The sequence below is a fragment of the Eumetopias jubatus genome, unplaced genomic scaffold (genome assembly GCF_037043125.1).
Source record: "Eumetopias jubatus isolate StellerSeaLion01/CBP00866 unplaced genomic scaffold, mEumJub1_p1.0 scaffold_16, whole genome shotgun sequence".
NCBI classification, from domain to species: Eukaryota; Metazoa; Chordata; class Mammalia; order Carnivora; family Otariidae; genus Eumetopias; species Eumetopias jubatus.
In genome coordinates this window covers 45,671,758-45,815,936 of record NW_028274822.1, presented here as the reverse complement: position 1 = coordinate 45,815,936, position 144,179 = coordinate 45,671,758, and the positions used below count along the sequence as shown (strand labels likewise).

Genomic DNA, 144,179 nt, shown 5'->3' with positions numbered 1-144,179 from the left:
CACAGGCCGCCAGGCCTCAGCAGAGAGAAGCTGAAGGTAAAGATGTATTTCTCAGGACTGTATATGGGAAAGCAGCCAGGGGAAGGCCAGTTCATCATTCTTGTCAAGGGAAATACAGGTGGGAAGCCCCCAGGGGCTGGGGATGTCCCAAAAGAACCCATGCAAACATCCAGAAGAAAAAGAGTCCATTGTTAAAAGCTGCCCAATTCAGAAAGCACAAACTCACCCAACCATGAAATGGCTTTCCCGTCCCCTTAGTGCCTCCCCTTCTCCCTGCCTCAACCCTGAAAGTGTCAGAGACCAAAGAAGACGCCAGAAGAAGGGCAGGAGGATAGGATGGAGAAAGAAGAACCTGAATTCAACCCACCTTTCCCAGGCGTGGTTTCCCACCTACGGCAGGTGCTAGCCGGATGACGGGAGGGGTTCATGGCTTAACTATAAGGAAGTAAGGCAAGTTTATTTCTCACATGGTCCTGATGTTCTAATTTCTGAACTGACGCTGTGTGTACAACCTTAAATGATTTCAGGATCTTTTATTACCTAAGGATGATCGAAGAGCTGTGGGCCTTCCAGAGCTTTCATCTAGTAGCAGAGGAAACAACACCCCCCACTGAATAAAGTTTAAATGATCAAGAGACAGTAAACAAATTGCTTTCTGACTACGAGCCCTGTGAGCTCCACGTACAGATGCATTCGCATTTATCAAGTGCTGATTTTGCCCAGCACGGTGAACACGTCACTGCGGTTTTTTATCAGTTACACTGTAGATGCTGCCAGAGAAAGAAGACACCAGGTTAATAAAGCAACTATAGGACAATGAAATCCCATTGAAATTAAACATAAACAAAACAAAGCATTGTGTGTGTATGTTTATGTTCAAGTGTGTATATTTGCAAATGTTCGGGAGAATTATGAGAATGCATATTAGTTAGGGCTCCCCAGAGAAACAGAGCTGACATGATGTGTGTACATATATAGAGAGAGATTTATTTTAAGGAATTGTCTTATGCTATTGTACGGGCTAGTGAATCCAAAATCTGATGGGGGAAAGCTGGTAGGCTGGACACTCGAGGAAGAGTTGAAGTTTGAACCCAAAGATCATCTGCTGGCAGAATTCCTTCTCGCTCAGAGGATGTCAGTCTTTGTTCTAATTAAGACCTTCAATTGATGAGATGAGGCTCACCCACATCGAGGAGGATAATCTGCTTTACTCAGAGTCCACCAATGTAATTCTTAATCTCACCCAAAAAACACCTTCACTGGGGCGCCTGGGTGGCTCAGTTGGTTAAGCATCTGCCTTCGGCTCAGGCCATGATCTCAGGGTCCTGGGATCGAGCCCTACGTCGGGCTCCCTGCTCAGCGGGGAGTTTGCTTCTCCCTCTCCCTCTGCCCCTCCCAGTTTGTGCTCTCTCCCTCTCTCTCTCCCCCAAATAAATAAAATGTTAAAAAAAAAAAAAACACCTTCACAGAAACATTGGGAACAATGTTTGACCAAATATCTGGGCACTATAGCCTAGTCAAGTTGATACACAAAATTAACCATCAAAGGAGGATACACACCAAAGTACTGATAGTGAGTGGGTACCTCTGGGGCAAGGAGCAAAAGTGAAAGGAAATCAGGCAGAATTTTCACTTCTTACTCTATCAGTGTACACTATTCACCCCTAACCCCGAGTAAGGAGGAAAGTGTTCTGCTCCTGCTCCAGCATTATAAACAATGATGCTCTGAACCTTCTCAGGTAGAGCCATTTTCCAGGGCTAGGTGCTTTCAGGGCCAAGGATATATGCCTACCCAGAGGCCTTGCCCACAATATCAGACTGCATTTCAGGCACCTGGGACTCTAGAATGCCCTAGCTGGGGCTTTCCCAAGTCTGCCCTCTCCAGCACAGATGCACGGGATTAGTGAGTGCTCCCCAAGCCCTGAGAGGTAACAAGGGGCAGGTGTTCATTGGGCTGAGTGATGGCAGCTGAGGATGGATGGAGTCCGATGTGTGGATGGGGTTTCCCCAATGTGTGCCCAGGGCCCCTGGCAGTGGGAAGAGAAGATGGGTGGGGCCGCGGGCCAGGACCAGCTCTCTCCCCTATGCCATGTTTTGACAGAGACCTCTAAAGAGTCCATCCACTTCGGCCCCATCTTCCATGAGTTAGGGTGGATATATTTGACAACAGGAAACATAATTTAAAACCAAGTCTTATCCCAACCCAGAACCCTTTCCACAAAGGTAGTAGAGAAAGAAAAGAGTTATATGCTGAGTAAGTATTAAACCAGAATGGGATTCGCATCGCAGGTAATATGCTAAGAGACTGAAGGACAGAAAGAAATCTCACCCACTTGCATAGCCAGGAAGACACCACCCACCATCTATACGTTCTCAAGATAAACAGTGCCTATTCCCCAAGTCGGAGGACTTGACAGCACCATTTAGGCCACACAGTTCACCCAAATTCACCTGGTAACAGGGGTAACCATCTGCGTTAGCTAACTGGTTTTCTACGATGGAAAAATACACTTCAATCTTCATGATAGAAAGTAGCTTTGCAATGGGGAGCAAGGTGCTGAACCAAAGTTAAGTTCCTACCCTCCCACAGAAACAATGGGGGTGCTAGCTTCCTGGATGATAGCATTTCAAAAAGACAACTCCCCATCCTTGACAAGACATTCCTGGGTCATAAAGAGACTCCCATGAGACTTATTTAGCTTATAAAAAGATTTGCCTACATTTCAAAGAGACAGAGAAAGAACTTCAGTCACAAGTTTTCTGATGTAAATGCTCTAAGAAAAAGGAGAGAAGGGAAATCTCCTTATTTTTAACAGGAAGAATTAAGCCCCTTATTTTTAATATTTGTCCTTACAGTAAGACATATTTTACTCAGGAGTCTGTCACCTGAATTTCAAATCTTCAGGTATTCACACATATTACATGTGGAGCTCTATTTTCTTGTCAGGACCTGCCAATATTAGAATCAAGTCTGCCAGTCTATTGCTTGTGTTTTTTTTTTCTAACAACAATAATGTAATACTTTGGTCATCCTAAAATGATTTTTTTTTATTTTAAAAAGAGAAACTGATAGAGGTTAGTAATTTATTTTACAGATAAGTAAACTGAGGCACAGAATCATTGAGCAACTCGCTCAGTCAGGGTGACTCAAGAAGTTAGTGAGAGAAGTCCTCCAGGTAAAACTCAGCCCTCTTTCCACTGAGCCGTGGGACTTCCCATTCACTCAGACCGTTTACTATGACTTCAGGCTATCCTGACATATCTTAATACGTCTTGATATGGCCTAGGAGTTAAACAGCAGCAAGGACCTCAGAAAAAACTCCATAATGAATTTGAATACCTAAAACTTCCAAAAACATGTTTTGAGCACATAATTGTTGTCTAAGAAGCTAGTCCTAAATCAATATGTCAGAAGAGGTCACTTTGCACGTCCAGAACTAAAGATTTTTTTCAACTGACACATCCGTTTCTCACCCCCACAGCAGCTCCAACATTCACTATAAATCCTGAAGGCTCAAACTCCCCCCAGCCACTCTGGCTCTGACTTCCCCTTCCTCTAACTCACCACTTCGCCCGCACTGCACCTCCTCTGCTCCCCTCGGCTCCACAGGAAACTACACCTGGAATGCATCCTCATGCTCACCAAGGCCGCAAGCTACCAGACTTTACTGAAGGTTGCCTTTCAACTTGAAATTCAGCTCCCCATCCTATTTCTCATTCCCCTATTCATACACACACACACACACACACACACACACACACACACACACACACACACACACACACACACACCCGGGCTCAAGACTCTCGTCTTCCTTCCCTGATTCTCTGTTCTCTGGCCCCCTTCTCTCAAAACTCAATTCCTTTCATTTCATTACGCAAAACAGCTTAGGTCTCACCCACAGTTCAGCTGCTACCTTAGTATATCCAGGACTGAAGGACCATCTACTCTGGAGAGCATAAAAGAAAGAAAAGAGTCTTTGTGATTTTAATTTTTTCTTTCTCCATCAGTGGAAGAGAGTAGCACAGAGATTTTTTTTTTCCTACACTCTCAGTAAGGATGATTTCAGCAGTAAGTAATAGAAAACCCAATTCAAAATGATTTAAACAAAGAGGATTTATTACATCATGTAACAAGAAGTCTAGAATTTGGAAGTTTTCAAGATTGACTTCAAGGACACAGCCTCCTCCATCTTTTTTGCTCTGTCATCCTCAGCTTACTGGCTTGGTTCTTAGAGTTGTCTCCTTATGGGTACAATATAGCTGCCATGGTTCCCGAAGTTAAACATAGACACAACAATGTCAGACTGAGAAACACACTTTTCTCCCATAGGTCTCTTTTTATCTCTAAGTAAATGCCATCCAGCATCTGACTGATTGGAACTGGTCACATGTATCCCCCTAAAATACTTCAGCAGAGGAACTGAATTAATCAAAATTGGCTTAAACTAATCATGATTTGCCTCCTGGGACTGAGAAGGGGCCATTTCCTGAGCACATTTGTTGTGGTTATCTGTTTTTATATGACACACCATCCACAAACTTGGTGGCTTAAAACAACAATTTATTATTATCTCTCATAGTTTTGTGAATTGACTGGACTCAGCTGGGCATTTCTAGGGGCTCTCGTGTGGCAAGAGTCAGAAAATGACTGGGGCTGGGGTCTTCGGAAGGCTCAACTGGCTGGATGATCTCCAAGATGGCTTCCTTGCTCACATATCTGGTCCTTCAGGCCTCTCTGTCTAGCAGAGTATCCCGAACTTCTTATGTGGCAGCCACAAAAGACAGGAAGCAGAAACTGCTGGTCCTTTTGTTTTTAAAGATTTTATTTATTTATTTATTTATTTGAGAGCAAGAGCGCACACACGTGCACATGCACCAGCGGGGGGAGGGGGAGAGGGAGAAAGAGAATCAAGCAGACTCAAGCAGACTCCCTGCTGAGCACGGAGCCCAAGTTGGGCTCCATTTCACCACCCTGAGATCACATCCTGAGCCGAAGCCAAGAGTCAGGCACTCAACCAACTGAGCTACCAGGTGCCCCCAGTCCTTTTTTAATACTAAATCTGGAACTAACCATTTTCTATAGGTTAAATCAGTCCAGACCAGATTCTAGTGATTCCAACTTTTCAGGGGGTAAGTGACAGGCATGTACAGGGAGGGAAGGAATTCACGGCAGCCATCTTTGGAATCAAGTGACCATTGGATTTCTGACCAACTTTCAAATAAAAAGTGAAAAAACAGGTGTTGAGTAGGCAACCACTTTAGCTTTTCCTTGGTCAAATCACCTCTGTGGAGAAGAGGTCTGTTTGTAATCCAGCCTAATCATGGAGCTCCATTATGGATCTCAAACCAGCATGGCCATTCGTGAAGAACTACACAGACTCCTTTGATGTGTTCAATCGCTCACTCAGTATTAGCTACCATAATTTTTTTTAATCATAAGGTATTTTAGCTGATAGAAATTTAGAGATCATTTTATCCAACAAACCATCTTACAGATTTAGAAGCAAGGATTCAGAGAAACTATATGCCATGTCCAAGATAATAGTAACTGGCAGAGACAGGACATTGAACACTAACCTCAGGCATTTCTCACTTCCCCATTCTGCCTTCACAATATAGAATTCACATCTTCAGTTGTGTAGTAGAGTTAGAGCCCCAGATTAGGAATCAGAGACCAAGTTTATGTCTAGCTTTGTGTTAGCCACTCAATATTCAGTCTCATCTTTTCCATAGTAAAAGACCTAATTTTATTTAGGGCACATGCTTAATTAAAACACTGCTTTTCCCTAACTTCCTAGTAGATAGATACAGCCATGTGAAAAAGTTCTGGGCCAATAACATTAAAGTATAAGTGTGTGCCTTCCAGAAGCCTCTTTACAAGCTGGCCTTCACCCATGGCTTTTTTCTTCCCCCTTTTGGCCCTTCCTCTACTGTGATGTCTGGCTCCACTCTGGTAGCCGAAGTGTAAGCAGCCATTTTGGATTACACAAAGACCACACCCTTGGGAAGTGGGCTCCCAACAACTCAGTACAGCCACCCATACATGATTTTAGTTTCCTCCCAAATTTTCTCCCTCTTGGCTTTCCCAGTCTCCACATAAAGCACCACTACCCTCCGAGACAAAAGACTACTTATAACTTCGGCATCATCTGCAGCTCCCTTATTTCTGTCACCAGACAGCAAATCCTTCACACCTTTCTGATTCTTTCATCACTGCCTGATTTGACTCTTCCCTCCTGGCCTGCCTCAGCCTGAGCGGTTATCTGACTGTAGTGATAGTGCACCTTACAAGGCAGAAAAGAAACGCCAGCGTTCGGACCTTCCTCCAATGAATGTACAGTCCTACCAAAGAGACAGTATGCCATTCATTCATTCACTCACTCAACTTTTATTCCATGTTTGTTTTGAGCCAGGACCAGAGCTGGTGCTAAAGACAGAGAGATGACTGAGGCATTGCCCCTGCCCTCAAGGACTACCCCTTCTAGGGAAGTAGATAGTCATGTCTAAATAGAAACAAGAAACAAATAACTAGATGAAAATTTATTTTCAAGAAGAAAGTCCCAAAGCTAAGTTTCTGTTTGCCATTCAAGGAAGAACAATGCAAACACCACCCAGAATCTCTTAGGCCCAGTCTACACATTTGGAAGAGAGTCCCAGAGAGCCCAAGCAATAACCAACAGCACACTAACTTCTGTTATAATCTCTTAGTGGTTGCAAAATGCTATCTATCGTTTTAGCTAAATGGGATTTGGGTGATTACATTCCTTCCAGCTCTACATCTCTCTGTTCTATGAAATACATAACTAATGACAGTTACAGCTATCCAGACACATATATATGAGTGCTTAGAGATGCTCAGAGTGATAGGAGTGTCTGGAGAGGAGCGAGTTAATCTAGGAGGGTTTAACAGAGGAACAACCCACAGAGCATTCCAGTAGGAATGAGAGCATGTTCCTGTCAATAATACTTCCATGTGAATAACAGCCACAATCAGAACCCTCACTGTGCTTAACACAAAAAAGTTGCCACATATACGTTTCTTTAGAAAATAAGACAATGCTATTTAATAAAATATTATGGTTTTGTTGCACATATTTATCTCCTATACTCCTACTGTTTCTAAAAATGGATTTGAAATCACTTATAATGAAAAAACAGGAGGATTTGTAAAGGATGAGGGTGAGTGACTTATAACAGGAAACTAAATTAGAATGACAGAATTGATAGGAATACTTACCTCTGAGCTTCCTGGTAGCAGCTAAGGCAAAATGTAAAACATCCTGGATTACATAATTCTCATTAACTGCTAAAAAGAAGGATATTGGTTTATCAGGATCTCTTTTTTTGTTTGTTTGTTTTCCTGCCTTTGGCAACCACCAGTCTGTTCTCTGTTATCTATGAGCTTTGGGTTTTTGTTTTTTTGAAGGGGGTGGTGTTTTCTTTTTTAGATTCCAAATATAAGAAAGATCATACAGTAATTGTCTTTCTCTAATTATTTCACTTGAATACTACCATTAAGGTCCATCCATGTTGTCACAAATAGCAAGATTTCGTTCTTTGTTTGTAGCTGAATAATATTCCATTATACACATACACACACCTGCATGACACGATTTCTTTATCCAGTCATGCATCAGCGAACTCTTAGGTTGTTTCTACATCGTCCCTATTGTAAATAATGTTGCAATGAACGCAGGGGTGCATATATCTTTTTGAATTGGTGTTTTTGTTTTCTTCAGATAAATACCTAGAAGTAGAATCCCTAAATCATATGGTAATTCTGTTTTTAATTTTTTGAGGAACCTCCATGCTATTTTCCACAGTAGCTGCACCAATTTACATTCCCACCAGCAGTGCACGAGGGTTCCCTTTTCTCCACATCCTTGCCAGCACTTGTTATTTCTTGTCTTTTTGATAACAGCATTCTAATTGGCATGAGATGAGATCTCATTTTGGTTTTGACTTGCATTTCCCTGATAACTAATGATGTTGAGCAGCTTTTCATGTACCTGTTGGCCATCTGTATGTCTTCAGAAAAATGTCTATTCAGATCTTCTGCCCATTTAAAAAATATCTTTTCAAATTTTAAGAAGTATTTATTGTATAGAGCTTTATCAAAGGGACACTGAACAATTGGAGGATATTTTCAAGAGCAGATTTACAAATATTTTAAATCAATGCTCAATAAAACACCAAAGCATTGAACCATGTTATGGTCTGGGTAGAACTACCTAATTTAATGTGGCTGCTAACTACAGAAATCTATTTTTAAAAGAAATGAAGGTCCACTGCTAGAGACTCTTGTAAAATTGAACATCCTAAGTTCAACTTCCTACTTAGCTGAGCTGTCACTTTGCACAGATACACTTCTGTGTGACCCGGAACTTTGCAACAGGACTGTGAGTTGTTCTCTGAAATCTCAGTCAACACTTGCTGACCATTTGACCAAGGTAAGACAAACCAGTCCTCCAAGTACTGCTCTACAGGATCACAAAGAATTCTCTCATTCTCAGCTGGCTCATCCTGAACTCTGAGTGCCCTGAACTCCACAGAAGGCCACTGGCAGCACCTGGACAGCCTTCCCAAATGGACCGAGTACATTTCCACAGTGCCAGATGTGAGAGACTGATACTTCCTCATTCTCCCTCCAAACGTTCCAAGAGCATGGATTCCTCTCGGAGCCCAGATGGATGCTGGCTTTTCCCTCTGACATCTCAGGTTTGGTCCAACCCTGATCACTATACACCTGCCCAGGGGCCACTGAGCTTCACATCCCTAAGAAAGGAGCAATAGTTCTCAGCACCCAATGCTATTCAAAGAACAAGGACTTTGGACACCAAAAGCAAACCTTCCAGAGTAAAACAGGAGTCTAGCAACCACTTTCCAAACTTGGTTTCCCAAGAATTTCCTGGAGGATTCAGAACCTGCTTCTTACCCTGAATCCCCAGGCTCCCCTAAATCCACAAATCAAATGCTAAAAGCTCCAGAGGGCTTTAAACTCCATTCCCTAAAGCACTCTGGCTCTCAAAGATCCAAAGTACAGCCTGCAGAGGAGTGCAGGATAGGAAACTGTATATTTGTATGTGCTCCTTCCCCCTGGATGGACCTGCCTCTCTCTTGTTCATCTATCAAAATCCTGTTCGTCCTTCAAAACCCGGGTCAGGCATTATCACTTCTGGAAACATTTCCCTGACAATTCCCTCTCTCTCTCTGAAAACAAATCACTCCCAGCCCTGCACTTTTGCCTTCACTGCGTACAGACTCCATGGTTGCCTCTGTCAGTTCACGTATGTAGTTCTCATGTTTGACCCTACACTCCACGAAGGCAGAGGTCTTTACCTTTCTTTATAATCCTCAGAGCCAGCAGAGGGCTTACCACTTTCTAGGGGCCTACGCAGCATTTGTCAAACTATCTGATCAAGTTTTAAGCACGATTAAAAATTCCAAGGGTGACATCCAGGCTCTGTCAGGCTCCCGGATGGCCTGGGTCAGGTCTTCACACTTTCAATGGAGTCCACCATACTTCAAATTCGATTCTTAAGAGTTGTTCGAGTTGAACTTTTGTAATTCAAGACCTGTGCTGGTGGTAAGTCGGGATAAGGAGGGATTGTGCGCTCACTGCTGTTCTAGAACTTGTAGAAGGAAAGTGTTCTGAAATCTTCTTCTCTTTGGTTCCCTGCTCCTCCCCATTCCCTCCCCAGGCCCACTGAATTCTCCCACCTTGGTACTTACTGAGAGCCTCTTCAGCTCACAGTAAAAAAGTCTCTCACTAGGAACCAACAAAGATTCTTTGCTTGACCCAACTTCAGTCAGGTTCTTGAACCTTCTCCTGGGTCCATCTGTGCTCCTTCTTGTGCAATCTAGGTTAAGCAAGAACCCTGCTAAGTCAGTCTAATAAGAACTGCCCCCCCAACCCTCAATATCTGATCATCTTGACATCTGAGTTCCCACCCTCCACGCCCCACCCCCCAGGTAATGGCTGATCACCCGGTCTTCAGCAAACACCCTGTTAGGTCGGGTTAGCCAGACCTCCCCTTAGCCCTGAAGTTTCCTCTCAGTAACTTCCCATTCACTGCCCCACCACCACCACCCCCCGGGCCTGCTCCTTGGCCACAAGCAATTCCCACTTACCCATGCTGTATTAAAGTTGAGACCAATCTTTCTCCCCCACAGCAAAATGCCAGTGCAGGGGACCTACAGCTATGATGATGATCCTGAATAGAGTCTGCCTCACCATCTTTTACAAGTGTCACTGAATATTTTTTTTCTTTAATAGAACCCGTAGGAAAAGCATCAAGCACTGAACTATTTCAGGGAAAAACGAACCTCTACTAACCTAAATCCAAGGAGAAAGACTCAAATGCCTATTTGCAAAGTGGGCTTTTTCTGTTCTTAGAAAGAAAAAAATGTTCCTTTCTCAGCCAGGAACGGGAGAAGAGCGACCACACCCCGGGTGGAGCATTAGAGAAGAAAACTATTGGATCCAAGGGCGCTGAGCCCACCCTCTCGTTCCTGTGTCCACGGAGAGTTCTCTGGGCTGGAGGGGCCTCTTGAGTCACTAGAATTTTGCCTGTCTTCCTTCCCCACCCATCCTTTTAAACAACCTGTGTGCCACGAGTGCTCAGGATGTCGGCAAACTCCTCTCAGAAGGGGGAGTGTATGAGAATCATCACCTTCAGGGTGAGGGCGAAAAGGGAAAACCCTCTAACAGGCAGGGGCCATATGGAATCATTTTGAAATCGGCCACCCATCAGCACAGCAGGGCACACATCATCCCCAGTACAACAGCCTTCCAATTCTGCAGTGTTCTGCAGTACAGAACCTTCCCGTGTTAGACATCTGACAACTCAGCGCCGGCGTTCCATTGGTCCCTACAGGACTCGAGTTAAGTGATCTATGGCGTGGGGAAGGAGCCACAGTGTCTGTCCCCAGGAGATGTAGTTACTCCTGTGTTTTTGACTGTGAGGAGTCCAGATTCGCTCACCCAGCTTTCAGCTCCTACCCCAGCTTCCAGGACTGGGGGGCTCACTTTCAAAACTGTGCTTGAAGTTAAAAATCTAACCTAAAATATACATTTTTTTACTTGGTGACTGAGGCATGAAACGGAATCATGTGGGATCAGGAAGTGGCAGAGTAGAACAAAGAAACAATACCAACAACACAGAAATTAGTGTTTTCCGAGCTCTGGGAAACACATGTTTGAGAAAGTTAATTCCCTGGGAAGCACTTGCTTCTATGTTGTAGTTTTTTCTGTTCTACTCTACCACTTTCTTATCCCATGTGATTCTGTTTCATGGCTCAGTCACTGAAAAGAAAATGTATATTTTAATTTTGAAGTGTGAATTCTAAAACATCTTTGAAGTGTGCATTGGTGCAACAAAGCTGAATCCCTGGGCCTGACAGATCAGCAACAGAGGTGAGAGGATTGAAAAGAAAAGTTGAGAGCACAAAAAGTTGATTCAGCAAGAAAATTTTGGATGGCATTAGGTGGCGAGGAAAAAATACGGGGCAAACTCACCTCCTGTTGCTCAAAATTAGGTAAATATTCAGACCACCAAAAACCAAAATAATTCAGACATCTCCTGAAAGCAGGTGGTAGCAATTAACAGGAGAACAAAGGAGTGGTAAAGGTTCAGTTGTGGGGTTTGGGGGATGGGGAGTTTGGTTTTGCTTTGTTTTGTTTTGCATTGATTTTTCTGGGAGAAAAGCACAGCAGTGTTTGAGCCCAATTAAAAAAAATTCTGATGTTAATCGCTTCACTTGCAAAGAAGAATAAATCCAAAAGAAAGGTGTGTACAATGTTAGTGTTATTTTTTTTAATCAGAAACACAGCATTTTAAGTTCAGTCACATTTTTTAATGGCGAAGAGAGCTACAATTGTTTTTCCAAGACAGTTATTCAATAATTCTTACCCTGTTTGCTGTTAGAGGGAAAATCTTTGGAATGAGGGAACTGACACTCAAAGAGGCACAAGACCTGCAGAAGTTCCAGCACAAAAATGCCGCTTAGGTCTGGCGGCTGGTCCTACCAAAGTCAAGGGCCATCTGCTGCTTGACCATCACTTGCTATTTACACTTTTTAAAATTTATTTATCATAATTTCTTTTTATCTAAAAAAATGGGAGGAAGGAAGAGAGGGAGGGAAGGAGGGAGGGAGGAAAGAAGGGGAGGGAAGGGGAAAGAGGAAAGGGGAGGGAAGGGAAGAAAAGGAGGAAGAGAAGGAAGAAGGCTCACTTTCTTATATCCTGAGAGGTAATTTCTAATCTCAGTGGGAATAATCTTTATGCTCATATATTTCGACAATAACAAGCTTTGTGTTACCCGAGCAGCCCCTCCTCAAGACTACAATAAAAAATCTTTGTTCAAAAAGAGACATGATTCCTGAGATAGTTTTCATGCTTCCGTTTATTTATTGCAGCAAAAGAGAAAGAAGGTTGATTTCTCAAGCCCTCACTGCACTTCTGAGGGATCTCAAGATTCCAAAAACCTCATTTGATGATGGAAAAAATCCTGCAATGTTGTATGTGGAAAGCCATGTGTATGGAACAGGCCTGAAAGTTATGGATTTAGGAAAAAACGAAGACGTGATGGAAGAAGAGAAGTCTTGAAATAAAGAGACAAAGAATCCCTAGAGAGCAATGGGCTAGCTGTCTCTCAAAAAAGGCCTTTAGCTGATGGCACATCTTTTCGGACTTCTTCAGTAAACGTTCAGTTCTCTGTTAAATCTCTCCTGAACCTTTCACAGGCAACTTTTCGCTCGTATCTGTTACTTAAGACAAAGTGAGACAAATAACCCAAATGGGGAAACAAAACTGTATAGCAACACTCACTATAACCAAGAACTTAGAACTTTTCCCTTAAAAATGAGTTATAAATGTTTTGAATAACTTTGGCCATTTGTTATTTTTATTTAAGAACAAAACATACAGAATCTGCAGAATGATCATATGTGCAAATGGCTCAGGAGGCCTATGTATAAATTCGGAGATGAAATCCCTTTAGTGTTTCACATATTTGAGCTCACTTACGTCAACAAACTTTGAAGTTATGGGTTTCTAGAGCAACAAGAATTTTCCAACTCCTCCACAGTGAATACTTTATACTTTTAAAAATATAGATGCAAAATCAAATTGAGAGACATTCGACAAAATCACTGATCTGCGCTCTTCAAAATGTCAAGGTCACGACAAAGACACACTGGAGATTGTTCCAGATTGAAGGAGATTAAAGAGACTTGATAGTTGAAGGCAATGCATCATCTGGGATTTTCTTTTGATATAAAGGAAATTACTGGGAAAATCAGTAATTTGAATAGGTAGATTAGATAATAGCATTACATCAATGCTAATTGTATGATTTTGATGATTGACTGTGGTTATATAAGAGAACGTCCTTACTTTAGGAGACATACAATGAAGTATTTAAGGGAAAAGGAGCAACATGTCTGCAACTTACTCTTCAAAACACAGTTCAGAAAAAAACTAAGAAAATGCATATATGTGCATATACATACATTATACTCACATGTACATGGAATGGGGAGGTATAAAACCAATGTGGTATAATATAAAAATCTAGAGAATCTAACTATAGGGTACACGGGAATTCTTTGTACTATACTTACAAGGTCTCTATAAATCTGAAACTATGGCAAGACAAAGAGCAAATAAAAAATATTTTTAAATAAAAATGTATAAGATTAAATTTTTTACTACATACATTCCTACATGGCCTTTAGCTGTATTTCATAAAAACACTACATTAAAAGGTCAAGACTCTACTAGGGTATTTTATCCTAAAATTATGTATGAGAGAGCACTATTTCAAGAAGGAAATATCTAACAATAAGAAGTTAAAAAAAAAAAAAACCACAGAGATCATTACACTCACAGCTTGATATCTGGAAAAAGGCTTTAGAATGGAGACAAGTTCCTTACAGGTTAGCAATAAATATATTTTAAAATATAAAGCTTACTTATTTTAGAAAAGGGAAAACATTATTATCAAAGGAAAGAATTATCCCCCCAAAATATCAATACCTTTTAAAAGAGCAAGATTTCTCCCCACCCCCTACTGTGCTAAACATAGAAGAAGTTTGGGGATAGGAAACTGATGGGAAAGGAAGTAACAATACCCATCACTGATAGAAGTCCCAGCGCAAAAAAATGCCCTAAACTGGGTTGTAGGCCTGCGTTCATTGGGATTGTTTTAACAAATGTTTTTTAAGGAGCACGTAAGAGTTCTTCAACATCTTTTACACCTTCTAAGGATGAGATTCACTTTACCCTGTAGATGAATTTATCTGGAACAAAGTAGTCAAGTAATGGCCCTAGACAGTCTGCAAAATCCAGTGGCAAAACCACAAAGAGCATACACCTCCTGGGTTATGTTTTATGTATTTAATATTAATAATTTAGTCAGGGGCGCCTGGGTGGCTCAGTTGGTTAAGCGACTGCCTTCAGCTCAGGTCATGATTCCAAAGTCCTGAAATCGAGTCCTGCATTGGGCTCCTGGCTCAGGGGGGAGCCTGCTTCTCCCTCTGACCGTCTCCCCTCTCATGCTGTCTCTCTATCTCAAATAAATAAAATCTTTAAAAATAATAATAGTAATTTAGTCATAAACTTAATAACATCACATTTACAAATGTCCCTACTTTGCAAGTTAATGTCTGAGAGAATAGGTTGGTCTCCTCACCCTCTTCGATACAAGTTCTCCAGACTACAATAAGAGGAATTCATCATAAAACATGAATAACAAGGCCACATTATCAATCTTACTTTTTTCTCAATTTCAGTAAAATTTCAAACCATAGTGCTTCATTTCCCAATCTAAACATTTTATTAACATATATGTTTGCATTTAATTTTATCAGTACAAAAACTCCTCAGTAGAGAACAAAGCAAATTTAAAAGCTAATCAAGTGGTGACTTATTTTAGCCCTATCCAAGTATCTCTAAAAAATCATGTGAATTGTCATGAATTGTCTAAATGTCAGGACACAGGTTTAAATTTTTAATAGTCCCATCTAAAAAATATGAAACCATTTTTTTTTCTAATTTGACTTCATTTTCCTTGCTCAATGAAAACTCTACTCACATTCAGTTTGAAGTTTATGGCTTCAGCTCTGTGAGTTATATAAGCCCAAAAAGGTCAGCTCACTTATTTTAAAGAAGAAAGGTATTTTTTACCCTCCTATGACTCAAATATGGCTAAAGTGACCCAGCTGAAGCTTTAAAAAGACTCACCTACCAGTAGTTTGGAAAATTTTAACTCAAGACAATGGAATCCATAACTCAACATGAGACTTTTCAGTAGCACACTCTTTTTTTTTTAAGATTTTATTTATTAATTTGAGAGAAGGGAAAAAGAGAGACAGCATGAGTTGGGAGGGGGGACAGAGGGAGGGAATCTCAAGCAGACTCCCTGCTGAGCACAAAGCCTGATGCAGAGCTCAATCTCATGACCCTGAGATCATGACCTGAGCTGAAACCAACAGTCGGACAATGAACCGACTGAGCCACCCAGGTGCCCCCCCTTTTTAAGATTTTATTTATTTAGTAGCGTGTTCTTAAATTACCTTGATTACATGTTCTATAGCAACATATGTAACCATTATTAAACTTACCAAATCTTAAACTCACAAGGTTTAAGAATTTAACACAATTATTGTTTGATTTGGCAATACCCTTTCTAGACTTTAAAAAAAGAGGCTATTAAAATATTAATAAATTAATTTTTAAAGTAAAGCTGTTCAGTTAAACAAATAGGACCAGTAGTCATAAAGTAACTATATTTGTTTCCCACTGTCCTTTAAATCAGCCCTGTCTGGAGCTAGTTTTTCCCACTTCCTTTAATGAAAATTAGTGCAGCTCCCATAGCTTTTCTGGATACTCAAGCCACAGAAGATCCTCTGGTGACTCTAGTCCCCGAAACAGTCTCGGTTCATGAATAAACTATTCAATCCCTGACACCTGTCAAATTCTCCAACTATGCCTAATGTTAAGTTTTCTTCCCTTCTGCAGCTAAGCCTGATTCAGGCTGGACATCAACAATGGTGAAGGTGAGCGGGGGTGACCTCATCATTTACTCAACCAGCACTATGGTCCCCTCCCGACCGTACTCAACTCAGCTCCAGCCAAGGCTTCAGCAAGGAGGGGAGTGGGAAAGGAGGTAGGTAGGAGCAGCAATATAGTGTGAAACTGTCTTCCAGAAGACTTTCACGACTGACTTCTCTCTCTCATGGGCTCTTCAGTTGGATCTTGGGCCGTAGAGGATCCTTACCTGCCAATTCTCACATCTTGAAGAAAGGATCTTCTTGGACTTGGAGCTTATACCTCCTCGCTCAGTCTCTGCTATCTGGCTGTATTCCTCTAGTATCTTTTTGCCAAGGTCTCCTTATCCCTCCAGCTGGACCTTTGGGTTGGGATCTTGGACAATCCCACACCAGTTCTCACTCTCTAGTGGCCCACACTGGTTCCAGAGAAACCATCAGGCATTTGTCGCTCCACAAACCCTAAGTGTGAGGGCTGACCCCTACCCAGTAACCAATATTCCCCATTCTGTCAAAGCAAGCAACCAATCAATGTCAGCCCCATTGAAGTATCTTTCCCTAGGCATGAGATGAACATAAACACCCCTTCCTCCTCTCCCTTTGGAATTGTAGAATATTTCCTAAACTTGCCCCAAAGTTCCTCCCCCTTTCCCCCAACTCTCCTATTACTCTCTCCAACAGCTCTTACAGACTAGAACAGCTAAGGCTTACAAAACCATTTCCCACACAACCCCTTCACGATTCCCAAGTTGGTAGTCTGGAACTCGGGAGTAGTTGGCACCTACTGTCCTGTGACCTGAGCCAGAACTGATTACATTTTTAACACCCTGTTCTTAATACTTTTGCAATATCTGTTGCAATAATTACAATTACATTGGAACGTAACAAAGCCAGGATTGGAAAATATGGTAGTAAGCATTCAGCTTATACTGTTTTAATGCAATATTTTTAGATGTAATATTGCGTGTACCAGTAAATCTAGAAGGAGGGAAAAATACATATTACATCTTTATACCAATGTTAATGTGCCCGAGAGTTCCTATCATGACACAAAATTCTAGTGGAGCTATTAAAAGTGGTGTATCCACATGGACAACTTCTATCTACAATTACCTCGTAACCGATGAAAATACTACATGTGCACACACGTATTTGTTTTTCATTATTATTCACATTCTTCCACAGAGCTCTACAGGACCACTTCAGAAGGATTCGCAGACCCCAACACGGTACTGAGTAAAGAATTTCCTCACCACCAGAGATTTGGGGAACATGCAACAACCACTCTAGCCGTTATGTGTTTTCACACACTTTTCCAATTTGTCTAGAAGTAGCTAAATGAGGTCTACAAGTAACTGCAAATAAAGGTGACCCCACAATTAATTATAATAACATTGCACAAGTTGGTTCTCTATAAAATAAGCTAATATAAAGCTATTTGTTCCCTTCCATAGGTAACTTTATATTTGTAATATTTCGTTTCCTTCACTTCTGTTTTAAAGGAAAGAGAAAACATATGATAAGGGAAGAACCTATTCTATCCAAATTATGGCATGGCAATATTTATCCTGTCATTTCTCTCCATCTAACAAAGCAAACTACAGGATTCTGATACTTTTGGAACAAAACAGACTGTAGGAATAATTTGTTCCAAACTGCCTGTGTAAGTTTCTTGCAGCTGCTGTAACAAATGACCACACACTCCAGAGGCTTAAAACAAATGAAATTCTTTCTCTCACAGTTCTGGAGGCTGTCCAACTGAAATGAGTATCACTGGGCCAAAATCTCGGTGCTGGCAGGTCTGAGCTCCCTCCAGAGGCTCCGGGGCAAGTCCACACTTACTTCTTGCAGCTTCTGGAGGCTGCCAGCTCTCTTTAGCTCCTGGCTGTATCACTGAAGTCTCTCTCAACGATCACAGTGCCTCTTCCTCCTCTGTGTGAAAACCCGCTCTGCCTCCCTCTCATAAGAACACTCGTGATTACATTTAGCATCACACAGGATAACGTCCCTTCTCAATATCCTTAATCTAATCACATCAAGACCTTTTTCCACTTAAGGTAACATTTATCGGTTCCTAGAGATTAGGACTTGATCTCTCTGGGGGCCATTGGTCAGACAACTACACTGTCTATTTTAGAAACAAGGAAACCAAGACCAAGAGAAGAGAGTTGTTCCCAATCACGCACCTAGTTAGAGGTAAAATCAACACTGGAACATAAATTTCTTGATCCCCAGATGAGTGCAGCCCCCTTCATTACAATGGTTCTGTGATTTTCTTCTGTAGTTGTAAAATTACAAACTACGTGTGTGCACATGTATTTGTTTTTCAAAATTGGCATCATAATGTATATATTTTCTGGCATAAACTTCTTTCCATATGATTATTATTCTTTCACTTCATTTTTAATCACTATGTACGATTTTGTTGCAGTAGGTCAGCAAAATACATATCTCACTATTCTCAAATTCCAAGAAATTTAGATTGTTTCAAGTTTGTTTATTTGTCTTTCCCACAAACATCTCTGTACCGCGATGAATATACTTGCACATCTTTGCATGTATTTGCATCTTGTATGTATTTCTGATTGATTTCTAATGACAAAATCTTAGAAACACAATTGTAGGGGCGCCTGGGTGGCACAGTTGGTTAAGTGTCTTACTTTGGTACAGGTCATGATCTCAGGGTCATGGGATCGAGCCCCACATCGGGCTCCACGCTCAGTGGGGAGTCTGCTAGTCTCTCTCCCTCCGCCCCTCCCCCCCATTCCAGCGTGCTCTCACCCTTTCTAATATATAAATAAAATCTTTAAAAAAATGAAATACAATTGTACATGACAGAGTATGCATATTTTTGAGACTATAAAACAAACTGCCCCTCAGAAAGAACAAATGTCAGAAGTGTTTATGACCCAATGTTCTTATCAACAACAAAGATTGGCATTCTTCTTAAATTTTATCTGGAAAATTAAAAATGGTATCCTACTGCTGTTCTAATTTGAGGCTGATGACTCTTTATCCATTCGTGTTTATTACTTGATGTATTGCCTACTCTCTCTCTTTCTCTTTCTTTTTTTTTTTTTTTTTGGCCTACTTTTCTAGTGGGATTTATCTTTTTGATATTGATTTTCTGAGCCTGAGCACAAGGTTCCGGACTTTCCACTTCAGCTTCAAACAAAACAGCTCAAATTTTTCCTGTTTCTTTATTGGGCTTCCACAAAATGTTCCATTTTTTTTCTAAAGGGTTCCTCTCAGAAACAAAACCCTAATCAAAGGCAGTCCACTTCTTTACAAAAGCCACTCAATGACTTTCACTTTCCTATCACACTCCTTGTCTTGGTCTATAGTAGGAACTCCATAAATGTTGGTTGAATTAAGTCACTTGCCCAAGACACAACTGGTGAATGCTAAGCGGAGACTGGAACCTAGGTCCCCAGATTTCCAGCCCAGTGTTACTAATGCCACTGTCACACTGCTTACATTTTGTATGGCCCTAAGTTTTATAAGTATTTGCTGAATAATTGTGCTAATCTCCTGCTCCATAGAAAAATAGATGCATACTTCAAAAAAAATATTTTCAGTCCCATCGTCATGGTTGGCCATGGTTGGTGACCTTGGCTTTTCTCAAGACTTAGGCTTGATTTGAGATGGGATAGAGGGTCCCCTAGGCAGCAGAATTTGGAGAGAAGTGGCTATGGCAATACCCAAGAGGATCCAACTCTCAAAAGTCTTTTTATAGAGAATCCTCTTTATCGTGTACTCTTGTTCTTTCAGTACAAAATTTTGCACCTCCAGAAGTCCCTTTTTCTAATGCAAATGCTCTGGGATAGGCCAGTTCCTTTGGTCCTTAAAAACCTTCAAAATGAATCAGAACAGTGCTTCAGATGACTATGCCTAGCCTTTATCTAGAGCTCTCATTATAAAGCTCCTTCTGATTCAGTTGCTCTGGAGTGAGGCCTGGGTTTCTGCATTTCAAACAAGCTCCCCTGTGCCATGGTGCTACTGAGCTGAGTGGTCTATCTGAAATGAGCAAACAAGTCTCCAGAGAAGATCTAGAAGGAAGAGAACAGAGGCATAAATCTGATGGCAATGAGGCTTCTGCATGGGCTCCAGACTCAGAAAGGCCAGCCCTTGGGGGGTTCACACTGTAGGAGGTTCTAAAAATATTCTAGGAAGGGCCTGAATGTGCTCCTGAGGGGCAAAAACATCAGGACACCAAAAACTGTTCTGCTGGAAGCTGCCTCATTTGAAAAAATAATAATAATAATACAAAGTTGGGTTCATCAAAGGGAATGGATGAGTCTTACGATGAGCAATCTATATGCCTAGCACCCACCTGGGCATTGATGAGAGCCGAGTGCCCTGGTTTGTTTAATAAGACCCACTTAGGCTCCCTTGACTTTTTTTTTTTTTAAAGATTTTATTTATTTGAGAGAGAGAATGAGAGAGAGAGCACAAGAGGGGGGAGTGGGAGAGGGAGAAGCAGACTCCCCACCGAGCAGGGAGCCCGATGCGGGACTCGATGCGGGACTCGATGCGGGACTCGATACCGGGACTCCAGAATCATGACCTGAGCCGAAGGCAGTCGCTTAACTAAATGAGCCACCCAGGCGCCCCGCAGGGTCCCTTCTTTCAGGTTAACACCTCATGGGGGTGACTAACCGGTGAGCACACACACGGGAGCACGCACCTAGGCCCGTGGTGGCAGCAGTATCATCTGATTGGAGGTGACCTTCATCAAGGCTGGGGGACCCGCGCGTTGGCTAAGCGGGGTTTCAGTGAGACCTTCACAAAGCTCTGTAAGCAGTTTGCCTCAGAGCAGGCAATATTCAGCCTTCCTCCCTCTGTGGCGTTATGCAGGGGCTTAGAGCTTCATTAGCCCCAGCTTAATTTTTACCAGATCCCTGCTGAGCATAAACAGAAGCAATGTTTTTAATTGGCTATTTTTTTATATTTTGTACTTTTCCTTCTTCCTCCTTTTTTTTCTTTTTTTAATTTACACAAATACTACTGCACCAGGGAGATGAGTCATTGGTGAAGTTTGAAGTGTTGTTGGTTAGGACATTTCTAAGGCATTATGGTAATAATGCTCTTCTCTTAAAAAAAAATAAATAAAAATCAATGAACATTGTTTAAAAGAACATCCTTCTCTTTTTAAACCTCTCTGATTTAGAAATATATAGAGATTTATTAATGATGGGGAATATCTTTGTATAACAAAATAAAGAAAAACTAGCTCTAAAATACTTTCCCCAACTGTTGCATATGTAAAATTATATCATTAATTTGCCAAATTAAGTATAAATTTAATTTCTAGAAATGACAGTTATGTATGCTGTGCTTATCTTGAAAACATCTTTTCTCTTATTGAAAAAAAAAAACCTGGATTATTTTCATTATTACTTGTCAGTCACAAGCTTGAGACAAACCCGAGCTAACCTCGTCTTTAACTTTTCAAGTTTGTTAGCACCAGTTTGCACTTCCAGAACCTGCTTTGAAGATGTGGTATCTGGTAATGGAGGTGTTTCAATTAGTCAGCACTCAGCCCTCCTCTTCCCAGAAAAACAAAACTTCTTGCAGGCGATCAGGGCATTCTACAGGGGTTTTTTTCTAGCTCTCATCTGCACTTCCCATGTTGAGAAGTTTTCCTACTCCTTTCCTACCACTGAAAAGTTAATGCTATTTTAAAATGTCCCCTGTCACAGCCCAGATTCTCCCGAGGAGCATATTCCTTTCCATAGAATGGGCATTTTTGCAACTTAATATCTTACATTTGATTACCATTGGTGCTTATTTAAGTGCTGTCTTGCTCATCTTGTTTATTACATATATGTATTAAAAACTAATAAAAGCAAAATAATACAAAAAATGAGCATTTCATTTTGGCATCCTCTCTGCTACAAAACCCTGCAGATGTTTGGCTGCCTGTGATATATTTTGGAGGATGGAATTTGCAACTGTTATAATTAAGCAATACCATTAAGTCACCCGAGAGTAAATTAGAAGCTAAACTGGTGCTGTGTGCTCAGGAACCCAAGATTATGGGCTGAGATCTCTATTCAGCAGATGAAGTCAGCTCCCTTCAAACTGATTCTGAAATAAAAGGTGTTATTTCTATTCCCCACCCCCAAAATACGTAAGCGTATTAAACATGTCCTTAATATTGATTTGGCATGCCAGTTATAATCTTAAATTGTAGGGGGAAAATGTTTTAGTAAATAGAGCTATTTCTATTTTGCTACTACTGTTTCAGTTGTAATGGGCAAGAGAAATGTGTAGGTCTGGATTATTTCCAGGGATTTGGCTGAGATCCACGGACTCAGTAGTGGTTTAAAAAAAAAAAGGAAAGAAAGAGAAATCAAAAGAAAGGGGAAGAAAGGAGTCCTAGCACATCCTCTTGCAGTTAGAAATGATAAAGGTAATGTCACTTCTCGGGTTTTCCCTGCATAATAGCATCTGGAGAGAGATGATCAAATCCCAAAAACCGAAAATAGAAATTGTCAGTAATGTGAATAGGACATTGATACAACAGTTGTCACCAAAGGCAGCTTACGCAACCTAAAATCCAATTTATTTAGAATATTAACAATTACAAACATGTTAACTAATTACCTACTAAAATTAAACATATAATCTCAAACATACCACCATACTAAAAAGTCCTCTTTGACAACAATTTCAGTTGCCCAAACTATGACATAATGGTCTGGGCCCTTGGTATTAACTCCTCCCAGTGTGGTGTTTAGAAGTAGCCCCTCGCTCCTCAAGGTACGGTCTTTGAAAGAGTATTATGAGCATGGTCTGGGAGTTTGCCGGAAATGCAGAATCTTAGGCCCACCCAAGGCCCTACTGTATCAGAATCTATGCTTTACCAAGATGCCCAGCTGATTCATTCACATATTTATGTTTGAGGACCACCAATCCAAGACCCCTTGGCTTCCTGTTTTCAGGCACCCAGGCAGCCCAATTCACAAAGCCTCTTAGTCCCAGGACAATTTGCATCCTTTCTCTATCTTCCCACTTATGAATCACTGCCGTGGCTCTCGCAGTTTGGCTGATCTCCCAAAAAACACATTCTGTTGTGGCAGCTTCCAGGAATCCTTCACAGATACCACTGGTCTTGAGGATTGAATCCCCGCTCTTCTTTCCAGAAGAGCTGCTTTCACTGAGCTCCTCACAGAAACAATGACAAGATATTGATGCTATACGTGTTCAGTGTAGTCCTTAGACGGATCTTTCTGCACCTGAAATGCTGTCAGGATGGATCCCTTTTCTCCCCATCCCTGACATATGTCTTCCCGTGATCTCACGACCTGCTGCAACTTGGCAGCCCAAGTTGATGAAGTTTTCTGTTCTCCCAGTTTTTCTTCTCGATACTACTCTGCTTTTCTTCTTCGTCTGTCTGGATTGAACTGGTTTTCATCTGATATTCTTTATGCAAAAGAGAAACTCTTTTAGAGTGCCATTTGTCCTTTATATATCTGGTCCATGGGGAGTGTGTTCTCTAGAATGATTCCATAGGCCTTCTTCCGCGGCCTTCTCAGGCTCCCACTCTTTGACCCTATCCCATCAATGGGATAGAACACTGGTTGCCGTTCTCTATGATTTTGGTGGAAGACTGCAAAGGACATCGATACATGAGGGCATAGACCCTCTAGTGATCTTTAAGAAGAAGAAAAAACACAAACACAAACCTAGGTACATGAGGTCCATAGCATCAAATTTACTCAGATACGAAATGATTTAATTACAGCAAAGTTCAGTGAATCACTATGGTAACTCATATAACAACCAAAAGGCTGAGGTCTGCTTTGTGCTCAAGGCAACCTCTGTAGATTCTTCCCCTCCCCAAAATATACTCGCTTGTCAGCTGCCTCCATGATTATGTTCAATCTAAGACATGCTACATAGGGTTTGCTTTTATTTCTACTTGGCAATTTCAGTATTGCTATGACTTCCACGATCTCTAGATCATGAATCACTTGAGCAAATAATGAGCCAATAAGCTCAAATCCGAGGGAAATTTCTGCAAAACTGTCTTTTAACTTATTTTCACACTGAGTGGAGTGTTTCTTGTCATAGAATAATAATCTGAGAAACAAATTCTGGCGAGATCCACTACTTGGTTTCAAATAGCGTATTATTTTAGTATGTTAGAATAAACATTCCTTTATTCAACCCATATCTTTTCAGCACCGACTATATGCAAGGAACAAAAGAACAAAGGAACAACTCTTACAGCTAAATGATCTTTTTCTTATTTCTTCTCAAACCTAACACAAAGGCCTCCCGGCTAATTGAAAGGTCTCCATGGCTCTCCCTATTCCTAAACTCTTCCATCAGCCCAGGGAGAACCATAAATTCAGAAGAGGCCTTGAATGCTTTTCAGCTCCCCATGGAGGCACTCTCCCAAGCACCTAGAAGAGGGAGCAATTGGTGGCAAATCAAACATAATTTTGGTTAATATGTTTCTTAGTCATCTCAGTTTAATTTTTGTCCTCCCCCCACATGGACCATTTTTCACACGACTTCCAATGGTAACAATTTCCCAGCCTCTTGAAACTCTATGTGCTCAGCACTGTGGGACCTAATCAGGTTTTCTGAACAGCTCCACGCTGTGCTCTCAGCACTCTGGGACAGTGCAAGACAACTCTAAAATAAACTAGGGGGAAATAGGTTTTTCCTTCCCGATTCCCAAGCAGCTAGTTGGTTCCCAACAAGTTTGCTTCTGATATAGCAGTCGGTCATAAAACCTTTGGATCCTACTGAGAATCACTCCCCCTGCTCTGCATCCCAAGGTGCTGGAAGACTTCTGGTACCAGCCAAGGACATGTGCCAAAGGAGAGGCCACTCAAGAGAACAAGTCTCCATGCTGAACGCTGGATTTATAAGTTTGGCCCAGGAGAGAGATGGACGTGAGCAAATAAAATCTCACTGGGATGAAAGTTCTCCCAGTTTCAGCTACCTGCTCCAATTTGGACTGTTCTCCAGTTGCGATGTTCTTTAACTTGGAAGAACTCTTTATTTGCCTAAAATGCTCCATAGTAAATTCCTCTCTTTTGCAGATGGTAAGTTTTAGTTTTTGTTTCCAGAGTCTTTCTTTCTTAAGTTTCTCTGGAGCTTCACACAACCTCTTTTAGGAGACACCATAAGAAAAAAAACACTACAGAATTATAAAGTTCAGACAAATGCTGTCCGATTCTCAAACTGCAAACAAGATTCAGCTATCACTACCTAGAAAAACCAACCCCATTAATAATAACATGATGCTTCTGATACATTCCCTACTTTCTACTTTGTAAATGAGTCTGCTGTTTTCATCCGTCACCCCTCAGGGTTGGCGAGAAGAGAACTGGAGCCCCAGGTAATATTTTTGGCAACCCCTCCCTAAAACAACAAAGCCAGTCCCCCACTGCTCGCTCTTCTCCATTCCTCAGGTCGTCCCCATCTCTCTAATTGGTATTCATCCAACACAGAAGAGTAGCTATCAGTACTTGATGATTAACAGCCTTGTGAGACCTTGTGCTAGCAGCAAGAGTTGGCTCTTGTATCCACCATTTAAAAGGGACGCTTGAATGTGAGATTCTTGTTTCAAAGAGGTACAGATGGATGGCCTTGTGTTTCCACTATCAGAATTTGTCATAGAAGCAAGAGATGTGCAGTGGAGGATGGCCACTGAAATCCCTCTCCAACACTGTGATCCCTCCCAATGTTGCTATATACGAGGGCACTTTCCAATCTTGATCTTGATTCTACATTGCCCAAACATAAATAAATCACTTGACTGTTTAGTGTTGATACCCCTTTGTGTTTCAAAGGGCCTTATGATCTTCATTCACTTTTCCCCACATTGATCTCTGTGCTGCCCGGCCCCTCTGACCCCCAGGACCGCAAACAAATTCAGGACCCCAGACTCCCTATGTTGCACCAACTTCACGGAGTCACGGGAAATTGGGTGTTCATCTATATTTATAGACTTACTAGGGAGTAACCCAGAGTTACATGCAGACTTCAACTTCTATTCTGAATGATCCTAAAGACCTCTAGTTGCAAAGAATTTCGCATGTCAAGATTATGATCCCACCATATGGGGCTCTTTGCTTTGCTGTGGAATTGGCCGCAGGATTTCAGAAACATGTTTGGGGTCTCTTGGAACTACCAAGACTGTTTGGACTGCACCAGATTTTATAAGCCATGGAGCAAATGTAAATACTTCTGGATGCTGGTACACATTTTATAAATAATTCTGGCAGCGTTTTAATTCTCCAGGACTTCAGGGGTTTGTTATATTCCATTTTTCATTATTTGTTCATTTCCATGTGGCCTTATTTCTGCAAACACGATTTCTTGAAAAATGGAATTAGGTCCAGATTTAGCAAATACAAAAGGATGATTTGTAACATTTCTCTCATAAACTGGATCCAAGCAAAGGCAAAATGAACTCATTTATACTTAGTGAAACATAATTGTCAATTTACACATAAAAGTTGAAGGGGAAATTGATATTTTAAATTTCGCCAGTCTCTATAGTCGCTATCCTAACCTCAGGGTGACCAGGCCTTTCTCTCTTGGTCAGTTTTATGCCCACGATCCCTAAGGGCCCGTATACTTGACTAGGGGAAGCACTGACTAAGTGGCCCCAGTGACCAGTTCCGCTCAGTAGAACTATTTCTTTTTCAAGTGCTTCATACTCACTGCCCTGCGTTGGTTCCGCAGAGAGATTCAAAGAGAAAAGAAATGGCTAATGTTAAGGAAAAAGTCCTGAGCTGTTCATATGAGGACGCTCCCCCTGCCTGAAGTAGTCTTCAAGCAGGCATCACCATGACCCCACGCCCTCACCTCTTTGAGCTCACTCAGCTGCCACCTTCTTAGGGAGGATTTCCCTGACTGCCTATTTAAAACTGAAACCCCTGCACCCCCAGGCCCCATCCTCCCTCTCTGCTTGCTTGTTCTCCAGAGCCACTGTGTGCATGCACACACAAACACACACTGACACACACCCACCAGGATGCAGGCGCCATGAGGAAAGAGATTTTATTTTTGTCTTTTTTGTTTACTCCTGTGTCCATAGTTCCTAGAATAGTGCGTAGCACAAGAGACACTCAGTAAATATTTACTGAATCACCAAATGAATGCAAATCCATAAACAACATGCATGTAAACACATTCTCAACCACCTTATCAGTGTATAGTCCACACTCCCATATTCACACCTGCCCTCGACTTTGCCTTATTGGGAGAGAGCCTATGCTTGATAGTCCCTTTAACCTGCTTTCATCTCTAGAAAGGTTGGAAGTAGGAGAAAAGGCATTTCCTCAACTGTACACTTTACTGCAAGTAAACAGTCAAGCTTCTAAATGATGAGCCCATGCCTTTATGTCTCCAACAGGCTCGCTCTTCAACTCCTGCAGTCTCAATTCTGACCCCGCTCAGCCACACAAGAGTGCTGAAATTCTTCTTGCTCAATCGCTACATCCAAGTGGACAAGTTCTCATGTCTCTCCCTCTCTCCTTCCCCTTCCTCCTTCCCTTCCACCTTTCTTTCTTCCCTTCCTTCCTTTCTTCCTCCCTCCCTCCCTCCTGCCCTTCTTTCCTTCCTTTCCCTCTCTTCTCTCCCTGCCAGCAAGCCACATTGCTGGGACTGACTGCCCCTTTCATTTGAGAGTTGACTTAGCTGTCTCCATTCTCCGGCTGCTCTTCAGCAAGCTGCCAGGGCTTATGCATTAGATGCTGGGGTGTTCGGGGCTCGACCTACCATTTACAACTGGTAATTCCCCCTATACCTGTCTCCAGCTCAGGTCTTGCCTCCAAATTTCACACTGTGATTTCTACTCATTTGCTTATGTCCACTCGATGTTTCACAGCCCCTCAAACTCCACGTGCCCGGAACTGATCTGCTCATTTCCTTGTTCTCTTTCACCGAAAGGCATCACCAGCTGCCCAGTCAACTGAATTAAAAACCTTGGACCTTCCTCTTACCCTCAAAATACTTCCACGTGACAGCAGTCAGCAAACCAGAGTAGGAAGCAGAAGCTTTGAGGCAAAGCAAACCTGGGCTCAAATAGGGACTCTCTGTGACCTTGGGCAAATGACTTAAACTCTCTGAGCCTTAACTTTCTTAAATGTAAAATGGAGACATCTGTCATCTAATAACAATGCTTATCTTTAAGAATTGTCATAAGGGCTCATTTAGTCACTCTACAGAAAGAAATGTATTAGGTGCGGGGCGCCTGGGTGGCTCAGTCAGTTAAGCGTCTGCCTTCGGCTCAGGTCATGATCCCACAGTCCTGGGATCAAGCCCCACATCGGGCTCCCTGCTCAGCAGGGAGCCTGCTTCTCCCCCGCCTCCTTCTCCCCTGCCTGCCTGCCGTTCCCCCTGCTTGTGCTTGCGCTCTGGCTCTCTCCGTGTCAAATAAATAAATACAATCTTTTTTTTAAATTTTATTTATTTATCAGAGAGAGAGAGACAAAGGCAGGCAGAGGGAGAAGCAGGCTCCTTGCTTAGCAAGGAGCCTGATGTGGGACTCGATCCCAGGACCCCGGGATCATGACCTGAGCCGAAGGCAGACGCTTAACTGACTGAGCCACCCAGGTGCCCCTAAATAAATACAATCTTAAAAAAGAAATGTATCCGGTGCTATTCTAGGCATTACGGTTCAACAGCGAACAAATTAAGTTGCCTACTCTCTGGACCACATGCTGTAGCAGATTATGAGCTACGTATGTAAAACATCTTAACCTGAATCTAACAGAGTCCGGAACACAGTAGGTGCTCAATAACTGGAAGCTCTTTTCATTATTATCCCAGTCACTAAGATCTGTTAAATTTACACTATTGATATCTATTAAACCCATACCAACCTTCTTCCTCCCCGCCCTCAGTTCAGGCCCTTATCATTCCATGCCTGACTGATTTGTTGGAATTTCTCTCCTTCTGCCATAGAAGGGATGTCTGTGCCCTCCCTGCCCCTTCCCAGCCCAGAACTCCTATGTTGAAATGATGAGGGTGGAGCCCTCATGAATGGCATTAGTGTCCTTATAAAAGAGACCCCAGGGAGCTCCCTCACCCCTTCTACCATATAAGGACACAGCAAGAAGACAGCCATCTCTGAGCCAGGAAGCAGGCTCTCACCAGATATAAAATCTTCTGGCACCTTGGTTTTGGACTTCCCAATCCCCAGAGCTATAAGAAATAAATTTTGGTTGTTTATAAGACATCTAATCTCTGATATTCCATTATAGAAGCCTGAACTGAGACATCTTCTAAAAGGTTTCCCTACTACCATTCATTCAGCATTCATGCAACAAATATTTAAGCTCCTACTCTGTGCTAACTAGCTAAGTAGTATTCTAGAATCTGACAGTATAACAGTAAAAAAAAAAAAAATAGACCCACCTGCTCCAAAAATCCCTCCCTCATGGAAGTTATATGCTAGTGGGTCTTACCTCACTTTGGTTCATTCTCCGTAACAATGTCAGAAGGCTGTTCCCAGCTCTACACTCATTCTTCAGGCTGGAGCCGAAATGCCACATGCTCAGGAGAGCTTTTCTGCACCTTACAGACAGGGTTGGGTGCCCAGGTCATATGTCTTCACAGTGTCCTGCCTCTCTTCATTATGGTCCTCATTACTCTTGAAACTGCTTAAGGATGAAATTCAAACTCTTCACCGAGATATAATAGATGGCTTTTACTGCTGGCGGATCCAGCCCCTGTGCTCACACTTCCCATGTGCCCCGTTCATCACCATAGCAGCTTACCAGAAATTCCCCCAGTGCATGGCATGCTCTCAGTTCTCTGGGCCTTTGCTCATAACAGGAGCTGGCATTGCTTGAGGCCTGGTAGAGGTCAAACATGGTACCAGGCACTTCTAATATACAATCTCATTTAGCCCTCAAAACAACCTAACTAGTCAGAACTTTAAAAAAAAAAAAGATTTTATTTATTTATTTGAGAAAGAGAGTACAAGCAGGGGGAGATGCAGAGGGAGAAGCAGGCTCCCCGCTGAGCAGGGAGCCCCATGCAGGACTCGATTCCAGGACCCTGGGATCATGACCTGAGCTGAAGGCAGACGCTTAACTGACTGAGCCACCCAGGCATCCCAAGCATCCAAGTCTTGATCTCAGCTCAGGTCTTGATCTCAGGGTTCAAGCCCCGTGTCAGGCTCCATGCTGGGCGTCGAGCCTACTTTAAAAACAAAACAAAACAATGTAACTTATTCATCTATAGACCCTAGTGCCTGGAGCTTCTAGTGCTCAATAAGTTTGTTGGATAAAATTGAGCTAACATGGTGCTTTAATGTCACAAAACCGTATGAGACAGATTACTTGCTCCATTCTACACATGTAAAAACATGAGGCTCAGAGGAGTGATGTGCATCTCCCCTGTTCATAGTGTCTTGAGTGAGCCAGAGTGGGAACTAGGTCACCATGGGCTGGTGCCAGAGCTGGATAATTTGGTTAAAAGAGGCTAAGAGTGAAGTGAGTTTGAATCCACGTTTTGAAGAATGCTGGGAGTCAAGAGAGGAACAAGACAGAAAAATAGGATGTTTGGAAGTTTATGGACATAAACCAAGCAAGGAGGAGTCTAGATAATTCCCACAAAACAAAAGAGCTATTCACATATCCAAGATTTACATTTACCGGCTGCTGGGTGTAATTGGTCTGAAAATGTTGAGGCTAGGACTCCAAGCTGAGGTCCTCTCCCACTAAGTCAAATGCTGTTAACATTGGTTTTTATGGTATAAAGCTCTTAGTCTCCTTAATCCATTTTGTGGGTTGTAGATGTCATTCCCATCTAACATTTAATAACTTCCCTTGTGTAGCTCAAATGTGGAAGGTGGTTAGGAATCAGGAATATGTACTGAAATAATTTACCTCCACTTTCATGTTAATAGGAAAAGGGCAGGGGAAGAAGAAAAGAATTAGGGGGTCTACGGCACCTTGTGTCAGGACCATCCACTGCTGCCTAGTCTCGCCAGGGACAGAGGCTCATCATTCTGAAAGAGCAACTGAAGACCTAGCTGCTCAAGTCAGGTGCAATGTGCCTTCCAAGAAGGCACTAATGCAACGGGCAAGAAAACTGCCTTCCAGAAAGGGGAAGTTCTGGAGAGAAATGACCCTGTGGCTCCTGAGAGAAGGTAAAAATGATTCACGAGAGGGTAAACAGGAGTAAATATGACACGATGACAATATTTGGGTCTACTAATAATATGACTTAGAGGACTTTTTTATGATTCTTGTTTTGGGAGAACTATTTTAAAATCCTTCACTGGCCGAGGCAGACCTGGGACTGTTAGCTGGACCGATTAATTCTACATCTGTTCTAACACAAATAGCCAACAGGCATATTATTTCCACATTCCTAAAGGTTGGTGAATAGCAGTGGAATTAATTCTTGAGTACATATGAAAACATGCTCTCCTCCTATTTATATCCCATCATGTTTTTCTTCTTAGAGATGACACACAAGCGGAGCTTCCATTCACAGTCCCTGATTCCTTACTAAGGTAACTGGATCCTTTCAAAAATTGGAAATTTTTAAAAAGGTTCTGGAGTTTCTGTTATATGAATGCTACAAAAACTGTGAAATTCATCAAAACCATGATCCTGGATTTGATTCCGGTAAGCTCCTAATAATAACTATAACAAAGTATTTGTTAATGTTTGGTTCTTCTCACGGGGTTTACTTCTGAGAGTAGGTTCTCCAACCAAGTCTAACCCAACTGGGGGAAGGGGGTATATATATCTGTTAAGTATTACATTTCATTAATTACTGTAGTGTAGAATTGAACACTATTCAAATAGCAAGCATAGAAAAATATCACTGGAATCCTAGGCCTTCGGAGAATATAAAAATGAATTAATAATAGTCCTTGCCCCCTGGAAGTTTACAATCTAGCAAGAGGATAAGACAGTAGGCTTACATAAGAGAGCTTCAAAGAAAATACAGTGTGGATTCAAAAGAAAAGCATGGGTTGAGTGAGAGACAGGGGCTGCCGCATTTGAGGTTCCTAAAACATGTTAGCAAGAATATACCAAGGCAATGAAGAGGAATAGAAAGGTGCAGAGCGGGAGACATCTAAGAGGACAGGAAAGTGTGGGATACTCCCACCCCATTGCCCTTGGTTCTGAACACTGATCTGTAAGAACTGCATGACTTCTCTTTTTCTGAAAAAACCAAATTGATTATTAAAACTGCACCACAGACTTTTTAAATTTTGTTCTGTTTTAATCATCACGGCTGTTGATCACCAATCAGTAAGCAAATTCTTGATGTTATCTGGGCATAACAATCAAAAGAATCTGAATAAATCAAGCTAATTTAATGGCTAATGTGAATACGCCAGATCTTCTATTCATGATTAATTCTGTTATTTGCCAGTTGATCCCAAAGTTGCAGTCTTTGGCAATGAATAGACAATGTGTAAGAAGACCTCAAAATTAGAACTTGCCCCTCAGTCCATGCAAACATGGTGTTATATAAGACCGCTGCCTCAACTTTTGCAACAGATGATCCAGCAACCACTCCCTTGAGAATCATCTGGAGTATTTATTTATGAAGTTACATCACTCAGTGTTCATCTTTCTTCTCCCACCGATATATCTTTCCTTTGGAAATGTGCAGAGAAAAAGCAAGCATAATATAATATACATGATAATAATGCAGCAGAACTAACTGTAAGCAAGGAAAGGGGTTTCATGTAGCACAAGAGATAGAAGGGCTTTACACTTGAACTCAGACATGCTCAAGTGATAACCTGCTCTAACTCTCCGTATTGCCCTGCCTGTAAAATGGGGCTAATTCAACTCACCTAGATAACTCACAGACATGACAGGAAGATTAATTATTCAGGGTTCACTGAGTGCTTTCAACATGAAAAGCACGATGTATGTCACAAACAGAGGGCTGTGACTTCAGGGGAGACAATAAATAGCAAGCACAGATGAACTTTTAAAAAAACAAAGGCCCTATTCTCATGTAAATACTCAGTAATAAAAGCTATGGAAAGAAAGCCACAAGAAATATAAAATATAAACAGAATATTTTCCATGAGGAGTCAGGAGATTTTATCAAGTTAATAAATTATTACAATAGAGTATATAAAATCAAACTCCTGCAGAATCAAACCAGAGAATATAATGCGTGGCTGCTGGGATTATCTGGTGGGAAAGATCTCATTGATTTTTGTAGAGCATTGGATCTGGGAGATTTTTAAATTAGGCAAGGATGATGACACAGTTTGGGTGGGAAAAGCTTAGAGGTTCCCAAGGAAGAATACAGCCTAAGAAGAAATCTCTGGAGGTAGTTATTTTTAACTTTTCAGACCGGCTTGACATGAATAAAATTCTGAAAACTGAATGCAAAGAGTAAACATTTTAAGAACTTTGTTATCATTTCTCATTGTTGTGACCCCAGCAAATAATTTAAAAGAACAGGCAAAGTTTATTTACAATTAAATAGGGATTTGAGGAAAATAAAATTGAGCTTGCTTTTTTATATTTACCAGTATATGAGGAAACAAAGTTGGGTGAATTTTCTCTTGGACTGTGACTCAACTAAGAAATCCTTGCACAAAATAAAGATCATAAGCATCAAATACAAAATGTATTAGAGGTAAGAGTGCCACTTAAAAATCAGTGGAAACATTATAGAAGAACTAAGAACATTTTTTTAAATTATATGCCACTTAGCTATTGCCAAAACAATGCTGCATAACAATCATTAAAAACCAGTGACATGCAACAAAAGCACTCATTCTAATGTTTCTTTGAATCATTTGGTGTGGTTCTGCTTCACACACGACACTGGATCTGCTCCTCATGTCTCTCATCCTCCTTGAACCAGTCAGCTAGCCAGGGCATGCTCACCTCATGCTTCTAGACCCACAATTAAAACTTCCTTCCGTAAGCCAATGCAAGGAATACTGACAAGCTCAAAGTCAAGGAGCAGGGAGGTACACTCCATCCAGGTCATGAGGATCCAGCAAGGATGTGAATGCAAGGAAGGGTGAAGAGTAAGCCCAAGAATTCCAAACGCATTTTGTTCCAAAATTACATATCAAAAAAACAAAAACAAAAAACACTAAACCTCTGGAAAAATGGTCCAGAGATAGAGATCAAGATGTACCTGCGATACAGAAACAGAAGCTTTTAACAAAACCTTTGTTATAACAATGACGTTTTTAATTTCCTTTCCATGTGTATATTTTCATAGTATGCATATACATATTATGCATATGAAAATCCTAATGGCTGACAATCTATTCTCTTCTTACTGATAAAATGATCTAAGAAATTTTTCTTTTTAAAGAATTTTTAAATGGCCCTATAATATGGAGAGCTTAGCTCCTTTGAAAGGCATTCCCCACACTGAAAGGTTTTGATTCATTTCTGCATATCACAAGTAAACTCTCAAAAGGCTTTCTACCAAGTGACCATCTCCAACCACAGAGGTGAATTCCATCTCCATGAATTTGGGTAGAGTTTCAAACTAATGAAGAGTGACGGCAGCAGCCCCAGGATTTCCATACCACCTTCATCATCTCAAGAAAATGTGTAACGGAACCTCAGGAAAGTTAACTACTAAACATACTTCGAACTCAACCACCCAGAGAATATTTTCCATCTGCAATATCAACTGTCCTGGTGTAAGTTTCTTTTTTACCACCATGATTATTAAAAATAACTTCTTAAAACATAACTTTAACCGACAGTGCACCTGGCGATCCCGCGGTTCTCTTATTTCAACAAGTGTTTGGACAGAATAGACACAGGAATGCCCTTTCTACCAGCCTCCAACCACCTTCCAACCTTTTTCCCAGTCGCAACCTTCAGAACCATCTCCTCTGCCACCCTCTGCCGCTGGGACCAGCCAACACCCTACTTGGGGCTTAGCTCATTACCGATCAACCATGAGCCCCCAGGTCCGTCAGAATTATCCCACCGAGGTAGAGGCCGCGGGCAACCGCCTGCTCAACGTGCATCTGCGGACCTCCTACACCTACCTCCCTCTGGGCTTCTACTTCGAGCCGGACGACGTGGCTCCGGAGGCCCTGGGCCATTCCGCCAGTTGGCTGAGAAGCGCGAGGGCGCCCGAGTGTCTCTTGAATGCAAAACCAGCAGGTCGGCCGCGCCCTCTTCCAAAGGTGTAAAAGCTGTCCCAAGATGAGTGGGTAAAATACTGGATGCCGTGCAAGCCGCCCTGGTTCTGGACAAGAATCTGAACCAGGCGCGTCTGGATCTGCGCGCCCTGGGGGCTGCCTGCGCGCACCCCGCGCTCTGGGACTTCCCGGAGAGCCACTTCCTGGATGAGCAGGTGAAACTTACCGAGGAGATCGACCACCTGACTCACTTCCGCAGGCTGGCACGTCTAGGAGCCCCGCGGCCTTTGAAGGCCCTTCTGCCATCCCCCTGGTGCCCAGGCTTGTGCCTGAGACTCTCCCTGCAGCCACTAGGCAGCTTTTCAACCACCCTGGAAACAAAGCTTTTTGCAGCAAAAATAAAAAAAAATGTGTGTGTGTGTATACAAATATATATACATATATACCTATACATATATATTTATATTTTACATATATGCAAAACTTTAACCAGATAGAAATATTGATAATGTTCTGTGTTGGTAAAGAATTAAACAGTATTGGGACGCCTGGGTGGCTCAATCGGTTAAGCGGCTGCCTCCGGCTCAGGTCATTATCCCAGAATCCTGGGATCGAGCCCCATGTCCGGCTCCCCAGCTCAGTGGGAAGTCTGCTTCTCCCTCTCCCTCTGCTTGCTGCTCCTCCTGCTTGTGCTCTCTCTCTCTAATTAATTAATTAATTAATTAATTAAAAAAGAAGCAGTATTTACACTGTTTACTGCGGAGTAAATTCAGGCAAATTTCTCGAAGGCAGTCTGGCCATGTATATCAGAGAGTTAACTGGTATGTGAGACTATCATACCCTTTGACCCAATAATCCCTCTTCTAGGAATTTATCTAAAGTAATTAAGTACAAAAAGAAGTGCACATAAGATGTTCATTGTTCTATTATTTATAATAAAAAAGTAGAATCTATTTAGATTCTCATTAATGGAAAATTTGTTCAATACCATGGAATATTAGGTGGCTATGAAAAAAAGCTACACTGATCATGTAAACACACACAAGATATATTATTGACTGAAAAGTATTAGGTTAAAGATCAGAATATTGTGTATAATATATATATAAAATATATATTTATACTTATATATAATGGAAATACCACATGTGCTTATGTAAGAAAAGCTATATACTAAACTGTTAACAATGATTATCTCTGGGGAGAAAGGGCTTTTTGGTAGAATGAGGGGATGGTTACTTTTGTTTTCCTTCTTACCCTCCTACAATTTTCGATTTATAAAGAACATGTATTACTTTCATTTTTTCAACAAAGAATACCTTTTCAACTATTTTCTGTCTTCAAAAATCCTTTTCAACTGTTTTCACTTTGTCCTCCATACCACCTGTACACAATAAAACCCCACCAAAATCTCACATATGCAGAAACCAAAATATTTATTAATATGTATTATTATAAAGTTAATGAAAGTTTGGGGGAGCCTATGGAGCTAGCTACCAGTAGTCCTGGGGCAGGTGCTGGATCCGAACGAACATGGTTTGGCTGAGGTCTGGTTTGTCTATCAGTTGCAATGTCTACTCTGATTTAAATATCAATAGGGACAACTCTGGGCTCATAACTGGCTGAGATTTCAAAGGCAGTGCCAACAACCCAGTTATCTCCTTGTTAATTGGTACCCATTTCACAACCGTGGAAGTAAGTCTAAGAGACTACTGAGATGTGGCAACACACTTTGCCTCCCTGCTTCCAAAGATGGGCTTACATGCTACTCTCTTCACCAGGCCTCGATCCAATCCACAGCCACCGTCTTAGCTAAGTTTCTTAGTATAAGAAACTTAGCCTGCCCCTATTTGAGAATGGGGCTGAGTGAGAACAAGAGCCATAGCCAACCACTCTATCTGATTTTACTTACTGTGGGTGCCTTGTTGCAAGGCACCTCATACGCTTTACCATATATACTTTTAAATCATCAGTCTCTACCAGATTGCTTTCATGCATTTTTTCCATGCTTTCTCTATACCATTCCCTTCCACATTCCCCCAGGGAGATTTTTTTCCCCCACTGGCCCTTCAAGAGGCAGTTCAAATGCAGTCCCGTTTATGTGAAGCCATAGAAATTCCTGTCCTCAACTCAGAAAATGCTTCACTCTCTTCTCTGATCTTACCCACTACTTTGTACTTCTGTCGATGCACTGTGAACACAGGCTTGCCCTGTAATTTGTTGTGTACATCTCTGCCTTCCCAAAAGGTAGTACGAGCTTTCAAAAACTCTCTCACCATCATCCTCATGCTTTACTTACGCTTTTCTGCCTGCACTATACTTACCCAGCAAAATGTCAACACTGGGTTAAGCCAACCCCCTGCCTTTTGCACCCCTACACCGAGACTGCTGAAGAATATAAGTAACATTGCAAAGTGCTGTCGCTACTCCGTGTCTCCAACAGTAACTGGACCCTGAGTACTGCCCAGGGCAGCCCCTCCCCCATGGCTTACACATAGCAGTCCCTCAAAATCTTCCCACCCTACTCGAGCTGTCTGCGCCCACCAGATTCCTCCCCACCCTCAGCAGGTAATTTGGATTACTATTATAAAGAGAGAGACTACTCACCAGGAACTGCCTCAAACTCTTCTCCACTTCCATCTCTCCCCAATTTATGCCTATGTATGTAGCCATCGGATGCTATTGGTGCCCCACTCAGATCCCCTTTATAAAGTGGCAGGTGTTCTTGTCCCTCAGCCGTTCCGCAGGCTGTTTAAAATTCTTAGCTACTGCCTTCCCTGGAGAATTGCCCTCAGCCAGACAGAACCCCTATAGTCTGGAAGATTATGCCCCGCTCCTCTGACGAGCAGACCTCAACCAATGAATGATTGACACAGGAGGAAAAGGCCAGTCTGGGCCTCAAGGTGAGTAACCTGGGTGCAGTTTATGATGCTGCCCCTCCCTCTATGATCACAGATGATGTTAGTTTCCAGTCAAGATCACACTCTTGACTATCCTATCATACGTCTCCCATTCCTTCTCCTGAGAGCACCCCCCCACCCACACTCAACTTGAAAGAGAATCCCTGTCCCAGGCTCTGCTCCTAGAGAACCCAACCTAGGACACATCCTCATCCCTATCTCCTTTCCTCCTGGCAGTGTGGAAAAGGTGACTCTCTCCTGTCCAAGGCCAATGTGCTCTGGTCCCTGCCCTCTCCTTCCTTCTCACAGACTGTCCTGTCATCAGCTCCCTCTCTTTACTGGAGCTTCCAATTCTCCCCTCTTCATGGCCTCTTTCCCATATGAATATATTCAAGATCGTTCTTTCTTACAACTAAACAAAAAACTCCATCAACTATCTCCCTCTTATTTTCTTTCCAGTCTTTATAGATGACACATATTGAAAAAGCAACCTGTAACTACTATTTTCACTTTTTTTCCTCCTAGGGTATGTAATTCTCTAAGATACAGAGTATCAAAAGAGGAAAAGACATTGGAAGGAAAATGAATTCTGTTTCTGATACATTAAGTCTGAGATGCCTATCATATTAAATTTAAAATGTCTAATAGGCAATTGATATTGAGGGTTTCGAGAAGTGATGTGATGGTAAATATTTAACTGGCTCTCTGGCGGATGGGGGAATGCACGCATATATCTATACATAAGTTGTATATATTTTACTGATATGGAGGATGCGTAGTTCCTAATTTACAAATAATAATAAAGCATATAATACTCTTTAGTGTAAATATCTTTTCACCAATCAATTCTCACAAAACGTTTTTGTTGACTTTTGCAAACTCTTGTATCCACAGCCAACCTGTGATTGCAGCTGATGAATAAGGACACTTATGTCACAAATACGGTTATTTATGTTTACATTAGGAAGTGAGAGAAAGTGAAACGCTGAAAACATGGGACAGAACTTCTCTTGTGGCACCTGGATGGCTCCAGTCAGTTAAACGTCTGCCTTCGGCTCAGGTCATGATCTCAGTGCCCTAGGATCAAGCCCCGCATCGGGCTCCCTGCTCAGCGGGGAGTCTGCTTCTCCCTCTCCTGCTGCCCCTCCCCCTGGCTTGGGCTCTCTCTCTCCAAAAAATAAATAAAATCTTGAAAAAAAAAAAAGAACTTCTCTTGTTCACTAGTGATATGAGCACATTTTTTTGCTGAATTGGGTAATAGTTTTTGAATATTAGAAGAATATTTCTTCAATTTTTTGTGTTACTCACAATGTAACAGCTATAGACCAACACACTATTAAACTTAATCTCCATTATTAACATTTACTCAGTCACTTTAAGTCTAGACAATCAATAAAACAACAGACTAAGGCCTGATTTGTAGCATTTCCTGATTTCCATGGTGTCGACACTCCTGCTGTGGCAGTTTTCAAGTGACCAACATGACATCACTGAACGCAGAGTTGGAAGAGATGCACAGTTGCACACCGTTATATAAGATTTCCAAAAATACAATAGATATGCAAAATCTCAAGAGCATTGATAATAAAAGAGTAGCAAGATGGTTAAAAGTGAGTTTTAACTATCTATTACCTTTGTTTTCAATATACTTTTAATTGTAAATTTATATAATTTTAATAACGGCTGGCTTTGCAACCCACCAGCTCACATGATTCTGGAAAACTTAACGATTGGCTCTCGTGAGCCAGTACAGGCTGGCTACAACACACCACTAGTTTAAAATGAATCTGGCCCAGGAAAGAAAGTGCATATGTGGTAGTCAAACCAGGGATATGGATGGAATTCCCTCAGGGAAAAATATACTTAATAAAAAGGTAAGAGATGGTAGCGAGGACGAACCCCTGGGGGAAATCACCATTTAAGGGGCAATCAAAAGTGAGCATGGGAGAAGATGAGCAATAGCTGATAAAGTGGGAATGGAAGCAGCAGAGGGCATCAGCTGGTCAAGAAACAGGGAGTGGTTAACAAGAGGTGATCACAAGGAATGAAAATTATCCATTCATTTATGGGATCATTTGTTCATTCATTCAATATTTAATTTTTTTTTTGAGCACTCTCAAGTGCTTGGAAATCTAGTGTACTAAAGTGGACCTTTTAGCTTTACCTTAGGGTGAGGTCCAAAACACACTCCTAGCTCACCTACATAGGACTTTGCTAAGGAGGTAGCTAAGCCTTTTTTTCTCAACATCTACTGTAAGGGCATAAAAGATAAAAAGTTATGGTGACATGAAAATGGAAATTCATCTGAAGAGAGTTTCCAAAGGGCTGTGATACCAACATGCATAGTCACCTCACTTAAAGCCCAGGATGCCCTTCACAACTGCTTTGGAATATATCACCTGAGGTTCCTGGAGCTTGGGGAACATGACAGACCAGTGGCCAACACTCCAGAAGAAAGGGTACACCTGAAAGGTGAAGTGAACTGGTCTACAGGTATGGAGTAGGAGACTATGTTTGAGAAGTACTGCCTCTAACAGGAACCTCAGCCCAGCGAATTCCGAATATATCCCGACTAGGAGGGTTCTGCCAGAGCTAATCGGTCTCTGCAGAAAGGCTGGAGATGTGTGTTTGAAAGCAGAGATCATACCACCCACTTACTGTATCAACTTTTCTTCCCTTAGTTTCTGTGGCATAATTTCTCCTGCCTCTCCTACTTCTTGATCTCTCACATTGTCTCACTAATTCTCTTTATCTACCCGCTCCCCCCAAATGCTTTTATTTCCAGGAGTTCAGTCCTCCTTATATTACATGAACTCCTCAGGTCACCTCATCCACTCCACGGCTTCAACATCACCCCTGTGCTTTATGACTCGTGATTCCCTAGCACAAGCCTCACCCTGTCTCCTTGGTTCTGTACTTAGATTTGCAATCGCCTATAAGCAGCTGCAAGTTAGTTCAAACTTGAACCCTTCATCGTCCCTCTCAAATCTTTGTGCATGTTTGGGAGTTTCTTAAAAACTTAAGGATACATTTACCATAAAACCCAGAAATTTCACTCCTAGATATTTACCAAAAAGAAATGAAAATAAATGGACACACAGAGATGTGTAAACACATGCTTATAGCAACATTATCAATAAGAACCTAGAACTCAGAACAATGCAAATGCCCATCAACTGATGAATGAAAAAGCAAAATGTGGTATATCCGTACAATGGAATACTACTCAACAATAAAAAGAGGAAAAACTACTGATATGTACAAGGATGAATCTCAAAATCATCAGGTCAAGTGAAAAACTTTAGAAATAAAAGAGAGCATACTGTATGACTACAGCTGTATGACATTCTTAGAAAAGGCAAGATTATAGCAAGAGAAAGCCGAGCCGTGGTTGCTGGGTCAGGGGTAAGAACAGATATTATCTACAAATGGGTATGAGAAATGCTTTGGAAGTGTTCTAAAACTGGATTGTGGTGATGGCTCCCCAACTCTATGAATTTATTAAAGCTTGTTGAGCAGTATACCCTAGACTTCTCACTGGTAAATTATTTCACTGTAAAAAGAGAGAGAGAGAGAGGAGAGAGAGCAGGGTACTTAAATTGGGTGAATTTCATGGTATATGAAGTATACATCAATAAAACTATTTTAAAAAGAAGCTGCAGCTTAGTCTGCAATGTGCATAGTACAATCACTTAAAAAATAGCGCTCCTGGGTGGCTCAGTTGGTTAAGCGACTGCCTTCGGCTCAGGTCATGATCCTGGAGTCCCAGGATCGAGTCCCACATCGGGCTCCCTGCTCGGCGGGGAGTCTGCTTCTCCCTCTGACCCTCTTCCCTCTCGTGCTCTCTATCTCTCTCATTCTCTCTCTCAAATGGATAAATAAAATCTTTAAAAAAAAAAAAGTAGTATTTTTTACAGGCATACCTCAGAGATATTGCAGGTTCAATTCCAGACCACTGCAAAAAAGCAAGTCAAACAACATTTTTTTGGTTTCCCAGTGCCTATGAAAGTTATGTTCACACTATAATGTAGTCCATTAAGGGTGCAGTAGCAGTGTATCCAAAAAAACCCCACCATGTACATACCTTAATTTAAAAATACTGGTAAAAAATGCTAACCATCATCTGAGCTTTCAGCAAATTATAATCTTTGCTGGTGGAGGGTCTTGCCTCGATGCTGATGGCTGCTGACTGATCCAGGTGGTGGTGGTTGAAGGCTGGGGTGGACGTGGCAATTTCTTAAAATAAGACAATTAAGTTTGCCACATTGACTGACTCCTCCTTCCACAAACGATTCCTTTGTAGCATGCGATGTTATTTGATAGGATTTTACCCACAGAACTTCTTTCCAAACTGCAGTCAATCCTCTCAAACCCTGCCACTGCTTTCTCAACTAAGCTTATGAAATATTCTAAATCGTTAATTGTCATTTCAACAATCTTCACAGCATCTTCACCAGGAGCAGTTTCCATCTCAAGAAACCACTTTCCTTGCTCATCCATAAGAAGCAGCTCCTCATCTGTTCAAGTTTGATCATGAGCTTGCAGCAATTCAGTTACACGTTCAGGCTCCACTTCTAATTCTAGTTCTCTTGCTGTTTCCACCACATCTGCAGGGACTTCCTCCACTGAAGTCCGGAACCCCCTCCAAGTCATCCATGAGGACTGGAATTAACTTCTTCCAAACTCCTGGAAACGTTGATATTTTGACCTCTTCTCATGAATCACGAATGTTTTTAATGGCATCTAGAATAGTGAACCCTTTCCAGAAGGTTTCTCAATGGACTTGCCCAGATCCATCTGAGGCATCACTATCAATGGCTGCTAGAGCCTTATGAAATGTACTTCCTCAGTAAGAAGACTTGAACTACTCCTTGATCCGCTGGCTGCAGAACACATGCTGTGTTAGCAGGAATGAAAACAAGACTAATCTTGCTGTGGCGCCTGGGTGGCCCAGTTGGTTAAGCGTCCAACTCTTGATTTCAGATCAGGTCATGATCTCAGGGTTGTGAGATCGAGCCCCACAACAACTCCATGCTGAGTGTGCTTCTCTCCTTCTCCCTCTGCCCCTCCCCCTGCTCAGGCACGCACGTGCTCTCTCCCTCTCTCTCTAAAATAAATAAATAAATCTTAAAAAGACTACTCTCATTGTACATCTCCATCAGAGCTCTTGGGTGACCAGAGGCACTGTCAATGAGCAGTAATATTTTGAAAGGAATCTTTTTTCCTGAGCAATAGTGAACATAGTATGTGATTTGATTATATGAATTTGGAAAAAAATTAGACAAGGGGAATAGGAAGTACCCAGAGGGAAGAGATTGCTATTTTTTAAAATGGGTGGTCAGAGAAGACCATACTAATAAGGTGACATTGTCCAGAGACCTGGAGATATGAGTATGGAGTGAGCCATGTGGTTATCTGAGGGAAAAGCAAAAGCAAAGATCTTGAGACAGAAATGTCATTGGCATGTTCAAGAACAGCAGTGAAGTGAGTGTAACATCCTTAAATTAAAAGAGATTATAAACCTAAAACGGTTAAAGTGGTGGGGTTTAGGGCAAGGATATAACAATGAAACAAGATAAAGAGGCCAGAAAAAGACTCTAATATACAATAAAGGAAACAGCAAGAATAACAAAATTACATCATGCAAAGGGGGAAAAAAAAGAGGGAAGAACTCCAAAATGTTAATAATGGTTATTACTGGGCGCCTGGGTGGCTCAGATGGTTAAGCGTCTGCCTTCGGCTCAGGTCATGATCTCAGGGTCCTGGGATCGAGTCCCGCATCGGGCTTCCTGCTCAGCAGGGAGCCTGCTTCTCCCTCTGCCTCTCTCTCTCTCTGTCTCTCATGAATAAATAAATAAAATCTTTAAAAAAAAATAATGGTTATTACTAAACAGAATTATAAACAATTTTGTTTTTCTTCCTTATGAACTTTTCTGTATTTTCTAGTTGTTTTAAAATTAGCACATATTACTTTTAAAAATATCTTATTTTTTGCCCTCCAGCTCCCTGGCTGGTCCCAGGGCCCGGAGGGCTAAAAAATAAAATAAAATAAAATAAAATAATAAATAAAAAAATAAAAATATCTTATTTTTTAAGATTTTATTTCTTTATTTGACAGAGCACGAGAGCAGGAACACAAGCAGGGGGAGCAGGAGAGGGATAAACAGACTCCCTGCTAAGCCGGGAGCCCGATGCGGGGCTCAATCCCAGGACCCTGGGACCATGATCTGAACCGAAGGCAGACGCTTACGAATGAGCCACCCAGGCGCCCCTAAAAAATATTTTAAGAGGAATGAATTAATCAATAAATATGGCAGAGAAGGTGATAAGCTATTTGAGGAAAAATATTTTTTTAAAATACACAACTGAAGTTATATGTAAAAAATAAATCTAAACATCATAAAACAAAGAAAAAGGACTTTCCAAGCTTTCAAGCAACAAAATATATTTTCCTACACAAAAAATTAAAATCATATACATATAAAAGGCCAAAAAGAAAAAAACAAACTAGTAAAAAAAGTATAACCCACTGCATAACTTATCCAAATAGATTATAAAAGTATAACTTTTACCTATTGAACTTATCCAAAAGTATAAGAAGCCCTGTAAAATCATTAAGCATAGATTTTTTTTAAAAAATTAGGAAATACAAATGGCTAATATACAGTAAAATATTCAATTCAAAAAACACACTAAGAACCAAAGAAATAAATATTAGAATAAACTGGCATCTTCATCTATAAGATTAGCAAAGATTTATCTTTAAAAATGCTAAAAACTGGGGGCGCCTGGGTGGCTCAGTTGTTAAAGCGTCTGCCTTCAGCTTGGGTCATGGTCCCAGGGTCCTGGGATCGAGCCCTTCATTGGGTTCCCTGCTCGGCGGGAAGCCTGCTTCTCCCTCTCCCACTCCCCCTGCTGTGTTCCCTCTCTCTCTGTCTCTCTCTGTCAAATAAATAAATAAAATCTAAAAAAAAAATTAATTAAAAATAAATAAATAAATAAAAATACTACAAATTGGCAAAAGTGGAATAATATATATTCAATCCATTCCAGGAGTACACATTAATATAATCTAATTGTAAAGAAAAATCACAGTATTTACTCAGAGCCTTAGAAAATGTTTATACCCTTTGACAAGATAAATCTACTTCTAGGAAACTATCCTAAAGAAATAAGCCCAAGTAATAACAATTTACACTTAGATATAGCACTTAGTCTGTGTCAGGCACTACTCTAATATATTAACATGTAATGACATTAGAAAGTTTGAGTAGTGTATGTAATTATCTCCTTTAATTCTTACAACAACCCTGGGGTAAGTATATTATTATCTCTAGTTTAGGGGTGCAGCACCTGCTGCACAGAGAGGTTCAGTCATTGTCCAAGGTTTTATAACTAGTAAGTGAAGGAACCAAGATTCAAAAGCAGGCAGTATTACTCCAAATCCTACGTGCTTGATCACTCTGCCATCTTGCCTTTCTATAGAATAAGCATATATACAAAGATAATTACCTCAGCAAAATGATAATAGGATTTTCCATAAGAAAAGCCAAATTTTCTACAATAGGAGAAATGATTAAGCAAAAGGTAGCACAGACAACATAGTATGCTTATTTTTTAAAGATACAGTTTTTCTATTATAGGATTTTTATTAATTTAGGTTATTACAGGTTCTAAGAAACTTTAGTCTATTAAGAAAATGAAAAAGATGTAAATAATATGGCATACTTTTAAAAACATTTATAGTGTAATTCATGTGGTCTAAAACACCATTAATTGTAAGACACACCATTATTTTATGTATTTTCAAGAGAGAAAAAAATCCCTATTTCAGAGATATTAAAATGTGAATTAAATGGGTCTTAGATTAGATGAAACACAGTATATTCGGTTCAAATGAGGAGGTAGTATTTCTTTTTGAAGATAATTTTAGATCTGAGTTTCCAAATACAAAGTGATATGATATGGCTTCTTTTTTGTTTTTTGTTTTGTTTTTAGATGAGTGTACACATCCCACACATGCTTACCAAGGAGCTCTTGCTATCTGTTTTTCATAGAAGAAGAGAAATTACTGTTAATAATTAGCATGCCAGGCCAGAAGCCCATCACCCCTCATGTAAGGGCACTGTCTACTAGAGGAACTTGGAAATGCTTAGAAGCCATAAAATGTTAATAAAAGAAGCAGGTTTATCAGGCAACTTGAACATGGCTGAGTGAATATTACGCAGTAAGGAAAGCCACTTGGAATGTGACCAAATGTTTGGAGAGGGTAATAAAGAGAACAGAACACAGAGAAATAGAAGGAGCATTGTTAAGGCAGAATGGGCATACAGCCAAGGCCCCAGAGAGATGGGGAGGGGAGGCCCAAGGAAGCTCATGATGGTAAGATCATTATATATATCAGATAGTTGGCTATAATGGTGCAGGAGCAAAACAGCACATGTTTTCCTAGCAAGTTGTAGAATCCTAATGGTTTAGCTAAGGGCACAGACTAGAGGATCAGAGACCAAAACAGAGGAATGCTGTCATCAACGTCATCATTCTTGCATCTGCATTCCCACAAGAATATACTCCCCCAAGGAGGCTTCTTTATTATTATTATTAACAAGGGGAAATAGAATAAAGTTAGCTATGCTTACCATTTTATAACCATTTGTAAAATGATTGCAATGCTATAATTCATTAATAAATCACCAGTATGACCAGGCAACCGCCCCTGGCCTATTTAAAAATAAAATGTATCCTTCTGTTATATGGCTTAAAGATAGGCATTTACACAGGTTCACAATCCTTTCTCCTGAACTAGGACCAGATGCGTGCATACAGAATACATTACATGGCACCTCCAGGGGAACGAGTCAGATAAAGACAGACTATAAATAACCTCACCATAGGTCAGGCTAGGTATTGTCACCAGATACCTCAGGATAAGTCAGGATTGTGAATTGCGTGTAAGGCATTGTGGGCCTTATGTTAAAGGCACCGTGTTAAGGCCCTGGCTTTTATCTCTAACCCATCTGTTTTATTACTTCATCTACAATACCTGAATTCTAAATTTCTGCATACATACCATTAAGAACCAACATTCCTAATACCCTCTTTCAACCAATACTTATGAAACTCCCATTACATATTAGAAATTCTTCTAGGTACTAGGTGACCAGCAGTAGACAAAAACAGTCTCAGGCTTCAGGGAGCTGACAATTCATAAATGAGCTATAGGTAATTAAAGAATTGTTTGAGGGGCACCTGGGTGGCTCAGTTGGTTAAGCATCTGACTTTTGCTCAGGTCGTGATCGCAGGGTCCTGGGATCCAGCCCTGCATCAGCTTCCCGCTCAGCAGGGAGCCTGCTTCTCCCTCTCCTTCTGCCCGCCCCTTCTCCCCCCAATTCATGCTCTCTCGCTCAAATAAATAAAATCTTAAAAAAAAAATCATTTTGATTCCTAATTCTAGTCACGGGTTCCGAAAGGGGCCAGGGACCACATCCTTTGTCACACCTATTTATATTTTGTGATATTAATGTCAGATATAAGAAATTCATAACCAGGCTTGCTATATGGCCCTTTAATGGTATGCTTTTAGCAAATATTTGGAATATATAGCACATTTTTAGTCATATTCCTGTTCCTCTTTCTGAAACTGCTTACTTACGCCTTAACTGTTTTTTGTCGATTTACAGCTATTATTTTACAAAAAGAGATTTTGGTCTTTTTAGTGATCCGTTCATTGTTGTCTTATGTCATTTATTTATGCTTTTTGCCTTATTCTTCCCTTCGAAATCCTTCCTTATTGTTGTCTTATCTGCATTTAATTTTAGCTTCTTCTTCAACATTTCTGAGTTGGATTTATTTTCCATGTTTTTTGTTTTTACATAAAAGCATTTAAGGCTATCTATTTACTTTTGAGAACTGTCCTATCAGCATCTCACAAGTCTTGCTACTGACTTTTACTGTAGCTTAGTTCTAAAAATTTTTACATTTTCACTGCAACTTTCTAACAAGTTGTTTATTAATAAATTTTGAAAGTTCCTCACAAATGTACTGTTTTCAAGGAAAGTGATTTCTATGATATTCTTTAAAATTTGATCAGACTTTTGTAAATTAGGTCAATTTTTTTTATATATTACATATACTTGAAAAATACATATTCTGTCAGATATAGGATCGAGATCAGATTTTCTGCATCAAGACTATCCAATATGGTAGCCTCAGACCAGTAGCCTCTGACTGAGCACTTGAAATGTGACTAGTGATGTATTAGAAGTTGAAATACAAGCTAGAGGGGCGCCTGGGTGGCTCAGTCGTTACACGTCTGCCTTCAGCTCAGGTCATGATCCCGGAGCCCTGGGATCGAGCCCCGCATCGAGCCCTGCATCGGGCTCCCTGCTCCGCGGGGAGCCTGCTTCTCCCTCTCCCACTCCCCCTGCTTGTGTTCCCTCTCTCGCTGTCTCCCTGTCAAATAAATAAATAAAATCTTAAAAAAAAAAATACAAGCTAGAGTCTTTCTTTCAAAAAAAGAATATAAAATAATGTCTCATGAATTTTATTTATGTTGAAGTAGCATTTTGGATATACTTGGTTAAATAAAAATACATTAAAAGTTTCCTTTTTATATATTTTTTAATGTAGCTACTGGAAAATTTTAACTTACATAAGGGGCTGACATTATATTTCTATTAGACAGACTGTTCTGTACGCGAATTGTTGTCTGAGCCAAGTTTCTGCTCTAAGTAGATTAAAATCCTTCCACTATGGTTTCAGAATTCTACATTTTTGCTTTTTTTAAAATTTTATTTATTTATTTGAGAGAGAGAGAATGAGAGATAGAGAGCACGAGAGGGAAGAGGGTCAGAGGGAGAAGCAGACTCCCCACTCAGCGGGGAGCCCGATGTGGGACTCGATCCCGGGACTCCAGGATCATCAACTGAGCTGAAGGCAGTCGCTTAACCAACTGAGCCACCCAGGCACCCTACATTTTTGCTTTTAATTCTGCTTTTGCTTTGTATATTCCAAAGTTATTATATCTTAAGTGGTTTTTCTATTTACTATTACTTAGGCTCCTACTTTATTCCTATTAATGCCTATGCTTTAAATTCTACTTTGGTATTAATATACCTATATTGGTTTTCCACCTTTTTGTTATGTTTTAGTAATATCCCTTAATAAGAATAATATAGTTGGGTTTCCTCTTACTGTCCTTTAATAAATAAGTTTAATTTATATTTCTGGTTACTGCTGACATATTTAGATATAATCCTATCATATTCTTTTGTGAGTTTCTGGCCACCTTTTCCCTTTTTATTCCTTTATTCCTTCCTTAGAATGGATTAGTACATTTTCTCTATTTCTCTTCCTCTTGCTTTTTCTCCCTTCCTCTTTTTGGCTCCTAAATTTCTGAATTGTATTTTCTCTTTAAAATGATGACTCTTACATTTTTATACTAATACTTTTAACATTACTCTTACAATTTTACCTGAAAAACTTTCCAACAAAGGCTAAAGTTTTTCAGTCCATTATTCTCCAGAACATGAAAGCCCCCTCATAAGCTTTATCTTTTCATTCATCATGTTTCCTATCTTGCATCTTGTTATTGTATCAGCTATCTATTACTACAATGTTGCATAACAAGGAGCCACACACACACACACAAAATCAGTAACACAATAAACATTTATTTAGCTTCAGAGCCTGCAGAGTCTAGCTGATCTGGGCTACATTTGCTTATGCACCCGTGGTCAGCTGGCTGGTTGGCTGGGTGGCTCTACTGATCTTGGTTAGGGGTCGGCTAGTGTTGGCTGTGTTGACTTGGTTTTCCCTCATCTGTCTCTCACATTCCTTAGCAGGTTAGCCTGGGCAGATTTCCATGGCAAAGGCAGAGATACAGAGTGGAAGCAGAACTGTACCAGTGCTTTTACAAGACTCTGAGTCATATCAACTAATATCCCACTGGCCAAGTCACACAGCCAAACTCAGAATCAAGGGGGCAAGAAGTTTAACTCTGCCTCTTCAGTGAGAGGAACTGCAAAATCACATGGCAAAGGGGCATGAATTCAGAGAGGGTAAAGAATTGAGGTCACTAATGCAATCAACCTATCACATTTAACTTTACCTTTTCTTTGCACCCAAAAGAGAAGTGATGTTTCCCATAAGTAACTATATTTGACAAATTTTATGTAATTTCCATTCTTTTTTGCATCCTATACCTTCTTCTGGGTTTTCTTTTTCGCTCAAGTACAACTTGGATGCTGAAGTCTGAAAATCTATTTTGCCATCACTATAGAATTATAGTTTAGCTGGGTGTAACATTTAGGCTTCTTCCCTCAGTACTTGACTCCTGTATCTTTTAACTATTGCAGGGAGTTCTCCTGTCTAAATTGTACCTTTTCTCTCTCCTGATAAGATTTTTTTCTTTCTGAATACCATCCATGATGTATGTGGATATGGATTCATTTTTCTTTGCCCTGATTGGACTTAGGATGGATTTACAATCTGAGTATTTATAGATTCAACTGTGGAAAACTGTCAGGTTTTTTTTTTTTTTTAATGTATTGCTTTTCTGCCAATCCTTCCATTTCCTTCTTCTGAAGCTACCTTATTAAAACTCTGCATTCCCTTCCCCATCTCTTCAGTATGGAACAATTTCTCACACTATCATCTAATTCACAAATTTCTTCAACTGTGTCCAGCCTACAGTTTATGCCAATTGAGCTTATTCCAATGACTATATTTTTTGCTTAGATTTCTGTTTTTAAACATATCTGCTTAATTTTGTCCAAGTTTTTGTGTTATAATTTCTTATCTGTTTGAGGATCTATGTGAATGGATTTGTATCCTCAAGCATCTTAAACATTCATATTTTAAAATGTCAGACTCCCTTATAAAATTAACTCCATGTGGTGGGGTTGTTCAAATCTACAATATGTGTTCTGCCAAGAGGTTTGCTGACAGATTTTGGGATTTTAGCTTCATGGGCTTGTTTAAAGTAAGAGGTTTTACTTGTCTTTTAATTTTTTCCTCTCTTCCCTACCCTTCCTCCTTCCTTCTGTACTTGCACCTGTACTCCTAGGCCCCATCATCAAGTCCAGAATCAAACCCTTGAGAACTTCTTCCCTATGAAGATTATTTTAGGAATATTTTAGACCTAGTTACCAAGTTTCAGAGTATTTTAGTTTGGCTCCAGATCAAGAAGCTAAGTATGTATTTTTCAGCATCATTATGCTCAGCTTCCTCAAAACAAGGCCCTAGGTAGTGGTCAGCAGCAGCAAGCTTTTTTTAAGCCTCCTTTTAGAAGTAGAAGCAACAAGCGGAATTCATATTCTAGCCTCTGAGGTTAAGCAGTACTTTTTATCTCTATTTTTTCATAGGAGCCAATTTCTCAAATAACCCTACCAGCTTCTAGACTCAGAACCCAGGAGGCCCATGGTTTTAGTCTCACCAATTTACATTTTTGTTCCATGTTAGATCTTAGCTTGTTTGAGGCCTGGCCATCTCTGGTTTAGTTCACTTTATTTTACCTAGTAGTAATACTAGTAGTGGTATGTTTGGAGAGGGTACATCAAAACATGACATAATGTCTACTTGACCATAAATCTACACTGAACGCTCAAACTCACATACACACTCACACTTGCACCAAAACAAACAAACCAGAAAAACCCAAATATATTATTTCTGGGCTTAAATGACTAAAATTTCCAAAGAAATTTTTTTAGGTCAAAAGGATGCATTAATCAATAAACATGAACTGTTATCCTCCAACAGACTATTGCAAATTATGGTTTAATGCCATTTAATCACTGGAACATTTAGGTAGATTTTATTTCAAAGAACCAAAGAGTTAAGTGCCACAGATTTGCAGCTTAGAATTCAATTCCTTCTTATGAAAATCCAGTTATAACTTATTAAAACTCAAAATGCTTTTGGGGGGGTATGGAGGATGAATGACTTTCAGAATAGCCTGAGAGTCGTGAATAAAGAAAAACATTGCTGTGTTTATTTAGAGAGTATTACCCCTTGGAGCCAGCGTTTGCACTAATGCATTTTACATTAGCGTGCCGCATCAGGAAATCCTGACTTTTTGGTGCCAAGGGGGTAATTAATATCAGTTCACGTTTTCAAAATGGTTGTGTTTATGTGGGAATGAGGACTGAGCACTAACATGTTGAGCTTGAAGTATGAAAGCTTGCTGTGAAGTGAGATCTTGGGAAAGAATGGAATACTGAAATTAATGAACAGAAAATAGGATTTCTATGGATAGAATAATATTAGTACTGAAAAGAAAGCCACAGCTACACTTCCTTGCTCTTAATTTACTAAGCATTAACAGAAATAATTCCCTGATACAGGCATATTGATAGAAGATAAAATCCTTGGTAACTATAAACAGTATTTTGATCTACTAATATCAGGAGTCCTCAAAGTTAAAAAAATGTGATGATCTGTATGAAATAGTATATGAAATCAATGATTATTCCAAAATATCCTTCCAGAGCTAATACAGTTATACCTCCTATAGCTATAAAATTCTTCATATTTGATCTAAGTTGAATAATGAGAGCTACAACAGGTATAAAAACCAAATGCTTTTTTTTTTCCAAAAGAAAAGTTGGGAGCGAAGCTAGAATCAAAGTACACACTTCGTATAGTGCAAGTCAGAAGACTGAGGAAACGGCAAAAGAAAGCATTAGAGAAAAAGTGCAAAGAACAAATTAAAGCAGAAACCAAAAGTTAAAAACTGAAGAGATTTTATGAAGTCCTACCTAACACAATTCTCAAAATAAGTACTTAGAAAACATGCTATTTATAAAAATTTGTTACTAGACACATGCCAAAATGATAAATATGAAGTATATTTTTACCAATACTTTAAAATTAAATCTATTGTTACTAAATATAGCATTAAGTGCATTCAAGTGATGGAAAGCAAAGGATGATCTTAAAGGAAATTTAAAGTTTGTCCTACTTCATGAGTCAAGAATGATTAGTCACTGAATGATTATGAAGTACACTACACACACAATACATTAGCTTGTCATTCCTAAAAACTATTGACTCCAAGCAGAACATGCCATAGAGGAATGTGAACTGGCCTTCTACTGCATGATCCTACATTAGACTACATACAGGCTTTGCTGCCATAACAAAGAGCTTAGTAAGACAGGAGTGTTAATTTTCTCACATCGGAGTCCACGCCAATAGGCAAGAGAACGGGCTTCGTGAGGCCATTCAGGGGATTTTTGGTTCTAGCTAGTTGCGCTGCCATTCTCTAGAATATTTTTCTAATCTATAAGGTCAAAGCTCCCCACTAATATGTCATGTTCCAGCCCTTGGGAAATGGAAAAGAGAAAATGGAGCACAATTTTAAGGATGTGATCTAGAAGCTGCACACGTCACTCCAACTCACATCCCACTGGCTGAACTTAGTCATTGCCATACCTAATTGCAAAGGATGCTATTAAATGCAGTCACTAGGTAGGCTGTTATGTGCCCACCCAAAACTTGGGGATTTTTTTTTTTAAAGAAACAGAAGAATATTAGGAAATAATTCAGTATTCCTTAATATAAACCAAAAATGATGAAAGCCTCTCAGAATATTTAGGATTTTTATTCTATTTTAACATTAAATAATTATTTTTAATGTACTGTTCCATGAAAGATCTCTCAGTATGTTACCACAGTTAAAGATTATAGCCTAAACAAATGCATCACTTGCATACCTGAGTTTAAACTATGGATCTCCATCAAGAAAAAGATAAAATTATATATATATATATATTTATTTATCCACGTATGTACAAGTACATAACCCACATGCACATATATATTTATGCCCATGTACATGTACATACATTTATGTATGTGTATATAATATCCTCCTTCATTATCAAAAGTTTCCCAGATTAAGCAATAAGTGATATCAACACCCTGCATATAGGTCTTTATTGAATTAATGAAAATTATATTGCATTGTCTATTTCTGAGACTTGGAGTTTTAAAAATAAAAAAAATTTTATATTGATTACTTTTTTGTAGTAATCAAACTGAAATAACTCTATGGAGATAATTAATTAGTAAGGTACAAAAAAATTAAAGAACTTGAAAATTTCCAATAAGCAAAAAGTCCAAGAGGTTCTAGTCATTCTATAAAAAATCAAATCACATTTCAGTAATTCTCTTACTGTTATGAAGCCAGTCATTGTTTAACCCCATGCAGTTAACTCTTATCCAATAAAAAACACCTTATCCAAAAAAAAAAAAAAATAACCAGAAAGGACCCACAACTTTAATGCCAACAAAACTGTACTTAAGTGAATCTAACTAGTCTTTGAAATGTCATTAAATCAAACATGATTTAATTATAATTAGTGTTTTAAATAAACAGAATATGGTGACATCTCAAATTAGTTGGTTTATTCAACAAATAATGTTGAAACAACCAGTCATCCACATAGGAAAAAAGTTAATGCTCTAAACCTTACCAGGTACAATCAATTTTAGAAAAATGGAAGCAAAAAAGAGTATTTTTTTTTTTAATTTGCTAGTTAGGGAGGTTGCAAGAAGCTATGAAATTGAATACGTAAAATCTTAAAACTTTAATACAGTAAAAGACATCATAACCTAAGTTAAAAAATAATGAACAGAATGAAGAGATATACGATATATAGAAGACACAGGATTAATACTTGCATAGAGAGAACTATATATAATTATATATATTTGTGCATATGTATTTATACTATTTCCTCTCTCTCACACAGTAAACATCCCAACAGAAAAATGAACAAAGGACATTAAGAGGCATTTCCCAGCAAAAAATAATAAAGTGTCGTTAAGCATTTGAAAAGATGTTCAAAGTTACAAATAAATCAAATGTAACTCAAATTAAATCATGAGACAACACTTTTTAAAGCCTACTACAACTGTAAAAATTAACAAGGCTAATATTCTGGTGCTGGCAAGGATTTATTTTTTTAGGGGGATACTTTTTAAAATGTACATAGCCTTATACCTAACATAGTCAAAATTTACTATAAATACCTCAACAAGCATACCAAACAAACAAACAAACCCTTGCCAGATTGCTTATGAAAGCTTTGTTTTCCCAATATAAAAAAATTAGGAACAACACAGAATAAGGAGCATTCAAGATATTTAAAAAAAAAAAGGAAGTTACAAAACAGTATGGCTAGTATATAATTCCATTTTTGTTGAAAGAGCCAAAACAGTAATAGATGTTGGCTTATGTGTATAAAATCAAGTTGGAAGAAATGTATCAAACCTTTTAACAACAGTACCTTTAAGAGATGAAATTATGGGGCATGTTCACTTTTTGTGTAATCTATTTTTGCTACTGTCTTATTTAACACAAATTACCTTTTTAAGTGAAAGAAAAAGCAGTGGTCTACTCATACAAATTTTGAGATGGTTTCTAATCTTTAATACTGAAATTACAAAATTTCAAGAGCAGGAAGAGTCCTGGTACCAAAGTGTTTTGTTTTGTTTTTATTTAAAGATTTATTTATTTATTTGAGAGAGCGAGAATGAGAGAGAGAGAGTACATGAGAGGGGGTAGGGTCAGAGGGAGAAGCAGGCTCCTCGCCGAGCAGGGAGCCCGATGCGGGACTCAATCCCGGGACTCCGGGATCATGACCTGGGCCGAAGGCAGTCGCTTAACCAACTGAGCCACCCAGGTGCCCCCAAAGTGTTTTTAAAAGAGTATAGTTGAGGGGCGCCTGGGTGGCTCAGTTGGTTAAGACCTGCCTTCGGCTCAGGTCATGATCCCGGAGTCCCGGGATCGAGTCCCACATCGGAGCAGGGAGCCTGCTTCTCTCTCTGACCCTCTTCCCTCTCGTGCTCTCTATCTCCCATTCTCTCTCTCTCTCAAATAAATAGTCTTAAAAAAAAAAAAAAGAGTATAGTTGACTCTCTTGAACAACAAAAGAGTTAGGGGCACCAATTCCCTACAATAGTTGAAAATCCATGTATAACTTTTTACTCACCAAAAACTTAACTACTAATATCCTACTACTGACCAGAAGCCTTACCAATAACATAAACAGTTGACTATATTTTGTATATGTATTATATACCTATTCTTACAATAAAGTAAGCAAGAGAAAAACTGTTAAAATCATAAAGAAGAAAAAATAGACTTATAACACAGTACTGTATTTATCGAAAAAATATCCACATATAAGTGGACCTATGCAGTTCAAACCCATGTTGTTCAAGGGTCAACTATACTTATTCAGAGGTACTTAGCGAAATAATTCAAGGATATAGCGTCTGCTTCCATTTGTGGGTTGGTGTATAGACAACACAAGATTAGCCATGGCTTCCTAAGTGAACCAGTTACCTAAGTTAGGTTAATCGTCCATGGGGCTCATTATAACATCCTCTCTACTTTGGCATCTGTTTGAATATTCCACTAAAAAAATTAAAAACAAAAACATGTGCCAAAAACAATGTGCCACCACAACTCTACAGAATAATGCTAATATATTCTTAAACAACTAAACTAGTACAGTTAAGTACTTTAAAATGTTGATCAATAACCACCAAGCTCTTTTTCTAGTAATGTTATGCTTCCAGAATTTTATAGGATGGCATGATATTTCTTCATTATAATACATTTTGATAAAATAATAACTTCAGTTCTGGGGAATATAGTCTATATGGGGAAGTCAAATTTGGTAGAAAGCTCCCGGTATAGTCAGTCTTCTTACTAGGTATCTAAGGAGTAAGGTAATTTTTGTCACCACCAATTAAAAACTTTTACGAAATAGGACTGTTATAAAACAATTAAACCTTGCAAATGCACTAGTCTCTAGGAAGAAAGTCCTGGAGGAAATTCTGCTTATTAAAATTGCAATTTTAGTTTCCATTAAAAGGAGAATAAGACAACAGAAGATGGGTTGGCAAGACAAATTATTTCTTAATGTCAGTTGAGCTTATTTCAAATGAGATAACATATCTACACCAGGTTGGGTTCAGTACAATTTTGTCTCCTCAACTCATTTATCTAATTCAGTCAGCTCGATTACAGCCTCATGGATTTCATTTTCAGAGAAAGAATTCTATAACAAACAGCCCACACAACATGCTGATTACTGAAGTTAATTCTAATTAACTTGGGCATGGCAAGAGAATTTTGATAAAGTCCTAGAATACAAATATAGTCTGCTTATACCAGACTAACTTATATAAAAAACCCACAGCAAAGTCTCCAGACAAAACAAGAGAGTCAAAGAGATCTAATTTAAAGAAACAAATGAGAAAATTAAAATCACAAATAATTTATTCTTCCGTTAGAGTTGATACAGTTTTAAATAGCAACAAAGTACACAGTGGTGGAAAATTGGCACAGAACCTATAAGCATTTTCAATCACAATAAGGCTGTCCATGCTTTATCTGTTCAAACTTGATGTCCATTTTCTACTCACCAAGTTGAAAAAAACTCTATTCGGACCTTAAAATACACACACTCTCTCTCTCATACACACATAGAAACACATTAAAATTCCTCCTTTTGATTACAGTATGTTGAGAACAGTACATTTTGCTTATTCAAATTTATGGCACCCCTTCTGTTTTGTTTCTAGTTAGAAGTGGGAAAAACCAATTCAATTATAAAGAATACGTCTTATTCCCTGGGCATAGGCAACTGTGATGAAAAGAGCAACTTACCTTTGGGCTAAGATGTTTTCAGATTATGCTTAAATAATTGTGGTTATAAACTTCTCAATGCATGATTTCCTGCCCAATGCAATATCCCTGAATTTAGCTAAAATAATCAGGCACAGGACAGTCTCAAATATGATTAAATATGTCACGCTAATAAACAAAGTGATCTAGAATGCAACCTCTATGCTTTTAATACAGACCAGAATAAACCTCATCAATAAGCATTTTCCTGAACATCTCTTTTGTGTTACATTAACCAACATAAAAAGGGAAAAACTTAAAAGTGTCCTTTTATAAATGGCATTATTTCCAGGGAAGAAAGTTGAAATAAAGGCTTGTAAAGTCTCCTGAACTATTCTATTATATAAACCAATTGTCCTTCTAATGTTAAAAAATAAAATTACTGGACCAATGTTGACTCTTCTTTGATATCATTTAAAAAATGCTTTGATATTACTTACTAAGTTCCCTGATTACTCAAACAAAGTAAAATTAACACTTCCATTTTCGGTTATTGCTATTTTAGGAGAGAATTACCACTTCATTTACATGAAACTGCTACCAAGATTCTTCAGATCCCACATGAAGTAATTCTTATTGCCTCACATTTTAAAACTGTATTATAAATGATCTTTATAAAAAGGTTTTAATCCACAAAACTGGAAAGCTTTTAAAAAAATGTTTTTACTCAAAACTATCACAGTGCCCTTGATTATCTAACAGATAAAAGGGATCTGAATTTCCTCTAAAGAACATAATAGTGGACATATGGTGTGCTTTGTCTTCTCCCTCACCTTTATCTTTTATAGTACACCATTTTAAGACCAACACAATCAAGCATCCACCATGCTCCAATCCACATTAACAGAGGATTTCTGATTCTGTCCAATGCGTAGTGTACCGCCTTGCATATTCACATGAAATAAACATAATATACAAAATATTGCTGCTGTAAAAAGTGTACATTTCCCTCTTCCCCTTACAAAAGAATCTGTGGAAAAGTATTAAATTCCCTTAACCTTCATAAACATACAAAGCTGTTCACACCTTTCAGTCTGTAACAGTCCATTTGAAACAGTTCCCAAACCATTGCAAATTGGTTATGTCATTGTATTTTCTGTCCAATGTTGCCATCTAGAGTAGAAATGTGAAATCAAGAGTATTTTTTTTTAGCTACTAAAGCCTTACAACTAAGCCACAAAGGCTGCTTACTGAAGAAACAGCCACTTATCCACAAGGTTTTTCCAAAAACTAGATGGAATGGAAGGATCTCTTCACACAGAGGCGTCCACAGTGCTGAGGTGACAATATGGCTGCTAATAGATACTGGCTATTGGAATGTAAGTACTTTTTCACTGCTGGTAATTTCCATACTGTCCCTAAAAGATAAATTTAAAAATACAATTAGATAATGATTACAGCACAGCTTGACCATAATAGTTTGGCACAGAAAATCACAAATAAATCTTAACACTGTCATACTACAGAAGTGACTTCATTGACAACAAACAAAAACTGTTATATATTTAGGTACATAGTATCTCTGTAATTGCTTCTGATATTACATTCAATTGCAAATGGATTTCAGAGTCTTTGAAACTAGAATAGTACCTGTCACATAGCAGGAATTTAAATGTTTGGTGAATTTTGTTGAACTGAACTAAGCAAGAATGAACTGAGTTCTGGTTCTAAATCCTGCTGTGGTATGTACTGTGTATTAATTAAGTGCTAGTTTAACAACTTTGTGACTGTTTAGCTTATTATAATTGTTATTACGAATTAACATCAATGGTATTTGGAATAAGTAGCAGGGATAGAAAGATGCCTGGGAGATAAAGGGAAAAGAACCTTCCATCCATACTAAAGAAGCTGGGCTTTTTCCCTGAGGCCAACAAAGTGTCAGCAAAGGCATTCAGACAGGCAGCTGGTACGTAAAATCAAGGGAAGTTTGTTTTGTTTTTGTTGCTTTTAATAAGATAGACTTGAAGTCATGCAGGCTGACAGGACGGAAGAGACAAAGAGTACAGACAAAAAGAGGTGATAAATGAAGCAGCAGAATTTTACAAGGGAGGTAAATCATGTCCAGTTTACAGCTGTTAGGGTTAGATTTTGGAGAAAAGAAGGAATATCTCTTCCTCTGAAAAAGAAAAAGAATGACAGAAGAAAAAAGAAACCTACTAGAAAATACATATTTTAACAAAAATTTCTTAAATGTGTTTAAAAGCCCAAAAAAGTATCTCTGCAACCATTAGCAAATTCCAGAATTAAAATATGTCCTAAAAGCACCTATTTTCCAAAAACAGTACTCATAGGAAGCACATAATCAGCTAATTGTTTCCTTTGGCTAAATTTCCCCCTCCAAGTCACATTAATCATTTTATATCACGGAAGTATTCTAGAATTGAACTACTTCCATACCTTAAGAAACAGCACCCTAAAACTTTACATTTCCATAGAAATAGATAAAGATATATTTGAAAATCTGTTGAACATCACTATATATCTAATGGAATAATGCACTCTAAAGAGAATTAAGACATTTTAAAAATATTAATGTACTTTCCCCATAGCTATATTCAACAAAATTTAAAGTCAGTGTTCATCTTGAAATATTTATGGGTAGAGTATCATTAGAATTTGCTTTAAAATACTCTTAAAAGAAAAAAAGTAGCATGAGGGCACATAAAACAGCATTAGCAAAATGTTGATAATTGTTGAAGTTGGTTGACCAATATACGGGGATCCATGATACTCCTTTTTTTTTTATATTTGTGTAAAGATTCCTATAATATAAAGTTTAAAATAAGAAATATAAGTCAGTGCTTAGCATGAGGAACTTCTTATTCAATTGCTAAACTCAGCTTCAGCATTTAGGTAATCTAAGTCCCAACTCTACTGTTAACTTTCCATCTGAGTCTAAAAAAAGCTCTTTGAGACTCATTTTTTTTCCACACTTAAAAGGTAGGACTGTAACATCTGCATCTCTAGATCTCAATTTTCTTTCCATTCATGGCTACATTAATTCCCACCTCATCTATTTGTTAGGACACTTAAATAAGAGAGGACATGAGGAAGGGCTTTTAAAAATTTTTTAATATTATACATAAGTAAGCCTCAATGCTGGAGGGAAATGCTCCCCTAGTGAATGTGTATAATGAGATATTAATGATGAAAGTGACTTGCACATATTATGAATGATGTGAAAGCAGAAGAGAGGTTAAGAACTGCTGTGCTATATAAATATAAGCTATAATTTATGTACTATATTATGAATTACTTGAGGGTAGTGAGGGTAGGAACTAGGGCTTACCCATCCTGATGCCCCAAGTACTGAAGTGTGCCCAGCAGTGACACATAAGACTTCTTCAATAATGTCTGCCAAATACTATATTCAAGAAATTATAAACATTTACTGAGCAAATATTATATGCTCATCACTATAATAAATTTGAAAAACAGGGAAGGTAAAACTTAGAAATAAAGTACAATTACAGAAGTTCTGTAAGAGTTCAGAAATGAAAAGACTGACACAGCTAAAATAATTAGAAGAATATTTCAGAGAATGTGGAAATCTTAAGAAAATAGTAAAACTTTGAATAGCAGAGAAAAGAAAATGCACTTCAAATAAAGGAATAGCTAAAGCAAAGGCAATGTTGGAAAAATAGGTTCACAACGCTTAGGGAAGTGGACAGTAAAAAGGAATATACAATAATGAGAAGCAGATGCTATTAATTGCTTGGTAACACAGAGCCTGAAGTAACAGAAAGAAGAAGTCTGGCTAATATTAATAATAGCAATCTCAATACATAGCGACACAGCGATCGCTATATCTCAATAACTAAGACCTTAACATGTGTCAGACACTAATAAATGCTTTGTGTCCATCTACAACCTATACAGTAAATATTATCTCCATTTTACAGATGAAGTAACTGAGATGCTGAGAATTTAAAAAAAGTTGACCCGCACTTGATCACAGTGCTAGGACCAAATCAAATCACAAGCAAGTCCCAAAGAGTATACTGTATACCTGCAACCATTAGCAAATTCCAGAATTAAAAGTATGGGTTTGGGAGCCAGAAACCAACTTCCTTTTTTTTTTTTTTTTTTAAGGTTTTATTTATTTATTTGACAGAGAGGGAAACAGCGAGAGAGGGAACACAAGCAGGAGGAGTGGGAGAGGGAGAAGCAGGCTTCCCGCTGAGCAAGGAGCCCGATGCAGGGCTCGATCCCAGGACCCTGGGATCATGACCTGAGCCGAAGGCAGACACTTAACGACTGTGCCACCCAGGCGCCCCCAGAAACCAACTTCTAGCATTAACTCCACCACTTAACAGCTTCTTATCCTTGAGTAAGTTACCTATCCTCCCTTTCTCGATTTCCTCATCTAACAAGTGAGAGTAATTGTAATCTCCACCTCAAAAAGTTATTAGAGAAGAAAACCTGAAAATGCTCTACAAACCACTCAAGTACTCATTGATATTACTGGAAGCAGCTTGAGAAAGTGTGTTCTATTCAGTCACCACAGGCTCTACTCACTCAGAATTTGCCACCCGGCTCCACAACTTCTTGGCTCTATCATCGGGCAAATCACTCCAACTCTCTAAACCTCAGCTTCTCTATGTCTGCTGCTTCCATTTTTTTTTTTTATTACAAAATTCCTATGACTAGGGTATAAAGAATGAATGAGAAAGGAAGCAAGAAGACAGCATGGAAGGATCCTGCCGTGATGAACCTAGGTAATGTTGATGGTCTCAACTAAGATAAAGCAGTGATTACAGAGAACTGGATGGATTTAAGAACATGTTAGGAAGGAGGGTTAACAAGATTCTGTCATGTATCAGATGGAGGGAGAAAGACTTAGATATCAAAAGCGGCACCTGGCATTCTAGCTTGATGATAGTACCTCTCCTTCTTTGATAGAGAATACAGAAAGGAGGAGTAAGTTTGGGTAGAAAAATTGTGAATTTGTTTTGGTTATGCTGAATTGATATACTTATGATACATCTAAGTGGAGATGTCCAGTAGGCATCCGATTTTGAGAAGCAAGAGTCAGACTACAGAAAGAGATCTGGGAGTCAACAGCCTGGTAAATTGAAACCATGTGAGTAAATGAGACTGTCTAAGGACAGTGTATTGAATGAAGAGTCGTCCCTAGGCTAGAAACCTGAGCAATACCAATCATCTTTAAATTTCTTTCTTTTATTCATCTAATCATATAAAGTCTTAAAATTATTCTGTCACAATACTTTTTAGGGATTTCTTTCTGTATTCTTATGATCACCATTCAAATTTAGGAAGTAAAGACCTTATTTATTCACTTATTTATAGTTTATTTATCAATATTCACTGCTAATTGATATGTTCTACTAGGTGATGGAAACTCAACAGTGATAAAAAACAGACATGGTGGTATCTTTAAAGGACTGACATTCTAGGGGAAGAGAGTATGACAATAAATAATACATAATCTATCACATGGAGATAGATGCTACACTGAAAAATTTAAGCATCTAACATAATTAATGAAACTTTCCCACTAAAATAAGGAACAAGGCAAGGATGTCCCCTCTCACCACCCCTTTACAACAACATTGTACTAGAATTCCTAGTTTATGCAATAAGAAAAAGAAATAAAGGTATGCAGATGACATAATCATCTAGGTAGAAAACCCCGAAGATTGAACAACAACAAAAAAATCTTCTGAAACTAATAAGCAGCAAAGTTACAGGATACAAGGTTAACATACAAGTTAATCACTTACCTATATACCAGCAATGAACAAGTGGAATTTTAAATTAAAAACAATACTATTTACATTAGAACAAAAATGAAAATTAGGTAAAAATCTAACAAAATATGTATAAAATGTACATGAGATAAACTAAAAAACTGATGAGAAAAATTTTAAAAAAAACTAAATAAGTGGAGAAATGTTACATGTTCGTGGATAGGAAAATCAATATTGTTAAAATGTCAATTCTTCCTTACATGATCTAAAGATTCAACACAATCACAATCAAAATCCCAGCAAGTTATTTGTGGTTACTGACAAATTGATTTTAAAGTTTACAGAGAGAGGTAGAAGAAGACCCACAATAGCCACACAATATTGAAGAACAAAGTCAGAGGACTGATAGTTTCGACTTCAAGATTTACTATAAAGCTACAGCAATCAAGTCAGTGTGGTACTGGTGAAAGAACAGGAAAAACAGATCAATGGAACATTAAAGAGAGTCCAGAAATAAACCCACATAAATACAGTAAACTGATCTTTGACAAAGAAGCAAAGGTAATACAATGGAGCAAAGAATCTTTTCAACAAATGATGCTAGAACAACTGGACATCCACATGCGAAAAAACCGAAACAAGACACAGATCCTAAACCCTTCACAAGAATTAATTCAAACTGGATCACAGACCTAAATGGAAAATACACAAGAATAAAACTCCTAGAAGATAATAAAGAAGAAAACCTAGGTGACTTTGAATTTGGTAATGACTTTTTAGATACAACACCAAAGGCATAATCGATGAAAGAAATAACTGATAAGATGGACTTCATTAAAAGTAAAATTTTTTACTTTGCAGAAGACAATGTCAAAGGAATGAGAAAACAAGCCAGGAAGACAATACAATATTTGCAAAAGACACATGTGATAAGGACTGTTATTCAAAATATACAAAAAAACTCTTAAAACTTAACAATAAGAAAACAATCCAATTAAAAAATGGGCCAAGATCTGAACTGACATCTCACTAAAGATATAAAGATAGCAAATAAGTGTATGAAAAGATGTCCACCTCATGTCATTAGGGAAATGCAAATTAAAACAATAAGATACCACTACACACCTATTAGAATCACCAAGATCCTGAACACTAACAACACCAAATCCTGGCAAGGATGTCAAATGACAGATTGCTGCTGAGAATGCAAAATGGTACAGCCACTATGGAAGACAGTTTGGCAGTTTCTCACAGAACTAAACAGACTCTTACCATGTAATCCAGCAAGCGTGCTCCTTGGTTTTTATCCAAATGAGTTGAAAATTTATGCCCACACAAAAACCTGCACATGGAAGTTTATAGCAGTTTTATTCATAATTGCCAAAATTTGGAAGCAACTAAGATGTCTTCAATAAATGAATGGATAAACAAACTGCAGTACATCCAGACAACGGAATATTATTCAGCACTAAAAAGAAATATGCTATCAAGCCCTGAGAAGGATTTAAACGCATATTACTAAGTGAAAATCCAGTGAAATGAAAAGGCTACATACTACATGATTCCAAGTATATGACATTCTGGAAAAGGCAAAAATATGAAGACAGTAAAAAGATCATTGGTTGTCAGGGGTCAGCGAGGAGAAAGAGATAAACGGGGAGCACAGAGGATTTTTAGGGCAATGAAACTATTCTGTATGATACTATAATGGTGGATACATGTCATTATAGATTTGTCAAAACCCACAGAATGTACAACACCAAGAGTGAACCCTAATGGACACTATGGACTTGGGGTGATAATGATCATTCAATCTAAGTTCACGGATTATAGCAAACGGACCACTCTGGGATGCTGATAGCAGGAGAGGCTATACATATGCAGGGGTAGGATTTACATGAAAACTCTCTGTACTTTGTACTCTATTTTGTTGTGAACATAAAACTGCTCAAAACAATAAAGCCTATTTTAAAAAAATTAAAATGTGCTTCCAGTCAAGATGGGTTTACCCCAAAACCACTCAAAACATATGTAATGATCACATTCAGGACACAAGGTAATAAAGAACAGCAATTTGAGAAACTGGAAACAAATGAGGTGAGCCCTCTGGTTACACATTTTACTGCACTGAGAGTCTCTACACTGCAGTGTGTGAAGTGGAACTAAGGCTGCATCTGAGTTAAAGACATAAAGCTTAGAGCCTGGAGAGAAAAACAGGAGCTAGAGTTCATACAATAGAGTACTAGAAAGGAGAGAAATGCACAGAAAGAGAACTGTGCAGATCTGCAGAGGAACTCTCTTGAGTATTCAGTATAGTACTGATAGGCAAATGCATGTAAGGAAAATACCCTTCTAAGGAAAGAAACAACCAAAAGTATTAAAGGAAATAATACTTGGCACTCATAAAGATACAGAAATAGTGCTTATTCCCACCAGCCATAGTGAAAAACCTCACAATTCAAGGGCAGTCGGCTGAGTACTCAAAAAGTTACTTTAGCAGAAATACTTAGCAGACGACTAAACACTGCTTTGGTCCTGCCTAAAAACCTTAAAAGCAATCCACATAAGATCAAGATGTGTCCACTGGGTGTTATGCACAAACAATGAATCATGGAACACTACATCAAAAACTAATGATGTAATGTATGGTGATTAACATAACAATAAAAAATTTAAAGGAAAAAAAAAGATCAAGATGTGTCTATATTACTTAACTGCATCCCAAAACAAAGCTCAAGAATATTTCTAAGAATATATATGTATCCACCACCCAACAAAGTAATTCATAATTTCTGGCACACAATCAAACATTAGTATGCATAAAAGGATGAGAAAAATGACCCATAATGAAAAGGAAAAAAAAATTGATCAAAACTGACCCAGATGTTAAGAATTATCAGAAAAGAATATTAAAACAATTATCATACCTGTATTCCAGATGCTCAAAAATTTAGGCAGAGACAAGGAAAACATAAAAATGACCCAAATTGAAATTCTAGAAAAAAAACCCCAAACTGAAATTCTAGAAGTGAAAAATAACTGGGAATGGATTAGAAGCAGATAAAACAATGAACAAGAAAACATAAGTGAACTTTAAGACACAGCAAAAGAAACTACTCAAAATAAAACTGAAAAAAACAAAAAACTGGTACAAGTTTAAGCAGCCAAATATACATGTAATTGGAGTCAACTAATCATGTAATTGGAGAGGACAGAAAGGGATATAGGGCTAAGAGAAGGAAAAAGACTTGGTCAAAATTTTTCCAAATTTGATGAAAACCATAAAGCTACAAATCCAAGAAGATATATGAACCCTAAGCATAAAAAACGCCAAATAATTTCATAAAGGGAAAAATCTTTAAAAACAGCCAAAAAAAAAAAAAAAAAGGAAATACCAACTACCAGAAAAGAAAGAGAAGAATAACAGCAGATGCCTCCTTGGAAATAATATAATCAAGAAGACAGTGGAGCCACATTTTTAAAGTCCTGAAAGTAAAAAAAACAGAACAAAAAAACAACCTGTCAAACTAGAATTCTATACCCAGAATAAATATTTTTCAGTAATGGAAGAGAAATAAACACTTTCTCAAACATACATAAACTGAAGACCTACATTATAATAAATGTTAAAAACAATTTCCTTTCCTTCACACAAAGGAAAATGATACCAGATGGAACTATGAATCTACCATAGGAATCAAGAGGACCAGAAATAGTAAATATATAAGATTTTTTACTATTTAAATATCTTTAAAGGATAATGGCTTTTTTAGAAAAAATAAATTCCACATACTACAGAGTTTGTAACACATGCACAAATAAAATTTATAACAATAACACAAAGGTTGAGAAGAAAGAAATGAAAATAAACTACTGAAAGGCTTTATACTATACATAAGGTGGCACAGTATCACCTAAAATAAGCTACAAGAGGGGCGCCTGGGTGGCTCAGTTGGTTAAGCGACTGCCTTCGGCTCAGGTCGTGATCCTGGAGTCCCGGGATCGAGTCTCGCATCGGGCTCCCTGCTCAGCAGGGAGTCTGCTTCTCCCTCTGACCCTCCCCCCTCTCGTGTGCTATCTCTCTCTCTCATTCTCGCTCTCTCAAATAAATAAAATCTTTAAAAATAAATAAATAAAATAAAATAAAATAAGCTACAAGATGGGTGAACTTTGAAAACATTACACTAAGTGAAAGAAGGTAATCACAAAACACCACATATTGCATGACTCCATTTATCTCAAATATCCAGAATAAGAAATCCATACAAACCGAAAGTAAACTACCTGTTTCCTAGGGCTGGATGTTTAGAGAAAAATGAACTAAAAAAAAAAAATCCCATTGAATGGTACACTCTAAAATGGTGAGGTAATTAATGGTATGTGAATTATATCAATATAGTTTTTTTTAAAGCAGGAAAAAGGTTCAAAATAAGACCAAAAAAAGAGAGAATAAAGAACAAAATAAAAGAAATCAAGATGATAGATTCAACCAAATCCATAATCACATAAAACATAATGTTCAAAGCCCCTCCACTGAAAGTCAGAGATTGTAAGATTGGATAAAAAAGCAAGACTTGACAAATGCTGCCTTCATGAAATACAATTTAAACATAAAAACACAAATACGTTAAAAATAAAAGGATAAGGGTGTGTGGCTGGCTCAGTCGGTAGAGCATGCAACTCTTGATCTTGGGGTTGTAAATTCGAGCCCCACATTAGATGCAGAGATTACTTAAAAATAAAATCTTTAAAAAAAAATAAAAGGATAAAAAAGATATGTAATTCTATCAATAATCCAAAGAAAGTTGGTGTGGCTATATTAAAATCAAAAAGATCTCAGAGCAAAGAATATTATCACAGATGAAGTTATTTCATAATAGTAAAGGAATAAATTTTTTTTAAATTTTATTTATTTGACAGAGAGAGAGAGAGAGCACAACCAGGGGTGCAGGAGGCAGAGGGAGAAGCAGGCTCCCTACTAAGCAAGGACCCCGACACACAACTCGATCCCAGAACCCCAGGATCATGACCCGAACCAAAGGCAGACGCTCAACCGACTGAGCCACGCAGGCATCCCATAAAGGAATAAATTAATCAAGACATAAAATTCCTAAAAATGTATAAAACTTAAAAAGGTAGCATTATGATACATGAAGCAAAAATGGATAGAACTGCAAGGAAAAATAGACAAACACAATTATAGCCAAAGATTTAATATGTTTTTCTCAATAGAAAATCAGCTAACATATAGGAGACTTGAACACTATCAACCAACCTGATGTAACATTTATAGAACATCCTCACAGACCATATTGTGGGCCAAAAAGTATGTCTCAATAAATGTATAAAAATTCAAATTAATTAATGTTGATGGAATTATGATGATGGAATTAAATGAGAAATCAGTGACGTAAAAATATGTGGAAAATCGCCAAATATTTGAAAACTAAATTATACACTTCTAAATAACAGATGGATCAAAGAAGAAATCAAAAGCACAATCAGAAAATATTTTCAATTGACTGAAAATAAAAACACAACATATAAAAATTTGTGGGCTGTAGTTTAAGAAGTACTTAAGAGGGGAATTTACAGCAATGAACACCTAAATTAGGAAGGAGGGCAGTTCTTAAATCAATGGGAATTCAGCTCTTACCTTAGGAAATAGGAAAAGAAGAGCAAATGAAACCCAAAACAAGCAGGAGAAAAAAAATAATAAAGGAGAGGGCAGAAATCAAGGAAAAAGAAAAACAAACTGGGCTGGGGGGGTGCGGGGGGGAAATCTGTAAAACAAAAAGCTGGCTCTCTGAGAAGATCAATGAAGTACATAAAAACCAGTAGCCAGATTACTTGGGGGGGGGGAAGAGAGAGAGAGAAGATACACATTACCAATATCAGAAATGAAAGAGAGAATATCACTACTGATACTAGAGATACTAAAAGGATAAAAAAGGAATCATTCGACAAAACAAATGAAATGGACAAATCCCTTAACAAATACAAGTATCTCCTCAAGAAGAAAGAGATAATCTGAATACACCTATGTTTAATAAAGAAAATAAATTTGTAATTAAAAACCTTCCTGCAAAGAATATCCAGGCCCAAACAGCTTCACTGGTGAATTGTACCAAACATTTTAGAAGGCATAATATCAATTTTACACAAATCCTTCAAGAAAACTTAAGTAGGGCGCCTGGGTGGTTCAGTTGGTTAAGAGTCTGCCTTCGGCTCAGGTCATGATCCCAGGGTCCTGGGATCGAGGCCCACATCAGGATCCCTGCTCCTCGGGAAGTCTGCTTCTGCCTCCCTCTCTCTCATGAATAAATAAAATCTTTAAAAAAAAAAAAAGAAAACTGAAGAGGGGTGATTTCCTTCTAACTCACTTTATGAAGCCCGTGCTATTTTGATAACAAGACCGGATAAAGACCTTAAAAGAAAACTAGAGTTCAATATCCCTCATAAGTATAGATGCAAAAATTCTTTTTTTTCAAAGATGCAAAAATTCTTAACAAAATTTTACCTGATCAACTCCAACAACATATAAAAATGATAATAATACATCATGACCAAGTGGTTTATCCTAGCTATGCAAGACTGATTTAAAACTTGAATATCAAAGAGTATTATTTAACATACTAGATTAAAAAAGGAAAGCTATAATTCCTTCAAAAGATAAGAAAAAATCATTTGACAAATTTCAACATTCATTCCTAATAAAAATTCTCAGCAAACTAGGAACACAGGCAACAACCTCTACTTGATAAAAGGACACCTACACAAACCCTACACATCTTATATAAGGCTGAAAGGCTGATTGTTATCCACCTAAGATTAGGAATAAGACAAAAGATGTCCAACTATTTCTATTTGACATCATATTAGAGGTTTTAGGCAGGGATAGATTAAGGGGGAGGTAGGCAGAGCATTCAGATTATAAAGGAAAAAAATAGTCTTTATTCACAGGCAACATGATTTCTATGTGGAAAATCTTAAAGAAATTTTTCTTTCAAGATTTTATTTATTTATTTGTCAGAGAGAGAGAGCACAAGCAGGGGGAGTGGCAGGCAGAGGGAGAAGCAGGTCCCCCATTGAGCAGGGAGCCTGATGCGGGACCCAATCCCAAGACCCCGGCGATCATGACCTGAGCCAAAGGCAGACACTTAACCAACTGAGCCACCCAGGCATCCCAATGTGGAAATTTTAAAGGAATCTACAAAAAAACTAACAGAAATAATGAGTTAATGTTAAAGTTTTGGTAAAATGTCAATAAAAATAAACTATACTTTTATATAACCAGCAATTAACTGTAAGTTTAAATTTTAAAAAATTTACATTATCAAAAATATAAAATACCTAAAATCTGACAAAAATCTATATAAGACCTGTATGCTGAAAACTACGTAACACCGCTGAAAATAATTTTAAAGGGACATACACCATGCTCATAGGATGGAATACTCACTGACATCATGTTAAGATACAGATGTCTCCAAATCTATACATTTAAGGCAATCCCCAAAGTATCAGTAGGCTTTTGTAGAAAATGGCAAGCTGATTTTAAAATTCATATGGAAATGCAAAAAACTTAAAATGCCTAAACAACTTTGAAAAAGAACATAGTTGGAAAACTCACAACATCTAATTTCAAAACTTACTATAAAACTATAGTAAAATGACAGCATGGTATTGACACAAAGACTGATAAATAGATCAGTCCAGAAATAGGCACAGTTAGGATTTTCAGCAAAGGTTCAAAGATAATTCAGTAGAGAAAGGATAGCCTATGCAACAAATGGTGCTCAGAAAATTAGCTATCCATTTGAAAACAAAAATACAAATTTCAATTTGTGCTTCCTACAAAAATTAACTCAAAATGGATTATAGACTTAAATGTAAAGTCTAAAAATATAAGGCTTCTAGAAGAAAGAATTAAGAGAAAATCTTTGTGACTCTGGATTAGGTAAAGATTTCCTACATATAATATCAAAAGCATGATCTATAAAAGAAAAAGTTGATAAATTGGACTTCATAAAAATTTTAAAGTTCCTCTCTTCAAAAGACAATGCTGAAAGAATGAAGGGAGAAGTCACAGACTGGAGAAAAATATTTGCACATCATATACCTGATAAAGGACTTGAATGTACAATATAGAAAGACCTCTCAATACTCAACAGTAAGAAAATAAAGAACAGAATTTTAAAATAAGCAAAAGATTTGAGCAGACATTTCAGAAAAGATACATAGATGGAAAATAAGCACATGATAAGTCATTATCACTGGTCCTTTGGGACATGAAAATGAAAAGCACAATGAGCTATCACTATACATGCTTGTCAGAATAGGTAAAACTGAAAAGACTGAACCATCAAAAAGTATCAAATAGTACATTTTTAATATGTGCATTTTATGGCATGTCAATAATACTTCAGTAAAGTTGACCCATCAAAAAGTATCAAACAGTACACTTTTAATATGTGCATTTTATGGCATGTCAATAATACTTCAGTGAAGTTGTTTAAATACAGAAGGGTGGAGAAATACAATAGTCCCCTCTTATCCATGGTTTTGCTTTCTGTAGTTTCAGTTACCTGTGGTCAACTGTGGTCCAGTATCAGAAGATCCTCCTGACATATCAGAAGGTCAACAGGAGCCTAACACTACATCACCGCGCCTACGTCATTCCCCTCACCTCACCTCATCACGTAGGCATTTTATCAGCTCACATCATCATAAGAAAGGTGAATACAGTACAATAAGATATTTTGAGAAAGACCACATTTGTATAACTTTTATTATATTAATTCTTTTATTATTCTTTATTGTTGTTCATCTCTTACTGTGCCTAATTTATAAATTAAACATTATCTTAAGTATATATGCATAGGGAAAACACTGTATATACAGGGTTCAGTACTATCTGTGGTTTTAGGCATCTGCTGAGGGTATTGGAACATATCCTTTGTGGGTAAGGGGTGGAGCTACGATAAAGCAAGGCAATGGAGGATGTTACTATTTTGAAAGATTTATTTATTTATTTTAGAGAGAGGGCACAAGCCGGGGGAGGGGCAGAGAGTGAGGCAGGGAGAGAGAGAGAGGGGAAGAAGACTCCCTGCTGAGCCCAACACGGGGCTTGAACTCACAACCCTGAGATCATGACCTGAGCTGAAATCAAGAATCAGATGCTCAACTGACTGAGACACCCAGGCGCCCCAAGGATGTTACTATTTTAGATAGGTAGACCATGAAGGACTCCCTGATATGACATGGTGACAGATCAGAGCAGAGATTGGAAGAAAGTGAGGAAGGAAGCCACACACTGGTTCTGAGGCAGAAATATACCTGATGTGTATGAGAACAGCAAGCAAGCCAAGGTGACTGAAGCAACTGAATGAGGGCAGCTATAAATATAGAGATGAGGTGGTGGAACAGGTGGGGGGGCACAAGTCATACAAGGCTTTGTAGGTCATAATAAGATCTGGCCTTCACTGACTGAAGTCACCACAGGGCTTTGAGCAGTGGCTTTAAAAGCATCTAATGTTTTTAAAAGATCATTCTGGGTCCTATGTGGAGCATATCCTATAGCGGAGCTAGGATGACAGCAGGAAGACCAGGAAGGAAGATATTGCAATAGTCCAAGTGACTGACAATTGGAACTTTGACTTGGGTAAGAGCAGGAGATTGTAAAAAACAGCTACATACTGGACAGATTTTGAAGGAAGAGGTGATGAGATTTGCTGGTTGACAAGACGTAGATCTGCAAAAATGAGGGGAGCCAAGATGACTCCAGAACTGAGGAACTGAAAGAATCAAGCTGCTGTTACTGAGATAGAAAAAAATGATGGAGAAGCAACAGCCTCTAGCAATGATTTCTCTCTCAATTCTCCCCCTCTTTTAGATCATCCTGCACATTGCTACAAGAGTCATCTGCCTAAACCACTATAATTATATTACTGTTGGATTAAGAATCTATATTAGTTTTCTATTCCCTTCACTATCTTGAAGAGGTGAACTACTTTCCCTAAAATGAAAAGACCAACAAGCATTTGGGTTGGGGGATACAGATAAGGTGAAACCCATGATGACTGTGGAAGACTATTAACACTAGAGTAGCTAAGATGGTCCCCTCCTCATAGCCTTTTCTAGTGGGGAAGAAGATATGGCTGGCATCTATCCAAATGTTTTTATCTATAGTACCATCCCAAATTCCTAAGTAGTTCAGGGGGTGGAATAATTACAATAAAAGAGGTAAGTATATCATATGTCTATCATATATACAATACCACACATAATATCACATATGTTTACCAAGTGCCAGGCATAGCTAATATTTTATATGTATCATTTAAAACCCTTTATAGGCTCCAAATGATGTCAGGATAAAGTCCAAGTCCCCTAACATGGCTTATAAGAGTCATTCTAATCTAAACTTTAACTTCTCTCTCCAATCTTGCCTCTCCCTCCCCATGCTTCTGCTTTACTCAACCACACTACCTTAATGTTAGTCCTTTGTGAATACACTTCTTTCTGACTAGAATACCCCTCCCTCCTCTATGTCTACTTGTCTAATACCTACTCATCCTTGGGCCCTCACACTAATACAATACTTCCCAAAGAACATTTTTTCTACTGTCTACATTAGGAGCCCACTTCCACAAAAATCTTGCCTTTCTTCACCCAGGTATTTCTCACACTATATTATATCATCTGCTTATTTGTCTGGATCCCGTCTAGACTTAAGTTCACAAAGGCAGAATTTATGTTTATCTTATTTCCCAATGTACCCCGATTTTAGGTATCTAGCATATAAATATTGCTCAAGAAACATTTACTTAATGACTGACGTTAAGCTTAGGGGATTTAGAAATATGTCATTTAGGGAGAATATGGTTAATTCAGTCCATGACATGCTAAAGTTGACAGAAATAGCAAGACACCCAAAGAGAGATGTTCCATACACAGCTGAAAAAAATGGAGCTGAAGTTGGGTTGCAAAGGGTGGGCTGAGGGTACTGAAAATAAAAGACTGGGTGAATAGAGAGACCAAGAAAAACAACGACCCAAGGATTGATATCTGGATAAAAGAAAGATGAGAAACAAGTGAAAAAATAAAGAAGGAATTACTGGAAATATAAGAGAAACAAAAAAAGCACAGTAATCAGAAGCTAAACAAAACCATTCAAGAATGAAAATAGGAACATGTGTCAAATTGACTTTACAAGAAAGACCAAGATATTTAACTGCTCCACCAGGGCGCCTGGGTGGCTTAGTCGGTTAAGCATCTGATACTTGACTTCAGCTCAGGTCATGACGTCAGAGTCGTGGGATGGAGCCCCGGGTCAGGCTCCATGCTCAGCAGAGTCTGCTGGAGATTCTCTCTCTCTCTCTCTGCCCCTCCCCTCACTCTAAATAAATACATAAATACATACATACATACATAATAAATAAATGAATAAATGAATAAATAAATAAATAAAGTCTTTTAAAAAAAAGATTGCTCCACCAGCCATAGGGACCATTCTGTTTTACTCCTTTAGGACCTAATATAGTGTCCAGCACATATAGAAAATTAATAAATATTTGCTGACTGAGGGGATAAATGATCAGAAGCTCACTTTTTAAAAAGTTAACTTGTAAATTAGAATGAGCCTAAATCTTGCTGTCAGGAATCTTGCCCTGAGTCATTAGCCAAGACTTTTTCACTTTTAAAACTTAAATAAAATGCCTACCTCATCCTTTGATTTAGTATTAGTGGATTTTTTTGAAAAAATATTACTCATTTGTCCTTACTCTTTTAGTTTAAGTCTCTTCTAACTCTTTTATCTTTATCACTGACATAGGAAGTGTCAGTACAAGGGGCAGTGGGCTTAAGAGAGCACTGATAAAAGAACTGCTCACGCCCCAAGTTCTAATTAGTACTGCACTGAGTTGTTCCTCAACCAGATCATCACGTACAAAAAAAAAATAACCTATTTTGGGTAGCTTAAGTAGTGAGCAGACCAGATTATCCTCACTAGAAAGTCATGAGACAATACTGAAATCAATCTAAACAAACTGCCAACTTAATAAATCATTTTCATTATAATTTAGACTGCATATAGTAACAAGATTCACAAAACAATGATGTGGCACAGATTATTAAGTCTGAAAGTTTACTGATAAAAAGAAGGAACTTAAGTAAATCCTAGGTTCAAGAGAATACAGTCATCTTAGAATGAGATATGTCTCTACATATATGAAAATAAAAAGAAAGAGAACAGGAGATAAAGATTATTAATACTTGAGATAATGAATATGTGCATGAAAGGAGGCATCAGAGACAGGAGATGAATATGAACTGAAAGAGGACGGACATCAAGGATGTGGAGGAAGTGCAGTGGATATGCCGCAGTTAAGATGAGAACTATGAAGAGCACTGACACAGATGGACTACAGGTTAGTAAACAGGAGGGAGATCAGAGAAATTAGGAGCCTTAGAACAGAGAATGGTGTTTGTAATACCTACAGGAAGTCTGCCTGGGGAAAGACCAGAGGGAGAGAAAGAGAATATGAATGAATATGAATGAATGCTGGTGCCCAGAGATAAGACAAGTTTTATATGTTACTGTAACTATGATCAACTCTGCTAGCATTCTATGAAAAAGACTTAAAAGTAAATTTTTTTTTGTTAACTCATATGCTATGAACAGGAGGAGGGAAAAATGAGCCTTCAAGTGAAAAACACCCTATTGAAGACTGAACAAACAATGGGGCAGTCAAACAGTTGGCCAAATAACTTACCTGGTCATATCCATAAGGCCTCTGCTGTGGCGGCTGTGGTGGTCCAGGCTGTGTTGGTCTATAACCCCCATACTGCTGACCTTGTCCTTGTGGATAGTTAGGGTACTGAGGACCTGGACCACCCTGCGAAGGACCTGCCAAATAATTAACACAAACAAAAACCCAGATATAAGCATAACTCCCCGAACGGTTTAGAACTAGATGCTATTATGTTTTTATATCTAAACAAAAAAGGATAGTTTGGCATCCTGATCTTCTCAAATACTTTTTGAAATAAATTCCACAGGTTGTAAGAGTGGAAATATTGTAAGGATGCCACCATGTATAAGATGTTTTGATTCGGTGTAACTAACTAGTAAGCTATGTGTTAGCCATAAAAAAAATTTTTTTTTTTTAATGAGTAAAAGAGACTCAGGAGTTGTGAAGCAGGTTAATTCTATGGTATTTAGGAAATTCATCTACACCTCTACTAGAAAGTAACCAGTATAAGCAACAGATAAAAGAAGAAGCAAGAAGCAGATTCAAATTAAAATATAGAAATAATTTCTAAATAAAGTTTGGGAATGAATGATATTTATAGCTGTATGACTCTAGATTTATACTTGCAATCCCCAAAAAAATCACAAAGAAAAATTTTCCATGTAAATTCTAGATTTATATTTGCAATCACCAAAAGAATGCTTTATGTTCTGCATTGGTAAACTTACTATCACAATATTTTCAAACCAAAACTAAAGAAGACTTGAAAAGCCACAGGTTGCATGTGAAAAAACTTGATTCAAAAGTTATATTCTGTGTACCAATCACCTTTAATACTTAACCCATAAAAATGAGTGATTTCCAATTCCAGAGATGGCAAGGGACTAATTTGGCTTGCCCAACAAATATGTCTGTTTCATAAATCCCACTACTGCCTATTGTAAAGAATGCTTTATAAAGCATAAGCTGAAAAGCTTTGACACTTAAATGTTTTCTATCATAGCCATTCAAAATCTGCCACTAAAAAAAAAACTGATGGCAGAGGAAAATGTCAAAAGAGAATAAATTTCCAAGCGTAAATAAATTCCATCAGTCTATTATTTATTTAATTATTATACATTCAATTTTTAAAACTCTAAATTTTCTATTAGAAGAAAGTACGACAACAGAAGCCTATGAATAAGCAAAATGGGAACTTCTTTGGGATTTCCAATGTCTAACCAAACAGCATTTAATTACTTAAAGTGAAAATATTGTTTCATTTACTCTTTCTTCCCATTGACAATATTTGTATCAATGAATTTACTTGATTTAACCACACCATATTTGTTTTCATGTAAACACAGTAAAACCAGAATACTTATTTAAAATACAGATTTTCGATGGTCATGAAACGAAAATTGCCACTTGAGAAGAGCAAGAAAGTGCCCTTGTAAAAACAAGAAATCCATGGAATATTTCTAAAGTCATATCTCAAGTTAGGGAACCAGAACTTATCAGTTTGGGGGGAAATACCTGGCTCCCAATACCTGACTAAATTTTAATGCATACTTTGAAGGCACAAGAGAATTTCAGCCTGATCCTGGTTCTTAGATTTGCAATGACGGGTAGAGAGAGGTGCCCATAGTAATCAGAGTTTAAAACTAATGGATAAAAACAGTGACATTACTGACGTAAAAAAGAGACCATGTTAGCAAGAGAAGATGTCAGATTAATAAGCCGTTACTTCTCTAACATTAGACCCACACTTTCCTATATATAAAGTAGTGACAGTAGCTTAAAATTTAAGAATGAGATATCAGGTCCTTATCATCCCCCACTCCCTATCTAATGAAGTTATTGAAAGCGAGATATCCAGCTACTAGATCTTATAGTGAGTATATAATAAGAAAATATGGCTACACTTCCCCAAACGCTATAAGATACATAACAGCAATAAATACACCTCTATGGATGTGTATATTGCTATTTAATCAAAGAATGACAAAAACATTTTCTTTATGCATTCCAAATAAATCTCATTTGTACTCTAAAAATCAATGTTATTTTTCATAGTAACAGTCATTAGTTTTAGAAATAAATTTGCTAAGCGGATTATGTAGATAAGGCTAATAATCACCCAATTCATCAGTTTTCCAAGCACATACAAAGCTACCGGGTGGTCATGAATGCCAAAGAAGTTTAAGAATTCATTTAAGAACTCATTTTAAATTGATTACATACCTTACCTTTGGTCAATGAACCATCTCTAGTTTATGTTTCTTTTTAAATGAATTACAAATTTTCCTGAGGAAAACATTTTAAAGAAACACTCCAGTAATAGACTGAGCTAAAGAACTGTTAGAAAAATAAACATTAAATATTCACTTCAATATTTCAAAGAGCAATCATCACATTTTTTGTGACAAAAATAAACTGCAAAAAGCTATTACCATAGCCCTGCTGCTGTCCTGGATAGCCCTGCTGCCCCGGATACTGCTGTTGCTGGGGCGGATATCCCTGTTGGGGAGGTGGTCCTTGGTAGGCATCTTGCTGTTGGCCATATTGTGAATTTCCTACAGGATAATTGGAGAAGAGAAAAAAGAAACTGAGAAGTTCGCTTAATTAACTTTTTTACTCTAAGATGCATAGCCAACAACACAAGAACAAAATGAAATGCCATATTGATTTTTGAAAGTTAACAAAACAAAGAAAAAACTCAAACCAAACAGAAGGATTTCGGCCAAACAAACTGCAGTTAAAGCCAATTTTGCAAGGTTGAACTGCAGCATTTTCAGCGTCTCTGCCATACGAGCATTACATTTACTGGAACATCACAGTCATAAGATCATGACTATGCTAAATAAAATAAAAAAGACAAAATTAAAGACAGCTACAAGAGCACACACTAGCTACACAAGATCAGCAAGCTGTTTCCTAAAGGCACTATACTTATATGTAAAATTATACATATGTAAACACACACAAGAAAAAAAAATTGGATCGATGGATTTGTGTTCAAATAGAAAATTTCCACTGAGGAAAAATTATTTGTAAATGTTTTAGTCTTTTTATTGTTGTTAGAAATGGCAAGTCATGGTTATACATTTTAAATATTTGTAAGGAAATTATTTTGAATGTTCTGGGCTCCCTGTAACTTTCAAGACAGCCAGCAACTAGTATTCTACAAGAGCTTTGCATGGGTAGAAGTTGTCTTATGCAAGAATTTGCATTCCTGTAGAAGGGGATATATATGTGTATGTGTGTGAAGGTATATAGATACCTCCTTCGTAGTAATGTTGTGAGGAATCCTCATAAGGCCTATCGTAGCCTTGTTCAGGATACGACGGTTGCTGATAACCGTAATCATTATGACCTACATCAATTCGACAAGAGACAGGAAGAAACGTTAATGGCCACTGAGTGAAAACCCTAAATATATTTAAACTTTCAGATAAAATTGAAAAAAAGAAAAAGAAATGGAAATACATAAAAAATAATTTCATTTGCATTAGCCAAATATTTACCAATGTGATTGTTTTCATATTGAGATAACGTGCAAATTTCTTAAAAGCAAAAAACAGTAGTTTTAGAAACATTACACTTAGTCTTAACTGATAATCCTCATCAAGGGGGGAAAAAAACTTTATCTTCAATTTTTTTTTTAAAAAGAGAATGAAAGCATTAGGCCTTTCACATGTAAATAACTTGAATTAGAATGAACAAAGAAAGCAATTATCACATTTTGTCAAACACCTGTTCTGCTGGTCGCCAATTCCACAGCATATGCTAAAACAATGCAAAATATAATAAAGCTCCATAAGTTTTTTCCCCTGAAAGAAACTGAAACAAATTTTTCACATTCTATTTACTTGCATAAAGTATATGTATCTTATAAAGGTATTTTCAGATACAATATTATTGCTCAATGCTGCCATTCTAGAAGCCTTTAGAAAATATTTCTAGAGTATCATGAACATACACCTTCAAAAAATTAATACTGTGTCAAGTACTAGGGCACACCTTTAGTTTTAAGGCTCAATAAATTTTATGACTGGACTTTAATGAAAATCAATAGTCTAGTTCTTTCAACTAAGTTGCACTAAGAGAATGCAGGAAATAACGTTTCAGTTAGCTAAAATCTAAACTAAATTTTAAAAGAATACCTAATTAAGAAGAGGAATACACTTATGAATAAATGTTATATTCAGTGTTCTAGGATTCCAAGGTTCCCAAACCACCTCATAAATATCCACATTAAGGGTTGGCAAACTATGGCCTGCAGTATAAATATGGCCAGTGGCCTGTTTTTGTATATAAAGTTTTACTGGAACACAGGCATGCCTATTCACATTTTCTATACCGGTTTTCATGCTATGACAAGGCTTCAGTAGTTGAGACCAAGACCTATGGCCTGCAAAGACTAAAATATTTACTCTCTGGCTCTTTACCGAGAAAAGTTTGCCAACTCCTATCTACATATTTACTGGCATAAATATCTGAATGATAATAAGAAAATATCCAATGCTGTTTAAGAAAATTGTTGTTATAGGGCGCCTGGGTGGCTCAGTTGGTTAAGCGACTGCCTTCGGCTCAGGTCATGATCCTGGAGTCCCGGGATCGAGTCCCGCATCAGGCTCCCTGCTCAGCGGGGAGTCTGCTTCTCCCTCTGACCCTCTTCCCTCTCGTGCTCTCTATCTCTCATTCTCTCTCAAATAAATAAATAAAAATCTTAAAAAAAAAAGAAAATTGTTGTTATAAATGGAATACTCTACGTAAATATCAGAAAAATTATTAATATACACCTATGCAAAAATGATACCATTTAGATTTTTAAATCTCCTGATGTGATAAATAATTTACATAACCTTAAAGATCTGATATACATAAAAATAACATATCTATCTATCTTGGGTAGAAAGGTCATATTTGCAACAATACACATTTCACATTTCAGGAAATACTCAGGACCAAAATAACAATGTCAAATTCATCTCAATTATGTAAAATCCATTTTAAAAATTAAAACTACTGTTTACTTTCAACATTTACTTTCAGACTTCCTAATACATAAAATCTGACAAACTAGATTTCACTTCTTTAAAATACCCACAGTCTATAAACATACTGAAGTTTTTCATTTAAAAAAAATCTTAATATCTACATATGAAAGAAAAATGAAAAAAAAAAACTCCAACATGCTGACTAATTCAGGGCAAGAAAACCTGAGATTTAAAAAAGATGTCATTTTCTAACAAGAAATATTCATATATATCATCACTAACGAACAATTATCATATGCAAAATTCTGCAGATGAGTGAATTCTCTGCCTATATAGGCAGAGCCTCTTCAGTAAAAACCAAAGTCCTTAAACCGATATACCTTTATACTTTATACATTAACAAAAAAAGGCAAGCTAAATGATTTTTTTAAATACACCAGGTTATATCTTCTTAACTAGTCTACATTAGCTTTGAGTCGACAGTCCCAACACTTTAGCTTTTAATAGTTTCTCCAAGTTCCTCTGTTAAGTAGTTCACCTTAAATATACGAAGGGAGCTTACTGGATAAATGAAGATTTTGACAAAGCCTTTCATAATAATACAAATCATACTGTTATGTGAATAGCTACCTCTAATTTATCACAGTTTTATATGTTTGGATTATTTTTTCCTCCACAATGTATCATAAAATTTTCAAACATACAGAAAAACTGAAAGAACTCTACAGTGAAAGCCTACTTATGCTTGGGTCATTACCAAGTGCAGTACATCTTTAGTGACCACTTTTTCACAAGCTACCTTCCCACTAAAAAAAATACCATTAAACTAAATAATTAAAATTAAAATCTTGTTTCCAAATGCTTTTCCTATCCTATCAACTCTATACACAGCTGTATCATGGATATAATACACCTTCCAAATTTTTTCAGATGCAAATGCTAATGTATATAAACCACAGTTCTTTGAGAAGTACTTAACATTAACTGAAGTGATAAAACCTGGAAAAATACTCGAAAACTAGATCTTCCATGTATTTATACCATGAATAAAAGTAAACCAATGGGTGAATTTTATAGTATGTGAATTATCTCAATAAAGCAGTTATTAAAAAAGTTAAGTAACATTTGCTTTGGTTCAAATGAACAATTCAAAACATAAAAGGATCCTCTTTTATAGAAGAAGGGATTCCAATGACAAAATGTGATTCCTGATGGTACTAATATGGAATATATAAACAAAATATACTTTGAAATGGATTATAAACTAATGCGATCACTGGTGCTTTTCTTAAAGTGTTTCTAAATTTAGAAGAAACCTATTGTTAGTTTCTTCATCCTCATTAAAATGTTTTGAACAGCTATCTACATTAATCTTGGGCAGGGATAGAAAATGGGAAAATTAACATTAGGAGAGATTACCATCAGGGTAATATTGCTGGTTCATGCCTTCTGGAGGACCTTGTCCACCATGACTGTATTGGTCCCCATAATAGTCTTCCTGGCCTGAGTACTGCTGTGGTGGGCCTGAAAAACCACAACCAGTCAAGAGGTAAATAATTTGTTCTCTAGGTCATCAAAGGCTTTCTTTCTAATCTGATATCATAAGAGATTATTTCTCACCTGTAGATTCCCCTCCCATGCTCTGGCATTTGAGATACTTTTAACTATTCTTATACACACACACAGATACACAAACACACAGCAATACCACATTACATTTCACAAAAATTGTTACGACCATACATGCAGGAGTATCTAACAATATCAAGTTAAAAAAACAAATATGACTTCTTAAAAAGAGGTTCAAACTAGTGGAAAATTATCTTCTTTTTGATATTAGAGCAGTTTGGAATAAACTAGGGTTTGTTTCTGACCATATATCAAGTAACTTTTCAAAATTAAAACAGTATCTTCTGTTTATATTAGTGAGCTTTTGATATAAAATTTAATTATATAACCTTTTCCCAGGAAAGGATAAAAGAAAGCTGTGTAACAGGAAGTTCCTATCCACTTCATGACCCCTACTATATCCACCACCTTTTAGAAAAAAAATATGATAATCATAAAAATCAAGAAACAAAAAGCCCTGACTTTGCCTACATGAAAAGTTTATTAAAATAAAGTCTTTCAACTACTGTTATTTATATTAAGCAGGAAATTTCCCAAATGTAATCTTACCCTGTTGAGGTGGTCTATAAGGAGGAATCTGCCTCTGACCCATCATATGATTGCCTTGGTTAACTTGACCCATCATTCCCATAGGGGGCTGCTGGCCTTGATAATGCTGCCCACCTCCCTGTGGTATATTGTATTGCTGAGAAGGAGGCTGCTGATGCATCATTGGACCTGAAAGCAGACAAAAAATTATGCACATAATTTTTATGCATATAATTTTAATACCTTAAGAGAAATGCAAAAACCTTGTCATATAACCCCCAAAATATATAATGTATTGTAATGAAAACTGACCTCAAGTAATAAAAACAAATCTTTCAATTGAAGTTCATATGCCAGAAATAATCTGCAAACAAAGGAAAACAACTAACCCATTGTAGTTGATTTAAAATCTCCTGGAAGAGTATTCTAGTAATTTCTTAAAAAGCAAAGTGAATACAATGTATGAACGACCTGAATGTATTTTTTTTTATTATATACTATATAACATTTATCTACACAATTCTTCTGGGAAAAACAGAATCCTTAAGCTATACAAGAAAATACACCAAAACAAAGTAAACTTCACAAATTCACACAGCAAATCAGTGGTTCAAGGGAAAGAAATCTGATTTCTGGATACCGATTTTTTTCTCCCTTTTTCAATGCCCACTCGTTTCATTATATAATGGTTAATAGGGAAACTACACACTTATAAATATACTTATATCAGTGGAATTTCATAAACTTTAATTTTAGGACAGAATTTTATCTTTTTTTAAAGATTTTATTTATTTGAGAGAGAGAAAGAGAGCACAAGCAGGGACCAGCAGAGGGAGAGGGAGAAGCAGGCTCCCCACTGAGCAAGGAGCCCGACATGGGACTTGATCCCAAGACCCTGAGATCATGACCTAAGCCAAAGGCAGCCGCTTAACCGACTAAGCCACCCAGATGCCCCAGGACAAAATTTTAAAGGGTCTTCTTTCCCTTTTCCAACTGTAAGATTTATAAATGAAAAAAAGCTTCCTGAAATCAAAGGGCTGTAGTGCTTCTTAATAAGTTCTAACACACACACAATCAAAAATACCCAGGCAGAAAACTGTAATAAGGCACAGACTCAGATATCAGAACTACAGTCTCCAAAGCAAGCAATGCTGAGGTTGCCAAACTACCTATAGAATTCACAATGGCAATAGTAAAATATATCACATGAAACAATCAACAATGGCCATAAAGTCTGTGTTGCCATCCAACAATGTAAAGAGCTCCTCAGAGGTTCACTGGGTCAAGTTATGGTATGGAGAACTCATCATTCTACCATTATAACCATTACGGTCTCAGAAGTATGTATGAGTCATCCCCTAGTTTACTGCTTAAACAGCTACGTACTCCTCCATTACAGACTTATGGACAATTTAAGTACAAAAGGAAAGGATTAGAGGGCTGAGAAAACTTTTACAGGCAAAATTACACAGATGAGCCAAAAGCTCAGTTTATTTAAATAAAAGTTAAAACAAAACATGCTCACGTCTCTTTTATTGACGTCTTTTTTTTTTTAAAGATTTTATTTATTTATTTAGATGAGAATGTGTGCACGAGCAGGAGTGGCGGGGGTGAGGGAGAGGGACAGAGGGAGAAGGGGAGGGAGAAGCAGACTCCCCTTTGAGCAGGGAGTCAGACAAGGGGCCAGACCATGACCTGAGCCAAAGGGAGACGCCTAACTGACTCAGCCAGCCAGGTGCCCCTCTGCGCACTTCTTAAATATATTACTGGCCTACAAAAGCAGCAACATTAGCAGGAAGAATTTAACTCTCTTCCAATTTGAAGAACTGTATTATCTAAAGTATTTTATCAGAGCTCTTTTTCTATTTGCCTTCTTTCGCTTTTCTACTTCATTTCAAATCCATTTTCCTTCTAATTTTATCCTAAATATAAATCTTTCAAAGGTTACTCTAGGACTTTTCTTTCAACAAGGAAAAAAAACTCTTAATAGTAGGGATAATATGGCTCAGTGGAAAATGGAACACTGCCAGACACACTTTCACACTGATTTCACATAAACTTCAAGCACCAGAGGTAAGGATCCTAATTTCCAAGTTTTTAGCTAAGGAATGCAAAGATCAAGATAATCAACTGGGAACCAGACAAAACACAAGTTTGAAACTAGTTTAATTGAAGTTTTAAAACTGAGTGGCTCAGACGGTTAAACATTGGACTCTTTTTTTTAAAGTTTGTTTTTGTTTTGTTTTGTTTTTTGTCAGAGAGAGTGAGCACAAGCAGGGGGAGAGGCACAGGGAGAAACAGGCTCCCCACTGAGCAAGGAGCCCGATGTGGGGCTCGATTCCAGAACCCTGGGATCATGACCTGAGCCGAAAGCAGACACTTAACTGACTGAGCCACCCAGGCGTCCCTAACCGTCAGACTCTTGATCTTAGCTCAGGTCTTGATCTCAGGGTTGGGAGATGGAGCCCCTGGTTGGGCCCACACTGAGTGTGGAGGCTGCTTAAGATTCTTTCTCTCCCCCGCCCTCCCATCCCAACTCGTACACACATGCACACATGTACTCTCTCCAAATAAACTAATTTTAAAAACCAGTTTAATTGAGCTTATAATTTTTAAAATATATTTTGTATATAATAAAGTATTGAACACTAGCATGTATAATTTAATAGGCACCACGATTAGACATTTCTATAATTCATTTTCAGTAGATGAAGGTTTTGCCTTGACTCTCTTCTCCAACACTGATTAAAGACGTCTTGTCTTACAGAGGTTTAACTATAAAACTAATGCATATAATATGCATTGGAATCAAAATTTAAAATAAAGGAGGAAGAAAGCAAAAACATAATAGTGGGGGAAATCCAAAAGGATACAATAACAAAAAAATTCTAAGCTTTGCACTAAAGAAGAAAAGTAATTCTAGCTTAAGCCCTAGATAGAAAAAACCATGCCACTTGTGCTTTATCTTTTGGGACTGTCAGCAGTTTCAATCCCAAAGAGCTCAATTACCACCCTTCTTTTATTCTCTGTCACTTCCCTCCCTCTGAGGATCCACAACATCAGTCAGGATCAAGCCTAAAACCACAGAGAATGGAGAAGGATAGCATTGCTAACACATGATGTTTTTTCATCTTTTTCCTTGAAGCCTTACCCCTTAAAAAAAAATTACAACTTCAACTCTGATTGTTTAAGAATAATATTATTTTCCTTATGACAATGAAATATGCTATACTGGCAAATGTCTATTATCCCTTGAGACACTAATGGAAATGAGAGCTGAATCTCAAAAGGTTACCCCAGAATAAGTTCTAAAAGTCTGTACTACAGAGGAAAGACTACAAAATGAGTCTATTATAACCATTTTCTGTAAACAAGGACATAACTCATTACTGTATGGCTTAAAAGTTATTCTTCATCTTTTACATAAATCATTTTTATGCTAAGATGCACTACAAAGTGTGATATTACTTACACAAAGATCTTAATGTCTTAATTGTCTACAATACAGTTCATGCAAGTGTTTCCAGAGGACATATAACAAATGTTCATCACAACATTATTTCTTTCCATTGTGAGTTATATACCGAACAGATATTCTCTAGAAACAATGTCCTATATCTTAAACATATGTAAAATATTCCCAAGTCACCACGTTTTATATTACTGGAATTCTTTGCTCCAGTGAGATGGTTAATACTTAGCTGTATCTTAAGTTATTGGTCAAAAAAAGAATATTTTGAGACTCAACCAGAAAGATAACATTAAGTTTTAATTAATCTGTGAAAAATTTAGTTATATAATTTTTTAAAAATTCTGTATATATACATACACACATATTTATTCATACATCTTCAAATGCAAACCAATACACTAAAGCTTTATAAATCGTATCATTAATCTATGAATTATTTTAAATAAAGGTTAAAATGACAGCAAACAGTTAATGAGAACTTAGTAGAGGCCAGGTACTAAGTTAAGAGCTTTCTGTCTACTATTTATTCTCCCAAATCCTATGAAACAGGTAATACTATCATAAACTTTACAGGTAAGAAAATGTAATTTAAGGTTTACAAGCATTAAGAATCTTACCTAGAGTTGCACAGCTAGTAAATGATGACAACTGTACAGCCATGCTCATAACCACTATGTGTATCTCCTCTCCAAAGTCAATCATACCTCGCCCATGTAGTATCTCCAGGAAAACAGTTCTATGTAACATTACTTATAATATACTATCAATAATATATACATATATATACACACACTATAATAGTGATAACAATGCTTCTATATGAATAATATACTAATATAGTATATAATATGTACTAATATAACTAATATACCATAAAATAAAAATCCTAAAATGCAAATCTCTTCATCCCACCTATATCTATATGTTATAAGAATTAGACTATGAAACTGCCTAATACCCTCCAAGCCTAATTTCCAATTCATATTTCACCATCTATTACTCCCATTTTACTACTGTTCCTTAACGTTTTAATCTCAAACGAAACCATTTTTAGCTCTCATTTGAAGGTACTACCAATATTTTATTTGCAAGAAAAAAATCCCTCTATTCTAGCAAACGCAATTTGCTAACCCACTATCTATTAAATAGCCATTTAAAATGAATAGGATTGGGGCACCCGAGTGGTTCAGTCAGTTAAGCATCTGCCTTCGACCCAGGTCATGATCCCAGGGTCCTGGGATCGAGCCCCACATCAGGCTCCCTGCTCAGTAGGGAGCTCTCTCTCTCTCTCTGTGTCTCTCTGACAAATAAATAAATAAAATCTTTAAAAATAAATAAAAAATAATTTTAAATTAAAAAAATTTTTAAATAAAACGAATATGATTTTTTACTTACCTAAAGTGTACATCTGTCCTCATCAAGAGTTCATAATAAGGCATTTAGATACAATATCAAGGATAAAAGAACAACCAACTAAGAAAATCCCAGAAACTTAGTAGTCACTGTAACTAATGCAAACTTAGCTGAGTTTCCTAGCAGCCAATGAAAAAAACAGAAGCATGATAGATTGCAGCTAGTAAAAAGGACAGTTCATTAAGAGAGACAAATTTTTCATAACATGTAATTTTTAGATAAATTTTCATTTAAGTATTAAAAGTATTAAAACATACTAGTACCAATAACTTTTGTTGTTGTTTCTTCAGTAACACAAACTATCCTTATATACAGTTTCTTATATTAACCATTTCTTTTTTTTTTTAAGATTTTATTTATTTATTTGATAGAGAGAGACACAGCGAGAGAGGGAACACAAGCAGGGGGAGTGGGAGAGGGAGAAGCAGACTTCCCGCTGAGCAGGGAGCCTGATGTGGGCTCCATCCCAGGACCCTGGGATCATGACCTGAGCCGAAGGCAGACGCTTAACGACTGAGCCACCCAGGCACCCCATATTAACCATTTCTTAAAGCTGTGATTTTTGATCTTGTGTGATTCTGTCCCCAGGAGACATTTTAGCCAATTCTAGAGACATTTTTGGTGGTCACAACTGATAATGAGTGGTGGTGCTACTGCCACCTACTGGGTACCAGACAGATATACTGCTAAATATCTCACAAGGCACAGGACATGCCCCCACAACAAATTACGCAGCTCAAAATGTCAACAGTGTTGCGTCAAGAAATCCTGGATTCTCAAGAGCATAATCTTAAATCATAGCATCTCTACAAACTAGTCTGGGAATTAGATTATGTATTTAGCTTTCTGGTGACTGAAAATTTTTAGAAAAGGGATGTATTGTTTAATAAATCCCAAAAAATAAAAGATTGAGCAATTTCTTACAGTCAGACCTCTTACACAGTTTCAACTATACTGTACAGGAAAACGGTCACTGCTAAGCATCTATAGTAATCAACTGAAAGGAACTCCAAAAACCTAAGTAGAAAGCAATGGAGATGGGCTACATTAGAACACACAGCTTTGTCACTAAGCAGGAAAGCTGGAAACTTAAAACCATCTGGCACTGAAGAAATTATCCTCTCCAGAATAATTCTGAGGGAATGGACTGTGTATAAGAATGACTTGTTATTGTTAAAATTTAATTTCTAAAATTTAACCCTAGAGATTCTGGTTTAGCAGGTACAGGACGGGGAACACAAATCTTTTTTAACAACTACCCCAGATGATTCTGATCCCCGTAGTCTCAGGACCACACGCTGAAAAAGAATTCTAAGAGAAAGAATAACCAATCATCCACTTTTATCTTAAAAGAAGCTAGATTATGGTTCATATAAAATGTTTAAATTGGAATAGAACTGTATCCCAGAGGGTACTTAAGATGTTAGCTATAAAATGAATCCAAAGGAGTTTGTTATAAATATATCAAAACTCATCAAATGATACATTTAAGACCTACCCATTTCATTGTATGTAAATGTTACCGAAAGAAAAAAAAATTTAAAAAAATAAAATTTTAAAATGTTAAGCCCTAATGATATACAGACTGAGATGCTAATGGGTAAAGTATACTGATATTTGCAAATTACTCTGAAATGCATTTTGAAAAATATGATGCATTGATAGATTAGTAAATGAACAGATTTTTTATTTAAAGATTTTATTTACTTATTTGAGAGAGAGAGTGAGAGCACAAGCAGTTGAGAGTGGCAGGCAGAAGGAGAGGGAGAAGCAGGCTCCCCGCTGAGCAAGGAGCCCGATGGGGGGCATACTCAATCCCAGGACCCTAGGATCATGACCTGAGGGCAGATGCCACCCAGGCACCCCCAGACAGATAATAAACAAATTTAGTAAAATACTAACTGTAGAATGAAGGTGGGAACTATACAGTTACCATCCTTCAAGCTTCCTGTATGTCTGAATTTTATATAATCAGGTATTGGGAGAAAATTTAAAAATTAATCCTGGAAGAATATATAAAGAATTCTCAAAACTCAACAGTAAAAAACCAAACAATCCAACTAGAAAATGGGCAAAAGACACAATAGAGACATTTCACTCAAGAGGATATACAGATGGCAAATAAGCACATGAAAAGATGTTCAGCATCAGCAGCCATTAGGGAAATGCAAAATAAGACCAAAGTGATTTATCTCTATACATTTTCAGAACAGCTAAGATTAAACAAAATATACTGACAATACCAAATGTTGACAAGGATTTGGAGAAAGCAGATCTCTCATACATTGCTGGTGAGAACGTAAAATGATACAGATACTTGAGTAATCTCTCTGGCAGTTTCTAAATAAACTAAATGTACACTTACCATATGACCCAGCAACTGCACTCCTGGTATTTATCCCCCCAAAAATGAAAAGTAAAAAAAAAAAAGTGGGATGGCTGGGTGGTTCATTTGGTTAAGCACCCAACTCTTGACTTCAGCTCAGGTCATGATCTCAGGACCATGGCATTGAGCCCTGTGTCAGGCTCCCCACTCAGTGCAAACTCTGCTTCTCTCTCCCTCCCCCCCCGCCCCTCCCCCTACTTGCATTCTCTCTCTCTCTAAAATAAATAAATAAATCTTCCAAAAAAATAATCTTAAAAAAAAAAAACAAAAGGGTGCCTGGCTGGTTCAGTCAGTGGAGCATGCAACTCTTGATCTCGGCGTTATATGACTTCAAGCCCCACACTGGGTAGAGTTTACTTAAAACAAAAAACAGAAACAAAAAAGGGAACACTTTTGTCCAAATAAAAACACAAAATTGTACACAATGTTCATAGCACCTTTACTTGAAAAAGCCAAAAACTGGAAACTAAAATGTCCCCCAATTGGTGAATGGTTAAACAACTCTACAATACAAACAAATGAACAACTGATACACGCAACAACCTGCAACAAATATTAATTATGTGGAGTAAAACAAGTCAATCTCAAAAGGTCTCATACTGTACGATTCTACTTATATAACATTCTGAAATTGACAATTATAAAAATGAAAGAGTAACAGTAGTTGTAAGGGATTAGAGATGACTGGGGAGGAAGACACATAGCATCTCTCTGTATTACCTTTGTAACTTCCTGTGAACCTGTAATTATTTCAAAATTAAAAGTTTTTTAAAATGTATAATGGGGCACCTGGGTGGCTCAGTCGGTTAAGCATGTGACTCTTGATTTTGGCTTAGGTCATGATCTCAGGGTGGTGGGATCAAGCCCTATATCTGGCTCCATGCTCAGCAGGGAGTCTGCTTGAGAATTCTCCCTCTCCCTCTGCCCCTCCCCCCATACGCACACGCTCTCTCTCTCTCTCTCAAATTAATAAATCTTTAAAAAAAAAGTATCATAATGAAACTGAGTTTATAATCTATTGAAGAAAATCATCTGAATTTTGTCCCCTAAACCCAAAAGGTTTTGGTAAAACTGATGATCATCTGTTTTATCTGACAGTAACTGACAGTTCTTTCTTTGGTTCATTACTGGAATAACAGTTGATGGATGACAAAGCACAGAGAAGAATGCTTAGTTTTCTAATTTGTTATGGTATGAGGAAACCTAGCTCATCTATCAGTCAACAAATAGGATACAGTAGTGAACAAGACGCAGTTCCTGACTTCATAGAACTTAAGAGTCTAGAGAAAAATAATTAAAGGCATATTACAAACAATTATGTAATTACAAGTACTCAAACTTCTGCTACAAAGAGCCCAAGTACAGCCTACTTCTATACCTAAGTGGACTGTAGCTTGTCTGCAGAGTAACTTAAAGCTGGCGGAGTAAGATTATAAGTGACTTTTATGCTTTATTCCTTTCTGTATTTTCCAGATATTTCATATTAAATATTAGTTATTTTTATAACCAGAAAAATGTCATCATTGGGGAAGAAATTACAACCTTGAAAAACTTATCCAGTATGGCAATGATCAAATTATAAACAAAATATCTAATCTGAACTATAATGTAATGACTGTATAAACCTAAAACTGCAACTAACACAAACCTGCAATATTAGCCATATTACATAGATTTACCAATTTTAACAGTGAAGACAGATGAGTGTACATACAATTCTCACACATTCAAATCCACTAGTCAAGCATGACATTTCCATGGAATATAATATTTGAAATAATTTCTTCATTTGTAAATTTTCTATGTTGTACTTGAAAGGAGAAAAATAGTACTGTAGTATTTTTTCATATTGAAGATTTACTATATTTATTAAATTGGGGATTCCTACAGCTCCTGAACCTGGGTGGGGGCTTCAGGTCATGCCCAGGACTACATACTACAGACTAAGATTAATAACTTGGAAATCAATCAAATCTACATAATGGAGTGCCAATGTAAACTCTGACTACTGAGGCTCAGCTGAACTCCCCTGGTTGGCAACATTCTGTGCAAACTGTCACACACTGGGACCAGGAGAGCATCCTGACTCCCATGAAGAGAGAAACTCCACTTGTGGTATCTCTTCTGGACTTTTCTCTGCACTTTTTCCCTTGGCTGATGTATCCTTTCACTGTAATAAATCGTAACTCTGAGTGTAACAGTTTTCAGTGAGCTCTTTGAGTCTTTCCAATAAATTACTGATCCTGAGGGTGCTTTGGGGAACCTTAGTACTTGTAATTGGTGTCAGAAGTGAGGCCAATCTTAGGAACATTCCCTGTAACTTTGCAGTTGGCTAAATTCTCGGAGCTAGCATTTTTTTCTATAGCTTGGCCACTTGTCATCTTCCTTTCTAAGTATGGATCAGCTTCCAACATTTTATCCTTTGTACTTTCAATGTTATGAAACATCTCCAAGAATTTCAATATGAAGTATTTTGCCGGTCTTACTTTCTCTGGGACATCTTCGTTCTTTTCATTACGACCAGTTTTCCTATGTTATGTCAGTGAGTTCACCTTCACTAAGTACCTGCAGTGCACATCTAGTCTCTCAAATGGCAGCAGTGTCAACATTCCCCCAGTCAGCAATTTCTTCTCTAACTCTATTTACAAAGGATTTGGATTTCATTTCCAGCAGTATTACTTCCCATTTCCTGCTACACTTTTATCTTTTGTAAAATATCACAAAGGTTTATAACTGGGAGCCCAGGAAGCAACACAATTACATATTCTGCTGTGTGTGCATAAAATGATAGCTACACAGTGACCAATCACTGACAGCATCTAAAAGTGACATGAATAGTCACTGATCACGATAGTCGTCTCTTATTTATGCAGTCACTCATAAACTGAAGATATAGAAGCTAAGTTTGTACTTCATGTAAGGACTCACAGTTCAGATACCGTAACTAAAATGTGAACCATGTCATTGGGGAAAAGGTGTCATTTAACTGAACTGTGGTAACTGAAATTAATGCATACCAAAACTATACAAACAAGGCCTGCCTATATTTCTCAGGGATGTGTTTTCTCACCCTTGGGATGAAGATAATAATAGTACTACTACCTGAAAGATGTTGTGAGGATTAAACTAAAGAATACAAGTACTTTATCACAGTACGTGGCACTCACTGAATATTAGTTCATATTTTTTATATGAACCCTCCCTCCCCAAAATACTTGTATTACCACTTATGTTATACTTGTAATATGCTTGTGTTAACCAAAATCAAATCAGTTCCTTTACTGTAAGACTTTTCAGATGTTTTAATATACTAGTAAGCATGCTGAGTCCTCCAAAGTATTTTATCAATAATTGTTACAGAAGTCTTTCTGGACCATAATTTAACAAATGTTGAATTAAAGGCCTGACATAATTAATAAATAACTACACTTCTCCACAAAAGTAACAATACCATTTCAGAATCCTACTACAAGAATAAGCCATTTAGAAAGTTAAATTCCTGTTCTCCTAAAACTCACAAAATGCTTTCACATACACTAAATAAAGGACAAACAGCCTTAATCCAAAAAGAACTCCTTCAAATTAATAATAAACAGACAAACCACAGAAAATAGAACACAAACAGGCAATTCACAGAAAAAAATGCAAATGGCAAATGCTACGGTCTGAATATCTGTGTCTCTCAGACATTTTAAGTATTTATATATTTTAGCTAGCAATTTCATTTCTAAAATTTATTCTACAAGATTCTTGTGTAAGTACTCCAATATATATACAAAAATGTATGTCCCAGAAGGAGTTATAATAAAAGACTAGAAGCATTATCAAAAGGGGATATGGTTTTGTTAAATAAATTATGCTAGACCTATATAATGAATGCTATTTTTAACATGAGGTAGATCTGTAAATACTGAAAATAAAGAGTCACAAGGAAATATACTACTACAATATACATGCACAAGTAAGTCCTAGGCTTTTCTCAAGCACATATGCTTGGTACAGCTCTTACCAGAAAATAATCCACTGTATAATAAGATGATAAATACAACACTCCTGGCTATGATAATATATACTCTTCGCCCTTCATATTTCTTTGCCCTCCATATTTACATAATAAAGGTACTGAAAGAAAAATTTTCCATTATTCTAACATCAAGCCTCCAGATCAGACCATTATCATTTGGAACTTACTACCTAAATGAATCAGGACTTTCTTAATACTATTCAAACAAAACTAAAACCAAAAATAAAGTTGATGTGCTTAAAAGAGGCAACAACTGATAAACTTATCTCAAACTTTTTATTTTAAAAAAGTTTTTTATTCTGACCAACTAATTTCATATAAACTATACAAACAATTACTGAGTCAAAATTTTAATATGCATTTCACTTAACCTTACTTATTAAGGAATTTAGTCAAAGGTCTCATATATATATACACATATATACATATCTATATCTATATCTACAGAGCCAAGATCTGGATCCAAGAATTATACACATGGAACTTGTGAAATACATGTTTTAACACAAATATAGTAATTTGTGAAAACTCCTTATATTTGAATATGTAATTAGTAAAATGATATTAAATGAGAAAAGCTATTATCATTAATGCCTAGGAATAAAAAATACGCTGATTCTATCAAATGTGACTGTTGGTCATTTTCAGAAAGCCTTGCTATTCTAATTTGACTTTTAATACTCTAATGAATATACCTGTTGCTTTATTAAAGAAATATATTTAAGGTACTGTCTTTCCAGGTTATTATATGACATTTGGGTTTAATTTCTATTCACTGAAGATACAGATTTTGTATGCCTCCCAATCATTGTTCCAGGCACTAAAACAAAACAGTGTGAACAATAAAGATAAACTTCCTCCTTTTTTCTGTAATTCAAATGAATTCAAGTATTTGAATTCTAGTGAAGTTTATGCTGTATATAGGAGTAAGCAAATCCAATTATGTAAGAAAATGGTGATTCATTTTTAATAGGTCTTAAAGTTCAAAGTAATAATCCCTAAACTTTTATCTGAATAATAATGAAAATAACACAGGAAAGTTTATGTTGGATTGACCATTTACAACCGTTGGCCAACAGTGTAAGAAACAAAACAAAAACTTCCTAAACCTTTCATTTTATCTGGAAGAGTAGACTCTCTAAAAAGAACACAGAGAAAAATACTGTGCTATAATAATAAATCTGGTTGCTAAATTAAAAAATATTTCAGTCTTCTCAAGTCATAGATACATATAAAACTATAAATCAACTAGAAGTGGGCACCAATTACAATGCCACTGTCAGATATGCATTTTTTTAAGTTCAAAAAAAAGTAACTAATGAAATTTTTTTTTAAATAACCATGAACACAGTAATATGTAATTAACAAATTTAATGGGGTTAACTTTTTGTGCTTTTTAAAAAGATGTATTTTGTGTGGTAGGTCTGCAAGTTTTTGTTATAATAGTCTTCCACTGATTTGGTTTAATTTTTCAGTAAAATTCAAAAGCTAAAAACCAACTTTTAAAGAACTAATGAAGCTGAAAAGATTCTACAATTTCATTCCTATAAATAATACTTTTATTGTAATACTAGTATACAATCTGCCTTATTATGCTGGAGCTAACAGTATAAATTAACAGACTACTTCTCTTTGCTTTCTGAAACAATCAAAATTGTAAATGTATATCTATCCTTGGATTAATTTCAATCAGATTCCTAAATTACAATGACAAGGTTTTTAGACAAGTTACTTTTTTTCCCCCTTAATTTCATCTTCAAAGCTGAGAGAGAAAAAAAGGGAACAGAGAAAGGGTAAAAAGAAAGCCACTTCAAAGCTACCAGAATACAATATTTTGTTTAAAAAACTACTACAACATCATCAGTTAAAGCTCCCAAATATGTCACTTAAATAGTTAATAACTATTAATATAATAATTGCCTTTTAATTGTTCCTTTTTAAAACAAAATTTGAATTCTCTGGATTACTCTTTTTCTATTTTTCCTGTCACTTGACAGAAGTTTAGTGTAAGAAATCCCACAAATGTTTTTTTACCCCATTATTAAAAAATCGTAAGTAGCTTTAACAGTTTTTCTAGTGTCTCTTGATACAGAGATATGTATGTAGAAATATAGGGATAGCCAAAAGATTTCAATATTTTGATTTTAACTCAAAGAACAGCTAATAATATCTCAACAAACATTAAGAAAACTTTTTGAAAGTCAAAAATGTTTTTCATAGAATGAGTGTTTCCTAAGTGTTTCCCAAAAAAGGGCTATTTAAAACGTGGTCTCCTCTGATTTACTTCCACTTATTTATCAAAACAGAAGATTTTATTGATTTTATTTCATTTTGGGGGGCAGGGACAGAGAGAGAGAGGATCTCAAGCAGACTCCCCACTGAGCATAGAGCCCAAGAACAGAAAACTTTTGATGTAAAACATGTAGCTTATTTTTAAAGCTATCTAAGAAAATATCTTTTTAAAGATTTATTTGAGCGAGAGAAAGCACACATAGAGGGAAGAGGCAGAGAGAAACACGAGCAGACTCTGTGCTGTGTGCAGAGCCCAATGGTGGGGGGCGGAGGGGAAATGCCTTGATATCACAACGCTGAGATCAGACCTGAGCTAAAACCAAGAGTCAGAGGCTAAAAAGTTCAACCGACTGGGCGACCCAGGTGCCCCTAAGAGAATGTTTTATATGAAATGAATATTAAAACTTTTCATCCAATAGATACCATATAATTAAAATAACTTTACAAAAAAACTCATAGGATTAAAACAGTAAATACTGCTACAACCTCATATAACTTTCTCTCTTTTTTGGCAACTATAATTTTCTTTGGTGTTCTCTCTAGCTGAAATATCAAAATTTAACTGCAAAGTTTATTTGTCCTGAAGAGATTTTTTATTTTTTATTTTATTTTTTATTTTTAAGATTTCTTAATTTATTTATTTGACAGAGAGAGAGACAGCGAGAGCAGGAGCACAAGCAGGGGGAGTGGGAGAGGGAGAAGCAGGCTTCCCGCGGAGCAGGGAGCCTGATGCAGGGCTCGATCCCAGGACTCTGGGATCATGACCTGAGCCGAAGGCAGATGCTCAATGACTGAGCCACCCAGGCGCCCCTGAAGAGATTTTTTAAATATTGAAAAGTTCCTCACTGATTTCCATCCTATTCTTCTTTGAAAAATAATTTTTATTTCTTTAAATCAGATCCCTACATAGAAAAGAGATTATATAGAAAATGACTATTAAGAAATTCACAGATTACACAAAGCAAAAAGCACTATAACTACTATAGTAAAAACTGTACATTAGTAATACAAAATGTGACATTTTTAAAGTAGATGGTGCCTAAGTTTAGAACAAAAAAGTCCTATAAACACCTCAGTTACTTTCTCCAAAAAGTTACTGTTTTCTACATATACATTGCTGCATGCATTATTTTTTGGTTCTTCAAATCTTATTGATGTCATATCAACCCATTCTACAGCAACATCCATTCTTGCGCACACCCTACTCTTTTCTTCATGACAGTTTCTAAGTACTGTGTCCTCATTACTGTAGTTGCTTTGAGAATTATTACCAATTTTCTTGCTCTCTCTCCTTTTAACCAAACTGTATAGAGAAACATCTGGACTCCCTTCTGACCTGGCACTGACTGGATCTTGCTGTTATTTTGAACCTTTAATTGCCCTAATTAAAAAAAAAAAAATCCATCATGGGCACTAAACAACTTTGAGGAATAAAATGGAGCAAGCACCAGTTTTGTGAATCTACATTGACAATTATTCTACTGTCTCTTTGTTTTCAGTGTATCTCATCAAAATTATAAAAAAATTCTGTATTATTCTTTAAGTATTAGAATGTATTATTTCATCATAAATAATTATCAACAAATTAACCTTAACTTCTTTTACCTGGGTGCACTTTAGTGATTTGTTTTTCAAAATCACAATCTAGAAAATTTTATTGCATTAACCTCACATTTTGTAATTGAAATAGCTTTAGGCTGGCAATATGCCAACTGTTTTAAAGGCAATTAGCAGAACAGAGCGCCACTTACTGGTTTTTAGTTATTATTCACAAGCATACTTAAAAAAGAAACATGATGATAATTTCATTCTCTGAGATTGGTAATAAACTTTAATAGACTTCACCCCATTCTAAGAATAGAAGAATATAGCAGCATCTCCACCAAACACTCTAATAAACAAATTATGTTTAAATTACCTCTTAATGCTGAAATACAACATCAGAAAACATTCAGAAAAATCAAGGGAAATTCATATAAATTAATATATCCTTAATAAGTAAAATAAACCACAGAGTAAAGGTTTTTAAGGGGTTGTACTTGCAAAGATAAAATTATTTTCTCAACTTTCTAGCTCTAAATCAAATGTCTGGTTATTCATTTATTAGCTTGAAAAAATTTTTTTCTTAGATAAAAACCCAAGAATCTCAAATAAACTATCCAAAAGACCTAAAGATAAATAAGCTTTAAAAGCTTAATTAAGGGGCACCTGGGTGGCTCAGTTGGTTAAGCAACTGCCTTCGGCTCAGGTCATGATCCTGGAGTCCCGGGATCGAGTCCCACATCGGGCTCCCTGCTCAGCAGGGAGTCTGCCTCTCCCTCTGACCCTCTTCCCTCTCGTGCTGTCTCTCATTCTCTCTCTCTCAAATAAATAAATAAAATCTTTAAAAAAAAAAAGCTTAATTAAGCAAACTTCTAAATGTAAAAAATAAATTACTTTAAGCTAGTTTCAAACTCAATGTTCCTTTTCTATGGCTATGATTATGACTCACTTCAAACTTTTATTTTCATGAATCAGCTACCAACTTGAAAAAAAAGTTTTATTTACTAGTCAAGAATGACATCAGGGGCTATAGTGCCTGGGTGGCTCAGTTGGTCAAACATCTGCCTTTGGCTCAGGTCAGGATCCCAGAACCCTGGGATCAGCCAGAGTCCGGCTCCCTGTTGAGGTGGAAGTCGGCTTGCTCCCCGCTTCACCGTGCTCTCTCTCTCAAATAAATAAATAAAATATTTAAAAAAAAAATGAATGACATCTGGGGCACCTGGGTGGCTCAGTCAGTTAAGCATTTGACTTCAGCTGCGGTCAGGACCTGAGGTCCTGGGATCAAGCCCTGCCTGGAGCCCCACCTGGAGCCCCATATGTGGGGCTCTCTGCCCAGCAGGGAGTCAGCTTGTCCCTCTGCCCCTCCCCCTGCTCATGCTTTTTCTCTCTCAAAATCATTTAAAAAAAAAAAAACTTTAAAAAAAAAGAATGACATCAAGCTTATTTACCTTGGTTTGGTTGCATGTTCATATTTGGTCTGGGGCCATAGCTTCCTAATGGTTGCCCTTGACTCATCGTCATCTGGCTCTGTACGGGCATGCTCTGTGATGATGGTGCCGAATGGTTGTAACCTCCCATGGCTCCATGGCTACTTGAAGGCATGTTCATGGAACTGTTTGTCATATTGAGTTGATTGGGTCCAGGTCCCTGAATAGGCATATGGTTAGGCCCTTTGAAGAAAAGTGGTCAGAACCAAATATGAAAGTTAAACAGATGATCTATTAAAAAGTACTTAAGATTTTTATTTTTTCTGCATACCATAATAATACCAAACAATAACTTGAGTATTTAATCACTAGCAAACAAAGTAAATGCGTTACATGAATGACAGCAAATACTGTGAGGCAGATGCTATTTCCATTTTATAGATTAAGGAACTGCTGCTTTTAAAAGCCAGCAACATTCTGAAAAAGAAAAGCAATGATGAAGAACTAGCTTTATAATGGGTCACCTGGGTGGCTCAGTTGGTTAAGCGACTGCCTTTGGCTCAGGTCATGATCCTGGAGTCCCGGGATCGAGTCCCGCATCGGGCTCCCCACTCAGCGGGGAGTCTGCTTCTCCCTGACCCTCCCCCCTCTCATGCTCTATCTCATTCTCTCTCTCAAATAAATAAATAAAATCTTTAAAAAAAAAAAAAAGAACTAGCTTTATAAGAGAGCAAAACATATAAAGCTGGAGTAATTAAAAGTGTGTAGTATTAGCACACAAATGAATTAACAGATCAAGGGGCCCAGAGTTGAGTCTAAAAACACACTCAAATTTCTAATTTTATAATAGTGGCGAAATTAAATATCAGTAGGCAAAAGAAAGACAATTCAATAAATAGTGTGACCACTGAGTAGCCATCTGGAAAACGGCCTACCACATTCCTTCTACCAAAAATAGTTCCAGAGAAATAAAAAAATTAAACATTACAAAAGAAAAAGGAAAAAAATCTTAAAGGAGAATTTCAAAAAGGAGAACTTTTAAAATAATCTGGAAGTGGAAAGGCCTTCTTATATGCCAGAAAACCTAGAGCCATAAAAGACTGATAAACTAGACTACATGAAAATAAAAAATTTAAATATTACCAAACCAGACCAAACTAAACAAAATAAAAAAAAGAAAAACTGGGAAAAAATTATTAACAAGACCTACCACAGAATGAATTACTTAACATATAAAATAAGTAAAAGACCACCAGCAATAAAAGAAATGGCAAGGGACATGAATAATCAGTTCACACAAAAACTACCAAAGGGACATAAACATGAGACAACTGCTTGCTTCGCTTACAATGAAAAGGCCAACTAAAACTATGAGACCCTTTTTTCATCTTTCAGATTCCAAAGACCCAAAGTTTTGATCTATGAAGTAATTTCACACATTGTTGAGGTATATAAATATATAAGTAAGTACTATTTTTATGTAGAGCAATTTTGCAATAACTACCATATTTTAAAATGCATATACCTTTAACCCAACAACTGCAGGTCTATAAATATACAGGTCTTTGTGTGTACAAGTGCATGAATGCAAAACTGTATATGTGTGTTTATTAATTTACTAATTTACTTTTATCTTACAGGTATATTCACAGAAGCATAACTTTTAATACCAGAAGACTAGAAATAACCTATATTTCCATCATAACGAACTGTTCAAATAAATCAGGGGCACCCATGAAAAAGAATGAAATACAGTCACCAAAGCATGAGGCAGCTCTTCATGTACTGAGTGGTCTCCAAAATATATATACTCATGGTCTCTAAGATCTATCTTTAAGAGAGAAAAAATATTATATATAATACTACATAACGTATACTACAACTTGTGTTTTTTTTTTAAAGAATAAGACAAAAGAAAAAAGAGTGTTATGCATATGTTCTGGATACAGAGAATATCTCTTGAAGGATAACTAGAACCAATGACTCTCTGGAACAAAGTCTGGAGGCAGGAGCCGTATACACTTTGGTACCTTTTGACTTTGGTACCACAGATTTATTATTATCGAATTTTTTTTTAAATCAGTTAAATGTTTTTAAAAAGGAACGTGAAACTGGTTATTTGACCAAGATCAAGGAGCATGTAAGTAGCTCTACAACTCAGATTAGAAAATATTAAAAAACGGGGCGCCTGGGTGGCTCAGTCATTAAGCATCTGCCTTCGGCTCAGGTCATGATCCCAGGATCCTGGGATCGAGCCCAGCACTGGGCTCCCTGCTCAGCGGGAAGCCTGCTTCTCTCTCTCACACTCCCGCTGCTTGTGTTCCCTCTCTCACTGTCTTTCTCTCTGTCAAATAAATAAATAAAATCTTTAAAAAATATATATTAAAAAACAAAACTAAAATAGGAAATTAAAAGCCTAGATACAAATTCGTGTGCATAAAAAAGCTGGCTAAGCTCTATTAAGGAGCTTATTAAATAAAGGAAACAAAGTACCTGGACTTCAATTTCTCCTACACCTAACTAGAACTCTTTCTAAGAGAGTTGTTTTGGAAGCTCTACAGTGTTCTGGACAGCGTAGGTCATAACTAGTTAAAAATCTCTGGTTTATAAAAAATATAACTACTCCAAATGGCCATATACAAAAACCCAAATGTCAAGTTAACAGTAATTACATTGCAGCTCAAGTGCTTGTTTGGCCTTAGGCTCAAGTGTTACATGGAGAAGTCAAAATTCTAATTAACATTAACATACCACCATAAAAAGTCACAAAAGTCCTAACTTGCTAACATGCATTAGCACTACCCTTCCAGTTCAGTAACAACAGGTCCTGATGAGTTAATGTGAATTCAGCAAGAAACATCCTCCTGACTACAACCTAACAAGTAGTTACATCTTTATTCCCACCCCCCCACAGGGTGTGGGTTGTGCGGGCCATGGATTGTGGCAAGTCTCAGCAAGAAACAAGATGGCCACCAAAACAGCACCAACCTCCTACAGGATCAATCAATCACACATCAACCTTCTATAAACCAGGCTACCTGGCTTCTTTTGCTCTGTGCTCTCCTTCACCTCATTTCCTACACCCATTGTTTCTGGACACCAATGTTACCAGCCAACACAATCAGGTAAGACAACACTATCCTAAGAATGTTAATTATTAATTTTAAAAATGAACTGTTTTGTTATTTTAATTTACCTTCATTATTCCTATTTGTATAATACTTCCTTTTAGTTAATGAAAATAGCCATTGTCTTTAGAAAGTAAAAATATTTTCAAACTAAATGCAGAAAACAACCCACCAAAAATTATGAGTATGGGTTGTAGCTATTGTTACAAAAACAAGATAGTTTAAAGATACTTTTCAGATTAAAAGTTCAAACAAGCAAAAGGTAACTAATTAAGCATCCAATGACATGGAAGATATTCTAAGTGGCTCTAAACTTAAAATGGGTAAGTAGTAAAGGAATTATCTCATTATATAAAACATCTTTTTGTTCTTTTAAATCTGCTTTAATATCAATTTCCATATTTATATTATGCTATAAACATATGTATTCATAAAAATCTATACTCAGCTTCAATATTATCAATGAATAAATACTAAATATATTAGCACTTTACAGATTTTCTTTCTTTTCCCCATGTGTTTTTTCCAGCAATACTGTTTCTGGGAGCAGTAAATTTTTAAGTAAATACAAAACCCAAGGAAATGTTATCGTACCTTTATAATCTATGAAGAGATTTTAATTCTTAAGTCATGGCACAATGCCTTTTTTTCCAAAAAGCTTCTAAAGCCAGCTGTATTGCATAGTTTCAGACAGACTAAATTTAGCCAGTTCTGTTCATCAGAGGAATGCTGTGTGTCAGCTACATCAAAGCCCAAGGGCAGCCTGATAAACACTGAATACAGGTCACGTAGCTCTGTAGCTAACAAACTCTAAGAGAGCTTGTACTCGGGGGCATTCAAAGCAGTTTTGTCATCAACAATCTAGTATCCCTTGAGCCCCCATGTCGTTTCAGTTGCTAAGCAACTCTGGTGTTAATGTCTTAGAGGAGAAAAACTTACCAGGCATCTGGCCGTTCATCTGGTTCTGCATGTGTGGTGCAGGAGGACCCCCACCTACCATTCCATCTGAAGGCATGTTGTGAGAGCGTGGAGGTGGGGGAGGGCCGCTCTGATTCATCCCTCCAGGACCCATAGGCATATTCTGTGTGGGTGGCTGAAAGAAGACAGTTTAGTAAAACAAGAGAAACAGTTAGACTAATATATTAAAAGATGCATATAACAGTTGCCTATATTATTAAACTGAATAGAAACAAAAATACAAATGCATTTCATTCTAATGCATTTTAATCATAGACTAATTATTTACATCAAATTTAATATGCCCCAAAAACTTATCTTAGTATGAAGATTATCACCGACCACCTCAGACCAAAAGAACACCACCAATTTACTTTACAAAGTCTAGTGAAAATAAAATTTTTAACATTCTATACAAAAATTCACATTTATTTATATAAGGATTTTTAATGTGTCCACTATTGTTAAATTATGTTTTAAAACCTAAGTCTCCTTTCATTATTAATATATTTAGATGTATTTACTATTAATGATGGATTTTACCTGAAAAGATACAATAACAAAAAACTATAAAAGGATCAGAAGCCCCAAAATGTGATATACTTTGTATTACGATTCGAGGGGGAAATAAAGTAATTTTGGCAAGGGAATGTTTTAAACCACGAAGACTCAGTTCAGTCCAACATTTCTGTGCCGATGACTCCTATAGATTGGAAACATTACTGATGGCCTCCAAGGGTACAGAGACAGCTGCCTCAAAAGGATGCCTTTGGCAAATTTCCTAATGAAAGTGTGAAGAAAATCACTGACTAACCTTGAGAGTTCACAAAAGGGCGAAAGGAAAAACACAGATACAAGGCGGTCTGCAACACCTGGCTCCCTTTTTAGGGCTATCTTGGTGAAGAAAGCAAATGGTTAGTTGCTTTCCAAACCCCCATTTTTAAGCCTACAGAAGGAGCTATATTCTTTTACACATCTATTTCTGCCTTCTCTATTTCTCCATGTTCTAAAAACATAACGTCTACTCCTATAACTTTAGTCATTCTCTTCCTCCCACATTTTTACATGGCTAGTTAGTTAGCATTTCTGTACCATCCAGATTTTGTGAACACAATCCTCTCCGGTACCCTTAACAGATAAACACTGTCTTTTAGCTATCACATGTAAATACTCAAATCGCCAACCATTTAATAATCACTAACATTTACACAAATAACCAAGTACTAGTCTAATAGCAACCACTTAAAATTCATAGTCTTAGCATGCCTGAGTGGCTCAGTTGGTTAAGTGTCTGCCCTTCAGCTCAGGTCATGAACCCAGGGTCCTGGGATTGAGCCCCGAGTCAGGTTCCCTGCTCAGTGGTGAGTCTGCTTCTCCCTCTCCCCACCACTCATGCTCTCTCTTTCTAATAAATAAATAAAATCTTAAAAATAAATAAATAAATAAAATTCAGTCTTGGTATCTTCACTACTATATCCAGAAAATAATTGCTCTTTATTAAATAGTTCCTCTTCAATTCTCATTTTAAATTTTTTATCCACTTTGGATTCTTTAAACACTTAATGACTCTGTTCAGTTTTTTTTAAAAATTACCAAACATCAACTCAGTGTCACATATCTTACTGCAATTTGCAATGATACTTTACTATTCTTCAAACACGGCTGACCGTGACCCTCTCGTTCAAAAATAAAAATCCTTCCTTCTATATTCTTGTCCAAATTTTCTGCTGAAAACGTACGTTCTCACTCTCAAAAGATGCCAGTTTTTTCATTTTCTTGTGATGCACTTAATGAAACACCAGTATTCACGATACCCATCATAATAGAGTAGCTTATATCAAACTAACCCTCCTGCTAATAAAAGTTATAAAATCTGGGGCGCCTGGGTGGCTCAGATGGTTAAGCGTCTGCCTTCGGCTCGGGTCATGATCCCAGGGTCCTGGGATCGAGTCCCACATCAGGCTCCCTTCTCTGCAGGGAGCCTGCTTCTCCCTCTCCCTCTGCCTCTGCCTCTCTCTCTCTGACTCTCATGAATAAATAAATAAAACATTTAAAAAAAAGTTATAAAATCTGGACAAATATAAAAACTGTTTGAAGACACTGAAGAGCAATATACGCAGAGAGAAGCAGGAGGGGCTACACCTCTTTAAGAGAAGGGAAGCACCAGAGATCAGCTCCACAAGCACCTTTGCTTTGTCCTTGACTTTGCTATGTAACAGAAAATAGAGCCCAAGCAGAAGTGGCAGACCTACTGGACTGAGAAGAAGATAGAGTTTTGGGCTATCAAAAAGCTAGAAACCAAAGAACAAAGTCCCAGAGTGGAAGAACCACAAAAAGGACAAAAAGTCAAGAAAACTAGCATAACACAGCAGTCAAGAAGCTGAAGAGCTGAGTGGAATATTTCAGCTTCTGCCCAATGCTAGAGAACCAAAGACTCAAGTGTAGTCTCTACCAAGTTAGAAAGGCCTTCAAGACAACTCAAGCTCTCGGTTGAGACTTCAAAAAGGCTCTCCTTAGATTAAGGTCAAGATGGAAATATATCAGCCCTAACAAATCTTATAGTCAACGTTCAGTGCTCAAGGTAATCTAGTACTTCACCTTCCAAAGGGAAACATAACATCAAGTAGAGCCTCCACAACTGTTCATTCAAAAGCCTGGCATTCAGTGAAAAATTACAAAGCATTCTAAAAAATAAGAATGAAGAGCCACCACTCATTAGGATGGCTATATAATAATTTAAGAAAGAAAAAAACTACAGAAAGTAACAAGGGTTGTCAAGAATGTGGAGAAAATGGAACTCTCATACATACTGGCAGGATTGTAAGGGGTGTAGCCACTGTGGAAAACAATTTGGCAGTTCCTCAAAAAGTTAAACATAGAATTACCATATGACAGAGCAATTCCACTTCTGGTATAGACCCAAGAGAACTGAAGACATGCATTCACACAAAACTTGCACACAAATGTTCACAGTAGCATTATCCATCATAGCCAAAAAATAGAAAAAATTCAAATGTCCATCAACTGAATAAACAAAAATATCCATACAACAGAATATTCTTCAGTCATAAAATGAAGTACTGATACATACTACAACACAGATGAGTTTTTTTTTAAGATTTTATTTATTTGTGAGAGAGAGAGAGAGTGAAGCAGGGAGATGGGGCAGAGGGAGAGGGAGAAGCGGACTCCCCGCTGAGCAGAGAGCCCAATGGAGGACTCAATCCCAGGACCCTGGGATCATGACCTGAGCTGAAGGCAGACGCTTAACCGACTGAGCCACCCAGGCACCCCAACACAGATGCATCTTGAAAACACTATGCTAAATGAAAGAAGTCAAACTCAAAAGGCCACACATCATATAATTCCATTTACATGAAACAGCCAGAAGAGGTAAATCCAGAGAGAAAGAACATAGATTAATTAGATGTTGCGAAGGGGTAGGCAGAGGAAGAACTGGGATTGAATGTCAACAATTATGAGGTCTCTTTTTGAGCTGATGGAAATGTTTTGGAAGTAGATACTGGTAATGGTTGCATAGCACTGTGAATACACTAAAAACCACTAAATTATATACTTTAAAAGGTTAAAATGGTGACTTTAGTGAATTTTATCTAAATTAAAAAAAAAAGATGAACAACTAAGAGAAATAACAGAAACAGAACACAGAAAAAGACACACAGGTCACTCAGTTTGGAGCTATCTAAGAGAACTTAAAATAACTGATACGTTCAGGGCCAAAAAAAAAAAGAAAATATGATCAATGGAGAATTTCAGCAAAGTCCTAGAATTCTTAAAAGAGTCAAATGGAAATTCCAGAACTGGAATGTCTAGTCAATGAAATTAAGAACTCACTAATTTAGAAACAGTAAAACAGATGACTTGGTAAACTGGAAGAAATGTACACAAAATATGACACACCAAGAGATATAAAGGAGAGACTATACCCCCAAAAAAGCAAAAAGACATATACAACATGCTACAAAGATCTAACACACAACTAACTAGATTTTAAAAAGTAAAGAAAATGAAACAGGCAGTGTTTCAAAAATACTAGTCAAAAATTTTCCAACGCTAACAAAAGATATGAGTCTCTAAGCAAACATATAAAGTTCTATAAACCTCAGCAGAATATGAAGAAAACCATACCTGAGTCAAAGTCTTAAAAACCAAAGTCAGAGAAAATCTTAAAAGTAGTCAGAAAGGGGCGCCTGGGTGGCTCAGATGGTTAAGCATCTGCCCTCAGCTCACGGTCATGATCCCAGAGTCCCTGGATTGAGCCCCACACTGAGCTCCCTGCTCAGCAGAGGAAGAATCCTCTACCCTTCACCCTACTAGTGCTCACTCACTCTCTCGCTCTCTCTCAATAAATAAATAAAATCTTTTTTAAAAAATCATAAAAAAAATGTAGCCAGAAAAAATAAGACATTGAGGGAAGGACAATAAGACTAACAATCTTTTTTTTTTTAATCAGAAACAATAGAAATAGAAGACAATAAAATGACATTTTTAAAATGCTAAAAAAGGGGCACCTGGGTGGCTCAGTCAGTCGTTAAGCGTCTGCCTTTGGCTCAGGTCGTGATCCCAAGGTTCTGGGATATAGCCCTGCATCAGGCTCCCGGCTCAGCAGGAAGCCTGCTTCTCCCTCTCCCACTTCCCCTGCTTGTGTTCCCTCTCTCACTGTGTCTCTTTCTGTCAAATAAATAAATAAAATCTTTTAAAAAATAAAATCCTAAGCAAAACAAAAAAATAAACCAACCAATCTACATTTCTATAAGAGAAAATATCTTCCAACAAGGAGATAAATTAGTAAGTTTCAGATAAACAAAAGCTGAGAGATCTTGTTACAAGTGAAGGGAATTTATCAAGCTAATGGACAACTCCAGATGAAAGCACAGAACTAGAGGATTTAATAGAGAGAAATGGAAACGTGATTATTTAGACAAATATAAATTGATATTTAAAGTAACCGTAACAGTGACTTGTATGGTTGAAACAGACATAAAAGTATAAAATTTATGACAGCACTACCACAAAAGACAAATACAAAAAGGATAAATGAAGTTACACTGTTATAAGTCTCTTGCATTTTTCATCAAGCGCTGAATCTACAAATTTACACAAACCTAATAAACCAAGGATGTACACTGTAATCTCACAGGCAACTACTTAAAAATGCATACACATATAAAAATGTACAGCTAAAAAAACAAGTGGAGAGGAAAAAATAATGCTTGATTAGTTCAAAGAAAGTGAAGAAAGAGACAAATAGAAAAGTAATACCAGGTTGATATTCTCAAATTCTACTGTATCATGTTCTGTATTAAATGTATCTGGACCCAACATTTCAATTAGATAACAAGTATTATTAGAATGGATTTTTAAAACAACCAACTATATTCTGTTTACAAAAAATCCACTTTAAGGACACATACATGTTAAGAGAAAAAGGTAATATACACTAATCACTAATAAAAGTATGGTGATGTCACTATATTTACATCAGACAGTTGACTTAAATGAAAAAGCACTACAAGAAACACTAAAGGAATACTTTAGTATGATAAGATCAGTCCAACAGGAATATGTAACAATCAAATTTTTAGGCATCTCATAACACAACTTCAAAGTCATTAAAGAAAAATTTGACAGAACAAAAAAGAAAAACAGAATAATCCATAATAATGGTTGGATTTTGGGGGGGAAGATTTGTTTATTTATTTGAGAGAGAGCACACACTCCCACACAGTGGGGAGGGGAAAAATTCATAATAAAAGCTTCCACTACAAGCAGCTAGAAAAGACAGCAAGTCAAACCCAAAGTAGTACAATGAAGGAAATAACATAGATAAATACAAAACTCAACAAATTGTAGGCAACCTTCCAGAGAACATAAAAAAAGGAGAACAATTCCCAATCTCTTTTTTTAAAGGTTTTATTTATTTGAGAGAGAAAGAAAGAGAATGGGGGTGGGGAGGGGCAGAGGGAGCAGGAGAAGGGGACCCCCCACTGAGCAGGAAGCCCAATGCGGGGCTCAATCCCAGGACCCTGAGATCACGACCCAAGCCAAAGTCAGACACTTAACCAACTGAGCCACCCAGGTGCCCCAACAGTTCCCAATTCTATTATGAGGTCACAAAACTCTGATACCAAAACCCAACAAGGACATTATTAGAAAGAAATCTACAAGCCAAACTTTCTCATGAACATAAGACACAAAAATGCTAAACCAAATTTTAGCAAACAAATCCAGACTGTATTAAAAAGATGATTATTACAACCAAAGGTGTTAATTCCAAGAATGCGAGCTGGTTTAACTTTTGGAAAGTAATCAATGTAATTCACCAAATTACCGAAATAAAATTCATATAATACCTCAATATATAAAGAAAATTATTTGATAAAATTCAACACCTACCCATAATACAAACTTCTAAAAATTTAGGGATAAGTCCTTAATCTAATAAATCTAATTTACAAAAAATTTACGATAATACCATCTTACGGATAAAATATTGGACTTTCTCCTTGAATTCAGGAATAAGACAAGAAAATCCATTAACACTGCATCTATTCAACATAAAAATTAAACCCAGAGACAAACCAGTAGTATTAAGAATAGAAATAAAGTACAAAAAAAGTAAAAAAAAATAATAAAGATTAGAAAAGAAGACATAAAATTGTCATTATTCACATATGACATGATTGAGTGCACAGAAAACCAAGAGAATCTATAAAAAAATTTGAATAAGGTAACTGGATAGAAGATCAATATATAAAGATCAACTGTATTTGTATATATTTCAAAAAATAACTAAAAAATGCTATTTTAAAAATAATAGCATATATAATAGCATTAAAAAAATGAATAACTAGAAATGAATCTAACAAGACATGCAATACCTGTACATTGCAACGCCACTGAAAGAAATTAGAGTTTACTAAATGGAAGGATATACCATTTTTATTGACTAGAAGACTCAATATAGTGAAGATAGCAGTTTCCCTAATGCTGACCTAGAAATTCCATGCAATCTTAGTCAAAATCCCAGCAGGCTTTTTGAAGAAAATTCACAAGGTGATTCTAAAATTTATATGGAAATGCAAAGGAATTAGAATAGCCAGGACAGTCTTGAAAAAGAACATAGCGCTAACTGCTACGATAATTGAGATATGTGGTTGGTGCAAAGACAGATACAGAGACAACAGAACAGAAGTGAGAAACAGATCCACACATACAGTCACCTTACAACAAAACAACTTATATTCAGTGGGTAAAAATGATATTTCCAATAAATGGTACTGTATTAACTGAATATTATATGAACAAAAATGAAACTTGACTGCTAGACTCAGATCATTCTGAGTTTAATTTGCAATGGATCATGGATAAAAACTTTTAGAAGAAAACATAAGCATATTTTCATGACCCTGATATAACAAAGGATTTTTCAAACAACATACAGAAAGAAAAACAAGATCAATAAACTGATTTCATTTTAATTAGAAACTGTTCATATAAAGATACCATAAAGAGAATAAAAACAGAATTTTCAAAATGAGAGAAGACAGCACAGTGAAAGAAACAATTAACAAAACTAAAAGGCAACCCTATGGAATGGGAGAAGATACTTGCAAATGACATATCCAATAAAGAGTTAGTGTCCAAAATACATAAAGAACTTACAAAACTCCCAACACCCAAAAACAAATAATCCAATTACAAAATGGGCAGAAGACATGAACAGACATTTCTCCAAAGGAGATATACAGATGGCCAACAGACACATGATAAGATGCTCAACATCACTCATCATCAGGGAAATGCAAATCAAAACTATAATCTCACACCTGTCAGAATGGCTAAAATCAACAACACAAGAAATAATAGGTGTTGGCAAGGATATGGAGAAAAAGAAACCCTCTTGTACTATTGGTGGGAATGCAAACTAATGCTGCCATTGTGGAAAACAGTATGGAAGTTGCTCAGAAAGTTAAAAATACAACTACCTTTACAATCCAGCAATCACACTACTGGGTATTTACCCAAAGAATACAAAAACACTAATTCAAATGCTGCTATAAACACACACCCTGATGTTTATAGCAGCATTATTTACAATAGCCAAGATAGGGAAGCAGCCCAAGTGTCCAATGATGAATGGATAAAGATGTGGGGTGGGCGTCTGGGTGGCTCAGTGGTTAAGCAACTGGCTTCAGCTTAGGTCATGGTATCAGGGTCCTGGGATCGAGCCCCTGTATCAAGCCCACTGCTGGGCAGGAAGCCTGCTTCTCCCTCTCCCACTCCCCCTCCCCCTGCTTGTGTTCCTGCTCTCGCTGTCAAATAAATAAAATCTTTTTTAAAAAATTCATCTGTCTATACAATTAAAATGAGTGAATCTTATTTTATGTGAATTATACCTCAAAGGACACTTCTTCAAGAAAGCCTTCCCTATCAGAATAATCAGGCCCCATTAACTCCTATAGTCCTAAGTGCCCTTCCTTCACAGCATCTGCTACAATTGTCATTTAAAATGTTTGTGTAAAGGGGGCGCCAGGGTGTTTCAGTCTAAGTGTCTGCCTTCGGCTCAGGTCATGATCCCAAGGTTCTGGGATCCAGCCCCACATCGGGCTCCCTGCTCAGCAAGGAGTCTCCTTCTCCCTCTGCCCCTCCCCCCACTAGTTCTCTCCAATCTCTCTCTCTCTCAATAAATAAAATCTTTGGGCGCCTGGGTGGCTCAGTTGGTGAAGCGACTGCCTTCGGCTCAGGTCATGATCCTGGAGTTCCAGGATTGAGTCCCACATCAGGCTCCCTGCTCGGCGGGGAGTCTGCTTCTCCCTCTGACCCTCTTCCCTCTTGTGCTATCTCTCATTCTCTCTCTCTCAAATAAATAAAATCTTAAAAAAAAAAACTTTAAAAAAAATAGAGGTACTCAACAAATATTCACTAAATGAAAAAAATTATTTTGAAATATAAGCAGCATATCAAATTCAATTAGGGACCAATATTTTTGCGATAACTTTCATGTTATTTCAAAACTGCTTATTCTCTATACTCCACATCCCCATTTGGAAGCAACATCTCGAACTTGAAATCTACAACAATAAATCCCTGACATCTCCACCCCCACCCCCACCCAAATTCCTTTACCCAGCCATCTCAGTTGATGGTAATTCCATCATTCCAGTTGCTCTCTGAAAACCATGGAGTCATTCCTTATTCTCACCCTCTGACTCCCACATTCAATTTTCAGCATCTCCTTTGGACTCTACCCTTAAAATATACCTACAATTTGACCATTTCTTCCACCTCCTCCTTTGCTACCATGCTGGTAACAAGCCACCATCACATCTCTCATGACGATTACTGCAATAGCCTCCTATCTGGATTCCCTGCTTCTATTCATGCTCCTCTATCATAAATGTTCCACACGGTAATCAGAATGAGTTTATTAAAATATGTCAGTTCACTCTTCTGCTCAAAATCCTCCAAGAGCTTCCAATTGCAAGGTAAAAATTAAAGTCCCTACAATAGCTTGCAAGATTGAATTTGTCCACACAACTTCCTTACCTCATTCTGTTCCAGCCACAAACTTAATGTTGTTCCTTGAACAAGTCAGGCATAGCTTCACTTCAGGACCTTTCCACTGCTTGTTTCCTCTGCCTAAAACATTCTTTCTCAAGTCTTTGCTCAACTGCCACCTTCTCTATGAAGTTCTCCAGACCACTCTACTTCTTACTGCAAATTCCATCCCCCACCTGCAGCACTCCTAATACATCTCTCCCTGCTGTTTTCCTTTTCTATAGCTCTTATCATATTCTAATAAACTATACGATTTAATCATTTATTATACCTGCCTTGCTTGCTAGAATGTAAAACCCAAGACAGCAGGAATATTCATCTGCTTTGTTAACTGATGTTCCAAAAAGTACCTATTGCCTGACACACAGTAGGCACTTAATATTTAGTAAACGAACTCTCAAACTTAAATGATTTAGTATAAAATTAAAAATAATTCTGACTATAAAGTTATCTTTAATGTTTCTTTAAAATATAAAAATATCACTGTAAAATATAATTTTTAGCTTAATAATCCTTCCTCTGTGTAACTCATTCATGTAACTGTCATTAATATAGTTCCCCACAAGGAGGCACTAAAATGACACATAGAAATAGGAGATTTAAAAATTAGTATTATGTAAAACAGGAGAGATACATACATGTTTAAAATACTGCCAAAAGCTGATAGATGACCAATACATACATAAATTAAAGAGTCTGACTGGTCAACCAAGAATGGATCCAAAAGCTGCATCATTACATTTGCCTTGCTTCCTAGACCTATGTCAGTCTCGCCAAAAATGAGTTCTAACACATCTCTGAAACAGTTCAGAAAGATCTCATTGATTCCTCACTAATTCCACAAGAAATGTCAGGATGCCATCATGGGTAGCCTTGAACTGATGCAGGTTTTTTATCTTACCAAATGATTTCCTCAATTAAATAATCTTAAAAAATAATAATCTCATCAGTTGCTGTGTCATCTGGTCCCCAAACTAATACAGAACTTAGTCCTACTATAAAACCTGACCAGTTGAACTTTCATAACTGATAACATTTTCCACCTATTTTCAGAGCATGATGATTCTCCGAACTTCCTAAGGAGTTGGGCTCCCAAATGATTCACTTACCAACAATACTCCCCCCGTTAGTAATAGGCTCCCCAGAACTTCAACCTTTTTTTTTTTTAAAGATTTTATTTATTTAACTGACAGAGAGAGAGAGAGACAGCGAGAGAGGGAACACAAGCAGGGGGAGTGGGAGAGGGAGAAGCAGGCTTCCCACTGAGCAGGGAGCCCGATGCGGGACTCGATCCCAGGACCCTGGGACCATGACCTGAGCCAAAGGCAGACGCTTAACGACTGAGCCACCCAGGCGCCCCAACCTTTATTTTTGAAATAGCAAACACTCCCACCCTAACAAATCCAACATGAAACTATCTCCACTATGAAAAATTAAGTCTACCTAACCCTAATATATTAATTACTAAACAGTCACTCCAGATCCATATAATCTTAGAGAATGAAGTAACTGTCTTCTTCCCAGACCAGGAGAATTCTCTGGAATATACTTCCAAAAAAACAATTCATCCACTCCTAAAACATGGGGACATAGGACTCTAAGCCTTTCTTAAGTTGTAATAATACCATCAGTTAAGAAACAGGAATGTATGTATTTAATCTTTATTATTTTTACATCTATACCAATCTGGCTAAATTACAAAGTAATGTGTAATCATTACAAAAACAGAAATAATGCAAATAGGAATCATTGTTAAAAACTTGATATACATAGCTCCAGAAACTTTTTAAAAATTTACACACACACACACACGTATAGTTTGTAAAAGTAGGGTCACACTATTGTGTGATTTCTTTCATTCTACTGTAGGAATTATTCTTTATCGACATATAATTCAATCCCATTTAAGAGTGTAGAACTCAGCTATATAAGCTATAAAAATTTTTAACCCACCCTCAACATTGAGACTAGTTCCCTAGTTTGTTTTTGTTTTGCTAATATAAACAATGTTTAAATTAAGTCCCCCAAAAATAAATTAACAGTCCCATACAAATACTTTTCTATACTCATTCCACACAAATTAAGAGTGAATTACTTAATTTCCAACATTTAGGTTCTTTTTTTTTCTTAAGCCAAAGAAATGCTTTTTCTTAGAGAAGTGAGCTAGGTACATTATTTTCAATAATGACAGAGGCAATCTTTAGGTTCCTTACTTAGTACATGTAGAAGCTACTGTCACTGATTTAGTAATACAGTTCTGCCCAAAAAATGTATACACACACACATATAAACATACATACACACAAATATTTATATTCCTCGCAATAAGATATAACCAATCTAAGCAATCTCTTTCCATATCTGGACTGAATTAGACAGTGCTTGAATTTCATATATACTGTCCAGCAAAGAGTTAACATGATTATTTCTAGAATTCTGAAATGCCATGATAGGAAATGATACTGCAAAATGCTCCCTATAATATACTAATGGGAAATGGGCCCCCATAAATCAATTCTCTACAAAATACAGGGTTACCTCCTTTGTGAAACTTTTCCTAATACTAAACAGCAGAATTAATCACTTCTACTATGTAAAATGTACTTTAAATGTCCAGCACTTCTAAAATAACATGTATTACACTGTACTATTACCATCTGTTGTCTTCAATTTCATTTACAGAACTTTTTGGCATATAAAAAGTTTTATTTTATATTTTTAAAAGAATAAAATCAGTATCTTCTTTATAGTTTCCTCCTCTGGTTTCATTCTCAAGGAAGTCTTCCTTACCTCAAAATCAGATAAATAATTGATGCCTTAATTTATCCTAAATCTCATACAAATACAGACTTTAAGACATTTCACTCGTGGTCTTGCTTCTGTTTTTAATTAGACACCTCTTATTGTGCAGTACCATACTATGTACAAGAGGAAGACCTGGAAAGTAGCTGTGAATAAATCACAGATGACCACTACATTTCTGACTAAAAGAACTCAGTGTTTATACTACTCACTGGAGATAGGAAATATAAAATTCAAGCTTGTGGGCTTTTTTTCTTTTAACAGCAAAGAAACAACAGAGGGGGAGCTGAGGGAAATGATGTCTTGTCCACACTGTGCTGAGAGACCTGTAGATTATCCAAATGGATATGTCTATTGGAAGCTGGATTCATGGTTCACACTCAGGCAAGAAGATACGTATTTGGGAGCCATTGAGTATAGGTGGAACCTGAAGTCAGGAATATAAGAAACCAGGAATTTGGATAAAATCTTCCAGAAAAAGTGTATATGGTAAAAGGATGTTCAAGAACAGAACATTAACAACTGATGGGCATGTTAAAGATAAGAAGCTGAATAGCTAGAAAGGTAAAAAGGAAACTATCACAGAAATCAAACACAAATGTTTCAAAGGAGGAAAAAAGTCAACATCATACTGACTAAATACACATTATCATGTTTATCAAACACTCAACTCTTAAAAATTCTTAAAATGATGCCAATATTTAGCAAAGTTCTTTCCATACTTCTAAGAATGTAAACATTTTCATTTTTTAAAAAATGTAATTTAAAAAACACAACAGTATATGGCAAGGTTCTACGTGCACAGAAGAGGGGAAAGTATGTATTTATACTGACTTTTATTTACATAATCTAAGACAGATATGGAAGTGGGCTTCTGTATGACCTTTTGTAGTTTTTGATGTTCTAACCATATCAAAGTACTACCTATGCTGAACGTGAAGGTAAAATTTATAAATGAAATATACTCTGCTAATACGTAAGATGTTCCACAGCTCTAAGCATATTTTCTTTCACTTCGGGTGGATCAAATCTGCAAACAGTGAATTCTGTAGTACCAAATTTTAATCAATAAATTACCTTAATAGATGCTTTACCAGCACTATATCTAAAGACTACCTATTACCACTTTCACTGAAGCTTGTGTAATGAAAGGCTAATCAAGTGCTGCCCAAGGGTTGCTGAGAACATCGAGTGTGCATCACCAAAAAAAAAAATGCAACTTAGGAAATATAAAACATAAGACTACTGTACTTACTCTAAATCAATTTTATTAATAGTTTAATAATTTAGTAATAAATTATTAAAATATATTCTTTGTACAGAACACCTAATAAACAAAAACAAAAATTATCTTTAATAAGCTTAAAATTCAAGAAGTATATCTGGTTAAATTGGAGAATTTTTTTTAACTTTTTTTTTAGGAATTTTCTAAAACCTTAATAATGAAGGGCGCCTGGGTGGCTCAGTTGGTTGAGCCACTGCCTTTGGCTCAGGTTGTGATCCCGGGGTCCTGGGATTCAGTCCTGCATCAGGCTCCCCCCACTCTGCAGGGAGTCTGCATCTCCCTCTGCCTCTGCCTGCCACGCCCCCTGCTTGTGCGCTCTCTCTCTGTCAAATAAATAAATAAAATCTTTAAAAAAAATAAAAATAAAAACTTAATAATGAATTAAGTGAAAAGCAGGATAAGCAATTCCTATTAGCCTCCGACCTTCCTTTAAAATTAAGAGACATGTTTATATACTCAATCTCAGGAAATGTCACTGTCAGTCAAGTCTCCAAACTCTCTCCCTTACCCTTCATATGTATTCAGTAATTGAGTCCTGCTAGTCTTACTTCAAATACTCCTTAATAGGACTTCTCTTTCGGTTTATACTTTCCAATTATGTACTGCCTTCATCTTCATTATCATCAATGTTTCCTAGGTACCTCCTCCATGTGACATCGTGAATTGTTTTATTTAATCCTCATAACATTATAGAATAAGTATTATCTTTCTCATATTGTAAAAATGATTCATGGTACACAACATCAAATGAAGTTGCTAGTACCAGAATAGGAATATTTTCCTTAATTTGCATATCCTCAGAATGTCACTGGATATTTCATTTAAAAAGCCTGGAAATATAAGGTCTTCAAATCCTAGATGCACATTAGAATCACCTGAGAAGCTTTTAAAATATGCAGCCAATGTAGAGAACCACTAGACTGTGATCGTCCAGGTTCTTCCTAGCTCTAAAATTTTTAATTCTGTAGAAATATTTCCAGATTGTATGTCTTAAAATGACTACAATAGAAAGACTCTTTACTCCCCAAATTTTTCCCAATAAAAATTAAATTAATAAAAACTTTTCTTGGGGGGCACGTGGGTGGCTCAGTCGGTTAAGCATCATGATCTCAGTATCCTGGTATCAGGCCCCCAATCTGGCTCCCTGCTCAGTGGGGAGTCTGCTTCTCCCCCTGCCCTCCCCCCCCCCGGCTAGCTCACGCTCTCTCTCAAATAAATAAATAAATAATCTTTAAAAAAAAACTTTTCTTGGGGCACCTGGTTGGTGCAGTTGGTTGAGTGTCCGACTCTTGGTTTTGGCTCAGGTCATGATCTCAAGATCGTGAGATCGAGTCCTGCATTCAGCATGGAATCTGCTTGAGATTCTCGCTCCCTCTCCCTCTGCCCCTCCCACTCATGCACATAGGTGCTCACATTCTCTCTCTCTAAAATAAATAATAAAAACTTTTTTTATTTAGACTGTTCTCTAATAATTCTTTCCTAAACCAATGGGGCCTACCAGTTTGTATACATTAATACTACCAGATGACAAAAATAAGTGAACAATAACTAATATTAGGCTAAAACTTTAAAAAATGCAATTTTTTCAAAGTATGTTTGAGAAGGAAAGACACAAAACACAGTCATATTTTCTAATGGTAAAATGTTCCTAGTTTATATATGAAAATGATTATGTCAATGGTTTATGCTATTTCAGAAAGTAAATACCAACCCTGAGAACTACTATTCAAATGATTCCTCCAAGGTTTACTAAGATAAACAGGGCCCCATGTGCATATACTATAGGAGCCAGAGTAGCGTACGTTTTCAATTACGTCAGCTTTTTATAACTATTTGGTCTCTTTCCACGCCACCTTTGCTGGTTACACTCCTTGTATGTATGCCTGCCTATAGACCTTACCTCCCCATTTCTAATTTGTTGCTTCCAAGCTACAGGCTTAAAATTAAAGAAACAAACTTGCTAAAATATGTATAAGGTTAAGAATAAATAGCTTTGTTTTGAACTTATAATGCTTTTGTAGTAAGAATACATAGGGCCCAAACAAAAAAGTAAAGTGTACTGGCTTTATAAGTTACTTTTTTCCTTATAGATCTTTTTCCATTTATTACTGGTTTTTTAATTCTTGACTTTGTTTCAAACAGGAGAAGCTTGCTAGATGTAGCCTAGTTCCAGATATATGAAATAGTACTATAAATATATAATTCCTCTTTTGGGGGGACATGAAAAAAACTGAAAGTTAAACCTATATATAATTATCAGCATATTTCCAATTCTCACAACTAGTTTAATGAAATGAAAAACTCCATTCTGGAAAACTTTTTTTACCCCAAAACATACAGTTCTTTTTCAGGATCAAAATTTCTCAAACTATACTTATTAACTAGTATATTCTCCCTTCTGGCAGACTGGTTGTATCCATTTTGTATTGTTACTCTAGTTTTCCCAAATTGACTTTACTTCCTCTTTCACCTCCAATCCCAACTGATTTCCTTCTAGCTGATTTCTTCCCTCTCTCTAGCCCCACTTTACTCGATCAATTTTCTTATTCCTTCTACTATGAAGATATATTTATTTGTTTTTTTCAAAAACTCCTCCTCCTTTGTTAACTCAACTTCTCAAGCAATTTGACCTCCAAAATGCTCATAATTTTTTAGGAAAATTTGGCCATGTATTTTAAATTAAACCCTGACCAACATTAGGAGGCAAAAATTTTATTCCAAAATATACAAATGGCAGTTTTTATATTCGTTAGTAAAATATGATGTAAAATGGTGACCCATATGAAAACAGTGAAACAACGGTAGATGGTTAGTAATGAAATGTGTCTCTTTCCTTTGTGATGGTTCTTAATCAAGAGGTGATCAAAATAATGTAATACTTTCCCTGAATGTAAGTGGCAATAATTTTTACTGTCCTATTTAATCTACAGGAAAAATGTAAATTCTATAAAAAACAAATGCAAAAAACTCAGAGTTTATAAAATAACAGGTGAGAACAGAATAGCAAATTCTAAGAGATTTTGTTGTACCAAAATGAATTTCTATGATAAGCTCAATTTTATCACATTGGCATCTCAAGGATTACTACCTTCCTAAAGAAAGGCAAGAGAAATGAGTAACTAAATCTCAAGATACATGATCTGACCAAACATTTTTGTACTCTACATAAAAGCTAGAGAGAATATGAGACATATCTGAGAGGCTGTAATGTTTAAAGCTTTAACACATTTCTACCTTTTATGGAAACAATATTTCAAATCAAGACAAACTGAAAAAATCCACAGTTTGCACAGTATCATAAGTTACACAAAGAATTTCAATTGGTTAGGTAGAAGGGATACAGAATCAGCAGAGGACATTTTGCAAAGTACCACTTCCCAACTACCCACAAGATTCTAAATAAGACTACCTAAAGAGAAATGTCCCCCTTTCCACCCTCAGTGCCCTTAGACTTGAATCCCTGCCATAATTAGTTGTTATGAGAACATGTTGAGAATCTGTCGTATCTTCAGATGTGCTAGAAGGGGAAACTAGGTTAAGACTCACTTAATTACAGGTCACCACGGTGATGATAAGCTAAATTCTTAACCTGCCACTTTAACCTATAATTTAGTCCCCAGACTAAAAGCAGACCCAGTCACATAACATTTTTTAAAAATTAACACCTAAGTACAAGAATAATGCTAGACCAAAAAAACCCCGAAAATGATTAAGGCACTCATTTCCATAACAACATAACAGAACAATCAAGACACTGCAGGTTGTAAAATTCAGATTCAAATTCTATGAAGACCTAGCCAAGTTCTACCCTGATACACCAACTTAAAAGCAAATTGGTCAGGATTTTATTTCCTTTCCATCCTAGTAGCAACAAGACATGGTAGCATAATGCACAAACTGTAAGGCCAGTGTTCCAATCCCATGCTACCATTTACCAACTATGAGTCCCTAGGCATGTTAATTAACCTATCTGAGATTCTATTTCCTCAACTATAGAATGGGACTAATATCCTAAAGGCTTCTGAGGATGAAATACTAAAGGGAGTTAATGCATAGTAGTCATTCTGCAAGTGTCTGTCCTCTCTCCAAAGAAAGTTATATCTGAGAATCCATAAAAGTAACTAATATTCTCTTAGTTATTCCACGGACAGCAAAACAGAATACAATTCTAATATTTAAAAGAATTATCTAAGGTAATGGCAAACTAGGACATTCAAACAACTCTCCACTGAGGACAACAAAAAAAGCTCAACAAATATTTTAAAAATATGTTTAAAGATATGGAAGAGCAGACAAAAAGGTAAAAAATGATCAGGCCAAGTTCAGAAGAAGAAAGAAAATCCAGAGAGGTGGGCCCAAACTTGGCGGCGGGGGGGGGCAGGTAACATTTGCTATGGACATATTAGCCAATCTATAAAGCCAGCAGGTAATTTCCCAAAATTGATAAAAGACATCAATTACCAGATTTCAGAAATCTCAACACACACCAAGCTGGATAAATCAAAGAACTCCACACTTACAGAAAGTACAGCAAGACTTCAGAAAAAGACTTCAGAAAGCAAAAAATAGATTAACTTCAAAATAGTAACACCAACAACTATATTTCCAATAGATACAAGCTAGAAAACAATAATCTGTCCTGGCAAAAATATTCTGTGAGAACAATGGTGAGATTAAGGCATTTTCAGATCACCAAACAACAAACAAACCTGAAGGCATTTGTCACAAGCAAACCAGTCCTAAAGAAAATACTAAAATATGTTCTATAGGGAGGAAAAAGAAAATGATCTGAGAAAAAGAGGTTGTAAATGAAGGGAGAAATTAAAAGCATCACAAATGGGCGCCCGGGTGGCTCAGTTGGTTGGGCGACTGCCTTCGGCTTGGGTCATGATCCTGGAGTCCCAGGATCAAGTCCCACGTTGGGCTCCCTGCTCAGCGGGGAGTCTGCTTCTCCCTCTGACCCTCCCCCCTCTCATGTGCTGTCTCTCTCATTCTCTCTAATAAATAAAATCTTTTTAAAAAAATAAATAGGGCGCCTGGGTGGCTCAGTCGTTAAACGTCTGCCTTCGGCTCAGGTCATGATCCCAGGGTCCTGGGATTGAGCCCCACGTTGGGCTCTCCGCTCGGCAGGAAGCCTGCCTCTCCCTCGCTCACTCCCCCTGCTTGTGTCCCCTCTCTCGCTGTGTCTCTCTCTGTCAAATAAATAAACAAAATCTTTAAAAAATAAATAAATAAATAAAAGCATCACAAATGGTAACAATGATGATAACTCTAATGAATACTAACTTAAAAAATAATTTGTGAGTAAACATGTAAAGATTTAAAATGCCTTACAATAAATGAGTCACTGAGGAATGAATAGAAATAAAGTATCCAAGCGTCCATGAATTGTCTGAGATGCACATTACAAACAGTATAATAACCACTGAAAGAATATTAATTTTATAAGTACATAATTTCCAAACTAGAAAAGAGGAATAAAAAAATAATTAAAAGAAGGCAAAAAAGAACAGAAAAAAGGAATATACAACAGATGAGACAAAGAGAAATTACATTGTATGATGGTAACTTTAAACTCATACATGAGCGATTACATTCAATATAAATGGATGGATTTAATGTTCCAATTAAAAGACTGCTACATTGGATTTTTTAAAAAAAAAAATCTACATGCCGTTCATATCTCTAACACAAGGGAATGGAAAGGTGAATATACCATGCAAACACTAAAGGAAACCAACTGAGCTATTCTAATGTCGGATAAATAGACATTAAGAAAAAATGCATTATTAGACATAAGAGGGGAATACTTCATAACGACAACGTTACAAAGAACCAGACCTGTAATATTCTAAAATATATGTGCACTTAACAATGCCTCAAAATGTCATATTAAGCTAAAACTTTTAAGAGTTATAAGGAAAAAGAGACAATCCACAACTACATTTTAAACATACATCTCTCAGTAACTGCTAGAACAAACAAAGCATCAGAAAGGTTAAAAAAAAAAAGTAAAGCTATAGAAGATTCAAACAAGATCACCACACTTGATCCAATAAATATATACAGGCATTGAGGGGCTAAAGAATACACATTCTTTTTAAGTATACACAGAACATCTGTAAAAACTGACTGTATGCTGCAACATAAAACAAATCTCAAAGAATTCCAGAGAACTAAATCATATAAAATGTTATGTAACCACATGCAATAAAGCCAGAAATCATTAATAAAAAAATGATAAAATTTCCGTATGTTTGGAAACTAAAGTGTGTCAACCCATGTCTAAAGAAGAAATAATACTGGAAATTAGAAAATATTTGGAACTGAATAAATATACTACATATTAGAACTATGACTAGGGGGAAATTTATGCCCTTAAATACTTATATGAGTATTAAAAAATGAAAACTGATGAAGTAGGCATTCATCTCAAAATTCAGAACAGCAAAATACAGCAAAAGAAAGTAAAAGGAAATAATAAAGACAAGATCAGAAATTAATCACACTCAAACAGAAGAGCAATAGTTCACAAAATGTGGTCCTCAAGACTCTAATTTTAGTCCAAAAGGTCAAAATATTTCCATAACAATACTTTTATGCCATGTTGGTATTTAAAGCAATGGTGCAAAGGTAAGAGAGTGGGTGTAACTGCTAGAGCCTTGGTATGAATCAAGGCACCAAACTCTACAGTAAATCATTGTATTACTGATTGCCAGACTAGCAGTTAAAAAAAAAAAGTCACTTCACTTAAGAATGTCCTTGATAAAACAGTAAAAATTACTTAGTTAAATATTCTGGGACAAAATGAGAATATAATAAATATATCTGTTGTAAATCAAAGTAAGATAAAAGCACTCTGATTGAGTTGCTTGCTGATCTACGCAGTTTTCATGAACACCATTTTTAATTGAAAGTACAACTGCTAGACAAACCAGGCTTGGGTATCTGGCAGCATTTGCTCATAAATGAACACAGTGAGCCTGGAAAACAACCGACAGCATTTGCTGCCAATGATTAAACTTGACCTTTCAAGGAAGAATTGGGAATTTGGCAAACTTATATCTACCATCTTGAGTTGGACAGCATCCTAATACTTAACTTCTGATGAGATTGGTGGTGATTTCAACAAATGTGGTTTTTAGTATCATCTAATGAACTATGTCAATATTTAGGGATGTACATGACTCAATGCACTTCTATTTCCCAAATGACCAAACATGTTACAAAATTATGCATGATTAGAAGATCCATCCAAAATGCAGGACAGACCAATGAACTCCAATGTACCAGAATAAGAAAAATCTACTGATATTGTTTCAGATTCCATACTGCAAATAACCTTTAGAAAAAACACTTGTTGAGATCCTCTGTACTATCAAAGAAGATTATTGTACAACAATCTGAAAAGGCTATTAAAACAGTCTTCCCTTTTCCAATTCTATATCTGAGCGAAACTGGATTTTGTTCTATTTCAACTAAAACATATTACACTAAATTGAATTCAGAAGTAGATATGAGAATACAGCTGTTTTCTATTAAGTCAGACATTTAAAAGAAATTTGCAAAATTACTATACAATGCTATTCCTTTCTCACTAAATCTGTTCTAAAAGGTTTAGTTCTTTTTCTTTTAAAGAACGTTATTTACATTAACATGCAATGGGTTTATTACTGTTCATTCTAAATGAGCTAATACTTTAAAATTTTTCTCAGTCTTAATTTAAAAACTGAGGAATACTTAACAAATACATCAATATATATAACCCATATAAAGTTCTTCAGAGTCCTCAATAATTTTTAAGTATAATGGGGTTCTGAGAACAAAAAGTTCTAGAAATGCTGCCACTGAAAAATCAAAGCCAAAAACTGATTCTTTGAAAAGACAAAAAAAAAAAAAAAGATAAACAACTGGCAAGAATGATCAAAAACATTTTATAAGAGATGGCATAAATAAACTATGCTAAAAATAAAAAAGAAAATATCACCATAGATCCTGAGGACATTAGAAAGACAAGATTATTTCATGAACTTTATGCCAATAAATCTGAAAATTTAGTAAATGCTAAAAACCACAATTTACCAAAATAGGCAACTCATAAAATATATGTTATAAATTGTCCTGTAACCAATAAAGAAATTGAGTTAGTAAACAAAAGCCGCCTCACAAAGAAAACTCCAGACCTAGACAGCTTTTCTAAAGAAGTACACCAATCATTTAAGAAACGGTAGCTCTATCATACAAATTATTCCAGATAACAAAAAGTAGGAAAAGTTTCCAGCTCATTTTATAAAACCAACATAACCTCAAAATAAAACCCAGACAAATGCATTATAAGAAGAGAAAATTAAAGGTCAATTACACTCAAGAACAAAGACATAAAAATCTTGATCAAAATTTTAACAAACTGAATACAGCAATTTTTTTAAGAGACCATGCCCAAACCAAACCAAAGACCATGACCAAGTGGGTCATGAAAAAGTAGGTTAATTACAAGAATGCAAGATGGATTGCACATTAAAAAGTAAATCAATGTAAATCACATTAACAGATTAAAAAAGAAAAAATTTATGATCATCTCATTAGATGCAATAAAAGTATTTAATAAAATTTAACATCCATTCACGATATAAACTCTTACTTAGCACAACAGAAACAGAAGGGAACTTCCTTAATCTGATAAAAGGCATCTACAAAAAACTACAGCAAGCATCATACTTATTAATGGTCAAACAGTGAAAGCTTTCCCTTTGTGATCTGGAACAAGATAAAGATGTCCTCTATCACCACTTCTATTCAGGAATGTAGTGGAGGTCCTAGCCAGAGAAGTAAGGCAAGAGAAAGAAATAAAAGGTGTAAGGATGGGCAAGAAAGAAACAAAACTCATTATTCACAAATATGTTCGTGAATATAGAAAACAGAAGCTATCTACAGAAAAATTGTTAGAAATAAGAGTTGAACAAGACTGAAATTCAGTATCAATTGCATTTCCATGTAAATAGCAAATGCAGTTAGAAAATAAATCTTTGTTTAAAAAACAAAGACTCTTAAAATAGCCTCAAAAAATATGAAGTGCCTAGCAATAAGTCCAATGAGAGATGTGCAAATCCTCTGCAGGGAAAATCATAAAACTCCACTGAAAGATATTTGAAGGATTAAATAAATGAAAATTTATGCAATGATCATGATTTGACAGACTCAATATTGTGAAGATATAAATTCTCCCCAAGAGTCAAGATAATCTCAATGAAAATCAAACAGGATTATGTTGGACATGCTGATTTTTAAGCATATATGGAAATGCAAAGGACCAAGATAGCCAAGATATTGTTGAAAAACATAAGTAAAGAACTTCTCTAACATATCAAGATTTATAAGACTATGACAAGTGTGAAAAGACAGAATTTATAAAAACAGACCAATGAGACAGAATAGAGACCCACATATATATGGACACTTGATATATGAAATCAGTGGCATGACAAAACAGAGAAAAGTTATTTTGTTTTTCCAATAGATAATGCTGAACAGAAATCTATCCATATGGAAACAAATGAAATTGAACCCATTCCTCACACCAGTCACAAAAATAAATTCCACCTAGCTGGTAATCAAGTTCAAAGTAATAACCACATGAATTATTTCAGAGTCTAAAAGAAATGTATTGATTATATATTCCTAGTGGGATAGATCTTAAGGACAAACATCTTATTGTTAGTGGCAATCTTGGTATTGTTATACTGAAATTACCTCATATATGTAGTAGTATAAAGCAAATAAACAACCATAATAATGTCATTAAGGTACCAAGAGTTTTAGAATAAGAGAGAAGAGATAATACAGAAAATCAAAGCTAAATAAAAACCTTTTCCAGAAGGGAAACAGCACTAATTCAACACTCTTTCTTTTTCTAAAAAATGTGTTTTCTAGTTCTGTCCACCAAAAAAATACCTAGAAACAATGAAAACCCAGTAATAATGAATGCCCCAAAACATCCAAATTGTGGTCAATATCAATTCCCATTGAAAAAGTACTGCTTGAAAAAATAGCCAAGGCAGAATAGTTCTGGGGAAGAAAATATAGTCAGCCTGACAGCTCTCTCAAATCCTGAAAGAAAAGAAGCTATACAAGAATACTTGAATCATGTCAGATGGACACAGCAGCCATATGAACAGGCTCTCACTGACCAAAGAGGAGATAACCTGAAGTATCAGAAAGAATGACTACAATGGACACATTAAAAATATAAAAACGTGTATGTTTAGATGACAATAAAAAAAAAAATCACTGGTCACCTTCACAGATTGCTAGGGGCCAACCTGTTATTCTGAAAACTGACAAGAGGCTAGAAACCAGCCTTTAATCATGATTCTCATATACAGACTATCTCAGGATAACCAAATACTTGATGAAAGGAAGTTTTTCTTTTTTAAAAGAAGTATTGCTAATAAATACAGAAGGAACTGTAAGATTAGAAATTCATCATTCTGTGATCCCAATATGAAATAACAGATCTGGTCAACAAGCATCAATGACTGCTAAAACCATTAAGTGAAAGGTTGACGGGGAACTCTATCAGGGCGGTATCAACTGCACCCATCAATCAATCTTTTTTTTTTCCTTACGTAGACTTCATGCCCAACTTAGGGCTTGAACTCATGATCAAGAGTTGCATGCTCGGACCGGCTCCCAGAGAGCTTCCTAAAGTGAGCGAACCCAGTCAGCGCCTCTTGAAATGGAGAGGGTCACTTCTTCAGATAGCTCCCCAGCTCTGGAAAATGAGCATCCTCAAGAGACCCCAGAATCCAACAATAGTGTGTATACTTCCTTCATGAAGTCTCATCGCTGCTATGACCTGATTCCCACAAGCTCCAGATTGGTTGTATTTGATACCTCCCTGCAGGTGAAGAAAGCTTTCTTTGCTTTGGTGACTAATGGTGTACGAGCTGCCCCTTTGTGGGATAGTAAGAAGCAAAGTTTTGTAGGCATGCTGACCATCACTGATTTCATCAATATCCTGCATCTCTACTATAAGTCAGCCTTGGTACAGATCTATGAGTTGGAAGAACACAAGATAGAAACTTGGAGAGAGGTGTACCTACAGGATTCCTTCAAACCACTCGTCTGCATTTCTCCTAATGCCAGCTTGTTTGATGCTGTCTCTTCATTAATTCGAAACAAGATCCACAGACTGCCAGTTATTGACCCGGAATCAGGCAACACTTTGTACATCCTCACCCACAAGCGCATCCTCAAGTTCCTCAAATTGTTTATCACTGAGTTCCCCAAGCCAGAGTTCATGTCTAAGTCTCTGGAAGAGCTACAGATTGGCACCTACGCCAACATTGCTATGGTCCGCACCACCACCCCTATGTGGCTCTGGGCATCTTTGTTCAACACCGAGTCTCAGCACTGCCAGTAGTAGATGAGAAAGGGCATGTGGTGGACATCTACTCCAAGTTTGATGTTATCAATCTGGCAGCAGAAAAGACCTACAACAACCTGACGTGTCTGTGACCAAAGTCCTGCAACATCGATCCCATTACTTTGAGGGTGTCCTCAAGTGCTACCTGCACGAGACTCTGGAGACCATCATCAACAGGCTGGTGGAAGCAGAGGTTCACCGACTTGTCGTGGTGGATGAGAATGATGTGGTCAAGGGGATTGTATCACTGTCTGACATCCTGCAGGCCCTGGTGCTCACAGGAGAGAAGCCCTGAGCTGGGGAAGGGGTCAGGCAGCACCAGGGGATATACCCCACTCACTGCCTGCCCAAAGTTCTAGGAACCACAGGTGAAACCTTGAGAGAATTGTGACTCTGTTCCCTGCTTGGGAGCTGGGGAGGGTGAGGGGGGAGGAAGAATGGATTTTTAGCTGTCCTTATCCTCATGCATACAGCCTAGCCCATCCTAGCCCCAACCCTCTTAGATGTAGCCCCCTTTCCGGGTGGAATGATGGGCTGTATGCCCCTCAGGCCAATTCTGATCTCTAAGAGATCCCCAGACCTCACCCAGCCTTTGCCTCTCTCTCTGCCCCTGACTCCACCCTAAAATAATAGCACAACAAAACTCTTCCTAAAGATATTTTTATTCATCCTGTTTCATGCTATATGGAGGACGCTGAGTCCATTTAGTGACATTTCTTCCCATAATGGGAGTGGGAAGGATTGTGGGGAGGAGGGCCTTTGGGTTCCTGTGCTATGTGCATATGAAGGGAGATGGGGGTTAGGTGGAGGAGGAGGGCAGAGTGATTAGCCGAGGTTATTGCTTTTCATAGCAAACCTAATTAAAATGACAGGAACCCCTTAAGAAAAAAGAGTTGCATGCTCTACCAACTGAGCCAGCCAGCCAGTCCCATTGATCAATCTTAATATTACTAAAAATGGAACAACCAAAATGTTCCTCCTGATACAATAGACAATATACAACACCATTAATGAAATATTCTTTTTTAAGTGGAGTCCAACAGAGGGCTTAAACTCACAACCCTGGGATCATGACCTGAGCTGAGATCAAGAGTCGGACACTTAACTGACTGAGCCACCTAGGCGTCCTTCAGTGAAATATTAACACAAAACTGAACCTAACTCTAATCAAGCCTCTCTACCTAATTATCAGTTTATAAGAAGTAAGAGATGAAATGGAAGAACATGTTAAAGGACCATGAGGATACAATCAGCCAAATCCAGAATGTAAGAAACTCTACAAAATATATGACCCAGTTTCTTCAACAAATAAATGGAGAATAAAAAAGATAAACTAATATAGATTCAAAGAGACTTAAGACACATATCAACCAATGCAACACTTGGACCTTGTTTGGATTCTGCAGCAAACAATCATTTAAACATTTGGGTATTTTTAAGATAATCAGTGAAAACTGAAGATAGCCTGGGTATAAGAAGACATTAAGAAATTTTGGTTAATCTTGTTGGGTGGAATAACGCTGCTTCTCTGCTAGAAATGTGTACTGAGGTATTTACCAGGGAAAGTATATGATGCCTGGGATTTGCTTTGAAATACTACACAGTTATTCATAAATTATATGTACGATTACAAATTAAAATAAGTAAATAAGTAGGAAGGTGGGTATGTGGGTGAATGGATGGATGAATATAACTTCTTCAGGGAGAGAAACAATTCTAGGTGAACTGATTCAAATTAAATATCAAGGCAAAACAATGAAGCTTTTAGATCATACAGAATACCCTCATGTTCTCAGAGGGCAGAATTTACTAAACAAAACTTTAAAATCACTAAACAAAAATGTGTTATCCTGTGCATAATTCTATGTAAGATTTTGTCTACTTCACACAATTTTAAAGGTACTTACTGCTGGTAAAAGAGACTGCATATTTTGATTAGAATCTGCTATTGTAGCAAGGTAGACCAAGTTCGTATGCAACATCTGCTGATACCTATTAAAACAAAACAAATACCAATATTAAAAATAATTTTCTTCCTATCTGCTTAAATACAAATAGCATTCTAATTATTTCTCGAGTTTAATAAAAGATTTGTTACCTGAGTATCAATAGCACTTCAATTTTTTCCTAGTTCCTCTGCAAAATAATTCCGAACAATAGATACATTCAAAGATAATAACACACACAGAGATCTTACCATGTGCTAGGTACTGCCATAGTTGTTTTATATACACCCCTATATTCAGTCAATCCTCAAACCCAGGCTATGAGGTAAAAGTGCTTATGTTCTCCATTTTACAGATGAGGCAACTGAGGTTTACAAAGGTTAATAACATGTACAATATTTGCACAGCTCAGGAAATGGAATTACTGAGATATGTAATAGCTCTATACATAGTACATGTGTTTTCTAAAAAGAGATCTAGAATGAAGGAATTCAACAAAACTGACATGCTTATTCCCTTCCCCCTGCCATTTTCATACTGCCAAAAACCTCAAACCCAAGTCCAGGCAACAGGCTCTGCTGAAAATGTCAAGGAGGAGGCAGGAATCACACAACTTTTCTTTTTCCGGCAGCAGTGACCAACAATTTATGCCTATTGCCCATCTGTTAGGGCTCAGCATATAGAGAAGACAATGAATAGGTGTCTTCAATTACAAATACATATATGTATATGTATATGTATGTATGTAAAGAAAATAATAGGGCACTACTGAGACATATATGAGACAGAAAATAATAGGGCACTAATACCATTAAGAATTAACTTTATAAAACAAAGCAAATTCTCACTAGTGCAATGAAGTGGTTAAGCATGTTCACTGTGATCTTATGAATTAGTTTTGCTAACTCTGCAAATTGGTAGTGATCCAGTTACTAGTGTTTGTAAACCCTCCAAATACAAACTTATAAATCCTATTACCAAACTGTTACACTGTTTTAGAATTTTGTTTACCTAGAAATATTAAATACAAATTAAAATAATGAAAATAAAAGAACTTTATTCGGCTAAATAAAGTCTAACACAGATCCCAGATGAAGTCGTTCTCTACACTCCATATGAGGAATCCTAGGAAATCTTTTGCTGCATTATTTTTTTCTACTAGAACTGGTTTTACTACCTTTTTCTTACTAAAGAAAAAAACCCTACTTCTCACTGACCTTCAATTTTCCTAACAAATTTATGTTTTGTTTATTTTTTACAGATTTTTTAGAGGTATAACCAATATACAAAGACCCACACATATTTAACTTGTACAATTTGATGAGTTTGGACATATGCAAACACCTGCGGCACCATTACCACAATCAAGGTAATAGACATAACCAACACTTCCCAAAGTTTGTTTCCCTTTTTGTTTTTGTTGTTTAAAAACAAGTTTAGGCTCTTGATGTTCCTCCTCACATATTACACTATGTTGCTCAATCAGGCATGATAAAATGTTTGTTACAGTGATCCTCAGACAAAAGAAGACCAGGAATTATTATATTGTACTGAATTATCCATAATGCTTAATTACACTGTCAAAATTCTTAAAACAGCACTAACAGGAAACACTAGCTGGAACTATTTTATTATTCTGTAAAGATCTTGAATGGAATTTAGGATACAGGGTTCGAAAATCTTGCCATTTTTTAAAACCAGCCAGCCATTTTTAATTAGAACATATAACCCAGGGGGACACCTGGGTGGCTCAGTCAGTTAAGCATCTGCCTCAGGCTCAGATCATGATCCCTGGGATAGAGGCCCCCACCAATCACACTGAGCTCCCTGCTCAGCGGGGGAGCCTGCTTCATCCTCAGCCTGTCTCTCCCCCTGCTTGTGCTCTTTCTCTCTGACAAATAAATAAATAAAATTTTAAAAATATATATATACAACCCATTTAAGTCTACTCCTTGAAGTTTTTCTTTTCTTCTCTGAGTATTAATATGGCTTTAATATATTCAGATATGAGGTTTGCTGACCACCCTGCAAAAATAAAAACAACAAACCTTACTAAGAGACTATGGCTTCCTCATGACCCTTCAAGAAAAATTGTAGTCATGCTGATTAGTACTTAACAAGTCCACATTAGAATACTGTTAAATCTAATCTGCCACGCTCTCAAGGCCTCATTTGTAAAATAATGGGAGTTAAAGTAGATCTCCAAAGTCCCTTGTGGTTCTAAATATCTATAAATACAGCAACTTTTATGGAGTACTTTAGTTTTAAGACAGTTCCCCAACCTAAGTCTTTTTAACTTTTAATTTTTGAAATAATTTTAAATTTACAGTTTTAAGAATAGCATGAAGAATTCCCAAATATCTTTCTCCCACACTCCCCAATCGTCGGCATTTCACATTTGTCTTACTCCATCTCTAAACACACACACCAATATGTACACACATGCAAGCACACACACACTTTTTTCAAAATCTTTTGAGAGTCAGGTACAGACATAATATCCCACTACTCCTAATACTTCAGTGTCAATTCCTAAAAACAAGGAAATTCCCATATACAACCACAGTACAACAAATATTGGTACAGTAATACCATGTAATCCACAAACCCATTCAAATTATTCCAATTGTCCCAATAACCCCAATACTTTTACCTAATGTAAGCTATGTTATCTAACTTCAACAGGTTTTCTTTTTTTGTAAACTGCATTATTTTTACAGCATTCATCAATACACTTCCCTAAGATCATTCAAGACCAAAGATGAACACTAATGAAAAGGTAGTTATTAAAAAAAAAAGAAAAAGTAGTATATATTCATATTCTTTTATAAGTTTGTGTATACATCACCTAAAAAGCAAAAAGCAAAATTCCTGGCTTCAGCTGACTCTACTGAAATGATAATAAAAAGTAGATTCTTCTACAAATATTAAAGAAATATTTTCCTGAAAAACTTTATTCTGTATATACTTTTACTTTTTTAATGTACATGTCTATTACCTCTAAAACAGTCTATATTAACAAAAAAAACTGAGTATATATGATAAGGACAGATATAAACACATTCAACATTTTATATTTGACGATGGTAACTTCCTAATAAATACTGAAAGATATTACAAAACACCCATAATTATCAACCTATTAAATGAGAGGCAGTTCCATGGCCCAAAAATTCCACTAAGAACCACTACATCAATTATTTGGAGTAAGGTCAAATAACCACTATTAAATCTATTGATAGAATTAAAAAATGAACCTGAAAAGGTCAGAACTCATTTTTAACAATAAATCTTCACCAAGAAACTATGAAGATTATATTTATAAGGTAACAGAAGTACAATTTACAGAATAAAAGTTATCTTCCTAACTAGAGATTTAAAACTACATTCTTTTATATAATGATTAATACAAATTTTTTTTGCTTTAAAACCACTTACAGGACACTCTGAAGTAGTTACACTCATGATGAAATACAAAAAATAAGGGTTGATTTAAGTAAAAATAGAAGGTGATTTAGAAAATACTCAAATCAAACACTACAACAGAACAATAATATATTCTCACACATGTTATCAGAATTTAAAGGGAAGAGGACCTGTGCATATGAGCTCCACAAGTGATTTACTTTTATTGAGCGTAACAGGAGTGTGTGCACATGTATGTAGATAAGGAGAGATACAGCAATATATACAGAGATGTCACCAGTGAAAATCTTTAGGTGGTGAGAATAGTGTTTGTTATCTTATTTTTACGTTATCTGTGCTTTTTAATTTTCTACAATTCATATACTACTTTCATAAAAATAAAGTTATTTTATACTTAAAAAACACGGTCTTAGGCAGTTATCACATCTTAAGGAATTATTTAATTAAAAGTGAACTATCAATTTCCAGATGGCTGTCATTTATTGATGTTCCTCTTCATTTTCCTTTTCCTTCTCCTAATGCAAGAAACAAGAACATTTAAGGTTGAGAGGAGGAATTTTTTTCTCTTTACTCACAAACCAACACTAACAACTTGAAAAAGAAAAAATATCTAAAGAACTCCAAGAATGAAATTAAATCCATCAGGAAAAGCAAAATGTAAGATTCCATCTAAACCAATTTAAACCCCATCTGCACCAAATATGTGAAAAGATGAGGTCTATTCCAATATGCAGAGAAGGGGGAAATGATCATATGTACACAAAAAAAGCTAAGAATCTAAAGAATAAAACAGTATTAACTTTTGTTGACTCAAATTGGAAAGGCTGATTCTAGATCTGAACACGTCCTATCCATGCCATGTACTGCTAGGTCCTTTAAGAAACTGAACCAGTCCTATGCCACAAAAATCCCTTGGCTCTATCTGGCAGTGTAAAAAGCCATAGGTGAAAATAACCGGAGCCTGTCAACTTTTATTATCCCATGGCTGATCGGAGGCAATGATCTCCTTACCACTGATGATTATCCATAGTTAAACTGAGGGAACAGATCAGCTAATTAATTTTTTAAAGAATATTTTGAAATATAAACAGACATGACTCACTGAAGAAACAATATATATAAAAGTAATGGAAATGATCATATAAAATGCAAAATGTACAAACGACTAGAAAATAAAATATCCTAGTACTCAGACCTAAGTTTCTAAATATTAACCTCTAAAAAAAGAACCAGGGCTTGAAGAAACAGGTAATTCCAAATGGGGGCAGGAAAAAGAACAAGATGAGTCTAGAACATTTTGTGGTGCAAGAAAATAAGGAAATGCTCAAAAAATAATGAATACATATCAAAAAGTCAGCTTGAGGAGCTCCAGTGGTCAACATTGGGGACAACTAAAGAAAGAAAACAAAGTAACATTATAACCTAAAGAATACAGTAAGAATCCATAAATCCGTTCAAATATAAATAAATGAATGAGTGAATGGGTGCAGGGAATGAGAAATGGTTTCCTTAGAGTAGGATTTCAAATAAATGTAGAAGGAATGATTGATTTAGTCACCATTTGGTAACCACCACAGTAATAACTGTTTCAGTGAAGAATCATTGGATGATGGATGCTAAAATAAATGCTAAAAAAAAAAAAGTACAAGAAGGAACAACATATGTGTGTCTCAAAGTATCTGCCCAACAAGATACATATGAATTAAAAAGAGAAAAAAAATAACTTTACAGTGGAGAAAGTGGCAGGCCACACCTCAACTAAGTGATTAAGATTCTCAGAAGTAATGGGACAAATCACTATCATACAGCTACTTGAGAATGCACTGAGAAGGACACACCACCATATTTGTGATGCTCCTGCCAAAAGTGCCTAACATGAATCTAATCAAGGGGAAACACCAGTCAAACCTAAAATGAGGGACATTCCACAAAATAACTGCTATGTATTCTTCAATAACATCAACAACATGAAAGATAACAGACTTTAGAATGGTTTCAGATCAAAGGTATACTCAAAGCATGTGACAATTAAATGCAACATCTGATCCTGCACTGGATCCTAAACCTGAAAAAAATACATTAATGGGACGACTGGCAAAATTTTAAACAAGTCTGAAGATTATAGTATTGCATTATTAATTTTAACAATTATACTCTGGTTATTTAAGAATTTGTGCCTGTTTTTATGAAAAACACACTGCGGTAATCAAAAGTAAAAAAGAATCATGCCTGCAACTTACTCTCAAATGTTTCAGAGAAATATGGAGAAGAAATGAATGATATGGAGAAAAATGAAAGTGAAGGGCATACAGGAATTTCTTATATGGTCTTTAAAACGTTTTTTGTAAGAATGAAATCATTTCAAAATAAAGTTTTAGAAAAAGATACCACTTTTCACCAACCAGATGAGCAAAAATTTTTCAAAGATGACTAAAATCCAATGCTGGCAGAGGATGTTGAAAACCAAGGCTCTGGAATCTGGCAAACCAAGACAATCTTTTTGCAGGGTAATTTGGCAATTTAGCATGGTCTTTGACCCAGCCATTCCATTTATAAAATTCTAACCTATTAAAAAACAAAAACATTTATCTAAATGTGTTTATGTAGATATGAGTGCCATGTGTGTAAATGCACAAAGAAATGTTTAGAAGGATAGGTACTAAACTATTCAAAGTAGTTACCCCTGCGGAGAGGAGAGAAGCTTAAGATTGGAAAGTGAAATGTGACTTGCTTTTATCTCTAGCAAATTTTATACTTTATGATTTTCTCTTTACAATGACCCTACATGACTTTTTCATTTCAAAAATGGTATTAAACAAAGAGAAAAAAGACAAAGTAACCAAGAGAGACTCAGAATTAGATAAAGGATGAATCAAGTGATAGCAAAAGTCCAGCATAGCAGGAAAGTGCATGCAGAGGCAAGACCCAGGGTTGTTAGAAAAATCTATTTGAGAACAGACCAGTGATAGAGTTCTAGGAAAGACAGATGTGTCACAAAATAAAGGTGAGAATAAAATATTTTAGAGCTGCACTGTCCAATAAAGTAGCCACTAGGTAGAATGAAATGCGGCTAGTTCAAAATGATATTAGAGTAAGATCCACAAGGGATTGCAAAGACTAAGTATGAAACAAAAGAATATAAACTATCTCATTAATATATTTATGTAGATTATGTATTAAAGTGATATTATTTTGGAAATAATGGCTTAAATAAAATATATTGTAATATTAATTTCTCCTGTTTCCTTTTACTTGTTTAATGTGTCTATCAGCAAATGTAAAATTATATATGTGGCTTACAATATATTTCTACTGGACAGTGCTACTCTAGAGACTTTTGATAAAATATTCAACTTGTTCCACTACATCAGATTCTAAGGACAGCATTTACTTCTGACACATCACTTCAAAATAACAAGTTTGGGGGCACCTCGGTGGCTCAGTTGGTTAAGCAAGGAGTCCCCGGATCGAGTCCCGCCATCAGGCTCCCTGCTCAGCAGGGAGTCTGTTTCTCCCTCTGACTCTAACCCCTCTCATGTGCTCTCTCTCATTCTCTCTCTCTCAAATAAAATCTTTAAAAAAAAAAAAAAACAAGTTTGGTTCTTATACAACCAATTCTCTACTTATTAGATGCTTTGCTTTCTCAACCACATATATGGATGTAACTAAATATCCTATATATGTGACGATCTAACTTTTCCTCAAATCAGAGTACACAGAAATTTGCAGGGTAAGTATTTAAAAAGAAAAAAAAGACACCCACTGCATCCCAAAGAACCAATTTTTCTTTTATAAAAATCGGGAAAAGTCACACAAAAACTTGTACCCTAATGTTCATAGAAGTATTCATAATAGCCAAGAAATGAAAATCCAAATGTCCATTACTGATGGATAAATAAAACATGGTATGACCATACAATAAAAAATTGTTTAGCAACAGAAAGGAAGTATTGATACATGCTTCAAAATTGATGAACCTTGGAAAATACTATGCTAAAGAAAAGAACTCAGTCAAAAGACCACACATTATATGAAGTCATTTACATGAAATGTCCACAATAGGCCAATCTACACAGACAGAAAGCAGATTAGTGGTTGTCAGGGGGTGAGGGATTAGGAGGTGGGAATGGAAAGTTATTGCTAATGGGTACAGGATTCTTTTGGAGATGATGAAAATGTTCTAAAATGGACTGAAGTGATGATAACATGACTCTATGAATATACTAAAAGCTTTGAATTGTAACTTTAAAATGGGTGAATTGCATGGTATGTGAATTATATCTCAGTAAAGCAGTTATTAAAAAGAAAAGTAAAAAATTAACCAACACAGAAAAATGAATACAAAAAATTTTTCATATCATTCTTACTGAGAACACTCTGAGGTCTTTCCTTTATTCTGATAGTCCATTATACACTGAATAAGATGGTTATTTTCATCCAACATCTGAAATAAAATTAGAAAAAGTTTATTGTAAATCTAGTGTATCACGTAAAATTTTAAAAATCCTTCAGATTTCTAAGAAATGTTCATTCATATAGGAACTGAATCTCTTCCGGTCTTTTAAGTCTTATTCTCCACCTCTGGAATGGTATGTTTAGTCAACAACTTTCAAATAACTCTATTCCATTTATTCTCCCTGAAGAGAATTATTACCTGAAGCTGAGGAGGGGTTTCTTTTGTATTCAAACATTTTATTACCTCTACCTGTAAAAGAAGCTTTAACCTGTTAAGACTAAGAGGTAAGGGTCCAAGCTGACTCTGCATCATTCTTATGCTTTGCCGTAGTAAAGAAAAATTTTGCCCTTACCCACAATGAACACATGAAAACGTAAGCCCATGAAGCTTGAGGAGATAGATGGCTAGTTTCCAAGTGTTATCAGTATGGTTCTGTGATTCTCCAAACATGGAATAATCAAAAACGGTAACTTCTAAGCATGTATATTTGTTGCACACTTTATGAGCTTACCTTATAATTAAGTTGTCCCAAAAGTTTAAAAACAAAAAGCATATCAATTTATCATTCTATCGTCTTAACAGCAATTCAAAGCAATATTAGCTTTCAGGGTTAAATAACTCATCTAAGGAAGATGGCATTGAGGAAAAAGTACTGATGTAGCAATGAAAAAGCCAGTTAGTCTGAGTGCCGGCTTCACAATCCTGCGCAAATCACTTATGATTTCAGGGGCTCAGATTTATCTTAAGGGCAAGGGACAGAAGTAATGTTCCTCCTGAACTTGCCCCACCTTTCCAAGACTTCATAAAGTATAATACAATAATCACTCTTTCTCAATTATTTAATGTAGCTCTTTTAAAAACAAAAATCCATTTAACCTTAATTGTGATTTTCTTCCTACATACAAATCACAATCTTCACTTGCTAGGAAAAATATATATATATTGACATGCTCTTCCGAAAAGTGCATTTATTTCCTAAACAGAATCACAGGATGCCAAAAAAATGTGTCTTTAAAATCCATTAGTCCAATCTAATGATTTCACAACATATCTCCTCAGTCAATTACTCAACCTAACAAACTTCACCATAGAATATGTCTCATTTCTAAGATCAATCTCTCACACTGTATAGAGTAAGACACTTAATTTGGAATCCATTTTCTCTTCTCATCTGAGAATGAAAACTAATCGATCTGCAGCTCCTGAATTAAGCACTCATAATAAATATCTTAACATGTATGTAGGAAAAACTCTTTTTGGAAACCACCCAACCAACCTCAGGACTCTTCCACAGTCCAAAAGTAAAAATAAAAAATGAATCCCTCCAGAAACACATCTTCAGTGTATGTACTTGGAGCTGTGTGCCAGGCTGCAGACTTCGCCCAATGCACTACATGAAAGCACTGCATTTCCAGGCACTGACAAGCCGGTTTATTCATAAAATAAAGCAACAGTTGGGCAAATGTCAAATGCCACACTGACAGTAAACTGAAACCCATTAACATAATGTGTTGGGCATACAATGGTGTCCTGAGTGGTACGAAAAGTTGACTTTTCTTCAATTTTCATCTTCATCCCAGTGTATTCAACAAAACCGAAATATTTAAGGTAAGCTGCTCAGTTAGCAAGTAACTTTTCAAAGTCTGGCTGACTAAAATTCAGATTACTGCCTTGCTCATGGGCAACAAGAGAAAGCGGCCAATAAAGCAGCTTTGTGTCCCTAACTGGCAGTAACACAGCAGCGACAGAGGCTGCACTACCCTCTAAAAGGGACGCACCTCCCCGTGTGTTTATCACGACTTCTGTAATAGGTCACGATTATCAGACTGTCTCCACCACTAGACTCCAAGTTCCATGAAGGCAGGGACCAGGGCTCACCACTGTAGCCTCAGCACCCAGAGCAGACGCTCGATGAGTATTTGCTGCAGATGGACACGGAGAGGGGGTGAATCCGGAAGGGAGAAGGGAACTCCGAGGGTAACCCCGAAGTCCATAGGGTGCTCCTTCGCCCGCCCCTCAGGCTCTTGCAGCGTCCCCCCAAGTTCTCCCGGGAGCTCCCCCAAGTCGGCCAAAGGGCGCAGCGCGGAGGAGAGCGGCGACCCGCGCTCCGACTTCCCCTCGGCCTCCCGCGACCCGAGGTCGGGTGTGCACGAAGCAGCCGCGGCGCGCTGGGCGGGGCGACGCCAAAGTAACTCCGGAGCGACGCGCGGGGGGCCGCGGGGGGCGCCGGCTCCGACAAACAGCCCTTCCCCGCGCGGCCGCTGCCGCCGGGCGCACGCGCCCCGCCGCCCGAACGCCGCCCCATCCCTAGAGAAATCCGGCGGCGGTTACTTGGGCTTTTGTGCTTGTAGGAAAGAGCCCAAACGCGTGAAGGATTCCGTGGGAGAACCGGTTCGCCGCCTTCCGCCACCCACTCAGGCACAGCCCGCGGCTCGGGTTCCCACACCCGACCGCCTCCCAGCAGGCCCGCCTCCGCCCCCGGCCCGGCCGACTCCCGGGCCGGCCCCCGGTGGCGCTCCCAAGGGCAGGATGGGCCTGGCATCCCCTACCCCGCGAGGCTTCACCTTCTGAATCGCAGCGGGAGTGATCTCCCCCTTGCCTCGCTGCCTCGGGGCTGCGAACGCCACAGACATGTTGCCGCCGTCACCACTACGGGCAAGTCCCGAGCGCTCCGGGTGAACGGCAAACTGGGGGAGAGACGCCGGCCTCTCGGGCCGAACCACCTCGGGAATGCGGGGAGGGGGGATGCTCCGGCGCCGAAAGAAGAGCCGGCCGGCCTGGCCTACAGGAGTTACTCTGGCCCATAGAAGTGCTCTTTCGGCGCGTTACCGGGGAAACATAGTCCCGGTAGCACTGCCCTGTTCTTGGTAGACCTCTCGTCCTTCATCCTTTCCTGACCCGCCCCCCCTCCCGTTTGAGCTAGTGGTAGGGCCGCGCCCCAGTCCTCCCTCCGCTTCAGCGATTCAGGAAATGGTCCCGCCGCCGCGGGAGAAGGAGAGGCTGGGGCAGACCCTGTCACAGGAAATGCGAGCGGCCCGAGCCGGCCCGCCCCTTTCGCGCGGGTGCAACTTGCCTCCCTCTCCTGCGCGCTGAAGCCTCCCTCCAAGTGCGTTTGCGGCGCTCGGCTCTAGATCTGGTTCAGTTTTTCCAACTTCATCCTCACCCCCCGCCCCCGGGAAGAAGTGGCTGCCCCGGGTTGTCCGGGCACCGCGGAGGGGGAAGGAGGGTCAGGACCCGCTAGTTCGTGCAAACCCGTGGAGCGCCTGCCGAGATGAGCAGAAGTGGAAGGTGTGGGTGAACGCGGATTTGCTGGTTTAAACCGCTCGGCTACGCCCCAAAGGCGCACCTCACAGTCCACAAGTCTCGCACGCACACACAGGCGTGCTTAACAATTGGCAAGTAAGCCTGACCCCAAATCAAGAAACGAAGGCTGTGTCCAGTACTCAGGGGCAGTCGGCCAACTTGGCTACAGAGTCCTTGGAGAGTAGTTCGCCTCTTGGGATAAGCGCTTGGCAGAAATGTGCGTCGATTTCGTCTGACATGGATCTTTGGGATTAAGTTTTGAGATCGAGCACCCTCACACTTTTACAATTATATACTTAATGCCTTGTAAATTAGGCCAGAGCTGCCAGGCTTCAAATCAGTGTGAGGGGGGAAAAAAAAACCCAAAGCTCTCGAATTATGGCAGGAACGGGAGCAAATGTGGGTAATGTGTTGGCGCGGGGTGGGGGTGGGGGGGCGAGAAGTGGTCGAGGTTGTAATTATCCTGTAAATTTGGACATCCATGTGACACAAAGGAAACGTTTATGTAAAATGTCACCCAACAGTAATGAGACTCAAAAATCAGTCACTTCGTTTATATGTAAAATAAACTGGAAAAATTAAGCTAAATGTTTAAAATTTTTGTTTCAAATATATGCTCTTCGCAAGAGGTCATAAGTTTCATTCATTAAGGAAATGTAGGTGCATTTTGTGTGCTAGGCTTTATGCTAGACACCTAGGATACAACTGTGAATAAGGTGAGCATGGAACCTGCTCTCAGGGAGTTTATATTCTGATAGGGCTGACAGATTAGAAACAACAAATATATAAGTATGTAAACTTCTAAGAAAGACTAGATGCCAACAAGGAACTGACAGAATGATGGGCACTCACGAGTCAGGGTGGGAAGCCTTCTCTGTTAAACTGACATCTAAAGGATGGAAAGACTTAAGCCATCCTAAGACTAAAGGAAGAGAATTTATACTCCTACTAATAACAGTTTTTCTTAGAATTCTTGTGTTTCACTACCCTAAGCCTTGGGGGGGAGAGGGGAAACAAGTCTTGTCCACCATTAACACACTATGGCCAACACCTGGCTTTCATCATCATGTCTTGATGTTTACACAAAAGCACCCTGGGGCTCCTGGCTGGCTCAGTAGGTGGAGCATGTGACTTGATCTCAGAGAGTAGAGATTACTTAAAAATAAAATTTTTTAAAAAAAGTTACCTTAATTGTTAAAGCAATATTTCAGTAGGAAAAATGAAACATGATCCTACTGCTCCAGTCATATCTGCTGGTAAGATAGCACCAGAATCTTAACAACATGAACCAGTGGGAATAGTTGTCTGAATTTCTATATTCCAGTTTAAAAAAAAAAAGAGTGCCAAGGAGACTTCTATTCCAAGGAGGTACCCAAAGATAAGTACCTTCTTTGTTTAACTTATAGCTCCCCAACAATAGAAAACGAAATTAACTGAAAATAGGTAACAGGTCAGCCCAAGGTGTTTATTCCTTCAGAGTAGCAGGTAGGGGCCTAGGGTACTAGGCATGAATAACCACAGCCTTTTCTGTGATGGCATGTGTGCCATAAAAATACCGTTATTTTCTGTGTCCATCACATGACATCGATAGGAGGGCATTGGAGTAAAGATCCAACCAGAAATCAAATGATCTCCATAAGAAAAGAAACTTTAAAGGAACCCCATGTTACTCTCAAGCTTCCTTCCTGTCCCATTTAACCATTAGTTTTGGGGAGAGAGGAATCCCAAAGTATAGACTGAGTAGTAGCAGATTTGGGAGAAAAAGGAGAATAAAGAGTACCCAGCATTTAGTTAAGGAGAAAACAGGGAATGAAGATGGAAAGTTGACCCAAATCTCAGAAATGGCTCTAGGAACTTAAAAAAGAGCTACCATGAAGGGGGGAAATCGGTGGGGGAGACGAACCATGAGAGACTGTGGACTCTGAGAAACAAACTGAGGGTTCTAGAGGGGAGG

General features: G+C 37.4%; 1 protein-coding gene and 2 pseudogenes across 3 annotated transcripts; 2 read left to right on the top strand and 1 right to left on the bottom strand.

Annotated features, from left to right (window-relative positions):
• Positions 1 to 34,960: 34,960 nt before the first annotated feature.
• LOC148162271 (ferritin light chain pseudogene) lies at positions 34,961 to 38,971 on the top strand (annotated as a pseudogene).
• An 18,357-nt stretch (positions 38,972 to 57,328) lies between these two features.
• On the bottom strand, positions 57,329 to 141,613 carry SS18 (SS18 subunit of BAF chromatin remodeling complex). 3 transcript variants are annotated; one of them, XM_028098339.2, is made up of 11 exons: positions 141,487 to 141,613; positions 138,834 to 138,910; positions 131,002 to 131,086; positions 103,983 to 104,136; positions 99,937 to 100,158; positions 83,381 to 83,548; positions 82,622 to 82,726; positions 79,483 to 79,575; positions 78,653 to 78,775; positions 76,242 to 76,375; positions 57,329 to 59,112 (listed from the first exon to the last, which is right to left on the bottom strand). In XM_028098339.2, exons 1-11 carry the CDS (start codon positions 141,553 to 141,555, stop codon positions 59,086 to 59,088), a joined length of 1,257 nt encoding a protein of 418 aa, XP_027954140.2. In that variant the 5' UTR covers positions 141,556 to 141,613; the 3' UTR covers positions 57,329 to 59,085. The 3 variants fall into 3 exon arrangements, with proteins under 3 accessions (XP_027954140.2, XP_027954142.2, XP_027954143.2); XM_028098341.2 differs by lacking the exon at positions 79,483 to 79,575; XM_028098342.2 differs by lacking the exons at positions 79,483 to 79,575; positions 82,622 to 82,726 and having other exon boundaries at positions 141,487 to 141,611.
• LOC114205047 (5'-AMP-activated protein kinase subunit gamma-1 pseudogene) lies at positions 128,405 to 129,480 on the top strand (annotated as a pseudogene).
• Positions 141,614 to 144,179: the final 2,566 nt, after the last annotated feature.

Coding starts and splice junctions, on each gene's coding strand:
- SS18 (XM_028098339.2), bottom strand. CDS start 141,555: ATGTCTGTGGCGTTCGCAGCCCCGAGGCAGCGAGGCAAGGGGGAGATC. Junction 138,911..141,486: donor CTCCCGCTGCGATTCAGAAG/GTGAAGCCTCGC, acceptor ATTTTATTTCAG/ATGTTGGATGAAAATAACCA. Junction 59,113..76,241: donor GGCCTTATGGATATGACCAG/GTAAGTTATTTG, acceptor TTTATCTTTTAG/GGACAGTATGGAAATTACCA.